Below are 144,179 nucleotides of genomic sequence, written 5' to 3'. Positions count from 1 at the left end.
TGTTTTTTTAATGAAAATATATTTTCTGTAATCAAAGCAGCTGGAATTAGTTTTGTAACATTGGCTTTTGTGTCACTGAAAAGACATTTGCGATCTGCTGTATTTGAATAATTAATAGTTAATCATTATTATTTAGTAGGGCTTGAAATCAAGATGGATGCTGTTTGTGCTGCGTGAAGTATCTTCTAAATGAAACCAGTGAACCTCAGCAGTAAAAAAAATAAGTAAACAATGCATTTATTTGTTCAGAAAAATAATTCTCGCTCACTGAAATTAGTAGTGCTAGGGATGTCTTTTGATTTAAATATTTAATATCTGAACATATATATTCAAATATACAAGAGTAATAATTTTGTGTGTTTGAAGTCAATAGCTTTATATCCATATTCCCACTCTGAAAATATTTTTCTGCCTATTTCAGGTTTGTGCATTTTTATTTTTTTTTAATACTGACTTTGTCTAAGTCATCCTTTAAAAATAGGAAATACTGTTGTATACCTGCTGAGGACAGACAGTTATAGAATGGAAAGATTCTTTGTGATAGTGGCTTGCCTTTGTTAAAAACTAGAAAAAGAAATTAATTAGAAATCAGAGCAGCTCTTATCTGTGTCAAAGGTGGTATTGTAACTGAGTTACTAATACCTGCTTTAATATTTTTTGCTATTTTAATATTGTTTCTTGAAGATTGATAACAAGTGGCTTCTAATGTTATTTGTAGAATGGTGCTAGAGCTAGTGGATTTGTGTATTTAAAAAATTCTTTCTTCCAATCAGGAAAATAGTCCTCCTTGCTGGCTGGGCATTATTTTTGTTTCTTGCATACAAAGTTTCCAAAACTGACCGAGAGTATCAAGAATACAACCCTTATGAGGTGTTACATCTGGATCCTGTAAGTAATAGCATCTTTCACTAGTCTGTACTACTGTAACTTTATATTCTATGTCTAGATGCCAAATTTGAGACTTGTTTTTTTGAAGTAAGTTAACTTTAGTGAATGTATCTACTGTTTTTATCCTTTTTGGCCTGGGAAAGTTGCTACTGCATATTATAAAGTCAGTCATTATGGGTTTTTTTGCCTATATCTGTACTAATTTATGACTTTTGTATCTAGCTCCTTCAAAATTCTAATAACCTAATAAAGTGAGGTGGTTTATTTTAATCTATTTTGAATCTTATTCTGATGTTGTTTTCCTCTCTTGGTACAAGAAAACAAAACAAAACGAAAATTCTGCTTTGTATGCCCTGTGAAAAATCTTCTGAATGGGTGCTGAAAAAACTGTATAAAAATAATGTGAATTCATTTAATTTACAGTTGTTGTACAGCAATATTTCTCTTGTAAATGAGAAGTTTCACTGAGGAGTGTTGGTGATGCACATTTTGATGTAGTAAAGGTTACCTTGAATCTTACTTGTATCTGTGAATGCAAACAACAAATTCTAACTAGTGATATACCAGCCAATAGGTTTATTAAACTGGGGAAAAAAGAAGACATAATGCTTAACTAGAAAACAGATGCAGAGCTTTGTTTATATTGAAGGACTGACTCAAAATGGATATAAAGAATTACATATCCCAAGGAGACAAATAGACCTTCTGAACAGCTCTCAAAGTCTTGTTTAATCTAGTCAAACTCTTCATCTTAACCGCAATACCTTGAGCAAATTCTCTTCTTGTGTTAATTATTTCCTGATCCTAAGCTCCTCTTTTGAATAACAGTAGAATCATCTTTTCAATCTGAAGCCTGAGGTATGTTTCACTCTCAAGTCTGAGGAAGAACACTTGTGGATACAGCTCAACACAAGAATATGAATGAACTTTGAATGTACCTGTTTTGATTAAACTTGATGTATACCGTTAGTGTGAGAGAGCTTAATATGTATATAAACATTAACAAATACATCTCTTGCCATTAGTGATGTGGCTTGTCAGCATAGAAAAGCAGTACCTTATGCTACAAAAGCCATTATAGCTGATAAGTCGTCTGTAGCCTGTTCCTGGCTAGACAGGTCTAACACCTACCTACCGTGTCTAGAGGCAAGTTATTTAAATTCAACCCCTGCTCAGTTCCTCCATGACTGACTGATTGCTGACTTGAGTTCTCTCACTGATGCACAGGAAGGAACAAGATAAATTTTTACTCTTGAATGGTATCTGTGGGACACATGGAGTTTAAATGTACGTATATCTGGATTAACTTTGATTAAACAAACCAGGCTAGGGATTAGGTCATCAGAGGATTTTCTTTTGTCATTTTGGCAAATTTCTACAAATAACAGCCCAGAGGGCAAAAAGGTATGTATGTAGTGAATTATAACTTCATATTTATTAATGAAAACCTGTACACGTGCGCAAGGCAAGTGCAGCTTGCACAGAGAAAGAAGACAATATTGGAATGTCTCAAGAATGGTAGGATGGAGCATACTGTCATAAGGACAAGCTGAATGAAAGCCAGAGATGTTACAAGGGGAATGAATAGATGGGTTTGAAGATAGGTAGTTGAAGTAGGGCTCAAAATAAGAGTCTGACATCCCAGTGTGTCTTACGTATTTCTTGCTATCAGGTGGTATCTGTTAAATCCTCTTGAAAAACTTTTAATTGGGACTACATGAAAATTAGCAGCTTTCATTTGTTACCATACAAATGGAACCTTTAGAGTCATTGCCAACCCTCCTGATAAAGTGATACAAATGTTGAAGTGTTGTTAGATAATGAAAATGTTACTGTTGTTAAAAAAAAAAAAAAAAGGCAGCAAAAACCTCCCCAAACTTAAACAAATGAAAAGGTTGCAGATTCAAGCACTTTAAAGTTTTGATGCGCAGTAATTAATTTGCTTCTTTGCATTCACACTCTGGTCAAGATTAGTTTTTTTATTTTATGTCAGCGTATCAGTTTATAACAAGAAGCTGTTTTTTCTCCAGAAGATAACCACAACACAGACAAAGTCCAGATAATGTCCATATACCTTATTTTGTATATAATATCAGCACTTTCTTTTGAACATGGTATAGCTCTTTTTGAAGCACATCACTTAAATTAACTAATACATAAGCCACTCAGATATTATTACTGATTCATTTAATAAGTATCTGTACTGCAGTTTAGAGATGGGATCCAAGGCATAAAGATGAAGCTCAACAGTGATTATAATTTTGATTCTTTAAGTAAGAAAATTAGTGCATTACATTTTTCTTTTTTTTGCGAGTAGTTAATATAGGGATGCTCTGTGTTCCAAGCAGAGTGCTGACTGACACTGACTGTCCTAGGCTACTAAGCATTTCTGTAAGTCAGGCCTAATCTCTGTAGCTTAGCTTTTGAAAATGAGGAGTAAGCAATTAGCGATAGATAGAAATTTGACATCAACTCATCAGGGATCATATGCATCCTCTGTGTCAGAGAGAGAAAAAATTTAGTTTTGGGGTTTTTTTGTGGACAGCATTCATGTGAGCTATGAAAACCCATCTCTACTCAACCAACTTGATTTCACCCCCCCTACTGTCCAGCTTCTGCTGCTCATCTGGCATTCTTCATCTAGTCTTGAAATATTTTTACTTGAAGTCTAATTTATTATGGAGTAAATTCATCCTGTGCATTAAATGAGGCAGGCATGCTGTTGAAAAATAGTGTTCAAATATGATAGACAGACTGCATAAAGTGAGATAAAGCAACAGCAAGTGAAGCCTCAGGGTAGTTTAATTCCTGGTTTAAATTTATTGAAATAGTACAATCATCTTTAAATATCTTCTTGTATGTTTATTATGCAGTTAATGTCAGCATACTAGGCTTCTCTACCACAAAAAATTGAAAAGTCACCATGGCAGTGGTTCTATGTTAGCAGCTAAAGTTTCTTCTAATATGTTACTAAAACGTTTTGTGGGGTTTCTTGAGTAGTGAAGTTCACAGTCCAAGCTGAAAGTTAACACACAGGGGATTGTGTTGGTGTCATTTAACAATGTGCTGTAGAAGAGTAAAAATCAATCTTTCTCAGGTATAGGTAATGTATTCCCTTTGTTCAAGAAGTTAGAAATAATTTATGGGTAAGATGATTCTAGTCAAAGGCATTCTTAAGCAGCAGGGAAACCCGCTGTTCCTGCTAACTGACAGATTTATTTCTGCAGGCAAGCTGCAAGTGAACCATCATACTTGATCTATGAACTCTTGCTTAAATATTCTCACTGCAAGTGAGAATTCCTTGTATTCATGAATATGTTTTAGAGACGATAAGATTTGTCAAACGGATAAGAAGTCCTTTCTTTTTTCTATAGATGGATGAGCAAAATAATCTGGAAAAAACCCATACCCAGTCATCTGAATGTCTTTTTTTAGACTGTGACTTCTGTCTTGATTTAAAAATATAATGGGTATAAGAATGCTATTAGAAAAATAGTATAATAATGTTTTCATGAAATATATATATAGTTTCATGATCCTATATTAGAACATGATTCTTTTATTCAGAGAAATAATGTGCAGTGTGTGTTACAATTACATATATAAGAATGGATTTTATTTAAGATATTTATTAATAAACTCAAACCTTTCCTTTTTAAGGGAGCAAGTATATCAGAAATTAAGAAACAGTACCGTGCACTATCGCTAAAATACCATCCAGATAAAGGAGGAGATGAAGTTATGTTCATGAGGATTGCTAAGGCCTATGCAGCGTAAGTTTCTTTTTTGCTCATAAAAAAATGGGAATGTAATATTACGGGGAGGGAATCCTTTGTGATAATAGCAAGGATGGCTGAAGCAGACAGGAAAAAGTGTATTTGGATATGGAATGCAAGTCAAAACATGTCTCAGTTCAGCGCGTGTTTCTCTGTACCTGTTAGGAAGGATAATTTGTTTTGAAACTGTCAGAATACTGTAAGGTGTTTGATCTTTGTTTCGAACTTCTGTGTCAGCTAGGAAAAAATGTTTCCAATGCAACACATGTTAAATCTTAAAGATGACAAAGAACAAAATAGGTGTTATGGTTTTTAACCAACCAACCCCGTCGCAGCAGTTTTGAAGCAATGCTTAAAAAATAAATACACTGTTCATTTCATCTGGTGGTAAAGCCAAGGAGTGACAGACAGCATTTTAACTCTGTTCCCATCTAGTGACAAAGATGTTTCATTCTGGTTCTGACTCAGTTTTCTCTCAGCTTGCCCATCTCCCATTCCATTGGCGCTTGCCTTACAGTCCTGTTTTTTTATATGGTGACTGTTTCACATTACCTGTGTAGTTCTTAAAAGCTGAATCCTTGAATCTTCTTTTCCTCTAGAGTATTTTTTGGGTTTATGTCTACTTACAGCTTTTTTTTTTTTTACTATCTGAAAGAAGATATTTAATATTAGAATTTGGTATAAAGGAAATCTCTCTTTATTGATTTTTTTTTTTTTTTTCCCCCATAATCAAGATGTGGTTTGGGTTTTGTAATGCTGTTCATACATGGAATGTCAATACAACTTTATAATATTTTCTAGTCTAAATGATCATCTGTCAGAGTCCAGTAGTCTCTGCTCAGGTTCTTTTAGATATTCCACATGTGGAATGTTTAATATCAAATTTGCTTAGAAGACAGTTAATGTGATATGTGATCTCTGAGTTAGTGGAGCGATAGATTTGTGTTGTGTCTTTAGTATATTTTAGTATATTTTTCAAGTTAGACTTAGCAAGATACAGGAATTTCAATACGCGGTTTAATCACGGTACCAATGTGATTCCAGTTACCACTGTCATACATTCTCTGTCACAATGCTGGGTGTCCCCAGGTGATGGGAAGGCATGTGTGGGTTGAGCCTGTTGTTGTCTTCAAAACTCTTTTGCTAGTTGTCTAGTTTTTAGACTCTGTTGGGCTGAGTAAGGTGTGTACTCCCCCCTTGCTGGTCTCTCAAACTTGAGCAGACATACTTTTTTAATGTACTTGAAGAAACATGTTGATAGGTGTTTTGTCTAAAACAGAGGCCACTTTTGTGTCCCCTTTGTGCTGAGATTGAGTCAGCTTCTTTGTAGCAAGCTGTGCTGAATCACTGTGGTCACTCAGTGGCACGGCACACTGCCCTTGCCCATCCCTCTGAGCCTTATTCCATTGTAGGGGTTCATTGGGTCGGTCACATCATCGAGAATCTAGGAAGTTGGTGATTTCTGCTTTGAAGTCAGTTGTCCGTGTGGCTGACCTTACTGACTGAGAGTCCTGTTTGGGGCAAGGTGAGAAGGAGAACCAACACCATGCTCACTTGAGCAGTTTTGAAATCATATTTCTGCTTAAACACATGTGTAATCACTATGAAAGTCTCTTCAATAGCAAATTCTGGTATGGCTTTCTGAACTCCTGAAACATTTAAATTCTTTGCTTTGCAAGCTAGCACTCAAATGCTTGGTGCTACCGTTTGATACTTTGAAGACTAGTGCAAGGGCTGTGGCGGAGGCATACCTTGAAGTAAATGATGGTGAAGTTCCTAAGCCATGCTGTCTTGAAAGAATATAAAATTTGCCCATAAAATGAGTCTGATTGTCAACAAATGTGAGACTCAGAAATGATCAGCCCTGGTTCATTCACTGGGTTTCTTCCGTGAGACAAAATCTTCCATATAGCAGATGCATAGTATTTTGTTTTCTAAAGCAATGTTCTTCCTTCTAGTAACAGGGATTCTGTCTAGATGGCATACTATTGCTAAGAAACTGGCATTCCAGAACAGGCACAGAAACCGGAAGATTTAGAATGTAGTGCCTTGTTTAAGAAGAGAGAATTAAATTATGCAATGAAGGAGTCCCAGGGGGAAAAGAAAACAAAACCCAAGAACCAAACACATGCTGTCAAAGGCTAACAATCTAGAATACAGTCATTAAAGGCCCATATGGACCACTTGTGCTCTATTAATTAATCTTTCATATTCACCTTCCTTCCAAAAACCCCAGAACGTTTTCAACCTCTGTTGTCTTTCAAAATTTGCTATACTGTAACCAGACATCAAAAAGTGCTCTTTGCTGATGAGTATGCACTCACTCTCGTGAAAGGGAGATGTGATTATTCTGTTTCCTGCACATACTTCTTGTGTGTCTGATTTCTTTTCCTGTCAGAGTGATAAAAGAATTTGCCTGTGTATTATGAAGGAATACAGTAGTATTGTTTCATATTAGATTTCACACAGAAAATAGCAAAATCTGTTTAGCTTGCCCAGCCATCTTAAAAGGATAGTACAAATAGCACATTTTAAAGTTTCTGTATGTTAGTGATTTAGAGAAGTATCTTTACTTCTGTATTAACTTTATATCTCTTCTTGTAACTAGTTTAACTGATGAAGAATCACGAAAAAATTGGGAAGAATTTGGTAATCCAGATGGACCACAAGGTAAGAATTATGAATTATAGAATTTTATATATTGAGAGCTAATATCCGATCAGTTGATTAGTATTCAGTTCTTTATATGGTTATATATAATAACTTTCTCCTGTGATTTGAAGCAATGCATCTTATCAATTCTTTGCTTGTCAAACTGGCTCTGGGGGGGTGGTGGCATGGAAAAACAGGAAAGAGTTTTGCTTTCATATTTCTCAAATTTCATATTATGTTAAAAAGAGAAGGGTTATTTTTTGACTACTCAGCTACAGTAGGTATCTAGAGAGACTTGCCAATGTTAATGGAGGTATAAGCAAAAAATAGAATAATACTTATCAGAAACTTGTCAATTTTAAACCTTTCTTGGTATTTACGACCAAATATTATAGATGTATATTGAAAAATAAACAACTCACAGTAATGCAATGAACACACTTTGAAGGGATATACATGAGGATGTGTGTGTATTGAAATGAATACTGTATGCACATCGGCCTTCCATTTGCTGAAAGCAGTACTGAGTGCCTGTGCCTCCTTCATCTTGAGGAGTTGAGGTGATTATCCCATTGTAGATTGTTCCTGGGCAGGTAGCTACATGAAAATAATCCTGATGATGGTGCGTTGAAGTTGTACAGTAGGTGATCCAAATTAAAACAATTTAAGACTGAAAGTTAGTAGTTTTTTTCCCTGTTTGCAGTTGTGTGAGTTGCTTATAAAACATTTTTGTGACTGTTGTTTAAGTGGCTATTACAAGCAAAATTGAAACCTGCCATTTGTTAGGGCAGTCTTCCATAGATCTGTGCTGTTGATGCCCTATAGTTTGGGGGGCTAAGTGTATACTGCATATCTATGTGAAATGAGTTACAGCCAGCTTGGAAGTAGTAAATGGGATATGTAACTTAATTATGAAATTATAGTGAAGTGGGGGAACTCTGTGTTGTAAATTCTTCCTGTGAATTGTATCCATCCAACATAGGAAATTAATTTTTCAAGGAAAAAAACCAGCCCCAACCCTTGAACCAGTGTGTCAAAGAAACAAAAAAGAAATCTTCCCTCTCCCTTCAAAAAACCAGCTCTGCCAACAGTCAGACAAAGGCATTTTTGATCCACTAAGGTGGTGGTTAACTTTCTGTAACCACTGTGTTTTGTAACATAGCAGGTTTCTTTCAGCTCCTAGCTTCTTGTGGTTCCCTAGCTGTGCAAGTAGGAGGTCTCTGTCCCTCTTGCTGCAAAATAAAAATAAAATCTTTTGTCAGAAATACTGTCACAATATTAGCAAAGTGGTACTTTTAAGTTTTAGACCGGTATACGCACAAATAGCTTTCCTAAGACTTTTCTCAATGTTAAATTGTTTTTTACATCCACAAACTGATAACTTAATGTTGCTAAGGCATAGGATTTTGAGTTCAGCAGTATGTCAGTGTCCTTGAATGGACCTGAGACTGTGACTTAAAAGAAAACTCAGCCAAAAGTTGAGAATTTAAAGGCATGAAGATGATTGTGCGATTGGCTCAGTGACTGTTTTCACAAACTTAAGGGACTTTGGATTCCTGGAGGGCAAAATTAAATGATACTTCGATAGGGCAGCAGTTCATACTGTGTGTGAAGCCGCCTCCTTTTCTGAAAACTCTGTCTCAGACTACAGTGAAATTAGAGTTCTCTGCTTTATTTCTAGACCTCTCATTACTGCTTCATCTGAAGAGTAGGAGAAGTCCCTTAAATTTTCTCTCTCCCTCCTCAATTCTGTAATGTTCTTTCTTTCAATGTTCCACTTTGAAATGTAGGGAGCTTTCTAATTTAATGAAATTCATATTCTCTTCATTTTACATCTGTAGCATAAAAATCTGTATCCAAACTCCATACTCTAGTTTTCTAGTTCCGTATAGTCAAAGAATGGATGTGGTCCCTTACAGAGGTATTTTCTGGGATGAGATGAAGCACATCCTGGTGTTAGACACATCTAACCAAGTTAAATTTGGTACATCCCCCCTTCTGTGCCTAGCAAAGAGGAACAGTGAGCAGTATTCCTCTCTGTCCAGCTGTAACTTAATGTGGTAAATTCACTGGGAATTATTTTGTTGAACTGCTGTGCTTGAGGTGTGGTTAAGTTTGTCAGATGTTTCATTTCAGTCTCAACAAATTATAGTTTTCAACTTAATTATAAAACATTAGGCTTGTGCATAACAACTGTTTGTCTGAATTGATGGCTATCACGATCTGCTGGAAATAGTATCAGAACAGTATCTAAGTACATAGGGATCCTAGTCTGTCCCTATTAAAGGCATTACTCCTCATTGATACCGGCTAGTACTGAGGAAAGCATGTTGTTTTCCTTTTAAGCAGGTTATAGAAATCTGTAGTCTTTTTTTTTTTTTTTTTCTTCCACTCCTTCGTTTCATAGAACTTTCAGTATTGGGAAAGATAGTGTTTGCAAAATTTAATTTATTACCACTAAAGTGCCTGAAGACATGCTATTCTGCATTCAGATCTGAATGCCGCAGATGTTACTGTTGGAGAATCATGTCTTCCCTTTTGTGCAGCCTAACTCCTTTTGAATTGAAAAATGTTCCTTTCTCTTTCTTATCCATCGCACAGAAATTTGAACTGACAGAGGGTTTTGTGTTTACAATTTACATCTTAACAGACTTTCCTAAAGGTACAAACTAACAAAACTTCCCATAGAAGTCATTTACTCAGACCAATTTCATGTGTTTACTGAACTATATGTATTCAAACTGCTGAAAACTCTGCAATGTAAAACTCATAAATCTTTCAATCTGTGAAATCTTTTTTTTTTAAAATAGACAGACAATATTTATTAATATATATTTCACTGCAATATGTTAAGCTAAAATATTTGGTATTTCAGATGTGGTATTTAAGTCTTGTTATTTTATTGCATACTTGAGTGTGTTTCTAATAAGTTTCTTTGATTTCACTATATTTGTTAAATTTTTGCTTATTGAAGTGGTAAACATGAAGATTTTTTGAGGGTTGGTTGTTTTGTTTGTTTGTTAGGCATAATGTGACTTTAAAATTGTTCTTTTATATTTTATAGTGAATTTATTTTCTTTCATCCTGCAGCTACAAGCTTTGGTATAGCTTTGCCAGCTTGGATTGTGGATCAGAAAAATTCAATTTTGGTGAGTCAGCTTACTTAGCTTAGAATTTTAATGTGAACTTTCAAGTGTTCACGTTAAAACGTTTGTGCCTCATACTGCACATTTTTAGTCTAAACACATAGTTAATAATACTTTGGTCCAAATGCATATCTTTGAAGCAAATTTCAAGAGTCGTAAGTATTAGAGTAGCTTAAATCTAATGTTTGAGAGTATTAATATGCTTGGAAGGGTCTTATTCCAATGATAATGAAGCTGTACTATGGTCACCCCTGTTACAAAGTGTGTTTGCTGTTGCAAGAAAACACACATGGAACTGTTTCCTCGGTTTCTGTAGTTGCATTTGGTTTGCTAGTGATGCTATAATCATACAGGGACTAAATGTTGTATCTTTGTTGCTCTAAGGCTTAACCACTTGATTTCTTTTAATCATTCCTGTCCACTGCATCACAGTTTAGCTGCCAACTTTTTAATTATTAAAGAAACTGTCCTGAGACAATGCATGAATCATTTAAAAGATTACTCACACTAAACTGATACTCCTTATTTAAACCCTACCCATCTAATTATATTACTTGTAAGTTGTTCTTCAGAAATGATGACAGGTATTATGCAATAAACTTGCATTAATTTGTAGTAGGCTTGTGGTAATAATACTTGACTGTATTTTAGAATAAAGGTTAAACAGGTGCCTAACGCAGTGTGTTTCATATTTTTTCCTCTAGGTTTTGTTTGTATATGGATTAGCATTTATGGTTATTCTTCCAGTTGTTGTGGTAAGTATTATCTGATTAATGTTCTACCCTCTGTAAGCAAGCAGTAAACAAAGCTGTCTTGGATATAGAGTTGCTAATTCTTGCCTTTCATGGAGGGAGAGTGCAAATGAGCCTTTTTTAAATGCATGTGGTTTTTTTATTGTGAAAAAAAGTGTAACTACTGTAGAGTTCCCAGAAAAATGCAGTGCCATGATAGAGAGGGAGCTGCAGGGAAAATATTAGATATCACAAAAGCTACTTAGTTATGTAATCTGTCTTGTACCTTCTTTCATTCGTCTGAAGAAAATTAATATGGGGGGATGAGCTCAAGAGGATATTCAGTGGTGTTACAGTAGAGCCAAGACTGAGATGTCTGTAGCTGGTGGTGCTAGAATAATTAGTGCATGTGGAACAGGTTGTTGATTTGATTTCTCCTGGCTGGCTTTATTTTCATAACTTCAGTTTTTATTGATCTTCTGTAGGCCATGAGATGTCTGCCCTTGAGATTTCTTTGTGTGAGGAATCAATTGCTAGATGACTGTTATTTCAGGGATTGGGTTTGCCCTACAGTACTGCTTTTGAGCAATGTCCCTTATCCAGTGATGGTGCATTTGGGGTATGGCATGAAGAAAGACTCAGAAAATTGACACCCAAAACCCTTCATGTTCTGGGGAAGAAGACTTTCATTTGAGAAAGTGTCCTGAGGTCTTGGCAGCTGCATGCATCAATGTGTGCAGAAATTCAGCCAGACATTATCCCTTCACTTTGAGAGTCTTTCTGCGTCATTGAAGATTTGGTGTAGAAAATTGCTGAAATCACCACGTTCAAGTTGTTGAATAAGATGTCTGAAATCCAGGGTGCAATGTCTACCTGTTTTTCATGTCTCTCCTTTTAGGTTTCAGTTGGTGTCTGTTGATGCTTTTTTGTGTACATGTACTTCTAGTGATTTATACCATGTTTATCGTAGCCCGAGTGAAAGTGAACATCCTTTGTGTTGGTACAAAGAAATGTTCTGAGCACAGAAAAATTAATTTGCCTCTTCTTGCCCCATACCAGATGTAGGATTCTACATTCAGACTTGTCACTGTAAATTTCTTTTATAGTCAGTGAAGAAGAATAGTCATTTTTATGGAGCAGGTTATTTTATCATTTCATTCTAAAGTAGACATAAGATGATGATTCATGCCTTTAATGGGCCCCTTTCTCTTTCATGAATCAATAAAGAAGTGGAAGTTGACGACAATGTAGTCATCCTATAGTTGATAGACAACTAAAATAAAGTAAGGGTACTTGGACCCTTTGAATCCAGATCAACAAAAAGGAAAATACTGATATGTAGTTCTTTCCAGACCTCCACTGACCTAAATAATATTCTGTATATGAGCTACATCAGAAGCAGTTAGGGCAGCCTCTTTCATGTAGATTTGGACTAGCTGTAGTTACATTTTTCTTCCAATATCTGTGCTTAGACAAAAATTTGATGTCTGTTGGATTGTAATCAAAATTTTTCTGCAGAAAAACTTTTTATGAAGTTGTGTACTGTTTTGTGTCAGGGTTCATCTATTCACAGAAGAATCAAACTTAATTTATTGAGAAGTTTGTGAGGAGCCAGTCTTATAACATTTCCTAAATAATTAAGTAGATTGCACAGTTCTTGCTATAGTTGCCTATTAAATTAATAGTAGTAAGCATCACTTACTATTTTAATGCTGGTTCTCTTCCCTTATGGTAAACTTAACAACGGATTAAGAAGTATCTTCAAGGTTTCTTCTCATGTTAAGTGAGTTTTGGTTACAGGGAGAAGTTTGATAAACAGACTGCAGTTTATAACCCATCACACCATTTTTCTGAAAATATATTACAGAGTACAATCACTATAGAGTGAGTTCCATAATTTCAGGCACTGGTGTAATGCTAGTTATTCAATTCTTGGAGTGTTGCTGAAGGTTTGGAAAACTTTTTCTGTCTATCTGAAGGCAAATGGCTTAATTCTGAAAATCTACAGCAAGAGCACTGTGCCGCCTCCAGATTCCTCTTCTCAGAAGTGTTTTCTGATTAGATTATTTAATTTTTTTTTTCCAAATTTTCTCATAGTGAAATAAATCTCATATTTGTTCTTGATTTGGCCTTGGTCTGACTAAAGTGAGTTTGATTTGAATGCTGTTTTGCACTCTAAGGAGTTACCATGTATATAGAGAGTGGTAAATCTTAGGATGATTTACTGATGATTTACTGTTTAGTGAGTTCACTAAAACAACATCAAAAATAACCAAAGCCGTGGATATGTGTGCAGCTGTATATCCTTGGGGGAATTCCCTAGGCTAGAGGTCATCCAAAAACATATAGCATCAGATTCTCTCAGATGAATTTATCACTGTGCTTTTAAAATTTGTGTCAGCAGATATTTTTTTTCATTTCCCTCTTCTTTTGGAAATTCAATTGGCCTTAACATTGGTAAAGTCAGTTGGGCCAAGTTACCTGATTGACAACAGACGTGAAGTCATCCAGTTTTGTTGAGTTTCCACATATCTGACATCAGCTTGTTCTTGTTGAATATCTCAGGGTTCCTGGTGGTACCGATCAATACGATATAGTGGAGATCAGATTCTCATTCGAACAACTCAAATATATACATATTTTGTCTATAAAACACGGAACATGGACATGAAACGTAAGTAAAAGGCATCTTGCAATGCTGATGTGTTCATCTGGAAATGTCAGCCTGCTGATTTTTAAATACTCCTACTTTATAAGCCTTTGTTAGGTTAAAGTAATGGTTCTGGTTCTTCTAGAGTGTTTTTAAAACTTCATTTTGTTTCAGAGGAAGAGTACTCTGTAAGAAGACTTAAGTATTTGGGAGAGGGAGTTGTATAGATCTATATTTATGTCCACCTATACGTTAAAAAAAAGAAAAAAGGATATTGCATGTTGGGAAAAACATGCTGACCTGCCTGTAGCCCTCAGTTACTATGTGGCCACAAGAAGCCAACCTCTGTCTGTGTGGTTTTTTATGTTAGTGTAACAAAATAGGCTTTGGGAATTTTCTAGGGGCTATCAGAAAAAATTTATATTCATAAAGAATGAAATAGCATTTCTGGTTCTCTATTATTACTTGTTATATTAGAGCTAGATTTCTGATTAAAAATTTTGCTATCAATTTCATGTTAATTTATTACTTGTTTGTAGTTTTCAATATACTTATTTTTCTTCTCTACTCACTTTTAAAGGAATTAAAAAACCCTTTTTCTGGGGAAATCTGTTGATGCATTATGTTGGTGCAGAATTTTACCTTTCGGTTTGGGGGCTGGCGTGGCCCTGAAGAATCGGCATAGTACTAGACAGTTCTAGATTGGATTTAACTAGATTGCTTGCTTAGAGCAATTGAAAAGCAGAGTAGAAGAGTCCCCAAAACCTTCTAAAAAGGTTCATTAAAGTATTTTCTTACTCCTTTGAATTGCACTGTTGTTCAACTTTAGATTTGCTGGAAGAGTGCTGAAATCTGCTCTTTGATACATCCTTTTCCTACTGAGCAGAAGTGCTTCACAGACAATCCAAGAGGTGTAAGAGATAAGAGTATGGAAATATGTTAGCCTTCTACTCGCAGCACACATGGATTTATGTGTGGGATTAGTTCAGACCAGTTTATATTCTTTATAAATCTTATTCTTCATAATCTTTTGCTTTTTTCTCTCTCCAGCTAGGTGAGAAAGGAGGAATTGAGAGAATAGGTGAGACGTTAGAAGCTTAGGGTGATCACGTCAAACCTGGTCTCTTCTTTCTCCAAACTTGTTGTCAGCAGTAGTTTATTTCATGTTGAACCTTGCTCAGAACCACAGCTTCGAGGCTTGCCTTATCTCTCCTACAGATTTGGTTAAAAAGCCAACTCTAGGTTTAAGTGGCCTTATTTAAGGACTTAACACTTTCAGGTAGTCCTGGAATCAGGAGCAGGTCAGGTTTTTTTATACTGAGGTCTGTTGTGCAGTCTGAATTAAAAATGAGGTACAGCTGAGGTGGCTTAGACAAACCACACAGTGATCAGTTAAGGCTTGGTTGTGAATTCCACAGTGGTGTGGTATCAGTGCAAAAACTCAGGGCTTAAACCTGGGCAAATGTAGTCAAACTGGGCTAGCGAAATGGTGGGACAGACCTGCATGACTTGCCTTCTTTAAGGTATTTTTTCAGGCTTCAGGCAAACTTTTTAAAATTTCCTTTCCTGAGGATCCACAGTTGTTGATCTTAAATAATGAGAAGATATTTATAGTTGTCTGAAACTCTTCAATATGCTTTGCTCAGGAAGTGCATAGATAATCGAGGGTGGAAATGAAAATTGATGCTCAGGGAACTTGACTCATTTTTAGTAGCTGGAATTCACTGGGCACTGCAAGTGGGCATAAATAACTTTGATTGCTCAGAAGAAAACTTGCTCAAAATTTAAGAAAGAAGCTTGAGTAACTATTGCTGAAAATGTTATTTTAACTGGAGCAAATGATTCCCTGAGCTTTTTCTGACTGTCTATAGGTGAGGGGTCTTAGACGTTCATGAGCGGACTGATGTTATGATGGGACTAAAATACCCAGTTGTGTAGGACTTTTGTCTTAATTACACAACAGATTGTTTTGAGTTAGTATGAATTTTCCTAATCACGTTAGGAAAAGAGCAGTCCATCATCTCTGTGCAATTTTTTGCAGGGATATTTACTGAACTGCTTTTCTAATAATTAAAAGAATTTTTGGGGGTGAATTTTCAATGCTTACTGGACAGAAAATTGAGCTGAAATTTTATCCTTTCTACCTCCCCCTTCAGTACACATCATCATACTGCTGCAGACATATGGATTGCTGAGAGGAATGGTTCTGTGAGCATGCAGTAGTAGTCAAACTGCTTTGCAGTGATGTCTGCTAGTCCTAAAGAAGCCTAATTTTGTTTTTGTGAAGACGTTTAGTGTCAAATGCTGGACTTGATGCCGTGCAAAATGGAGCATTGAGTGATCTCCTTTGTCTCGTGCCAGGCATTGATTCTTTTGTCCTTTGCCCTGTGGCAGTACTTACTGATCCACTAGAGAATGTGGGTATTCATGGTTGTTGGAGGAAGAGTGGGAGTAATTTTTATGGCTGAAGGTTCTGAAGAATCAGTCGATGGCTTAGGATGCTGTTGTCATTTTCTTTGTCTGACTCCAATTATCTTTGCAGGGCTTATCATGGTTTTAGCAGGGGCATCTGAATTTGATCCTCAGTACAATAAAGATGCAACGAGCAGACCAGCAGACAACATCTGGATACCACAGGTCAGTTATATCAGGAGATGTTCAATAAATAACTGACCCCTTCAAGGGAAGAGGGAGATGGTGCTTCTAGGTGACCAGCTGACAGAATTCAAGTTCTCAAAGCATTAATTTTACTGAGATATAACTGCATCCCTTTAGAAATAGGAATTAGAAGCTAGACTTGTTTTAAACTTTTTAAAAGAAAAGATAACAATAATTGGTACTAATGCTTATTTTAAATGGAATCAGTTTAGTGTATAGACTGCTGGGTTCAGCTTTTGGGGAAGGGTAAACTAAATAAAAAAAATAGAGTGTCAGTCCTTACAAATTTTGAGTACTGATATAAGAAGGTAATCACCCTTTGTTAAGGTTCTTTTAAATCGTTACCACAGATCTAGTTGAGTATGTCAATACTGAAATAAAATTATTATCCAATGTCTGAATTAATAATGTCTTGAAATATTATAAAGATTCCTCCATGAATGTCTGTTCCCCTCTGGTTTCCTTTTATATTCATTTCCACTCTGTGTTTCCAACAGAGATGCCATAATGCATACTGTGGCAAATAATTATTACTAGCAGAGTTTTAGGTAGTCTTATTTATCAGGAACTAACACTTGGCTTTTAAGAAGTTTAAAGCACAGTATCCAAATGCTCCAATGAAAATGTTTTGAATTGGCCAAAGGAGGGGAGGTAGTCTCACAGATTTAACCTTTTATGCACACAATTGAATTTTCTTATTGTAAACATATTTTCATGACCTAAACATAAAGAAAATAGACTGAGATACCTCTTTACTTAGTTGTCTTTGTCTCTTTTACAAATTCTTTATGATGCTGTAGACTTGAAGAGTAGGAAATGAAAAGGTGAGGTTGTGGCAGTCGTGGCAAAAGGTTGGAAAACATCACCTTGATCATTAGTTCTTTTCCTATGCTGTTGCAAGCACTGGCATTTTGCAAACCCTTTACATTTAATCACTCATTATTTAAAAGGCAGTCAAGTCTCCTGTAACCATATCCTGCTGAGAAGCTGTTCCAGAACTTGCCGTTCTAGTGGTTAGGAGTCTTCTTTGTGACCAATTTATAGCCTTGGTTTCTATCATCACTATTCTGGAGTCAAAATGATTCTTGCTGTCTGTCCTTAATGCATCTATAGACAGAAGCAATAGCCCATTAGTTATCTTTTTATCTTTATTTTGCTAATCTGGAAAAGCTGTCTTTTATTCCCCTCTGTTCCAAAATGCTCTTTATTTCCCTCCTCCGGCTGCATGCTGAAAGGGGTACTGTTCCCTGGCAATATATTTCTAACTTTTACATTATTTTTAATTTTCTTAGAATTTTCCACAGTTTTCTATGTGAAGTCTTAGCAGTGCCGTAGTCAGTGGCACTGAATACTGTTCCTGTATTTCTGCAAGGAATAGCTTTCAGTATACTATTGTCCACAACTGTTTCAATTAGAGTAGGATCTCAACATTTTCTGGATTTCCCTTGTCATAGGGTGTCTCTGTTTTCCAGCTAACAGGCTTCTGTCTTTGAGCTGCAGTTCTTGTTGGTATGCATGTTTATTGCATTTTATACCATTGGATTTTGTTCCCTTTCTAAAACTCCAGTAATCAGTGTCATCTATGATCTTTTTTTTTCTGAATATATGGCAGTACGATTCTCTGAAACATCAATACAGAAGGGTATTGCTAATAATTTTTGTTAGTGTATATCCTGCTTTTGGGGCCATCATCATTGTTCCCATTTTTATTTCACTATTTTATCCTCAACCAAGTATTGATAGTTTTTACAAAGTTTTCTTATCAAAGTTTTACTACTCTTGGTCTAGTGTTATACCAGGATGTTCTTAAGATCTTTTTTCAAGAGTGGGGAAGACTGGTCAAAGGTTGTTGTAGCTTAGTTGTTGATACCCAGACTTCTCTTCTTGGCTGGAGATTTTGAAATCTCTGTCTCTCCTCAGGTAACCTTTTGACTTAAAAAGTGAAACTTCTGGGCTATGTGTTGGTGCTACTTTATCTAAGCTCCTGTTAATCAGACCTGTTTGAGCTGTGGGTCTTGATCTGGTTGGGATCAAGAAAGGTCATCCTGAATAAAGAACACCACTCTTTTTTCAAGTTGGTGCAGTTTATAAGCAACTTAAAATACTTGATCTTCAGCCTAAGGGATTTCAGACTTATAAACCTCCTTCCTGTGATAACTGAGAGTGTTTCTGGGGAGGTTTGCTGTGTCTTAGATGGGTGAAGGGTCTCAAGGTCATGCTGTTGCTTGTGTGTATCGAGTTTAATGTAAATACCTTAGAAGTATGGTTGAGTCTAGTAAACCTTGGCAATAAGTTGAGATTTAAAAAATATTTATCTACCAGTACAAATTTACTTAAAGCTATTCAAGATAAGTTTCTTACTACCCCCTTTTATCCCTCCTCATTTCCACATTGAAACAATGCATATAAAGACACTTCTTTACTTTGTGGAGCTGGGTTATGAATAAAAAGGGTAAATGTTTATCTCTACAGAAATTTCCAGGGAAAAGTTACTTAAAGGCTTGCTTTAGTGAATGTATCTTTTTTTCCTTGTAAACTGTCTTGTATTTGCTTCTCTTTAGCAACAAAATAGCTGTTTGTGTTTGACTATTTATTTTAGCTAATCAGAGAAATTGGTGGCATAAATTTAAAGAAGAATGAGCCTCCTCTCACCTGCCCTTACAGTCTGAAAGCCAGAGTTCTGTTGTTGACTCATCTTGCCCGGATAAAAGTTCCTGAGGTCCTTGAAGAAGGTAATGGCTTTTCCCCTAGTCAGATATTGTTGGAAACAGAGCAAGATGTGGCATGCTACAGTACTTATGATTCTTGTCCATTAAAGAGTTGAATGGATCTCTGCTGAATAGCCTCTATGCAGGGTACTTAGTTTTTCAACTTTAATGACTCTTTAGAACATTTACTTAGCATTTACTCATTCTCATGGCAGCCCTGTAATACTGATATCTTGTTTTTTAATGCCTTTGGCTGCAAATGGCTTAGATAAACTTTTTTTATCTTTGTAATAGGGTAAAAGGTAAAACAAGTGAAGTTTTTTTGCTTTTCAGAGCAAGGAAATCCAAGACAAGCATAATGCTGCTCTCTATAACATTTCCAGTTACCTGTGAGCTTCAGTTTGTGTTTTGGAATTTTTTGTACTTGTAAATATTCAAACTGAAATGTTCCTAAATGCAGTTCTTAAGTTTAAACCATGAAAGTCATTGTTTTAGGCTGAGAGATGTTCTACAAACAAAAAACCCCCGAGCAAAACAGGGAAGATGCTTTAGTTCAAATTTTTCAGTTTCTTTCAAAAGAAAAATAATCAGTCTTACATAGTCATGAAAAATGTCTCATCTTCCTTGCCAACTCAGTTACTGTTTGTACTTACAGCTTCACAGAACTGTATTCAAAAGCAGTTGCTCCTTCACAAATAATGTTTTTCCCCAAACGGGTGTTTCACTTAAAATTTAAAAATCTTTTTTTTAACTCGTGATTACTTAGAGAATTCTTGCTATTTTAGTATGACAATGCCATCCTGTTGCTTTTCTTAGATGGATCTATTAAGTATTTCTTCATTTGGTGTGGAAGCTGGTATACAATATTTGTTTTCTCTTAGCACTTGCTTATTCCTGTTTTGTGGAGAAATGCTGCAGATGGATGTGTCAGTGAGCATAAAGTGGTATTTTCAGTAATACAAGAATGAGTAGGAGTGAAGACCACACCGTTAAATGTCTAGTTCATGTAAACTGTCTAATTTTTTTTCCCTGTAAAGTAGTACAGCACAATTGCAGCCAGTTTTATCTTGCAGATCAACAGTTTATCCTTAAAAAGAGTCCTGCACTACTTCAAGAAATGATTAATGTGATCTGCCAACTAATAATAATGGCTCGAAGCCGGGAAGGTAAGAAAAGAAACTGTATAATTAAAACCAGTAAATATGTTTCTTCATTGCAATACTTCGTAAAGTCTTTGGTTCTTGTGGGAAACTTAACCTGTGATATTTAGAAATACATAAATGCACTTTTGCTCTTTTTATTGTAATGAGAGGGTTCTCTATTTTGAGGATTGAAATGCTGCTGCCGCTGCCAGGCTTTACTCTGAAATCCTGAGTATGTGTGTTCTGCATGTAATTCATTCAATAAAGTTTCTCCTTAAATGCAATTGAAAACCTTTTCTTAAAGATCTGGTGCATTTTCAGTAGCAAAGCACTTAGTATAAGACCTTGTGTTCATCCGTCTTTCCATTTGCACTTTTACAGTTTTTCCCTCCTCTTGCGAGTGCCACTTCTTTTTTAGATCATTTCTTTGCGATTAGTTCGTTGTTTGTTGCTCGTATTTCTCCATTTCAGGATTCTATACCATTTAGCCTGCTATGTAGTTTTACTCTGAACTTGTAGGGCAGGTGATTAGCTGTAATTGCCATAGACATTACAATTTAATCGAAATGTAATATTTAAGCTTTTTTCTTTTCACTGTAAAAAATCAATTGCTCTGAAGGTAGTTGCTTGCAATGTAAAGAAGCAAAGACTTGGATATCATTCCTTATTGCAACAAAGATAGGCAAGGCTTTTTTTTTTACCCCAAACCACTGACCATTTTGTTTGCTGTCAAACAATACATATTGGTTTAACTTTACTAGACTAAAACTCCTTTAATGAGCGTTGATAGCCTCCTAACAAGAACAGTTTTGGGAAAGATATTTCCTAGCACCATTGCAAGTGGTGCTGGAAGTTGGGCTTCGTAACAAAATAAAGTGTGAGAGGGGACATGAGCAGATAAGGACGTTGTGTCAAATGTGGGTGTACCTTTTTTGGTCTGTATAGTACTTTATAAAAAATACTTGAACATTTGATACTGTAAAATACTTCAAAGCTCTGAAAGATGTCTTTTAAGATGAACTATGTATGTATTTGTAAATGCTTGTTTTCTTTTGTGCAAAATGAAACCAAAATAATACAGCCAAAAGCTTATTTTATGCAACTGAACTGGAAGTCTTGAAAAATTAAAAATACCTGTAGTTCTTCTTCTAAAAGCTGAAATAAGATGCTGAGCATAGTAAAGAATACATGATATACCTTGCAATTTAAATGACCTCCAAGTAGGTGTGTTCTTCTCCTCTAGTTCTGAACGTACATGGAGATAGCTTTTTAATATGAGAGTAAAATCATCATTTATAGATGCAGTGTTTTTAATAAATTGCTTTGAAGTTCCAGAAAATTTAGATTTTAGAGTAAATTAAAAAAAAGAAACAGTTTTTTGGAAGACAGTAGTGTAAACTAATTTTCCATTTGCATGTGAAATGGAAGTGATGGTTATTTATAAATGAAATCTGAACAACCTCTACTACTAACAATTTCTAGAGATCATCCTGATCTCTTCCAGCCTCAGTGAGTCTGTGAAAGTGGAAGAGAATTTATAGCTGTCATTGTGTACAGTAGATTTGGAAAAAAAAGTAGGAATGTATCATAGGTATAGTGGAGGACTTGTTTGGTATTTCTTTACAGCTTTTCTCAACATTATTTCCAAAGTTTGAAAGAGACAGTATTCAGAAATTTGGTCTTTGATCTAAAGCAAAATCACTTCTTTTACTATTTATCACTTAGCAAATGTAACACATTGACCCTATTTTTGATGACTTTACATGTAGAGAGAACTTTGCTGTCCTGCTGACTGTTGTTGGGAAACAATTGGAAATTGTAAATGTTTGGTTTTGTTTGGTTTTGTTTAGTTTTTTTTTGTTGGGATGGATTTGGGGTTGTTTCTTTTGTTGTTGTTGTTGTTTTGGTTATTTTTTATGATAGGAGTAAAATTGAAGTTAGATTTTGAAATTTTTGAGAGACTATTTTGTTTAAGTTTGTGTATATGCCAGCATAATTTTAAGTAGCTTAAAGCTTAACTGCAGATGTTTTTGGGGTTAGTTTTAATTTTCACTTAAATCACCTTGACATGGTACATAAAATTATCAGATTTTATAACTAGCCGTAGTTTTTCAGCAGACCTGATCTGTGAAAATACAATGATGATGGCATGTGTTAATACTATCTAAAGAAAAATTTTGGGGACAGATCTTACTTTATGAAACCTAAGTTGCTGGTGGGATAAGGAGTCTCATTTTGTGCTGCATTTGTGTCTTTCAAATACCCTGAATTGTTTTTGTTATTATTATAAGCTTAAAAATATCTGCACCCATTTATGAATACTTTGTAATCCAGTCTTCTGAAGGAAAGCACTTGGGGTGACTTTTCACCATCTTGGCACTTTGCTTTGTGGCATCCATTGCTTGCAACCACTGTTCTGTGGCAGTTAACTGATGGCTGATAATCAGCAGGTCTGAATTATTTTCATGGTTTTTTGAGATCATCTTTAAGTATGATAAGTAGATAGCTGCCTTGTCAAGTGAGGGATTTTACTGCCAAAAACATGGAATGTGCTCTAGTAACTGTCTGCAGAGAAGTTAGGCATCAGTTCAGCTGTCCAATCAAGGCACATTCCTTAATTCAAGTTGGAAGCTGCAGTGTAATGTAGAGGTTGTGGTTTAACCCAGGTGTATACCATTCCTTCACAAGCAACCATAATTTGCATTTAAATTTGTGTTTGACTACTTCGATGTCATATGTTGGGTTTAAGTGTTCAAGGCCAGGCCGGGTGGGGCCTTGAGCAACCTGGTTTAGTGGAATGGGGAGGGGGTTGAAATCAGATCATCTTCAGGATCAACCCAAACCATTCTCTGATTCTATATCTTTGGGTGATTTTATAGCGTTAGATTAAAGGTCATCCTTTATTGTGCACATTGACAATCAGGAGATGTCAAAATGTGTACAGCAAAGGCATTAATTTTATGGCAGGGGCATCTGGGGGATGCTAAAGGCTACACTCTTCTCAGGTCTACTCTCAGGAAATAAAAAGACCTGTGTTCTTTTCATGAAACCAAAATAATGTTTTCCAACTTTGTTGAAATATTTTTCTACTGTCATTTGGATGAGGGGTCAATCCTTTAAGAAAGAGAATATTTTCTGCTCTGACTAGTGCTCTGTGGTCTCAAAGCTGTAGGTAAGTTTTCTGCAAAAGCCAGTTTGTCAGACAGTATTTAGGATTCTTTTATTGGGTTGTTTTGCAGTGTGTTTTTTTTAATTTAAAAAATCCTGGGACTTTCCTTAGCAGCAGCCAAAAAATTTACAGGGAAGGAGAAAGATAGGTAAGAAGGAAAGTAAATGTGGTGTTATTTAGTTGGAAGGTTAGTCTTTCTATTACTACTTTTTTTTTTTTTCCTGAAGGTGGAAGTTACATCTTTCTCAGTTACCAATATATCTAGCCAGGTAGTTCCATTCCTGTGTCTGTTTGCATTGCATATAATCTTCACAGTATTTATTAACATACTAGATTTACAAAAAAATCCTACCATGTAATTTCATTTGATAGCTGACTGTATTTATATCTTGGTGTAATTAGTGAAGAAATAGGAGATTTGAAAGGGAGAGGGGCAGGTGCAGAGGGAACAGAGTGATCTTTCATGTGCATTTAACATACCCCCATAGCTACTTAAAAATTTGCAGCAAGATAGTAAGTGGTGTAAAGGAAGAAGAAAACATACTGAAGACACCAAATTTGGTTGTTTATTTTTTGTCAGATTTAGTACCTTTTGTATTTCCTCTTTTAAATGTTTTAAAATTAATTTAAACTTGCTTTTTATCAAAATACATGGCCATTGGCACTTAAACGTTTAGAAGTTGTAGCTTTGGTACCCTTTTGGTCAGGTGCAGGTAATAAATAGCCTGTCTACCTTCTCACCCAGGTGTCAGTAAATCCACTTTTATTTGCAACTCTAGTTGCCTTCATAGTGTGCTGAGCTTGATCACACAGCCCTAGCAGAGTGGGCATACTCCTTCTGACCATTGGTCTAATTCATCTATTGAAAGATATCTCTGTGCCCCTGTGGTAGTGTCCCAAATATAACAACCAAATATGTCCATACCAAATATATGTATTTGTATACATAAATGAGTATATTTCTGTATGTACACACAGACGTTTGTATTTATGCTTATATTTATATATTTGTATGCAGAATATACCTGTAACAGTCAAGGTAATCAAAGGTTAATTGTTTCTCAGAAAAGGTTTTAAAGTATAGGAGAAAACATATGCCAATTATTAAATGAAATGACAGGCATCATAAATTACAGGTGCCTTCTGTAATACTTGTTTAAAATGGCCTTCAGTTCTTTCATATGCCACATGTAAGGTCAGAAAAAGATTTACGTAGCTTAAATTCCACTTGGTTCTCTGAAGAGGATCTAACTTCTTTTTCTGTTTCATGGTAAAGGATATGTAGAATGACCCAAACATGGCCAATTCTGGACTTGCAGCAGCTCTTGAGCTGCAGGGGAACTCTGAAATGATTTCTTTAAACAGGGTTTATGAGAGATTTTATTCATGAATAGATGGTTGTCAAACAAAGTTATATAGCAGTATGTGTCTGCTTTGCTTTTTCATTTCTTTGGAGATGTGATGAAGAGTATTAAATTACTACATGTCGTTTTGGTTGGTTTGGTTTTTTTTTACTTCCTTTTGCTCTGTTTTGGCTGGGGCTTTCTCCTCGTTTATCTTATAATTTAAATTATGTGCAATGTAGGCCTTTTTGTACTTTAAAATATTAAGAGAATTATATGTAATTTCTAAAGGGAAAGTCAAATAAGTCTTTGCTCAAACACTCTTTTTAACCTTTGTAAATAAACCTAAAAGTCATGCGTTTGATATTTTTCTAGCTATTCTTGCTGCCTTGTAACATAATATAATATGCTCTGCTTAGCTTCACTCATACATAAAGTTTTTTCTTTAATGTTACCTGTATGTTCATCTCTCAAGATGAAAATCGTATAAATAATGTATTATGTAGTAAAAGATTAATGTTTAATGATAAACTATAATTATATGCTTACAAAATAGAGCTAAACACATTATACAGACACACATACGTAAAATAAACAAATATAAGCCACGTTTGTTTTGATGCTGTAGTTTTTTTGCTTAATTGGTGGAGGTTTTATCTGTAATAATTTCATAGATAGTGTGTGCTGTTGTTCCCTGAGACAATGTGAGATGGAAGTCTTTCCCTTTCTTAGTGTTCAGTTGTGACACTTAAGTAGAGGGAAGAAAATGTCTGCTGAGCTGTGTGATTGCAGTGAGAGTAAAAGGGCTGCCTGGTTAATTATGCTGAACATTTTAAGATGTCTCTTTTGCTTGGTGGACTGAAAACAAGGTTTTCTGTGGCTTATAATACAAGTATACATTGTAAAAGTATAAGAAGAAAAAAAAGTTTAAAATTATGTTGTTCGTTTCATTCTCCCCAAGAAAGGGAGTTCCGTGCTCCATCTTTGGGATCTTTGGAAAATTGCATGAAGCTTTCCCAGATGACAGTCCAGGGGCTTCAACAGTTCAAGTCTCCCCTTTTACAGCTGCCTCACATTGAAGAGGACAATCTTAGGCGAGTTTCCAATCATAAAAAGGTATAAAACTACAAATGATACTTGTTAACTTCTTAAAGTGCTTTCTGCTCCTTCTTGTACCTACTTTCCTGTAAGGAAGCAAGGTCATGAATTAGCTAAGAGAATAAAAATAGATTTATTTTGCAGCAATTCAATACAATACTTCCTAGATCTGTCTACTTTTTATTTCTTTGAAGTCCATCTCAGTTAGGAGGTGGAAATTAAGAGATCTGGTAAATGTAAATAAGTGTAAAAGATCAGTCTATGTTGACCTCATAAACAGAAGAAATTGAATTTCTTTAGTAGTACAATGTACTGTCTCCTATTTAGTATTTTTCCAGAATGTGTCTGGAATGTCCTACTGGGAGTTTTTTTTTCAGGGTGGCTGGGGATGAACAGGGGAAGCTTGTTTGGCCTGATATAATTCATAATCTATTTTGATAGAAAATAGATTCAGAAGCTTACACAGAGGTGTTCATAAAAGGAAAAAAAAAAATCAATTACTGTGGGAAGTATTTCAGGTTTTGTGATCCATTACATTAGACAGAGGGTGTCTTATAAAGCTATTGCTATGCAGTTGTAGTGGGGAAAGTGTTGGTATTTGTAGAATTTAAGGATGAAAAAGAATAGTCTTGTTTGAATACTTGCATGTGTTTCTTCACTTTGTTTTGCTGCCTGTCCTGTATTGAAACCTGCTTGTTGGCTTGACGCCAGTAAATCTTCTACAAATGCCTGGTTAGAAACAAGCAGTTGTCTTCTACTAGAAACTGTTGACTTTTCTGGTAGTTTTATTACAGTGGTTAATTTGGATAGATCTTGAAAATATCCTTTTTATCTGATGGAAGTTTTGTTTAGCTTTAACTACAGCCTTAGAGGGTGTTTAAATGCTTCTGTGTTACTGTGAAGACTAAGAATTCTTAGGTACTGCCTTTTTTTTTTTTTTTTTTTTTTTAGTCCCTCTTGTTCACTAAATATTCAAGTAGTGTTATCCTTTGGGTTAAGTAAAAGAACCATTCTCTTATAGGTATCATTAAACTCTTTTTAAATGCAGCCCTGAACTACAGGGATTGTAAAAAATATGCAATTTTAGATGTATTTTTTGACATGTGCAGTGTAACTAAGTACAAACCACAAGAATTTAACTGTGTTATAATTCCATCTGTCCTTGCCCTGAAAGAGGGAAGAGACCAATTTATTAGACTTTTTTGTAGATGTTCCCATGCACTGAGCTCTTCAAAAATACAGTGCCCTAGATTGGAGGTATGATCAGTCTACCTGGATGCCTGAAAATGTTTTTAATAAAGTATGTACGTTTATAGTGGTGAGGTAACCAAGTGTTCAAATCTATGTTTATTTTATCCCTTTAGCCCTGCTCTGCAAATTTTAAAAGGATTGGGTTTAGATTCGTTTCCAGTTCAGTAAAAAAAAAAAAAAAGTAACTTTTATTCAGCTGTTCCTGCTAATACAAATCTCAAAGCACTGAAGTACTCTATCTAAATAAAAAAACCCTATTAGTAAGATTTCTTGACTCAATTTTTAAAAAACCTGGCTGAAATAATAGTTTTATAAGAAACTAAAAAGTACCATTTCTAAGGGGTGACACATACTAAGGAACACATCAATGTTCAAAGTGGTGCTATTTAGTAGGTTTGAATGCAACTTCTTTGGTTTATTGTTTCTCAAAACATATGCTTGCTGGTTTCCTAAGGTGTGGGGTGTTTTATAAGAACAAATCAAGTGGTGTGTATGTATTAGTAACGTGGGGACATGAGTGGTGTATTATCAAGAGTTTATTTGTGGACTGTGTTCTATGCTACCACATGACATCCTTTCCTTTTTTTTTTTTTCATTTCAGTATAAAATCAAAAGTATTCAGGATCTGGTGAGTTTGAAAGGCTCAGACCGTCGCAATTTACTGCACTTCCTAGAAGATAAGAAATATGAAGAAGTTATGGCTGTCCTTGGCAGCTTTCCATATGTCACTATGGATATAAAACCACAGGGTGAGTGGGAGGTGCTTTTGTTCTGTATATGTCACTCTTCTGACATTTTGATAGTCTGTTGGCAGTAGGCTTTTAGAGGATGCTGAAACACAACTCACTGTTATTTATGTGGCCTGGAAATTACATACTTTTTTGAGAGGCAGGTTCTTGTACATGAAATTTTTAGTCTGAGGAGGTAAAGTACATTGAAACATTTCACGGATTCCCCAACTAGCCGTAGTTTCTCCTAAAGGAGCTTATCAGATATTTTGTCTGTTGTTTTAGTATTTCATGAGCAATGTGGAATTCTGGTTGAAATATCACTTTTATTAGCTAGCTCTTTAAAAGTTGTGCTTGTTCCAGAATTTCTGCTCAGTTTACTCCAGCATGAGGAGACGTTTGTGAGATTTTGAGTTGGAGACCCTAATGACTAAATATTCATGGGGTCCTTTGTGATAATCGTTGTATAGTTTTTATATCTGGCAGAATTTGTCTGTGCTATGCTTAGCTACCTTTTGTGTGCACTGTTTCCATGAATGTATAATGCTCTCCCCCTCTGAAGATTAAATATATTATGCAGTTCCTGTTAGGCAGCGTTGCAGTGGGAAGTGAATTGATTCTGCATTCTCCTTTCCTTTGTAGGAGATCAGTGCTAGTAAATGTGTGGTATTTGAAAGGTTGTTCTAATTCTTGTTTCTAGTTTATGTTGTTACTGTGATAGCATTGATCAAATTCAAAATGTGATGTGCTTTGTTTGGTTAGCCTGATTTGTATTTTGGCTTATGCATAGTCCTCTGTGAGAAGCAAGTGTTAATGGAAATACCTGTTAAGGAAGCAAATGTCTCCCAGTCTTGGTGTTTCTAAATGTTGTTTGTAGGTGTTTTTAAAAACAAAGAAACAAAAGACTTTATCTTATTGTAGCACAGGATTGTATACAGTCCTGTTAATCTGCTTAAAATTCAGTCTTGGAGTACCTTCGCATATTTTGGCAAACTCTCCTTTTCTGCCCCTAGTCTTCGTTTGTCACACAGCTGCACTCAGGTGTGGTATGAAGGATTAAACAATGCATATGCATTTCTCTTTAGCTCAGTATTGTCATTATATAAAATAAATATGGAAGACTAGTGAGTATTAAAACTGCTTTCTCAGGGAGAAGTTGAGAGGGCATAAGTAAAATGTCTACCCTGGGATATAACTATTCCTTTCCAACCTGAGATCCTCCAGTTTATAGGTCAGAAATATAAACTCCTCAATGTCTGTCCTGCGGGGTTTATGTCTGATGTTTTACTTAAACTAATCATTGCTGTTCTTTTATTTTCCTTTGCCTTCTCCTTAAAAAAAGAATTAAATGCATGATTGTTAATGTGGCATTGAAATTGAGTTGTTAATCTTATGAAAGTCAGGAAAATGAAAATTATGATTCCCAGAACAAATATAACAGGGTCCCTTTGGTCATGTGCAGTATTTCATGTTTCTGAAGTTTTATGCTTTAATATATAATGCACAGCATTACAGGGTTATGGTTCCCACAGCAGCTATAACTTTGAATTTTCTAACTTTCATGCAATTAAAATTTCAAACTCAGTGTTGCAGTTTTATAGTTTGCTGAATTACCAACCCTCCTCCTAACAGTATATTTGAGGTTGTAAGAGACTTATTAAATAATATTTTGAAATTTTCTTTTGTTAAAAATTCTGGAATTTGTATACTTATATTTTGAAGTAGCAGAAACAATGTTTAATGGAGAAAAAGGGTTTAAAGAAGTCTAATAGATGTGTTGCTTTTCTTTTTACACTAGTTTTGGATGATGAAGACAGCAACAATATTACAGTAGGTTCTCTTGTCACTGTTCTGGTCACACTAACAAGACAGACCATGGCAGTAAGTATTAAGAATATTTGTTCTTTCAGGATAACTGCAGATATATACTATAAACAGGCATTTATACTTTTCAAACTAGCATAATGTTTTATAAATGTAACTGTAAAGTTAAGATTTGAAATTGAGAACTTGTGCTCTTAATCCTTCCTTATGTTTTTGTTTCTGAGTGAGAAAGTTTTCCTGGAATAAAACCAGAATTCAGTCTGACCCGTTGCTGTTGTCTAGGGAATGGTAAAAGAATATGGCAAGTGATACTGCTCTGAGGTTTGTAAATAACAGGAAAAGAGACATTCAGAGACTCGGTTCTTGAACTAAAATAAAGTATTCACTCAAGTCCTTAGGACAGGATTTGATTTCACTTTATGTGAGCTCATAATGTTTCAAATCTCCTGGGTGTTTTAGACACTTTTATGAAAGAAATTCAGTCCAGCAGAATGCAGAATATACATAACTTAATATAGAGGAAGTATACCAGTGCCGCCTGAAGAAAATGGACTGCTGAATAGGTAACAGTGTGGCATAATCAAAATAATACTACGCCCTAGTAGTTAAGCTTCTGACTTGTGCTTATTTTTGAGCTTAAAATGCAGTACTTTCTTTGAACAAAAAAACCTTAATGCACAGAAGCTAAACAAACTCTGACATAACAAAGACTACAGTGCCGATTTTTTGCATCTGTACTAATCACATAATTGTCTAAGTAAACAGAAAGTCTGAGTTATACCTCTAAGGTAAGGCACACAGTCCATGAGTATTACAGTTGAAGATCAGACTTGCCATTGAAGCCAGTTCAGCTGACAGTCTCTCTGTAAAAGTACTGTGTGCTCATGCTGTGGTAGATGAGGGTACAGTAGGTAAAATGTAAAAGCACTGTATCACTATGCTGGAATGAAAAAATGAAAGAACCCAAAAATAATGAGAATACTTAAAAATGAAGATGTCCAACAGCATATAGAAAACTAATTTAAGATGTTTCCTATGTGACTTCCACTAGGCAGTCTGGCATTGAAATACAACTGCAAAACTAGAGTTAGCCTTTTGTACAATGCTTTTTTTTTTGCAGTGGTATCTCCTATTGCCATCTTTATATAAGACAGCTCCTTATGACTGTTTTGTTTTTGGTGGGGTTTTTTTGATGGCATATAGTATGTTTTGAAGAGAGAAATGCAAGGAAAAAAGATCCATTTTCATAGAGATGTCCTAGTCTACAGAATACTAACATTGTGTTGTGTCTTAATGTTTCATATTTCTAGTTTGATTTGTTGTTTTGTGTCCCTCAGTAACAGAGCAGCTGTTGAAGTTTTTAATGCTCTGACAACTGGAGCAGAATTAGCATTTTACTACTGCTTGCTTTTGTGATATAGTATTTCTGTGCTTTATAAAACAAGTAGATTCTTTTGAACAAGGTGACATGTTGCTACTGAGTTTCTTTATAATACTAGTGATGGAAAAATCTGAGACCAAATGTTTGAAATAGTGTTTCATTTTGATCTGTTAGTCCCCCGTTGTGTCTGTCACTGATAAAAGAATTTGCCATAATGAGTAAAAGATTCAGACCTGATTAAGCTGATTTAGTTCAAGTTCAAATACGAAATAATAATTTGCTCTTTTGGTACAGAGAGGCATTATTAGTTTTCACATCTTTCTCTAACCAGGAAGTGTTTGAAAAGGAACAGTCTATATGTGCAGCGGAAGAGCAACCAACAGAAGAAGGGGTAAGTGAAGAGTGAATGTTTCTCTTGCTAATTAAAGAGAACTTTCTTTCAGATCTTGAGTTGCTAATTGTGTACTTCTCAAGCATTTTTCTTCAGAAATGCCTCCTGAAGTGTATCTTGAGCTGTGCCTTTTAATTTTGTTTCTCTGCTTAAATTGCTTAAACTACAGTTGAATGCCAGAAATCTTATGAACAGAATAAATATTTTAAATACTGCTTTCCTACAGCAAGGAGACGTCAACAAAGTTAAGAGCAAAGGATGGCAGCAAAAGAATAAAGGCACCAAGAAAGCTTCGAAATCAAAGAAAAAGAAGCCATTGAAAAAGAAACCTGTGCCACCTTCGTTGCAACCACCGAAACAGCAGAAGCAAAAACAAGCTAATGGGGTAGCTCATAGATTCAATGATATTTTATAATTTTATTAAGTTTATCACTGCTAATCTGAGGAAGGTTTTATATCTGTCTCTTACATTTCGGTTTGTGCTTTTGTGAAGTGTATCTTCTAAAATAGCATTTGTTTTCTTTACATTTAAAAATAACTAATAAAGTAATTAGGGAACCACCATGCTTTCAGTGGCCTGCTGAAAGTTGTGCTCAACTATTTCAGAAATCTGGCTTCGTAGTCCCTTCTTGTTATTAGTTCTTGTTATGCTGCCTTCTGGGAGGTGAATTGTTCTGTAGCTTCTGCTTTTCCCTTAAAGGAAAAAACTGCAATGAAACTTTCTTCTGATAATTTAGTACCTATGGTGTTTTCTCCACCTCGTGGGCTGTGTTGTAGGTACTTTCTTAAGTTCTATGTGATTTTTTTTTTAAGATTTCTTGAAATGCAGTCCCAGAGTCTTAGAACAGTTTGGGTTGGACGGGACCTTGAAGATCATCTAGTTCCAACCCCTCTGACATGGGCAGGCATGCAACCCACTAGACCAGTTTTCCAAACTGGCCTTGAACACTTCCAGGGATGGGGCAAACAATCCAGGAATCAAATACTGTTTTCTCCTATTCCTGTTGTGGGTGCCATAAGGAGAAGGAAAATTGCTTCCTTCCTCCTCTTGGCACATGATGTGAGAAGGATTAACCTTCGTTGTAGACAAACTCTGTGATACAAGAAGAGTGTAGATCCTGTGGCCCTAGGACAGGTGCTGTGAATGCTGTGTACTACAGTAATGCAGACAAACTAAGTTAGAGGCATTGTCTTTTTTTTTCTTTCCCATTAGGAAGTTGTTGTGAAGGAAGAAGAGGAGGAGGTCTCTGATAAAGGAAGTGATTCTGAAGAAGAAGAAACAAACAGGGACTCTCAAAGTGAAAAAGAAGATGGAAGTGACAGAGACTCTGATAGAGAACAAGACGAGAAGCAAAACAAAGATGATGAAGCTGTAAGCTTTACTTTATCTTGAAGGGTAATATTGCCTCTGGGGTTGACAGAAGATGCATTTAATTCTTTACTGTCCCCTCAGGCCAGGGAACACTAGGATGAAGGAGTAATACCAGTTCTCCAGAGGTTTTCAGATCTCATTCTGGTGTAAGAGCTTTGTCACTACAAGTTTGTTTCAGAGAGAGTAGTGAAGAGTCTTTGCAGCATAGTCAGAAAACTTAAAAATGACATGAGAAAAATGGCTGAACTTCAGGAAAAGATTGTAGTGTTTCTTTTAGCTTAATTTGATTACTAGCTGCTACAGACTTTGTGAGATAGTCTCTCCCTTGAACTGTGTTCTTGACAGGCAGTGGCTGTTGTATGCTGCATAGTGCATATTCCAAGCATGGAGTAGTTGAACAAACTTGTACATGTGCTTACTAAACTGTAGTCACTGTTAAGTTAGTAATTTGAAACTGTAATTGTAATTGAGAATGAGACATTGTGGTGTTAGATGATTTCTGCACCACAGGTCTTACAGTGGAAGACTTGTGTGACAGCTGAAAGTCCCATACAGAGTGAGAATAAGCTTCTGGTGGGAAAAGAAACATCAAACTTGTAATCAGAACTCTTATGGCTCAGGTAGTGAGTGTTTACAGATAGTGCTGTAGAATTGAGTTTCAAAGAATGTGTGCAAGCCCCACAGATCTGCGTTTTGGGGTGTGGTTTTTTGTTTGTTTGTTTTTTTAAATAATTACTTAGATGATCTCTAGTTTTACTGTTGCTTGGGGTTTTTTTGCCTTTGATTGTACTGTATAACTCAATCTCTACATGCTTTTCCCTTTATCATATTTAGTGTAGCACAAGAACTTGTCACATGTACCATTTTCATGGACTAAAATTTCTGTCTTTTTAATGCAGAAGGTGGCTAGTGCACAGTTATTCTTTAACCTTATCTTTGACAGGAGTGGCAAGAACTACAGCAAAGTATACAGAGAAAGGAACGAGCCCTTCTTGAAACGAAGTCAAAGATAACACATCCTGTTTACAGTCTTTTTTTTCCCGAGGTCAGTAATAGAAAATATTACAGTTGTAAAACGTGAGAATTAATAATAATACAAACTAATTGTTCTTTTTGTATTTTTGCTGTAAATACTGGGCTTTTAAAAAAGTCTAATACTTGAAAAAAATCTCATTTAATTTTATAAAGTCTTAACTTATAAAATCCTATTAAACTCCTTCAGATACTTTTCTAAAAACTTTTTATTTATTATTCTTCCTATCCAGTTTCAAGAGACTTGCAAACTTGTATGAAATTTAAGGTTCCTTTTTGATAGCAGTAATGCTGAAGTGGGCTTTTTTCCTACTGATCTGCTACATATATGTAGATTGTCTGAAAGCTTTTAATCTGATAGGGATTTAATTTATAGTCCTTTTCTTTACCTTTTGGGGTTTTTTTGGTCATTTTGCTATAGGATGTGAAAGCACAGCTCTAATAAAGAGCAAGTAGTATTCTACCCTTAACTATATATCTAACTGCAAATACCTGTGACTGGGGGAGGTCCTGACCCCTCCTGTTTTAACAGTAATGACTGGAGAGTTTGGGAGTTATTTGAATCAGCAGATTGTTTTGGCTTACTGCTTGACTTCAAGTCTCAGTGCAACAGCGTGGTGGCAGCACAGTGTGCAGATGTGGAAGATGGAGTTGGTTGGCAAAAGTGTGTCTTTCTACCACAATGTAGTCTGGAAGTGGTGGAAGCCAACTGTGGAACAGTCTTTCCTGTAGAGCTCAAAAATAGAAGTTCAGATGTGGATGGGTATTGGAGAAAGGGATGTATTTGAGAGCAGTGACGCAGGTGTCTCTACAGCAGTCTTTGGTGTTGAAAGGATGTTGTGATGTATCAGTTGTTACTTACACAAACAGCGAACCACTCAGTAGTTGTCTGAAAACCCCTTAGAGCAAGGAAACCTTGAAAACGATGGGATTTTTCAAAGCCTGGTGTTTGTGCCCTGAGCAAATGAGTTAGTTGGTTGGGGATGACCAGACTGGAACCAGGAGGAAGGAGTATTTGGCTACATTTTCTTTCCAGACCAGTGGTTCAGAGGTTTCCTTTGTTCCCTTGCAGTCTGACTAGGGAACTAATCTAGGATCTATTCTCTGTCATTGGGCTATTTCCAATAACAGAGGTAGGATGCAAAGCTCATGCTTCCTCTTGTGTTTTAAAGAAGACAACTGAGATGGGGAAAAAGAGTAAAACATGAGAAAAAAGGAAGATACTGTGTATATTTGCTCTCTCCTCTCAGTCCCTAGAGCTCTTTATGTGTATACCCCATAAAGCTTGTTGTGTGTGCAAACATACTCCATTGTCTGCATGCTTGTGATCATACTGTTCTTGCTGATTTTACCTAGTGTAATCATTAGAAATCAAATTGTGGGAAGCAAGACCTGTTCCTAAGGACCTAGAGAGGATATACAAATCAAATACATTGTTTTCCTGAAGGCCTTAGCTGAGAGCTGTCTGGCCTTGTGACATCTAGTTTTGTAATGGCTGATCTTAATGCTGTATTTTCCTGACGCTGTTAGGTATGCTCCCATCTCTCAATACAGCTTCCAGAAGTACACCAGCATAAAAGAAAAAGGTGTGCTGGCATTTTGCTCTTCTGGCTGCCTTAGATCATGTAAAATATGCTGCAGTCTTAATACCTCCTTGCTGCGAAGGCAGCTGGCTTTGGTCATCAGTTGAAGTTCGGAGAATGAGTACGTGTTATGCCCAGTGCCTTAGGGTTGCTATTTGTACTTCTCTTTTGCTGCACTTGAGGGTTCTTTCTGAGATTTTGCTTATACTTTCTCTGTACCAAGCTCCATAAGCTTCAGCTGTGTCTACCCAAGCTACAGATGGGTTTTATGATAAAACCTAAATACAGTTCACTGCTAAAAAAATTGAAAGATACACGCGTATTCTCTCATGGTACTGCAGCTGTAAATTTTCAACTTTTCTTTACGGATTTCACGAAAGTTGAATGCAGCTGTGTGTGGTGCTGTAGCTGCAGTTGGAGCATGCTCAGATAGAGTTGATCTCCAACATCCGAAGAACAAAATCTATCGTAGTCACTGGGGGATTTTTTGCATCTGTTATTTAGAGTATTGCACGTATTGTGGTCATGGCCAGTTCAGAGATGCAGAGTTAAGGATAAAATGGTGTATTCCAGAACTTGCAGATGTTTGAGTGTAGCTGAGCCTGATATACTTGTTCTCAGGGGACAGCCTTATGGCTGTTTCATCCAAGTTTTGGGCAGTTGATTACTCTGCCAGAGATGTGTCTTTAATCTATGCTGGTTCCTAAATAATTATCTTTTGCTCCTGAATCCGTGGATCCAGAAACTGCACAGATTGTAGTTTTGACATTTTTAGGTAGAAACTGGCCTTGATGTTCCAATTTCATGAACATACTGGTTCCCTGGCATGCCAAACCTTGCACCCATCTGTTAAAGGGCATTTTGCCCACTTGCCTGTTAGTTTGCCAGATTCTCACAGGCATAAACTTTAAATTCCACCCAATAAGAGAGAGGAAAATGGCACTCCTACACAGTTGTCCTTTCTGTAAAAAAGCGATGGCACTTTAGGGTCAGTAGCTTTACTTCCAAATGTTTTACTATATAGATTCCTTAATCATTAGATCAATGAACGTCATTTGCCCTGGTATTTCTTCCCCTCCTTGGCTGTTATTTTTTACCAGTTTTTGTGAAAATCCACTTGGCAGTTTTGATCTTTTGTTCTTAAAAAAAATAAAAATTCCTTGCCACTGGGAGTAATGAAAACCTACACAATGTATAGCCAGTTAGCACAGTGTTTTGTTAATGTAAAAAATAATGTATTGATACAACTACAGATGCTTTTTTCTCTGGTGAGAGTCTTTACAGGCCCAAAATGCTGAGTAGCCATTCTGTAAGGGATCTAGCTTGTGGCTCTTTTTCATCTGTACTATTTATACTGTTCATCTTTCTATTCCTAGAGGCCTCTTGACTAGGAAATAAACACTCCAACTGTATAAGAACCTTCTTTGCTACAGCTGTTAAGGAGATTGACAATATATTTACTGTTGAAACTTACAGATAAAATAACTTATGCTTTTTAATTACATGGGGTGGCTTTTCATAAAGAAAATCACTTGGAATAATTGTAAGAATTTAGAATGCTAAATATTGTGGTCTTAAATAGTGTAGGAATAGGTTTTTGTCGTGGTCACAGTGCCTGTTCCAAAACTCCAAAAGGAGTGTTGTTGCTTTACTGTGATGCAGTTGCCTCTGCTTTTATACACTGTTAAATGGGCATTTAACATAGTGAGTTAATTTTACATTTCTGTGTTCTGGGACTCAGCAGTGCTAATTCAGGGTGTTTTGGTTGTTGATGTGAGTGTCTTGCTGTTGTAAATAGTTGAATATTTCAGTGAGATTGTGATAGTTATTACTAGCATAACAATTAGTCACTTCAAAAGAGAAAAGGAGTTAATTTATCTTTTGTAATTTTTCAATTTATACATTATTTAAATTTCAGATCACCAGACAGTGTTTTCTGAAATTTTTAAAAATATCTAAAACTACTGAACTTTTGACTCTTTCAATGGACACAAAAGTTCTTCAAATTCTACATATTAACAGCATTTATTTCCCATCCATGGAATTTAGAAGAATCTCAGTGGTGGTGTTAAAGTCCACTGTATCCTCTCATTCAGTCCTCCTAATGCTGTTAGATTAAAAATTAAACAAAACAACCACTTTTTATGTGACACAGAAGCAACTACCTGATTGGTTTTGGTGTAAATATGTAAAAATTGCCCTCCTGGTTTGGAGCTTTGACTTGTAACTGTTCTGACATTCACTTTTGAGGGCTTCAGTCTATTATAGATGTGATCAGTTAACAAACCATCGGGGTGGATAAAAATTGTTTTGGAACACAGGTGGACATTTGAATTGTGTAAAAAGAGTATGTGTTTTCCCCTTTTTCCCCTGAAGGGCAAGATTATGCTGTTATGACTATTACCTGTCTACTAAAATACTTCATTATGAAGAAGTCTTCCCCCCCATGCCCCCACTATTCTCACTTATTTAAAAAAAAGGCTTAAGGAGATAAAGGAATGGAAACTTGCTTTGTGGTACTAAACTAACTTTTTTACAACAACAAGGTTTCGGCTTCTACTACAATAAGGTGGATTTTGCTTAAAATGAGTGCCAGAGGGTTAACCAAAAAGGTCTAGGGTTTAAATAAAGAACAGTTGATGCCAAAGAACTGTCTTTCCCATTTGAGAATCATTGTGTCTATGCTGCTGAACTGCATGACAGTCTTAAAAATTTGACTCCAATTGAAGAAAAAAAAAATTATTTTTTACAGTGTTTCTGTCTTTTATGAAGGACCACACTCATTTAATTTAATTTAGGAACTCTGCTTTGGTGCCTGCAGTGGCAAAACCCTTGGGTCTTGTAGCTATTTTGAAAGCTGTGTGTGATAGGCAGCAGTTGTTGGGCATCCTTTACAAATACAAATCAGTATTGACTGATATTGATTCATTTCCTCAAAGTGAAATCTCAGTACACTCAAATTTCATTTTTCAGCAGATTCCAACTTTTTGGAGTGGGGGAGCAGTGGGTAAAGTACACTTGCCTGAAAAAGACTACTGGGAAGAGTACTTTATCTGTCTTTACGTGTTCCTTGCTTTATACGTTGAAATTTTTATCCAGGCTGGATTTCTGTAGAAGGATTTCTGTAAAGTAGTAGTATATTGCATTAAGTTGCTCATTAACCCTCAGTGAACACAATTCATGGTTCCATGTCCCACATGGTAGTTTAAGTTAAATAGATGGAATGAAGTTTTTGGAGACCAGCAGTCACTTGTCATAATCCGTTTGCCTTCAGTGTACAGTATATACTATATATTTTATTCATGCATATCCACGAGTTTAAAAAACCCACAAAACACAAACTGCCTCCTTTCTGTCTGTATTACAAGGACCAGAAATTCCTAATTACCTGTTATAAAGTGCAGGGGCATAATTTTCTATGACTTCAATAATCCTGATGTTTTTTTTTTCTTTTTTTTCTTTTTTTTTTCCCCTTCTGAAAGGAAAAACAAGAATGGTGGTGGCTCTATATTGCAGATCGGAAGGAGCAGATGCTAATATGTATGCCATATCATGTTTGTACACTAAAAGATAAGGAAGAGGTAAAGTACTGGGAGAATTTTCTTTTTGGAGTATTAGAAAACTCTATTGTAAAGTGTCTATGGTATGCAAATACATCTAGATTTTAAATTTTTTTTATACTTATCTATTAAGATGGAAAACAAATTTTACTCTCCTGATAAAAGTGGGGAAGAGTCTTTTAACTATGAAAATTGATAACGGAGAAAAAAAAAAAGTAATTTAAGATGACTTTCAGGTTTCTTGGCAGAATATGTTTGGGGTTTTTTTCCCTGATATCAAAAGCTGATGAAAGCCAGTATTCATATACAATGTTATTCTTTAAGTTATTAAAATTTGTTAGAAATATAAAGTGTCCTCTTTCTTTAAGGCAGAGACTGTGACAAATTAATTAGCCTCGGCTCATGTGAACCTTTCTGGGACTGTAACCTTTGGCTGTGTTCTTGATACTTTTCTGAAAAATGAAGACTTAATGTATTTGTTCTTCCAAACTTTATGTTATGTTCAATTTCAAGTAACAGTAGAGTTAAGATAATGCTTTCAGCAGACTAAATATTTTAACCTGTTTGGGTTTTTGAGATTTAGCATACAAGGGGGTGAAATTGTGTACTTAATGTAATTACTTGGTCTAACTCAGAAAACATGTGACTGATTATTCAGCTTTCATGGAAGGTATTGTTCCTGGGTATTGTGACTCTTTTCTGTGTCTATTTTATTACATAGAGATTTTCAAAGAAATGTCACTACTAAGAAATTAAAACATTTCTTAAAAAGGTATTATTTGGTAGTAGTATTTATTGTTCACTGTAGTACTCAGGTACTTATTTTAATATGTCTTTTGAAAGCAGTAAGAACTTATGGCTTAAATTCTATTTTGTAGGTAGAACTGAAGTTCCCAGCACCAGGCAAGCCTGGAAACTATCAGTACACAGTTTATTTAAGATCGGATTCATATATGGGATTGGACCAGATTAAACCATTGAAGGTGATGTTTGACTGTGTTATGTATTTGTATTACACTGAAAGCTACTTCATATGGTTATTAAAACCCCAGAAGTCCTGTTATCAGTTAAGAATTCAACCTGTCCTAATTTTAAAACAAGTGGGAAGGAGGGACTTATAAGTGGTTTCTGCCTGATGTCAGTAGTCGCAATTTTATGATGGATTAAACAGGACTAAAGTTTGTGATGCTTTCCAGTGCCTATGTATTTTATTCACATTTTTCTAGCATTTATTAAATTTCTGCAGTATCGTTGGCTCTGGCTTTTTATACCTTGAGGTCTGCCATGCCATTTCTCTGCCCTTAGTCCTAGATTCATACAGTTAATGAGAAAAATCTGGCATGCCATATTTCTTGAAGCAGTTTTTGGTTTTGTTTTGGATTTTTGGGGTGAAATGGGATTTGTTTTGTTGTTTGTTTGGGGTTTTTTTTAACTGTCCTTTTTGTGTGGTGTGTCATTTGTTTCTGGGTGGGCGGGTTTGTTTGTTTTTCCGAATTGCTGTTTATTGTTTGTAACCTTTTCTTCCCCCTCTTATCTTTCCTTATCCAATTGCAGCTGGAAGTTCATGAAGCAAAACCAGTGCCAGAAAATCATCCGCAATGGGATACAGCAATAGAAGGTGATGAGGACCAGGAAGACAGTGAGGGCTTTGAAGACAGTTTTGAGGAGGAAGAGGAAGAGGAGGAAGACGATGATTAAACAGTACTATTGATTGACTACAATATCTGCACATACTGCAAACTCTTGGTCTGACTGTGGAACTTGTAAAATAACCAAGAAACACAGTACAGAAGCTTTGAGAAGGCTGAGTTTAAATTTTCTTTACCAATTAAGAGTGCATTATGTAACTTCTCAGTGGAGGTGAAACAAATCTGTTGCCATTGATACACCTTGGAATATGCTTATGGCTCATTATAGCCTTCAAAGTGCAGGATGGTGCATTTGTTTCAATTGAAAATAAAAGCTTTTTTATTATAAATGTCCAAAAGTGTGGGCTATGTATTGTCTGATCAGTTTAGGGTCCAATTTAAATAAAAGGTACTACTAGCTAGGAGCAAACTTTCACAATTTTTCTGCATTAAGAATTTATTTTAGAAAATTTTTTGGTATATTTGACATTATAAATCTCTGCTGATTGAAACAACATCTGCTCAACTTTCAAACTTGATTGGTTCTGTGGTATTCATTAGCTATTTTATTGTGATACTGCTCACATCATTCATAGCTTTAAAAATCTGTTTTACTTAACATGATCATTATAAATTGGCATCATACCCATTGCCATGTTCCATATATTCTGGAGGGCTGCTTTTTTTAGGACTGTTGCCTTTTTATGCCCAAGATTATAATGGAAATCATAAACTTTCTTGACTCTGCCGTAGGATACTTATTAATGGCTTAAAACATTTTTAAGCCTGTATTTCATCAGATCAGCAGAAGATCTGAGTCTTTTGATAAACAGAATGTCTGAAAACAATTTTGGGACCACATGTTATGTAAGTAAGTGGCTTTTGTGTAATACCTTTATAAAAGGTACATGCTGAAAGCCGAAGTATATTCTGAATCTACCTGACACTGTCAGAAACGTTCTAAGGGTAAAATACAACATGCGTAGAGGGCATGTTTTGTATCAATTTTGAATTCCCATGAATAAACTGGACAATTTGATGGCTGTTTGCATTTGTAATAGTGTGCCTCTTTGTCTGAGTTGTTTTTTTTTTTTTTAACCTCAGTCTCCTGCAGGGTTGTAAACAAGACTGATTGTTTGATTCTGTCGCTACTCCTGTTTAAAAAAAAAATCAAGTTTAATTAGAGAATAATTTCAGGGAGGAAAGAATCAGGGCTGTTAGTGTATTGTATGACTTGACAAAAGCCATGGATGGATTCTTCCTTTTCTTCCTCCCAGTAAACCAAATGAAAATTACTGAAAATATTGCATTTCTATATTTCAGAAATACATATGAGTGTTCTGCCAGTAGGAACAGATGTATTTCTGTTCCCATGTATTGAATTAGGAAAATGCAATGCTGTAAAATATGACAAATTGCCATGAGGGAAAAATTCCATCCTATGAAAATTGCCCAAAGCCGGAATAGGTGCACACTAATTTGTGACCTTGTTTATTAGAAAGGGTTGTCACTTTAAATGCAAATTTACATTGTTATATTCTTTGTAATTGCAATAGAGCAAATAAAATTTGAAGGTGTTCTAAATGAGATTGTTATCTTTCAAAGTACTTCTGAAGTGCACATTGTGCAGAAAAAACTCTTGTAAACCATAAGCAGTGTCAGGTGTTCAAACTCAAGAATGAAGAATAGCTTTAAATTAAACGGCTTCTACCCTTGATGGCTTTTAACTCCAGTTTTTATTTGCAAAATACAGTAGAAAAATAACAACAAAAAAGCTCTAGTTGCATTCCATAGGCTTTTGAGTCAAATTGTGCATTGATGAGAGAAATTATAGTAAAAAATCTGGGGACTCTTTCTCAAGCGAGTAGGCAAAGTGAATGGTAAGATTACATTGTTCTGTCAGAACAACTCATAGTGAAATTCTACAATTGTTAAAAGCAGGGAAACGATTATAGTTAGGTGAAATAGTTGATAATAGAAGCATTTCGGGATGGGGATGAGTTGGGCTGTGCTATGACCACTGATCCCTAAATTTTACTGTTAAAAGTCAAGGTATATACTGGCAAGATGTGAATGCATTGAAATGATTTCAAAAAGAAAAAAAAAAAAGAATCGTGTCCCTGGTCTGAACACTGAACTATTTTCGTCTTAAAAATCAAAGCTGACATCTGGGATTACACTGGAAGTTGCAAACCAAGGATAATTCTATTGAGCCAACAAAGGCTCAGTCAAATCTAATACTTCTTCAAATGTGTCTCCTGTATAGTCAAGGTAACAACAGAAGATGTGAGAAGAAAAATTGTGGTGGTATTGGAAACCTTGATAACATGAAGAAGCCATGCTGATACTTTTTCTTTTAAAAATGATGGCTGTGTAGTTGTGCATAATTTTACAGCACCCTCCAAGACAGATGCAAAAGTGGGGCTGAGGAGGTATTTAAGAGCTTCACAGAGTTGAAACCACCCAACTGCAGGTGGCCAGCATTACTGAGTTGTTGGTTCATCTGTTGTGTGGTGTGTCTATTAATAACCATTTTTTAATAAAAATTTGAATTGTCATTCAAGCATTGACCAACTCCCTCTTGAATAACGGTTACCAGGATGGGAAAAGCTTTACAGGAAGAAACAGCATTTTGTGCTCACTGTTGTATATGCCTCACTTTCTGATAGGGTTTAGGAATGAATTTGGCCAGTTTTGCACCTTCTGAAACTCTGGGCTAGTAACTGAAGAGCAAAAAAATGTTCTAGAAATAAAATCTGCATTGCTGCTACCTTCCCTGTGCAATAGTGACCCAAGCATAATTGGGAAGCAGCTAGTATTCCTTTGTGTGAATAGATTTATTTCTGCCCTGCTGCTGTTGTGCTCCTTTTTGTAGCCCCACATTCTAGGTCAGAGGAGGCAACTGCAGAGCCCAACTGTCCACTGCTGCAAATACCTTCATGGCTTGCAGCACTTCTGAGGGATAAAAATGGGACTTTGCTGGAATAGGCAGGAGGGTGATGCAGTGTGACTGGCCGTGCTCCTCCTGGCCCAGCTCACGTGTGGGTGTGGGGTGTTGTAACTGCATTTGTAGAAAGAAGCACCATGAATTAGATTTAGGGCAGATAAATCCTGCTTGGTGAAGCAGATGTGTGCAGATAGAAGAAAGAAGTAATAAAAATGAGATTTTTCTTGTTTGTTTGTGTAATGTGATTTAACCTTCTGTCCTGCAAAACGTTGACAGAGGTTGATTACTATTAAAAGTAATTAAATACTGCTAAATACCTGTGAGTTGGAAAACTCTTGAGTTGCAGGGGAAGATGCTTTTCCCAAGGAGCGGGTGCAGTTCGCGGCTGCGCTCAGCAGGGGGAGGCAGGGGCATGGATTGCTTCAGGAAACCTTGGGATTCTTCCAGGGGATACTTACCGTGTTTTGAGCTGTAGGTTTGGTTTTGTGTTCCCCCTTTCCGGAGGGGGAGAGGGCATAAATAGAGATTTATCTATTTTTTTTTTCTTTTTAAGAAACTCTACTATTACATTTGCATGCCCTCTCTTTCTGTATCTGTTTTTCTGGTCGTTTTTTTTCCCCCCAAACTCCTTACTGACTCTTCATGTAAAAACTGCTGAAGGAAACCCATTTTAATATTGGAATTATTACAATTACTATTATTGTTAAATTATTTTGAAATAAAAAGCTGCCAGAGAAAGAAAGGCAGAACTTCCTTTCTTAGGAGGAAATGGGTTGTTAATGAGTCTGAGCTATAAACATTGCTTTGTTTTAGTTTCTGGAAAAGTGTTTGCATAAGATGGTCATTGTGAAGGTACCTCTGACTCAGCTCTATTTTAAGCTCTGCAAGGGGAGGTGCATTAGTTGGTTCTACCATGAGGATGCCGTACCTTGAAGGGCCGGTTTGTGGGGTACCAGAGTGCCTTGTGGGCATCCACAGTGTGCCATGATCACTCGAGTTTTATGCTCTGTGCACGGAAATGTGAAAATGCCCCTGGCAGTATCATCCTTGAAATCTATGCATGACGGTGGTGCTCCTTTTTCTCAAGGTTTGTCGAAGGCTTGGCAGAGCACCCAAGTGCTGGATTAGAGGTTGAGCATGTGCTTAAACTCATTTCTATTCAGTAAGGTAAGCAGGTGCTTGTTGGCTATGCTGTGTTGGGAGCAAACAGAAGATAGAGCTTTGTGTGACTCCTGTTCAGTATTGATCTCTAGCTGGGATACTAAATTCATACATCAGGGTGATGTTCATGGTTTGCGCTTCATTTCTTTCATGTCAGTGTTTTGGTTTAAGATGCAGTTTGAGCCCATACTGACACTATTTAGATGGTAGAAATAATTTTCTGGCAGGATTGTTTATGTTTATCATTCAGTTAAATAACAAAACTGTTACTGGCAATGAAACCTATTAATAAATCTAATTAGCACAATAGATTGTAAAGCTAAAGATAGTATTTTTAAGCCAAATTGCATACACTCTACTTAGAATTTGATTTCTCATGTGTGCTGAATCAGGAAGCACTGAATAATTTTCAATCTTTCACTGTGTATAAGCCCTCCACGTTATGCTCTAATCATTAAACAGGGAAGACATTACAGTTATGTTGCATGTGTGGAATTTATTGACACAAAGGGGACTTTAAAATAAGGTGTGAGTGCTTTTCTTTTTTGCAAGTAACATAGCTAGTTGCTTCATGGCATAACGCTGGAGGCATTCTATGGAGAAACCCTACAAAACTGGACATCTTGCAAGTATTTTCTGCAGGGTAGTCCCCTACCTGGGAAAACCCTGATGCCTCTGGGGAATTTGTGGTCCCACACAGGCCAGTGAGGATCACCCAGGCATTGCTTTTGGCTTTGCTGGGGCGTGGTTTCTAGATACTCCAAAGTCCAGCCTGTTAGGAGGCCACCTTTAACTTCAGGTAGCTGAAAATGAAATGCTGTCCTTGCAGCAAAAGGTTGTCCTGGCTTTTGCATGGCTTTCCATCACTGGAGTTGTTCATGAGTATGCCACAGATACAACAGCTTTTGTAGTCTTTATACCCTGTACCATGATACCCCATCAACCCACTCTGCTCTCTCTGATGGATACACACCCCAAACATAAGCAGGGATCAGAATGAGCCCATACGCGCCAATATTCCAAGCTGATGTTTCCTGCAGGTGGGAAATGAGATAGCAGTGACAGTGGGACTTTGCCTTCCACCTCCAAGTATCCAAACTGAAATGTCCAGATTTATTTTCATGCCTTCCTCCCATTGAGGAGACACTCATGGAGTGGGAGGTGTGAAAGACCAGCGGCGTATTGTTTACTGTGTGTTTTATTTTTTCCTTCCCACCACACAACCCTTTCTCTGTGCCCAGATCACAGCTACGGAATTTGTGCTTTCTAATGTATGTGTGTACAGTAAATTAAACTCAAATTGAATGAGCAATTTCCTCACCACTGAATTAATTACTATGTGTAAATCACATAGCTGAGATAAATCACTAGCTGAGATTAGGTTATAATGGCTGTAAAATAGACAGTGTCCATGACAGGGTGGTGAGATTTGGAGACCCAGGTGACAATCACTTTGGCTGTCAGATGAAATGAGATAGCTCTTGCTTCATTCTACATCCCGCTGTTGGGCCACCAATGTCACCCAGCTGCACAGGTCCTTCCAGATCAGTTCAGCCTGTTGCTCTCTCAGCCTCATGTACAAGGCATGGGTGTCAGCTTCCCATCATGAGGCAATTTGAGCAACTTCGTTTACATCATTAGCTTCTCTTAAACATCAAGGGGCAGAAGGGACCGCTGCGTACAGGTACTTCTTCCTGAAGTTATGAGGATTTACTCTTCGCAGTTAACTTCCTCACGTAAGGTTTTATCTTGGTTGTATCTTTTTATGGTTCCCTGCTGATGTAGATTTGTTAGGTGTATTTGATCTCTCTTATTTTTTACCTCCTTCATTGCAATTGGGACTGAGTTCATTCAGAAGATGAAAAGCTGCCCCATTATATTTTACATTCAAATTCATATTTAATCTATAGCATGTATGCTAAAAGTTACCAGTTATTTAAAATATGGAGACTCCTATGCATGGTTTCTTCATTCTTCTTCTTCAGGCCTACCTCTCAGAAAGCTTATAAGACTCAAAGGTGATCAGGCAGGGCAACTGGGGCTGGACCTCACAGTGGGGTGCAAGTGATCTGTGTCACCTGCTTGTCCCCCAGCCCATCCCCACCCTGAGAACCAGTACCTCTGGGTCCAGCATCGGAGGGGGGGATCAGGCTCTTTTGGACAAGTGAAGAACATCTTCTTTCCTTTGGTGTTTTTGCCTGGTAACCATGGAAGTCAGGATGATGGCTCCCACCTCCTGAAGGATTGTCTCTTGGAAAGAGGGTACTGGTGGGGGATGGCTGGGTGCTGTTGCTCCTCGCACGATGACATTGTGTCCTCGCAGTGACCCTAAAGCTGGCTCTGCCAGGCACACAGCAGCGTACAGGGTGCTGCACTGAGCACTGTGGAAGCAACGAGAAAAGCTGAGCATTAGAGGCAGGTGGAGGATGGGTAGCAAGGCAAGGGGGACCATCATTATGAGCTCAATAGAAGCACAAGGCTTAAAAGAGAAATAATGAGGATGAAAGCAACTTAGCTAGTCCAGTCCATTGCTTCCTTGTAACATCAGTGCTGACATTATCTCTGCCCGGTTCACCTCTAACCTCTTCCAAGTTTCATGTCTTGAGTGGTGTCTGTGAGATGTCACTGGGGCATCAGTACCAGGCATCAGCCACAGGTCAGCTCCAGCTGCCCGCACACTCCCGGACAGCCCTGCCCAGAGCAGCTGCTTCTGTGCTCGCTGCTAAAAGCCCATTAGAACAAAAATAGAGCAATGTTGTTCAAGCCCCAGTGTCTCTTAAAAGGGAAGCACAGACCTCTGGTCAAATGTGAGCCTGGGAGACTTGCAGGAGTGACAGCAATTAATCATCACGCTGCTTTGAATCTTTATGTAAGTGCTCAGTGTTAAACATTTCCACGGCACTGATGTGGAAGCTGACACCAGCCTTTGTAAGCCAGGTCTCTGTAGATGCGAGGTTGTAGGCTAGGCAATAATAAAATAGTTCAGCTCGTTAGACACAGGCAAGGCTTTTTGGTATTCACATCATGCCAGCCTCAAAAACGATGAAGTGTCAAAATAGCAGAGGAGGGAAAATATAAGGAAAACCCTAAAATCAAGCCTTTATTTAAAAGATATCACTACTAAAATTAGATTAGTTTTATTATAACTACAATATGATTTCTGAAGTTTAGCATGTGAGTAATTAATCAGCTAGATCAGATTACAACTGGGAAGTACGTTTTGGTTCTGTTTTTTTTTCTTTCCCTTTTTTCTCTGTTGGCAGCTATTCCACATCTGGAAAAAAAACACTTGTCCCTTCTCTGGCATACAGCAGAGGCCACTTGCAGAGTCTAAATCTCCTTTGCTAATTCAGTTATTTGCTCACCTGTGAAAGGATTCAACAAAAGTCTCTGCAGAGTTACATGTGGATGAAGGACAACACAGCCTGTCCTGGGATTCTGAATTTCACAAGACTTTGGGGTTCTTTCAGGCTAAACTGTACTAAAGTCCTTCCCCCACTCCCTAGTAAAATGAAATCCAGATACAGATCATCCTCAGAAGCTGAGGATGCTGAAAATTTTATATATTTCTGATAATTTCTAGTATTATTATTTTTTTTTGTTAAAGAAAAATAGTGTATAGCTAAGAAATGTAGCTGGTGTCAGTTTTGTCAGTGAGGTGAACTTGTGTGTAGGCACCACAGCTGCCTAGGTGGCTGCAAAGCTGCATTTCAGAGAGCCCTGCTCCCTGGCTCTACTCATGGATATTCCAGCTGATGGAAGTGTGCTGTGGTGCCCTGTGCCTCTCCCAACCATCACTGACCTCCAAAGTGCACGTGGAGAGGGGTCTCTGTATTCCCTCCAGCCTGGGGACATGCATGATGTAGCCTGGGCGGGAAACGGCCTTTTGCAATTGATGTTGGAGGCGGTGCTTCGACATACTGACCAAGGAGGGACGCCTGTCCCATGTGCCCATCTCTCAGGTTTTTTGGAAGTGGAGAGCTGCATTTATGTTCCTAAATCCATGCTCATCACTAAAGTACCCTCTTCCATCCAGGCCTCCCTTCTTTCCTCCAAGTGAGGAGCTGTGGCATTTGAGCCCTTGGTTCAACGACCGCTAAACTGTACTGGGGTTTGGCTCCTGGGAAGGGTGTGCCCCTCCTCGGTTGTAGGAACAGATGCTGTGTAGGGAAGTTTCTCGACTGAGTTTGTATACAAACAACATACAGCTCCTGAATGCTGATGGCTATCCAAATCCCCAGCTAATTAAAATCTATAAACTATGCTGGCATATGTAATTTAAAAAATAGCTATGCTATAGTATGGCTATGCATGCGTATTGACTAAAAATAGCATTTGCCAAGAGAAGAACAGAGATAATTACAGTGAAATTGGATAGCAACAGATTTTATTTTTTTTATTGAATTAGGAAAAGGAGTATGCAAACATAGCTTATATAGAGACATACAGACATACATCTTTACTGCTCTTTTTGCTATGGAGGAAAATATAATCTACTGGACTTGTACATTTGATAAAATTTTATGATATGAAATTGCTACTAATGGCTTTCTCTCTGATGAGTTTGGCTTGAAGTTGGCAGCTAAGCCCACCCTAGCTAGTGAGATGCAGTGCTCCTCTGGCAGGAGGCAGGAGGTGGCACCATCACACCTTGTCTTTCTTCTGACTGGTGTGCGAGCAAGTGTTTAGTCTGGGAAAGAACAGCTTTCTGCATGACATGGACATGCAGTAACTGTTGGGGAGGACCTGCCGTGGAAGCACAGTTTCCTCTTTGCGGTAGTCTCAGTGACTACTGAAAGACAAACTTTTGGGACTGAATTCCTGGCTGGGAATGGCTTTCTTGACCTTCATCCTCCTCAGGTGTGACATTCATTGGCTGTTTTTATCACCCTGCCTATCATCTTCAACACAGTTTCTTTCAGAATTTCTGTGCTAACTTGCTCTCAGAAGTGTCTTTTTTTTCTTTTTTTTTTTTTTTTTCCATGGGAATAACATCTTCTTTCCTAATGCCAGAGCAGTTTTCCATGCCTAAAGAAAGGGAGGAAGCTGGAGAAAGCGTGATCCTGCCCTAGCCCGAGGGGGGAAGAGCCCACACAAAGGCATGGCATGCTCTGTGGTAGCTGCTGGTGAGGGGGAATAGCCCCCTCTGCTGAACAACAGCTTGTCATTGCTTCTCTTTAGATCACATCCATGCGGCAAGCCCAGCAGTTCGGGCTTTGCACCTCTAAGGCAGAGCCAGGCTCACAGGGAAGCAGATCACGGACATGTGTGCTGAATGGAGGCTAGGTCAATGAAATCTGGTAGTATCTCACATAGGGACAGGGTTTGCTGGCCGTGGTCTCCCACTGGAGAGTAGGGAGCTGCCGGCAGCTGCCATGCTGTAGGTGTTTAATTGGTTAAGTGCCTGGAGAGACTCTGGGATGTAAATGGCTGTAGAAACAGCAGAGTAATCCAAGGAACAAAAAGCCTCACCTGGAGGATTTTTTTTTAATTACTGCTCAGACCCAGTTATCTCTAGTGCAGAAAGTTAGGCTTTTTGAGGCAAGTTCTTTGAGAATGATGCTCAAAGATACATCCCCGTGGGGCCATCTCTCTGCCACTTCTGTCCCTTCACAGGAGGGTTTGCTGGGTTGCTGACAGCATGGGTGAAGCCCCCCTCTACCTGCAGGTGCTGAACGGTGAGGCCGTGATCCCACAGGGTGACACGCACAATGCTGGAAGCGGGACCAGGGCTGAAGGGGAGAGCAGGGCTCCCAAATATTTGCAGATAAGCAAGTTAGTGTTTTACACCCCAGCCAGCACTGATGCAAGCTCCTTGCTCCAGACCTGGAGGCACATCACTGTTTTATCATCACTGCTGACACTGGCCAGACAGAGATGGTCTATGGCCAGCCTCTTCAGTTATATAAAAAACATATGACAAATGACTACATGTGTCAAGCACCTATACCTTCGGGGATGAATAAGGTTTCTTTGTTTCTTAGCTGCAGTAGATTGCTTTGGAGCTCCTGAGTTTTGACTACAGCTTGTTTCAGTTTGTTCTACCTGCCCACTCTGGGTGTATGAGATTTTGCCCAGGCACTTGGCCTTTTGGGGGTAGTTGCTCTGGGTTTTTTTTGCTTGAAAGAAACTCAGAAGGGAAGGCAGAAGGCACGATTTCTGCAGCTCAAGGGATTATTTCTTTTATCACTAAGGATGCTGTGTGGCTTTATTGCCTTTCTGAGCTCTTTAACACAGCAATAAACGAGCCGTTAAAATATTTTAAAATCAATAAATGTAATAAAGAACCAAGCAAATTACAAAGCGGCTCCTGATGTTTAGTGATTTGGGAAATAATCATGTCCTCAAGCGAGCAGTGAGTTGGGGTGGGGAGGTAGCTGGGTGACCTTGCAGGGGCTGCTGTGCCAGGGATGAAGGAGGCAGAGCAGGTCCAGAGCACATCTTGGGGGCAAAGGGGGCTGTGGGCTAGTCAGTGGGTGCAGGCTGGGCTCAGTGGGGGTCTGAGTGGGATGGGAATCCTGTCCTGCCACCCCTTGCCCATCCAGGCTGCTGCCAGGCTTGTATTGGGGATTTCTCTTTGCCTTGGGTGTGTGCTTAATTTTCAGCTCAGCCTCCTGTGCAGATTGCTGGAGTGTGTATGTAAGTCTCTGTGGCTTTACTTCTATTTAGCAACAGTGCCTAAACAGAAGGTGACCTCTGGGGCTGTACTGGGCAGGGGGTGACTGGCAGTGGTGTGGGGCCCTGGCAACCTGGGGATTTCTTGCTTGCCCAAGAGCTGCTGTCACACATCAGTTCCTTTCCTGGGCAAGCTGGAAGGAGCTGGGGTGTGAGCAGGGAACGCTGGCAGCCAGGGCTGGAGTCGCAGCTCCTCTCACTGATGTTTTCAAAGGTTCACGCGTCTAAATGACTTCTCAGCAGCTGTCCTCCTTGGAGACCCGCTTTCTTGAAAGATGATACTGCTCTTATAATTAAGGTAATTGTTTAAATTCATTCCCTTAAACTGGACCCCATCATAACTTAACCAACTGTATCTATGCAAGCATGGGGGAGGTTGAAGAGGGTCAGGGTGGATGGCATGAGATTGATTCATCATCCGGAAAGATTTATAGGTAAAAATCTTATTAAACTGAAATGCCTAATAAAGATGCAGGGGAAAATCACATAGAGGGCATAACCTGGGCAGGCAGCTGCCATTTGTGCTGCGTTGACTGACAGGGGGAATGTCACCCCTGCAGCCAGATGGAAAGATGTGCTCCAAGCCTCCCCTGCCCTGCTCATCTTCTGCCCAAATAGCAGGTAGGTCTGCACACGCTTGGGCTGTATTAGGATATTTAATTTCCTTTCTCACTTACCCTGAATGCTTTCTGATTTTGTGGAAATCTGAAGGTAATTGAATGTAATTGTTTAAAGAATCAAGTTATTTAAATTATAGCGTAATTCTTGAAATAAGGTGACAATCTGTGGGAGTTTATTGATGTTGGTGGTGGATGGAGAGTGGTGGAGTGATGTGTGCCAAACTGCTCTGCACAGGGCTGCAGAGCTGGCTGTGCCATGGAGCCTGTGGCTGAGGTGCGACAATGGTGCAAGGTCAGGATCCAGCATGATCCTCTGTGATACTCAGCAAAGCCTGGATCATGGCCAGGTTTGTCTTCTGTCTGAAATGGCTTGGGCAGTTCAGCAAGAGCTGGTGGCTCAGTCCCAATTTGAGGCTGTTTCAGGACATCTAGGGGGAATGACAGAAATTACCTGGGGATAAGGGCTGTTCCCCTACCTGTTCTCCCTTGCTACATGGATGGCAATGGGCATCTGAGACCCCAACCAATGGAACTACCAAAAGAGGAGCCTACAGCAAAGAGCATAGCAGGGCTTTCATGTGGCTGCTGGTATTTCAGATGTGATGGTAAAAGTTATGTATGTGGCACAGAAGGATACCCACCTAGTCTGGAGGCAGGCAAGCAAAGCCCTTGTGCCCAGGAGATCAGACAAACGAGGGGCTAATCTAGCACTTAAAAATCCATGTCCAAACCCTGAGTGTTGAGCTGCCTCCCTGCTGATCATTAAAACCCTGGTCCTTCATCCCTCACTATACTATCACCTGCCCTAAAAGCCCACATCAGGTGGCTGTTCCTGTTCAGAGGAGGCTGTGAAGACAAGTAGTGGAGGGAGAGGTTGAAAAATAATCAGTACAAAATAGGCGACATACAAATATCAGAGTACTGATGAAAAGAGCATGGAAGTGGATGGAGGACACAATGAAGAGGACTTGTATTTAAAAAAAATGTCTTTTGAGATTGATGATGGCCTGTGGCTCAAATAGTTGGGGAAGCAGCAGCAGGAGGCAGGAGACTTCAGTTGTTTTCCTTGCTCTGCTGCTGCCTGCCTCTCTGTGCAGAGATCCTTAATATTCCTCTGCAGTGTCATCTTCATTTGCAAGCCTTATGCTAACAGAGGAAAGTATTTCAGTGTTTTTGAGGCTGTGACATCTAATGCCTCACATAAACAAGACCTTTTCTTTCCCTCCCTCACCCACTTTATCACCTTTTCCACTTTTATTTGGAGATTAATCAAGTGATTAAGTTGCTCAACCATATTTCTGGTGTTTGGTTGGCAGATTTACTTGGGCAGCAATTTAAAGCTCCCCTACCTCCTCCATCCACTCTTCTCCTCACCCCAGCATCAGGTAAGTCTGTGTGTGTGTGTGAGGGTGGTGTGAACCAGCCTTGGGTGGAAGGACCAGCCTTGGGTGGAAGGGCCAGCCTTGGGTTGAAGCCACCAATGGGTGACCATGGCTTCTCAGGTGGCCCCGAGACTCACCTGAGTATGCCACAAGCACACAGGCAGACTGTTCCCCTGCACCATCCTGGGCACAACCGTCCCCTTGGCTCCATCTCTGGCTCACTCCCTGTGCCCCTCACTCCTCTCTTGTGAAGCCTGAGATCTGGGAATGAGCCTTGGACTTGACTCCATAGCAGATGTAAATACATTGAACCATTCCCCCAACATTAATTCACCTGCCCTTGCTTTCAGCTGTTAAGCTGCTCTCCAGACCAGCTGTATGTTTTAAACCAAAATTCAAGACTCCTTAAACTTTAAATTCAAGGCTGTCCAATGAGCCCTCCAAAGAGCACAGTCCAAGGAATTCTTCAATCCCTCACTGAGCAGAACTTGCTCCCAAAGTAGTGGGTATTTGGCTGGTTTGAGACCTGCAAAATTACACACGGCATTAACCACAGCAGTGATGAAAAAGCAAAATTTCCACTTTGATCTTGTGTTGCATTGAATTAATATGATATTTTTTGTGAAAGGCCACAGCTGATGCCTCCGTGCTGTGAGGTTGTGCCAGCCTGCCCGTGGTAAATGATATCAGTAACATGGTGTGACACAAACAACAGCACTGGGTGTGACAAGCCACAGCAGAAATGCATCTGTGGAGGCAATGTGACATGGTTAAGACTCATGCTCAAAATTTTAAATGACTTACAAGAGAAGTGAGGTTTTTTAAAAGATCCTGTCACAGTTTTTTGTAATCACTAGTACTTTTCCCCATTTATCCTGTTAGGGAACTTAAAACAGGAATTTGCATGGTGTCTCAGTTGCCTCTATTTTACTCTGGTGTGGGAATCCATGAATGCTGGCCCACTGAAAAAAGAAAAAAGAGAAGAGGGAAAAAGAGGGATTACAGGTCTTTGCCAGGATGAAGGTTGGGCTGAGGAACCTTTGTGTACTTCCTTACCCAGTATGTTCACAAGCAGCATGGGTTTCATACACCAGTAGCAGGAGGCAGAAAACAGTTGTTTCAATTCTGTGTGAATATGTGAATACATTTTTACACACCTATAATGTCTGTCAAGTTTATAGCAATGCAATAAAAAAAAAAGATAATAGGTACCACTTTGTTTATCCTCAATTTTCCAAACCTCAGAGTTTTTTTTCTTTAAATGTACAGAGTTTTTCTCTAGCCATGACTGTAAGAAACAATACCCTGACCATCCTCCTGAACTTGCAAGGGACTGGCGGAATGAACTTGAGCATCTCACCTTGGTCAGTCACTGGTGGGCAGATGTTTGCCCTCCTCCCCTCTGCCAGGGAGGGGTACCAGCAAAACCCAGGTGCTTATTGCTACAGATGGTCCAGGATTTGTAGTTTCTTGCTTCTCCTCTTCTTCCTTGGTAAATAAAACAGGCTTAATAGTCATCTCATCTTTTGTGGTGGCAAGTCGAAAGTAACTCCCCTAAAATCCATAAAGCCTGACTAGCACAAAACCATGCAGGAACCACGAAATCAGTAGAACCAGTGGCTGCGGCTGCAAGCCTGTCTGATGAGGCACTCATGGGACTGGAAAGAAAGAGGTGAGGAACACATTTGGTTGCCATGAATACTGAGTAACAATATATGTGAGCATGTGAAGCGGGCAGCGGGGAGCTGTGCAGCGCTCACAAACAACTGTGACAAGTCCCTTTGCTGGGATAATTTGATCTAGCACAGTCAATGGAGCATGGCAGGATTATTATGATCATTATTTATCATATGTACTGCAGAAATTTTTTTTTTGATGGTGAGAGCTGCTAGTGTTGTGCTAAATAAGAGAAGATCTGGTGCCTTCTGTGATGAGTGACTGGAAATTCAATGAAAAGCCACTCCTGCATTCTGTCCAAATGCCATGGCATGGTTGCGATAACTGATAGTTCTGTATATTACGGATATCATTGTCTGGCCATACCTGTAATATTCTCCACACAGCCAACTCTGTGTGCTTGTGTACAAGTACCTGTGTGTGTGAGTGAACAGCACTGTACACACATTAGTGTTGCCAGCAAAAAGACTCCAAGAGCTATTCCCCCAATTTCCATGTAAATTATCCAAAACTAAGTGACTGGTCCTTCCCATCCATGGCACATCACATAAGCTCATCATCAGGCCAGGCTGCTGCAGGAGTGGGACAAAGGGCTGATGCTACAGTCTGGTTTCCATGGCAACAGAGGAGGGGTAGTGAGACCAGAAATGTTGCAAACACCCCTTTTTCTCACTGCAGCCCAATGCACTGTATTGCAAAAGACAGTGCTGTTTTGAGGGGGGTTGAAAGGTGGGAAGAGTCCAAATGCCTTTACCTTTCAGGTTGCAGAGTTCTTGAAATAAAAAGAAATGGCAATTTCTTTTCTCGATGTAGTTGCAAATAGAAAGGAAACCCACCACGCAGGCCTCGTTTTCTGCGTGTTAAATGCGTGTGTTCTTTAAAAGGCAGTGGTTGGCTGCTTTTCCGGACATGATGTGGTTGAAGCTGTCATCGTAATGGAAATTCATTGCTGTAGCTATGGTAAATCGAGTTTTCTGCCTGTGCTGAATGCATTAGTCTAATGAGATGTTTGCAGCTGGAGAGCTGAGCTGCTGGAGACTTACACTATGCTAAAAGACAGGGAGAAGATGGCTTTTGCTGGGATCTCTGTGACAGTGCTGAAAGTCCTCTGCCCTTTGGGTCCCAGTGTCTGGGCTCTCTAAAGACTCTGCTCAGTGTTTTAGCCTAAGCAATAGGTAAGGGGAAAGCATGCTTCTTCTTTTTCTTCTTCTTCTCTGCCTGGTGTTTGTCATCGAGCCTTGTGGGAGCAGTTCTTGTTCTGCCTGTCTGTATGTGGTAACTTTGCAGTTCCTCAGTTAGAGACTCTCTTTGCCAAAGCACACCCTTACTGAGCCCTGGGAACAGTTCGTGTGAGGAGAGGGGCAGCAGATCCGCCTATGCTGCCGGCTTGTGCTGCGCGGCAGCAGCAGCGGGAGTGTGCCTCTGTGTGTGTGTGTGGTGTGTGTGTGTGTGTGTGTGTGTGTGTGCATGAGGTGGTGAAGACTTCTAACTACAGAGCACTCTGCATGAAGTGTGACTTCGGGCTTTTCCAAAAAAGTTGGTTTGGGTGGTTTTTTTTTGGCTGCCAGGTAAATGCCTCTTTCATTTTAAAAGCCACTTATGTTGCAATATACATAGCAAACAGTATTTACATCACATATTCTGGGGTTTAGTATAGTTCATAGAGCAATGAGCTTAATTATAATCTCCTCATATCTTCAAATCAGATGCTAAGTTGGATTTTTTTCCTTAACTGAAAACTGGAGGGAGTGATACTGTTTATACGCTGGGTCTTTCCTTCGAGACTTATGAAACGAGAGATGCCAAGGAGCACACTTTAGCACAGTTGTCTATGTTTGTCTTTTCAGGTGTTTTAAAGCTAACTTTCAGAGAGGACGGAGCACAGGGAGGCAATGTGCGGGGGCACCTGGCTAACTCTGATGGTCCCTCCTTAGCTCTCAAGCCCCTGCTGCCATCCCAGCCTGCAGCCTACCGCTCGCTGACAGACGGTGAAGCCTAGCGTGGTTCAGTGAGTATTTTTGCCTTTGAGATCTGGGCACTGTCTCCCTTTCCATCGCTGATGAATGGCTGTGAGGGTTGGTTTCTTTGCCTGGGGCTCCTCTGATGGCAACGGGTCCGGAAGAAAGAAGTTGCTTTTGGGATTGATGCATGTGGGACTTGTGGTAGGAATAAAGTTAATCTGGTGAGCTGCAGGAGGAAAGTTGCTTGAATTCTCAGCTTGGAGGGGGATTGCTGCTTAATCCTGGGTTTATTTCAAAGAGGCTTATGAAGACATTTTTCTCAAGGATAGACCAAGGTCTTTTCAAATTGAATTAAGGCATAGTGAAAGAGGTAAAGCAAAGAAAGGAATGTTGTTTGTGGGAGCAGAGCTGAAGTCTAAAAACTATCTTTGTGCTACAGGAATACTTAGAGCATCCTGCATCCCACTGTGTCGCCAGTCCCTGGTGCAGCTAAGCACTAGGCAATCAGATGTTGGCGTAAATCAGCATAAGTTCCTTGGCTTCAGCCTCATCTGACACCAGCTGAGGATATGGCTTGGAGATTAGCAGATTCAGATTTTGTGATCTTATTTAGATGAGGTGCTTCCTAGTCCTCTCCAGGTGCAGGTGACTTTGTATTTTAATTCAGATGTCACACTGATTTTCCCAATCAGGCGGAGTGCCTCTGCCCCATCATACAAGTTATTTAGCTGATACACATGTTCTTCAGATTAGAAAGGCTGCCAAGGACATAAGCTTTTTAGTGATGGAGTGTAGAAGAGGGACTGGAAAAAAATCAACCAACAGGAAAAGTACATGTGCTGAATGAGATCAGAAACTTTGCAGAAGGTATACCTTGAGAAACGCTTTGTTGGTGAGCACAGTAACTCAGATATTTCTGTTCTGTTTACTGGAAATGTTTAGTTCAAGTACTTCCTTGTGTTTTGTGGGGAAGAGTGGGTAAAAAGAGGCAATTTTCTTCCTTGGGCAATCAGTGACTTGCTATGAGGTTTCTTACCTACTGGGAACACATGACTATTCAGGTGCTTGTTTGTGGCTATGGGACCAGAAAGAAGAAATTGCAATGGGAAGTTTTTCCCTCAGTTCCATGTTTGACACAGAAATTTGGGGTTTTTTTACATATTAAAAAGAAAAAGTTTGAAAGAGAAACATGATATAGCACCTGATCATGGTATGTGGGGATACCCTGAGCTTCAGGAGGCTGAGATGTGACCTTACACAGATGTCTCCCCAGCATTTTCCCTCCCTCAAATGTAGGTAATATTAAAAAAAGGGAAGAAAACCAAGATGATCACAGGTTGGAAAGTGAAGTCACAAAGTGGGGTGTGGAACAGTTCTCCATTCAAGCCTGGTAACAGGAGACAGGCAAGCTCTGCCAGCTGGGCTCCTGCCCTCTCCCTCAGCCAGCGCTACTGGAGAGAGGCAGCTGAACAAGGGCCTCGCTGCTGGGACAGTGTCTGCCCTCGGTGGGGATGTGTCCATTCTTCTCATTCCTGGCCATGCTGGGACCTCTGGCATTCTTGCAGACTCCCCCAGCACCCAGCTCTGGTAGGATGCAACTCAAACCCAATAATAGAAAATGGGATGATTTAACTAATTTGTTGAATCATCAGAGTTGAACTTTGATGATCCTTGTGGGTCCCTTTCAACTTAGGATATTCTATGATTCTAATTCCACAGCATCACCACTTCTCAGTGGGCTCTGCCCAGAGGTACTCAGGGGCTCCTTTCCAACTGTGAACTCACATCTCTAAGGCTAACCCATCTTCCTAACACTAGTTTGGAAACTTCCAGTGTACTTTAAATGGAAGACTGAGGCGCTCCTCCTGCAAATGATGGGAACCCACACATGCCTGACAAGTGAATATGAGGCATAAAAGCACAGTTCATGTAAGGAAGAGCTTCAGGAAATAGTTGATGTGAGTAAGACAGCAATGATTTCTGTTAAAAATTGAATGAAGCAAAATGTTTATATTTGATAACACTGAAGTCAGTAAAGCCCTGTTATCTTCAGGGGATTTTAGTTCACTTTCATAAAGTATACTCAATGGCCACATGTTGTCTTAAAAAATAAAAAAAAAGAAGAGAAACCCCCCCCCAATTCCATAGAATCCTGCCCTACAGAAGTAGTTCTCTAGAGCTTTAAAACAGTGCAAAGGAGCCAGCTTTATTTACATAAAACACTCCCAACTGAGTTCTCCAGCTGACCATTAAGAGCAGGTGCAGCATTTAACAGGTGAATCTCCTTACAGTGAGAATGAAGAATAATTGGTTTACTTATGCAAAGAAAAATATTCCAGGCTCACCTTGAAGGGAAAAATTAATTACATGTATTAATTCTGCCATAACAAGTTGCCTTATGTGGACTTTGTTTCCTGTACAAAGGAAGCAAAATTTTCTCTTTATTTTGCTGTATATTAAAAAGAAACTTCATTAAAAATTATGTGTGAAGAGATTACACACTGTTCTGTCAAACAGAATCATGATATATGGGTGCACTAAAGGACTGGCTAATTTGCTGTTGACTAATAAAATTGAAAAGAATTTATACTCTAATCTAGCATCTTTGAACCAAATTTTTCTATGGATGAGAATGACTGAATGGAAAAGAGGCAATGTGCAGTGAAGGTGAAGTTATAATTTACTAATTAAAGATTTAAAGTTCTGATATTCTTTTCTTTTAATAAAATCTCATAAAGATGATGAACCTGTAAGTCATTCATTAAGATTGGCTGTTCCCTTTAGGAACTAATGTAAATTTGGCCCAAATAAAGGATTGCCCAGAGAGAATCTGGATGTGTAATTATGTTCCACTGAAGGATGAATAATTCCTCTTGAACTGAACAGTTTGCTGTTGCCCTGCAGTTTATACTGACCCCATCTTTAAAGGTGATTCTCATCATGCAGAAGAAATGGTGCTATAAGTGCTAGAGTGTTTCTCCCTGCCTAGGAGTTTGTTGCTCCGTTCACTTTGGGTATGGGATGCAAAGGATGGGGTTTCCTTCCCAAATTAGTTGGCAGTGCGGCCAGGAATATGCCTCTGGTTTCTTGCTTCTCTTACCTGGCACATGCATGGACACCAGTATGCTTGGCATGCAGAACGTCAGACTGACAAAGCTTTTGCAGGAGCCAGCCGTTGCTCTTGTTGCTTCAAGTATTTATATATATGGGGCTCCCAGGAGTATTCCCTGGCACTGTCTTCATTTACAACATGTGTGACTGAAATTGAGCATTTGGAGCTTGCCCCTAAATTTCTCTGGATGCTTTGGTTACTCTTCTCCTCACAGAGGGTCTGCTTCCCTCTGCATCTTGGCGTACACAGACCCTGGGTGCCCACGCAGATCTGCTGCAGCTGGGGGCAGGAGGAAAGGGGACTGAACTGGGTGCAGGGCAGAGGGAGGGCTAAGGTCTCACTCCTTTGTTAACCCTGTCCTCACATGCAGGCGCTGTCCACCTTCCTGCCACCATGCTGCAGCTCCCAGATCCCATCTTGGGAGATGAGCAGCTGGCTAAGGCCACCTGCAGCTCTATCCCAAATGTGTTCTGGTAGAGATATATTTTTCTCTACATCTGGAAGTGAAGCAATGCCTGGCTCTCTACATTGGCTCCCATCTCAGCACAGGGTGCTGGGGAGTAGCAGCAGCTCAGCTGCTGGACTTCTGCTGGCACCTGTGAAAGCTTTGCTTTCCCAGAGAGAGTTACAGAGGGGTAATCCTACAGCACATGAAAGAATAGGTGTTTCCTTGTGACATCATCCATGATTTCTAAAAATTTGTAAAAAATCAGCTGTATTTCTCTGTGTCATGCTCCTTGGATGTGAGAGCAAGTGTGCACGTGCCTTTTGCTGCGAGTTGGGTCTCTGAGAGCTACCCTACCTCTCTGTTATGTAAATACATTTTTCTAATGCTTGCTTTCATCTCTCCATGTCTCTGCTTGTGTGCCAATGGTGTGAAGGCCGTACAACAAAAACGTGTCATATTTTACTTGGCGGGAGGTGCAGGGAATGTACGAGATGCCTTCTTCTTTCAGCCCGTCTTCCTGCAGGTGTCACCCACCCAAGGTTTCAGTGTGAGTGCTTTCTCTTTGAAAAGTGGTTTGGATTTAATGGTGAGGACATTTAGGACATTAATGGTGATGACAGGCTGTCCCCTCACCTCACCTACCTGTCTGCCTGCCTGCCTGCCTCCTTGCCAGGGAGGATACCACAGGCAGGTAGGTTTTAACCCAGACCTTGTCTTGTGATGCGGGCAGATTCATTGATAATCACCGTAGTTGTCATCCTAAGAGGCTCCAACAAATGTTTAGGGACTCTATAAACTCCCAGTCTGAGGAAATGTGTCATTCAAACACCTAGCTTATCAAGGCAGGAGAGAGGAAAAGTGGGAGTGAGACCACCACTGGTCTTGTTTGCTGGGTTGCTACTTCTGTCCCTTTGCCCCAAAATCGGTGTCTTGGCTATCCTCTGCTCTCCGAGTGTCTCCTGCTCCTCTCTGACCCCACAGCGCAGCCTGACTTTGGGGTAGAGTGGGCAGAGCTGAGCCATAATGCGAGTACTGTGTGCTACAAGAAGCACTGGAGGCTCTCCTGGGGAGGCAGCAGGGGGGTACAGCAACACTGGGAGGGGCACAAGCTCCTTTGTAGTGGGGGCTCCATTTTACAGAGTTGGTGTGTAAAATGATTTGATTTCCAAAGTATAATCAATCAGAGGTTTACTGCATCAGCACCAGTGGGCACTGTGGGGAGAGAAACATGACTGGAGGCAGAGAGCAAAGATTTGGGAGGGAGTCTTCAAACCTGGTCAAAGACAATAGTTGGACAGAAGAGATTTTGACAGGAGAGACAGGCACTGAATGGCAGAAAGGGGAGCTCTGCGGTCTTAGATAAGGTTAAACCCAAAAGGCAACATTACAAGAGGAGATTTCATGTTAAAGAACCCAAGAGATTGCTTAGGGGTTTTTTTGTTTGTTTGTTTGTTTGTTTTTTGGGTTTTTTTTGTCTCTGCTATTATTTTTGTTTGAGGCTGAGCTGGCATCATGCCTGGCCATCCTGAACTGTCCTTCCAGGCAGCCAGACAAGCACAGTGGTGGTGCTAGCCTCTCTGTCTTGGCTTACACATGGCTATGCAGGGAAGATACCCGCATACCTTCAATGCTGTGCTCTCAAGCTTGGATAGATGCAGCAGATCAGAGCTATCATGGGGATTCTGGAAAGACTAGGCATTTCTTGCTGACTCCCATGAAAAACCTCACAGCACCAATAGGGTTGCAGTCCAGTAGTGCTGTGAAGTCTAATGGTAGATAAGTTCTTTCAACATACGTATCTGCGTATTTACATGAGCATGTATGTGAATGGGAACTACCCTACAGAACTGTGCAATATGGATAGAGAATTTTTTCTTGTTTTCCATCTGAAAGAATAAAACAGTGAATCAGTTTTACTTCATTTATTACCACTAGGAAAAAATATCTTGCGGAGGACACATCCATTTGGCATGGCATCCTAAAAATCATACACAGAGAACTGAAGGAGCACTTCAGTAATACCTTATCTGATGCATTGTTAAGATCTGTTTTCCAGAGAATATGTCTGTTCTCTGCCTTAGAAAAGCATAGACCTGGTGAGGGCTTTTGTTTTGCAAATGGCCAGTGCAGATTCTCAAGAGAACATCTGTGAGAACAAATGGCGAAAAAGGTCTCCCTCTTCTTTCCTGCACCAGATGCTGTTAAAGGAAAGGCTCATATTTTGATGCTGGGAAAGAGAGATTTGCAGTGGGTGGCCCATCTTTTCAGGGTGAGCATGCTCCCTTTCCTACAGCTGCTGAGGAGGCAGTGAGCGAGCAAGCCGGGGATGGGCCATGGCCCTGCTCTGGCCCCAAGGGATGAAAGGGACTCCAGTGCCACTGGCAAGCAACAGCAATGCAACAAATAGTACTTCAATGCAGATGTATAGTAAAGACACATACACAGACTAAAAACTAATAGATGTCTTCAAGAAACTATTTATAATCATTATTTATGTATATGTGGAGACTCAGTACCCTTTTCCCTGTTGCCTTAAAAAAGTGTTTACAGCATTTATCTTCTGGTTTCAACTGGCAGCTTCCATCTATTTCCCTATAAACGATGAATGAGATGTGCCTAGTAACTGTCTCTTATGGCTCAGTAAATACTTGAATTTATTTGCATATTAAGTTGGCCACATTTATATTGTGCTCACTAAATGCAGCAACACGAACTACTACACAGAGGAGGCTCGTTGGCCATTAATGTGCCAAGGATTTATGTGAATGACTCCCTTTAACATTAATGGAAGTTATCTACACAAATCGCCTTCCGATGGGGGAATAGACCATAATGTATGTAAATATATGTTACTCACTGCTGTTTAGTTATTCAAGGGGATGCTTAGCAATCTAAAACACTGCTCTGGTGTTGATACTTGATCAGTTTTCCTTAAAATGTGGGAAGAGAGGGTGCTGCTTGTCATGTAGGTTGTTGTGCCACATCTGAACTGGCACATACTCAGAGGTGACTGCAGCCCCTCAGGCTTCAGTGGGACACAGGAGAAGGAAGTGTTCTGGAGTAGAGTCCTTACTGAGCTGGTGTTCCTTGTGGAGTGGGGACAGTTTTGCTGGGTGGGATGCAAGAGCCGGGAGAAGATGGGTTCCTCTGTCCCTTCTAAGCTCCCTGTGCAGCTGGGTGAGGCATTCCCCATATCCCACCTGAAGACTCTGCTGCATGCCCCAATGCTGCTGCCTCTCAGGAGAGGTTGCAGTGACCCTTCTGGTTTTGGCAGGCTCGGCTCTCCTGCCTTTACTCTCTCACTTGGGAAGCCCCATTTGTGCAGGTACGTGAACAGCATGGCTTGGCTCTACCCATGAATGCAGTGTATGTCTGCCTTCCCAAAAAAATTATGTCCCTCTGCAACACTGGGAGTTTTGCTGCCGGCTGCCTGGAGCCCTTGGGGACTGCTGGACTGGCCCAGCTTCACTGTTGGAGGCTACAGGCATGGGCAAGCTGTGCTCCAGGAAGAAACTGGCTTTTCTCCACCTCTGCATAGCTCTTTCCCTCCTGTTCTGTCTGGGTGAACGGTAGCAACATGCCTGGGAGTGCAAGTCCTGCTGTGCGCTTGCCTCAGCTCAAAACCCTTTGTGCAGCTGGGGCAGGAAGGGCATGCAGTGAAGGCTGAAGCTGGGTGTCCTGGTGTCCCAGCTGGGAACTGGGGCTTCTCTCTGGCTTCTCTGCAACACCAAGGAGAAGCACAGTGGCTTTGACTGAGTTTCACAGGGAATGTCAGGGAGCCCATGGTGCTGAAACTGAAATTCTGCAAGACCCAGTGAAGTGGATCTGTGCTGTTTCCCAGGGGAATGTTTTAACACAAACCTCTCCTTTCTGCGGCTCCCTGTGCCCAGATTGCCTCCTGTGGACCTTCGATCTGTTAGCATAGAGCTCGTATTGCCTCTGGGCCAGGATGGAAGCCGTGCTCTCGGCTTGCTAGCAAGGACTGAGACTGGGACTGACACTAGGCAGTCAAATTTCAGCTGCAGTTGCTGTCCCCTCAGCTGTCTTGGATATTGGAGAGCAGTGAGGTGAAAAAGATGCTCCCAGCTTTCTGGCTACACTGTCCTCCTTGCCAGACCTCCCTCAACAACACTAACACACTGTGCAGAGCTGAGGGTATTCTTTTTCCTATTGGCCAGAAAAAACAGAAGCCTCACATGGATACACATGGCACTGTTGCCCTGCTGCTCAGGAGGCACTTTGCAGGTCTGATAATCCAGGGATATTTATCACTTATTGCTTTTTCCTTGGTTGTGTTTATTGGGCACACCCTAATGTGTTGTGTTCCTCAGGGGGTTGCTGAAGTTGTGTTAGGCAACTGAAGTTAAGCCTGTGCAAACATCTTTCCCTCTCAGAACATGGGCTTTTTGGGTGATGCTAAAGGAAAAACAGAAAACATAGCTGTTCCTTACATCTGACTAGATGCAAATTTGCTCTGAAACAAAAAATCAAGTGATTAGGCTAATGGGACTGACCACAATGTTGCTATTTCAGCCCACTTCCTGGGCAGACCCAGCTATCTCTCGAAATCCCTGTCTGATGCTGAAGATGGGCTCATTGTCTGGCATTACATTAGACAGACCCCAGCAGCCCTCACCCTGGACTCAGGGCTGTGCAACAAAACTGTTCCTCATCCCAGAGCCAGCCGGGAAAACCTACGTTTTGATAAATGCTGTTCTGCTTAGGCACTGGGACATTTGCTCGGTACAGCTCAGCTGGGTGGGTAATGTTTTACCCTGTCCCTGCATGACCACAGGTTTATGTATTTGCTACATGAGCATTCAGGAGCTTGTATGAGTCAGGGAACTCTGCAGCAGACCCAATAACCTCCTGGTGGCCTGTGGTGGTTCTCCAGGATGGTTGGCTTTGAGTTGTGCAGTATGGGGAGAGACACCTGGGAGATATCTTCAACTTCAGAGACATTTTTCTTAATAGGAATATTAGAGATGGTAAAATCCCTGTAATCTCAGGTGTTTCAGAACTTGTATTAAATTTGCCTGCCATGGCTGTTACCTATGATTTCTAATTAAATGAGATTATTAAACCGGGAGACAATACTGCAAAAATTATGATGGATTTTTTTTATCCTTATCCATTATTTTTACACACTTAGCAGTGTCAGTCTCTGACAACAGCAGGGACCAATGCTGAGGTGGCAAAGAAACTCAATTCTTTGTCTTTGTTGAAAAGAAAGATCTGCTCAGGTGAACTACCATTAACCTCATGACAGGGCTTTTATCTCTCGGTCAGTGTAGATCACGTGGAGCAACATGCTCTGTCCAGGGAAGGTCTGATATTTAGTGGTGGACTTTGCAGTGCTGGGCTAACAGCTGGACTTGATGATCTTAGAGGTCTTTCCAGATGATTCTAAATGATTCTATGATGCAGTCATTTATTTACCTGTGCAGGCAGTAGGCTGCCATACGACAAGAAGAAAATGAAGGGTGATTGGGGTATGTGATCTGGAGGGAGGCACACAGATACATTTTCCTCTGTGAAAGGGGGAGAGCAGGACTGATTGAGACTTCTGGTGGGTGATTTATTCTAATTAATTTGGAGGCTGGGGAGTTCTCTTGAACTCATTAATATCTAGCTCCACAGATACAGAGGTCTCATGCAAAGGGACATATGGGCGGGGATGATGAGCACGCAGCAGCCCATCATCCTGCCTGGGTGAAAGCTTCAGAGCAGGCGGGGAGCTGGGAAAAGAAAAACATGATGTCCCATCCCCTCTCAGTTCCTTTTGGGGACTCAGAGCATGACTTGGCGAGTGCAGATGACAGCAAGCCCTATGGGAGGTTGTCCCTGGGGCCAAAGCGGAGGAGAGCTTGCCAGAGAAGGAAAAAATTGCCATGCATGCCCATCTGTGTGCTTAAAGACATCAGATGAGCTGGCTTTCCCAAACATCATGTGAGATTACGTGATATATTGATCTGATGGCAAACAGGGCTGTGCTTGCTTCTCAGTTATTTTCACCATCAGTGCCAGCACGCAGGTACATGTGTAACCATGGGGGCTCTTGTGTCTGGCACTCTACCAGCTAAATGAAAGTGCAGAGGAACTGGAACTGGAAACGATGGTCTTGCCCTGTACTCAGCCTGTATCCTAGGCTGTGACTGCAGTCTTAATTACTGCTCCATAAAGAAGTGTTGCTAGTCAGAAATATTTTAATTTTGTATTGTTAGTAAGTCCAGGAGACAGGGTACTATTTTTTTTTCTTTCTTTTTTTTTTTTTTTTACAACAAAGAAATAAATGGCAACAGAATAAATAAATAAAGTCAGCCCCTGAAAAGGTCATATTTGCCTACAGTCACAGTTTCTTATGCTAAGTTTGGGACAGTGAAAAGCCTGACACTCTAGACCTGCTGCCTGATGATTGCTAGAGAGGGTAGCTCAGGCTGGTCAACACAGGTGTATTAAAGCATCAGAAGAGAAAAGGTGTACTGGGAAGGCCAGGAGAGTGTACTCCTTGGGGGAATGTATAATTAGAGGAAAGTGGAAGGAAAATGAAATGAATTAAGTCTGAAATCCCTCTAGGTATTCAGGAGGCTTCAGTCATCATGTGCTGTGGATGGCACTGTGCCACAGTCCCTTGCAAGTGTGGAAGATCTCTCTGAATGAAGTATGTTAAGACTATCTGTTCTCAGAGATGATAAAGGAGCAAAGAAAGCTTGCGGGGAAAATAGGATAAACTCTGAGAGAAAATGGCTTCAGACAAAAAATTTGGGGCATAATGATGACATGGATGGTGTTGGATTCTGTAGGAATTACAACACAAGAGAAAAAATCTGACCTTGGGCTTTAAGGTGCAGAGGGAGGAGTTTTCAGCAGGCCACTTTACCAGTTCTGTTGTGGGTATCTGAAACACACCTGACCCACTGGCATTTAGAGACTGCCTTGAATTTTCAAGAGAAACACAAGGAGCATTTTAATCTGCCTTTTCCTTTCCATTGCAATATCACAGATATTTCATGAAGAGAGACACATACCAACTGTCTAAAACACTGTGCTGCCCCAAAGACCTTATAATCTGGCCATGAGTGACGTGGTCACACACAAATAATACGAAAGGATGACTTACCTCCATCCAACATCCCCATTCCCTACAGAGGGGCAGGCAGAGTAAACTGTGACCCGCAGACATTTTATCTGTCCCATAATGACTTGTGCTTTCTCACTGGCAGAAGAAAGGGGTTAAAAGCTGAAATGTTTTATTGAACAATTTTGAAACAATTTTGCAGGGAAGTGATGCACCCAGGGCCTGGAGGTTCTTATGAAGGCTTCTGGATTAGGAGGATTTGTGGGATGGGGAGCAGAACACTCACCTGGCCAGGGCTCGTGCAGGCACCCTCAGTGCTTCTCACTGAGTGCTCACTGCGCTTGGCAAGTGTTGGAAGGAGATCTCCCTTCCTGAGGGAGGACAGGTGCCACCAGTCATGACTATGTGTTGCTTCTCTAGTGATTCATGTACTGGCACAGTCCTCAGACACCAAGCATCTCCTAGAGTCCCTGCTGTCACCGAGTATGGAAACCTCTGTGGTACATTGGAATGTGCTACAGTGGGTGGCTGTTGTCATTCTCAGGCTGTGTGTCTCAGCCTGTGCATGGAGACATTTCTGCCTTGGCAGACACAGGTATCTCTGTAGAGCTGTGATGAGTTATCTTTGTTACCTGAATTGTACAATTTAATTAGAAGAAATGTAACCAGGAATGGAAGACATTGCCATTGTACAAATCTCTTGCCAATTTTGTGATACAGACATATAAAAATGACGACAGCTCAGTAAATAATTCAATACATTGTGGGGAAGAAATACCTTCATGCAGGGGATGAACTCTTCCCTGGTCCCACAGTGTGCTGTTCTAGAGGCTCAAGCTGTACTGCAAGAGCATATATGCCTTCTGCTAGTGCTCTGTGTTTGCTCTCTCCAACCACTGTCAGAATTACACAGGGGCCAAACTCTGTGATTAGTTTCCATAACATGCCTGAAAGCTTTCCATAGTTGCCCTGGGGCCTGGTTTGAAAGTGTGTCTTCTACTGACAGGCACTTGCAAGCACAAACCAACTGAAAATTCATTCAATGGGACCTTTCATCTGGGTTGTGTTTTTTTTTAAAGAACAGCAAAAGCAGACATTTAATCAGTACAATTTTGCAAAATCTATTGCCCAAGGTATGCAGACTCTGACACACAAGCCAGCTGGAGAGGTTTTGCTCTGAATATTGAGTTTCTAGGTGATGAAAACAGGGTTGTTGCCAAACACTATGTAAAAATCATCTAGAAAACAGAAAATGGTGGTTTGTTGGAGAGGGAAATGGATGAAAACAGCTCTGAAAAGTGAAGATTAAATATTTATTTAGAAAACGAATTACAGATATAGTCAAATGGGTAAACTTTACTCTAGGTGCTATGTGCTTTAGTAATCAGCCCCAGTTAGCAAAGCTTTGCTCCCCAGTCACAGTGAGCCACTCCTTGTAAACTTGCTGCATGATATTCCCATGGTTCAGTCTTAGGTCCAGAATATTTTGCAGTTTCCCAGTGTGTTTTGTTACAGATATATCCACTCTGCATTTTGAGTGCCACCTGCAGACTCCCCCAAAAGACAGATCCAGTGTCCAGGCAGACAGCAAGCCTGAGAGTGGCCAGAGCTCACTTTCCCAAAGAAGGGTGTACCAGGGCAAAGTCACAGCTGATGGCCTGAAACACCCCCACCATGCTCTGCCAGTCTGCCTAGTGGTCACTTAGGCAACAGAGTTTTTCTGCTGGAGTGGGAACTAGATAGTGGGGTGACTGCTAGTTCCCAAATAGTCCTGGGTAACACAGCAGGCACTAGCAAGTGATGCACATGCTGTTCTTGCTCCTGAACTTAATTAATAAATTAATATCCTTTTATTTATACTGTCCCATTACAATGTTAAAATATGTGGTTCGAATATAAATGTATCTTTCATGTGTGGAAGTGGAAGCTTTCAGCATCTTCAAAATCTGTGGTCCCTGAAATCTCTATAGACAGAAACATAAGAGCTACTCCTGTTTATGCCAGAAAAAAGATGAATCTTTTATAAGTATTATTTCTCAAAATTTAATATAAAAGTGCATCACATCCCTAAGGAGTAAAGTTAACTTTATGTGAGAAATGTGTGAAATTCCTGCCCTCTGTCCAACAAAAGATATTTCCCTACCGACTTTTGTAATATCAGTTCTTCAGATTTAGGGGGTGAATTTATTTCTTGGGACAGATATCTGTGGTAGGAACATCAGCTTGTATGTACTATCCAGTCAAGTGTGTTGGTGTTGGAAAGAAATCATCACAGAGTCAGTGGCTGGCTATTTCTACTAGCAGAATGGGAGGCAGAACATGGGATGATGCAGGAGCAGGGGGACCAGACATGGCTGCTGAGCACCCTGGGTTCCCCAGCTGCGATATCACTTGTGTGCAGTTGCAGAAGTAGTGGGTTGCTTCTTCAGTGCTCAGACTTCCTGGAGAGCATATTTTATTGCGAAAGGGGAGGGCAGTTTATTCCAAAATAGGCACGTTAGCCCTGGTGATTTTATGTAGTAGATATAATCTGTCAAGGAAGGAAGAATGGAAGTTTTATCTGATATTTTGGGCTGAAGAAAGGTGGGGAATGATGGTAATTGTAACCAGGATAGAGGCCGTCTCTGTGTTAAAGGCATACTTACTTGACAAAGTAATTGAGGATGGTAGTATGTAAGCCATAATGAAACACCTAGAACAGCACAGGAAGCAATAAATACCAACACAAAACCAGACCACCTCAAGCTGTTCATTATGACAATTTTCTCTTTTCCAATACAAAATTTGCTCATATTTCTTATTAAACTGAATCTGGGGAAGACAGGGAGTTTTTCAACTTTTTCCAGTCTCTGTGCTACTGATTCTGTTAACTCCAGATGATTTCAGGGACCAGCCCAGGTTGTCTCCCTGGAGCCTTCTCCAGGCTGAACTCTCTCAACCTATCTCCATAGGAGAGGTGTCCCAGCCCTCTGATCATCTTTGTGGCCCTCCTCTAGACTCTCTCCAACAGGTCCATGTCCTTATGTTGGGCCCCAGAGCTGGATGCAGCATCCGGGTAGGGTCACACAATAGCAGAGTAGAGGTGCAGAATTACCTCCCTTGATCTGCTGGTCACATTACTTTTGATGCAGCCTAGGATATAACCGGCTTTCTGGGCTGTGAGCACATGTTGCCAGCTCATGTTGACCTTCTTGTCAACCAGTACCCTCAAGTCCTTCTTCTCAGGGCTGCTCTCAATCCAGCTGTGTTGACTGCACCACATAGCTTGGTGTCATCAGAAAACTTGATGAGGGTGTTCTCAATCCCACCGTCCATGTCACCAACAAAGATGTTAAACAGTGCCCATCTCAATACCTACCCCTGAGGAACTCTACTTGTCACTTGTCTCCACTTGGACATTGAGCTGTTGACTGCAACTTTTTGAGTTCAGCTGTCCAGCCAATTCCTTATCCACTGAGTGGTCCATCCATCAAATCTGTGTCTCTCAAGTTTAGCGACAAGGATATCATGTGGGAGAGCATCAAATGCTTTACACTAGTGCAAGTGATTAAAGCATTTGGCTTCTGCATAAGACAGAGGAGATCAGAAAGAAACTAACTGCATTGAAAAAAAGAAGTTTGTGCTTTCTCTGCTGGTCTGAAAGTTATAGATAAATAAGATATTGCTTTGTGTGCCTGTAGTTCAGGAATGCCAGCTTAATGGCGCAAGGTTCCTGGTAACAAAGCTAAAGGCAGAAGAGAAGAGGACTTCTGGAAAGCAATCTATAAATCACACCGGCAAAGTGTGTGATCAGAAATCAGGATGTCTCAACTAGCTTGGCTGAATGTGTGAAACAGGACCTGCTACAATACAAAGCCTAATTTAAATTTAATTGCTGGCTCAGAATCCCAGCCTCAGTTTTATGGGCTGAACATTCACGTATTTTCGGAAAGATTTGTTCCAGTGTCATATAATTAATTACTTAATGACAGACATACCGGGCATCTTCGAATCTCCAGCACTTGGGATTTGAGCTGGGGAATCTTGGTGTGGAAAATCACATCTGGTAGTTCTGGGAGAAAAGAATGATGTGCTCTGCATTACAGTCTTCCCATTCACTGGAAAAGTTACTTGGTTCTGACTGCACCTGGCCAGAGGCATGGTAGCAGAGAAGCAGGTGGAGGTTGATTGCAGCCTGGAAAGGCAACAGCTCTTCACTACACCTCCCTACATCCAGAGGGATGCTGGTGAGGGATGCAGGCTCTCATGAGCCACCTAAGCAGGAGTATAATGGCTTGGTAAGGAAGTTGGGGAGAGGACCTACCACCTTCTGAAACTTTGCAGCCTGTCAGCAACAAGGGGAGAATGCTCAGATGAGGTGGGAAATGTAAGGAGGTGAAGTGGAGGCAGGCTGATAGGCAAACAGAGCTTGAAAGTCTGCCGGAGTGTCTACTTGTATAATAAATACCAAACTTATAATCCTCAGCCCTCAGCCTGAGATCTCCATCCTGCCTCTTTAAGGTCACAGAAGGGGTTTTGTACGGCTCTGGAACTGCACCCCCAGCAGTCCACTTCATTTTACCACCCTCAGGATTTCAGGACAGGGGATTTTAAGAGGGTCTTTTTAACAAAATGAAATGGCACCTCTGCATACACAGATGCTGAGGCAGGAGGCATAAGGGTAGTGAGAGGAGGGATCCAAGTTCTTTGCTGGTACCTTGTCTTGCAAATGATAAACTACACTCAGAGGCAAAGTTCTGCAAGAGGAATCCCACCCTCTCCTGCAGCTCCTTGTAGTGTGAGACTAAGTCCAGGCATGTTTTCCTTGTTTGTCTTCAATATCAGAAGTGGCGATACTAGCTCGACATAAGAGAGAAGGAAAGAACTGCCTTTGCTTTCTCCCTTTTTTGTGCACATTTGGCTTGCCCATCTCAGCAGAGTGACCCTTGCCACTCGCATGGCCTTGTTGCATCCATTTTTCACATCTTTCCTTTGGTGCTCTGCCTGTGCTCACTCACTCCCCATAAAGTTTCATTCCCTCAATTCCCCGCTACAGGCTACTCATCTGCAACAAAAACGTCAGGCCAAATGAAGAAAGGTAAGATCAAGAGGCGAGGCTGGCCTCGGCTGCTCCTGGGGGTCCCATTCTCACCAGGGTTTTCAAGTTCTTCTGGCTCATTAAGCAAACCTGAGTGAGAGAGGGCACACAGATACTGCTCTACCTGCTGTCACCAGGGTGCTATCCTTCAAAAGAATGCCTCCTCAAGGACAGCAGTGTCACTGCTGCTGAATTTAACTTAAAAAAATAATCAGGTTGTAAGAAGACAGAAGGAACCATTTTTTCTTTCTTTTGCTCTTAGTAACAAGAAAAGGTGCAGACACCATCAATACTTTTTGTCTGAATTTTGACGTATCCGTGGGTTTTTTCCTACTAGCTCCCTGCCTCTTCATTATGGCACCCAGATGGGGAGAGAGAGAAGAGGGTAGGGTACAGCTCTGGACGCTGCCCAGTTCTTTCCCATCCCAGCACAGCAACTGAAAATACCAGTCATACTTGGTAGAACTTGCTCTCAGTAGTGGAAGAGCAAGCCTGCTGCAGGACCCCTTCTGCCACTTGCAAGCCTGGGGCATCCAGCAAAGCACCTGTGGCAGACATTGCTGTGTTTTGCTGCACTGAGACAGATTTGCCGGAGTAAAAAGATGTTTTCTTGCTTGAAGTCAGTTTGAGTTGGATCCTATGGCAAATAATAAAGCGCTGCGCAATTGCCATTGTAACATTCAGTGAACGTTGGAGCTTGAGACATGCAGGTAGAAAGGGCTGAAACCATCTACAATGGGAGATGTGCCATTTTCTGAGTTGTAAATAGCCAAGCAGCAGTGTGACACCCATGCCCAGACTGGCTGCTGCACCTCCTTCAGTTCCCATGAGGCAGGGTGCACAGTGAAGCACAGCAATTGAAAGAACAGCCCCAGGTAGTTTCCTGAACAGAGGAGAGAAGGATCATTGGTTTTCTATAAATTGGTGACCTGTAATTGCCTGATTCTGGTGTCTGAGAGGGTGTCAGTTCTCATAAGAATTTTTCTCAGTATGGAAGCTTTTATATTGTGTATTCTGCTTTCATTGTCTTGTAAGAGCACGACTGGCATCTCACAGCTCTGTCTTTACACATTTCCACTACACCTGCAAACTTCTGCACCTCTTTTGTCTTTGTGCCCTGTTAGATCTGTTTGAAACAAGTCAACAAGTCCAGAAATGAGGAGGGAAGGAGATCATGAGTTTGTGAATATATGAACTCCTACTCTTCAGGAAAGTAGACCAAAAAAATGAACCAACTCTTTGCCATGCATATCTCAGGCACAAAATTATGTCACTGAAGAAAAACTTGCCCATCCAGCCCTTTCTGGTGCTGCCATCTCCCACAGTGTCACTGGCTGACACGATGGCTCCAGGGCAAGGTACGTGAAGTCTATGCAGTGATGGATGTCAGTATACATTGTTTTGGATGCTGCTACTACTTTCAGTTCTATCAAGGAGAGTTAAATTTTTTTCTGTAGGTAGATTCATGATATAGGGCTACCACATCTAACGAGAGATTACAGCTAATTGGAAACCCATGTTTTTACAGCCCAGCAAAAACCCCACATTCACCCCTATTGTACTTGTACAGGTTTCCCTGTAGCACTAGTCTGTGTACAGAAAACTCACAAATACTTTTTTTGAACACCTAAAGATCAATCTTCTTGGGAGTGGTTTCTAGCAGAGGAAAGGTGTTTGTATTTTCTCCAGTGTTTTCTTAACTGCTTGTAAGAATGGTTAAAATATAAGATATCTGGCAAAAAATAAACTACTCTAGGAACTATGAGGGGAAACATATAAATTTATCCAAAATACTGAATGTGTTGAAATAGGAATGTACTGAAATATTTTGCCCACTTTTTCTTGAGAAAGAACATGTGGCAGTGGTTGGGGTGATGGGAGAGTGATGAGCCTGGACCCTGCTGCAAGGAGCTGGTCTTTTCCAAGCCAAGTTGCTTTGCATGTTTGGTTGTCTTCTAGCCCCTGGAGGAGGTGTTGTGGGGCACTATGGGAGAAGTGAGACATTGAAAGGGAAGTAAGTTCCTAACTTGGAGCCTGACAAGGAGGCTGAGACAAACCCAGGAATCTCATATTTCTTACCTGTGAAACTTGAGTTTTCACTTACAAAAAGACAATTATTTCTTCTGCAATGCAATGTACTATTAACTAGAAATATGATGAACACAGAATAAGACATAATTGGGCACTGTCATGTAGACGTGAGCGACCAAGGATGGGATTCACATGAGCATTACGGATGCTATAGAGCATCTAGAAAATAGGTTTTTTTCTGGATTCATTTTATAAACAGAAGAAGTATGTACACAGGACATGATGAGCTTCAGTCTAATGTTGGGTATAAAATAGACAAGTCAAACACAACTTTTAGAAATAAAATTAGTTCTAGTTTAAGACACCTAAATACAGGTGTCTGCAAGAAAGTGACAAATTGGACCTGATCAGTGCACCCTAGAGCCACTGAAGCCACTACAAACTACATTTATATCTGACTCCACACCTCCAACCATACTGGCTATATCTCCACTGACACTGTGGGAGGTCAGACATCCAGCACACACAGAGGCATCTCTGTATAAAGGTTTGAACGTAGGCATTTAGGTGTCTTCATCTGTTACTGAATTACTCCCTATAGCTAAGTCTGGTTGTCTAAAATACTCATTTAGTACCACCTTAGGTGACCTGAAGCGTCTAAGATTATTTTGGCAGATGACACAGGGTATAAGAGAGATCACAGCTAAAATGACCAGAGGCACCTATACTGAGGTGATGGATGAACTGGGGTTTAAAATTAAGTGGACTGGATCCCCTTTTTGGTTACCACGGCTAGCACAGACATTTGTATTGTTTTTTTTTTTAATGATTGGTTTGGGAAAATAGGCGTTTCTACTTTTATCCCGTTGGCTGGAAAATCTCAAAGATTTACATAGAAATACCCTTCCTAAGGTCAAAATGGGTAAGAGAGTCCAGAGAGGCAGCTTCTCATTTCAATCCTCAGAGCAACAGGCAAGAAAAGAGCTTTGCAAATCGCTGTAGAAGAACTTCATGTCATAGATGAAAATTATTCTGACCTTTCTTTGAGCAATGGTGAGATGGGTGTTCACCATGCAAGGTCATTAGGCAATCACATTCAGACATGCAGAGAATATTGGTTCAATGCTTTTATTAGCAAAAATTCCTACTATCTGCTTCACTAAACACTTATCTTTCATTCACTATGCAGTGCTGCTTTGGTATTCATTATGGAGAGATATGTAATGCCTCATGTCCCTGAATAATAAATATATAGAAGTATAAAGATAGAAGTATAGAGGTATAAAAAAACCCAACACCAGTATACAGGCATAAAGCTTGGCTTTCAGACCTGACAGTGTTTCTCATTTTGCTCACCTACTCTGACGACCATCATCTCTGAACGGTCACAGTCAAAGGGCTGCCCTGCTGTGCACAGAGAAAGAGGGGAAAATAGTCATTTTACTGTCTGGAAAGTATCCTCTCCTTCTCATTCAATAATGTGATATTTCCCAATGAGTGTGCTTTCCTGAACAGCAGCTGAAGAAAAGACACACAATATCACAAGAAGTTTATAATTTTTCACACATTCAGCTGTTGGGTATGTAGATCTCTTCAGGAGTCAAGAATTGGAGGCAGGGCTTCAAATGCTGGCAGGGAGTTCTGGGTCAGAGTCCTGAGGTAGCTGGGGGTGATGGCTGTAATGAGAGGGAAGGGCATCCTCCTTCAGCTGCTGTGAAATAGGCATATTTTCTACCTGACTGAACTCCTGCACCTTCCTTTGGCTTACAGCATGAAAATAGCTTGTTCCTTCCCTATGTGTCATCCCAGTGCCAGCCTAGGCTCAGGTTTACATGAGACCTGGTATAAATCAAGTTTAAATGATCATCCTCTGGAACTACTGATATAAAATTTAATGTGGTATTTTTACCTTCAGCCCTTGCAGTTACTGGAATGCAGGTTAAAAGCTGCATTTATTGCAGGCATTTATTTTTATTAAGAACAGATCTTTGCAATCCATCAAAATCACTCAGCTTGTGAGGAAGTGCACTGTATCTCTCAGCTGTAGCTCTCAGCTGTAGTTGCCAGTAGCTGTGTTGCTAATCATACAGCATATACACCAACACATGGTGCAAAGCATGGATGGTGCAAAGCATGGGCTGTTGGAAACATCCTACAAGTCACCAGTGCTGGCTTAGGGCATGTTTTCTCTCCGCACCTGGCATCCAGTTGGGACAGACTGCTGTGCACAGGATGCTCCTCGGGATTGTCTGAAGTCCCAGGAAAACCTCTGCTGACAGAGGGGATGAGAGTTCATCCTTCCTGCAGTGCTTGCACAGGTGTTGAGGTGAGGAGAGGTGTTTTCCTACTGCCTCCTGTCTGGGATTTGGTGGGGCAATGTGGAGGGCAGGATTGGAAATTATATTTCCAGATGACATTTTTTGGGAGACAAGTAAAGAGAGGTTACCCTGTGCCTAGCTCTGTGCTAAGTAATGAGAAGCCATAAATGCAAAGCAGTTTCCTACTGTTATTTTTAAAGTAAGAATACAAAAGTGACAGACCCAGGTCAGAATGAAGCTGCACCATCCTTGGCAATCCAAAGGTAGTGCCTTTGGAAAAGTACAAGGACAGGGCAAACGTATACTGATTTCCCTCCCAAAATGCTCTCCTGGGCTATTTGTATTACAGTGATTTCCTGAACTGAGGCGGTGCCTTTTTTAGTAGCCTGTAATTTGCTTGCTTAAATTTGCCCATAAATTGCATCAAACTCTCATAACTTGCCTTGAAGCCATCAAGCTTTCCAGCACTGAGCTGTGGGTCAAGCCCAGGCTGTGGCAGCAGTCAGAGCTGCCCTAGGAAAGTCATTCCAAGGTTACACACTGACTTTGTTGTGGGACAGTCAGGCAAACCCTTGTGTCCCTTTGGCCTGTCTGGCCATCCTGCAGTCTGACTGCGTGTTTTTCCAGCCTTCCCAGGAGCTTCCTCCTGGCTGTCATGAGAGGTTGTGCTGTCATCTCCCACTGTCAGGCAGAGGCAGTTCTTGAGTGTTTGCTGTGCTCCTCTTCTGCTGGGAAACCCTCTTGCCTTCCAGGATCTACAGCAGCATGACAGTAAATGCCACCAAAGGTGCTTGCATTTCCCTTAGGAACAAGAAAGGAGAACCACGTCACAACTGGACTTGTAATTAAGGGTAATAACAACAGCTTATGTATTGAAGTTGTCTTAAAGTCTTTGCTGTATCAATTCCAGTATGTTATACTGAGATCTTTCCGTGCACAGCTCGATTGGGTCTTGTGTCAAAGCACTGTGTCATAAGTGTCAAGAGCAGGACAAAAAAACTGTGATCACTAACATTTAGTGTATTTCCTGACCATCACATATTTAATACTCCACCACTGCAAAAGAAAGAAACATTTCAGTCAAAGAAGTGCTCTAGGTCAGTAGCTCTTTAGTTTTGGGAGCTGGTAACTCTCAAGAGTTTCTGAGGTGACACCATCTACCTTTACCACCAAAGGAGAACCCGATACTGGCAATGCAGTGTGGTCTTCAGTGCTGGTCCATAGCCTCTGTCTCACAGCCTCATGGCCACCAACAGCCCACTCTCCAGGAAGCACTCCCTTCCCCAAGCAGGAAGGAAACATGGGCTGGACTTGTCTTCTGCAGCCTCTGCCAAGTTCTTCCACAAAAGGTTTATCTTGCCAGGGTTTGTTTAAAGCAGACTGAAAAGCAGAACCTGAAGCACTGGGCTTTCACAGTGGGTTTTGGTGCCAAATCCAGTGTAATTGTTGCATTTCCTTTCCCTGCCGAACTCCCTCCTTGCAGATAGCCTGTAATGTAACTTCCTGGGAATGTTTTGTTTTGGGAGATGGAAGAGACACCAAGGGTGTCCCTCAGAAGCATTACAGGGAAGAAAATGCACACTGCTAAAGCCAGAAGGATGTTCAGGATAGACAGAGCCTTTCCATTTGACTCCTGCTGTGTCAAGCCTGATGCTTTTAACCCTGAAAGGATACTCCCTGCAGTCACACAAGGCTTTTATTTGGTAAAAATCAGAGCCCCATAGCAGACTTTCAGGGGGTTCCTGAGCTGGCTGAGCATGACTGGAGAGTGAATACAACCACAGCAACACTGGACAATTTGGTAAATCAGGCACTGCAGGTTTGCTCTGATCTGATGTTTGACATTCAGTATTTGCATGAGAGTTTCAGGCAGGTGATGTTGAAGACTGGAAATTTTATAGTCTAATCTGTAAGTCCTACCATATGGAATGGATCTGTCTGAACAGAGCAGATACCTCTAGTGTTATTAAAAACACACAATTTTTAATATATTGCAAATAAATGCATTTACTGGAGGGTATGGCTGGGAGCCCGCTAGTTTTTTATCCTACAGCACATAGTGTGAACTACTGAGACAATAAGACCAGCAAAGTGAGTTGCTTTTTAGTCAGTGACGCTTACAAAGTTTTGACTAGGTAAAACATATTTGCCTTTGAAATAAAGAAGCTCCCAGCTACAGATATTTGTCACTAGGGTCCCCTATCGAGTGGTACCCTCTCCACTATGTGAGTAAGCAAACCCAATTTCATTCCCAGAAATGTCAGCTCCAATCAGTCTGATCACACTGGATTCTGAAATTGTGAAATTTGAAGTGCAGTGAAAAATTTGTACATTTGATTTTTTTTAGATTTTGTAAAAAATTGTAGTTTTATGTAGTAATAAACAAACCTTTACTTGCTTTGTGGGTTTTTTTGAGCTTAGAGGATGCTCCTGGACCACATCTTTAGGCTTTTATCTGTATCTTAGAGGGCTATGAGCCTGCTTTGTAAAAGTGGAGGGCAGGGAGTCTTCCATTATTACCAGCCTGAGGGAGCATGAAATTGAAAATATTTGCCATCACAAGACTTATGATAAAAGCATGAGAATTGCTAGACCCTTATGTCTGGTGAGGTATACAGGCAGGACTGGGACTAGTATTCTGCCCACGTGCAGGAAATCAAATGCCTGGACAAATCAACATTTGAAAATGTATTTTAGCAGCTGGGGTTTTTTTGGTGACCTTTGTTAGTATATGACCCTTACTAGAAGCTGTGAGGAATGCCATATATTCCCTTGTTACTCTGTGTATGGTTGTATATTTTTTTTCTTTATTAAAATCTGGACAGCGGAAAATGGACCAGATTCCACTCTGTTACTCCTGCTCAACTCCAGCAGCTGCATGGAGTGGTGGTGAAGTAACTGCTTTAATGGAGCACATCCAAAACCCCACTAATAACATGTATGATAAGAGATGTTATAAAAGTGCAGAGAGTAAATGTTTGGCAATTCTCCTCTAAGATGGCTACCTTGTACCAGTGACCTCATGGTCCAGTACAGCCTTTCCTCTCAAGAGTGCTGTGTATAAAGATGAGGGAAGTCCATTTTGGCATTGGTAGTACTTCTGAGGTGAGGCAGGATTTGCAGAACCACAGAATTTGGGGAAAAACATCAGGTTGGCAGGGACCTCAGTGGGTCATCTACTCCAAACCCCCTCTGAAAGCAGGCACTGACTGATGGCTGCAAGCTCATGCCTTCATCATGCTTATCTGCAGGATGCAGGTCAAGGTGCTTATTGTGGAGTTTACCTGTTAGACATCTGCAATAGGCACCTCAGCATCTGACCCAGCTCCCTCTTCTGTACTCATGGTCAACAGAGAGAAAACAGGAATCATAAGGGGTTTGTCTAGCTTCGGAGAAGCTGAGCCAGATGTGGTCAGGTGAATCCCACTCAGGAAAACACATCTGTGGTGTATTTCTTGCTCCTTTTTGATAAATGGTAACAGGGAAAATAGCAACATTGAGAAAACTGCCTTTGGATGAAAAACCTAAAATGAAAACTAAATTAAAAGCATTTTTTTTTTTCCTTTTTGTTTTTTCCTCTCCCTGGGGCAGATGAGCCACCTGCCATGCCTGGACTCCAGCCTGGCCATTGAGGAGATGCAGTCCCCCAGAATGGTGGGGAGGAAGAGAGGGCGGCCCCCACTCCAATCAGCCCCCATCAAAATGGCTGTTCACAACCTCTTCCCGGCACCGGCTGGGGCTTTGCCCATTGTGAAGATCCCAAAGAAGAGAGGGAGAAAACCTGGACACAAGGTAGATACGTGATTTTCACCGCCTCCTGCTGGTTTTCAATATATTTTCTCCTGGAATTTCAGTTGAAATGCAGGAATGGAGGCAAAGTTGTGCAAGCATGGGGCAGAGCAATGCAACATAAAAGAAGAAAAGATGGTTTCTCATCTATCTGAGCTGGCAAAAAATGGAGGGAATCTATTTTTCTAAAGTTTAAAGTTATCTTAATTTGGGTTGTGTCAAAATAAGTTGTGTCCCACAGTGTTGTGTGAGATGGCTGCACACCTTCAGGGAAGGGTTTCTCTCTCATTTGTCACTTTCATCTTCTCTCTCACTAACAGTGATTAGAAACTGAACAAAATGAATGGAAAAGGAAGCAAATACAGGAGAGTGGAAATGAAATGAGAAAAAAAAAGCTAATTTCCAACCCAAAAAGTAAGAAGGGGACATTTTAGAAAAATAATGAGATTTCAGTGATTATTGGTTTTTTCACTTTATGGGATAATCATGCCCGGCTCTCAACGCAACCTCAGTGTGCAGGCAGAGCTAAAGAAAGACAGAAACCCTGAGCACCTTAAGCCCTTCCAATGCTGCTAGTTAGCTGAGTCTCACCTGCAGGTGGGCTCAACACCAGTGGGAGCAGCACCACAGTTATGCCTCAGAGCAGGCAAAAATGGGACTGTGATGCTGAGGGGAGAATTTATCCTAGAGAGTGAAACTTAGATACGTTAGTGAGGGGTCTTGTGGTCAGTAGATTGTTCTGTTAATCTCTCCGTCTCTGTCCACAGCCACCTGGGGGGCCCATACATGTTTGCCCTCCCTGTTCCTTGTTTTTATTGGGCACGGATACAGACATGCAGACTGTTACACAAGGAGGGCAAATTGCTGACTGTGAGAAAATAATAGCTGCTTAAGTTCCTGATGTCAAGACAGAAAAGCGAATAGAACAATCATAGCATGCACAAGGCTGACCTAGCCTTTCCTAGAGAAAGTCTTGGCCTCGGGTGTTGTTTTGCTGTTCCCTGGGTCTCTCCTGTCATGGGGGGCAACAAGGTCCCATGCATGGTGCTGCTGGCTGAATTCCTTGAGTTTGGGCTTTATCTAGAGCAAGCTACCCTCATCCTTGTCTTTCCCTTTTCATCTCCTGCCAGACCTTCTTCCTCCTATCCTCTAACCTCCATCCAGCCTCTTCTCTTCTTTCAAGGCCTGCCCTCTTAACCACTTCTCTGCATCCTGTTTCCAGAATCCCCTAATCCTTGGCATCCTGCTGTGCAACACCTACCTAACAGCCATCAGTACCTCGGTCTTTAGTGTTTTACCCTCATCCTCTACCTTCTCCCATGTCTTTCCATGCTCTCCTGACTTTATCCATACTCCTCTCTGATATGGGGACACATTTTGAAGTTTCAGTGTTGTGTGTGCTGAGAATAGACTTTGCATGACTAAGAAACAGTTCCAGCTGCAGTTTCATATTTGAAAAGCTTTCACTTTGATAATGTGAATGATGTAACAGCAGCAGCCAAGCAAAGCCAACCTGACAGCAGTCAGGTGCCCCTTTTGGGATTACCACAGAATTTTATAGTAGTCCAAAATAGAGCTGCATGTCCAGACAAAGACTGGGGCAAATTCCCTAGTGTTTTGTAAAATGTGAAATATGGAAATACTTACTATTTTTCACTTCTGTATTAGGATAAAACTCCAGGACAGAAACATCTGAATTGCTTTACTTGGGGTACTTGTTATTACAAGTTCATTATTTAATATATTTATTTACTTTATTCATTTCAAGTAATTTAATTATTATCAGCAGAGCTGTATGACTTGTAGGCTCTTTAGATCAGAATCATCCAAGTCTGGAATAATAATATTTTGGAGATGTGGTGAAATTGAGTCTTTGAGGTGATTAAGTGATTTGCCAAATACCACAATGAAACTTTGTATGCAGAATTTCATCAAACACGATCCCTTCTGCCCCTGCTTGTCCTGCTGACCCTCATTTCTTACTCCTGCATTTACATTTGATCTGTAATTCAACAAAAACAATGCTGGGCAGTATGTTCTGTTCTACCCCAAATGTACCCATCCACCTGTGAAAAAGTCTTTCACCAACCACCACATATCTGTAAGCGGGAGAAGTGGGAGACTTACATTCCCTGAAATGCTGCAGTAATGCTCTGCTTTGGACCTACATGGCCAAGCACTTGATTGCTGTGTCCCCCTCTTCTTCCAAAGGGAAGCTTTTCCCCCAGCTGGGTACCACACACTCCTCCTCTCTGTCCCCAGGCACTTAGAAAGGAGGCAACAGCATTCCTCCTTCAGCAGGGAATCTGAGATGATGCTATTTCTTGGTGAGTGATGGCAAGTAAAGAGGCATCCTTCTATAACCCAATGGCTTAGGCTGAAGGAGCTGGCACCCATGAGCTGCAGTATCCGTGGCATCTGGCCTGGTGCTGTTTATTTGCGTTATAGGATTCATACACCGAAGTGTTTCTGTGAGGCTCCTTTGTACGCTGTGTGACCAGCTGAAGTGAATCCCTCTCTGTCAAAAACACTTCCCCAATGTGAGTCAAAGATTACATTTTTTGATGGGGAACTCTAGCTTGATTTAATTAGCTTGATAATTGTATGACTTTCAGATACCATGAGACTTAAATGCATTTTAAAAAATTACTCCCTGCCCAAATGGCAGACGACCAAATTCTTTATAGGAACCAGATAGCTGAATTATTACAGAACAGATGGGAAAATACTTCTGAATATTTAGCAAACTAGGAATTTACAGCCTAGATTTAAATTTATTTTGACTGAGATGCGAATAACAGATATTTTTCAGCACATGCTTTTTATAGACAGGTGACCCATTGCCATTGATATTAAAGCAAATATCTGTGTCTTCCTAAAATGACACTTCATCACACTTCACCACCAAGCAAAGTCCTTTTCCTTACTATCCTGTTTATTTTTTCACGGCTTTGGCTGTAACATATCATCAGCTGTTTTTCCAAAAACTGTTTTGTACCTTATGTGGAGCTATTTGCCATCAAATATTACATTTCCCCGAAACATTCTTTCTGATTGTCTGAATGTCTCGGAAAAAGCTTATTCTGATAGGTGGGGGGGGGGGGGAGGAGGAGAGGTTAGTAGATGGATGGGTTTTATTTCTCTGGCTATGAGTGAGAGAAGCCCTGAAGAGCTGCCTAGAAAGCCTGTACGAGGGAAGGGTTTGTTATAACATAGTGCAGGGATTTACAGTGTTAGAGGACACCAGAGGGACACACGCATGGGACAACACTGCAGCAAAGACCACAACATCCCTCCCAGAGGGCAACAAAGTGGTGGTCCCATATGAGAAGCTCAAGGGCAGTTTGTCCTTCTATGCAACCAAAGCAGCTCCCATCTGAGGAGGTGGCCCCAGCTCAGATCAGCCAGGACCTTGCAAGCTCCTGCCAAGCGAAAGTCACATAGTGGAGTGCCAATTTCCATTACGGGGTATAGGTTTCCCTACTGCCCTAGAAGTCACTACTGATGATGACAAATAAGCAGTTAGGATTTGGATACACTGGAAATGAGATTGCACAGACAACTTTAAAAGTGCCCTGATTCACCTGTCCTATGATACAGCCTTGGATTTCAAAGTTCTGTGTGCTCCTGTTAAGGTTACCTGCCTCATTCACTGCAAAACACTTAGGGGATGCAGGAGTGTGTAGGACGTGTGCAGACTTGCTTGCATTATTTACTGTGCAGAAGGTATTGCGTGACACAAGAAGAAAAGGTGGGAAAAACCTTGGATTGTGTTTTGCCTTTGCCAGGGTAGCACTGACCTCTCTGCCCCAGTAACTAAGCTTATCTTATGCTGAGTCTCCTCACTCACCAGCAAATGCAGAGACTCTGAGAGGTTTAGCCATGGACCCCAAGACATGTACTCAGAAGCTCTGCTTTCAAGGAGCAGGTTTAATGGCAACCTTTTGTCCAGTCATCAGAAGTCCACATGACAGGACCAGGCTGACTCAGGCATTCACCTTTGCGCTCATCTCTGTGCACATTTGCAGGGGCTGGAGGTGGTTTTCTCTCCAGCAGCAAAAGCTCACGTGGCCAGAAGTTGCCTCTGCCCTCCTGTCTGGAAGAACACGGGCCCATTGGGGGTGAGATGAATTCCAGCCTTTTCTAGCAAACGCTTTTTCAGGACAAGGACAAGTGGTGGAGAACAACTGAGAGCCATAAAGATGAGAACCTATGATCGAAGTGGTTTGAGAAATCTGCAAGTAAAATTTGTATTATTCATCATGTTTCTTTCCCATGTATTTTATTACACAAGTTGGCAGAGAACTTGTTCAGAAGAAAAAAAGTTACCTGGGAATGTTCTTCACCCGCTCACTTTTTTTGGTGTGGGATGACAGAAATACTAGCTAGATGAATTCTGACTGCTCTGTGTGCAGATCGTAGCAAAACCTCCAGGACTCAATAGGGTCTTCCTCATCCACAGCCACTGCATACTCAAACAAGCTTGTGGGCAGCATCTATGGCACAAAAGCCCACACTCTCTCTACATGTAAAGCATGGTGACCTTGGTGAAGCAGACGCACTAATTTCTTACCCTAAACCCCTGATCAGCTTTCTCTGATCTCTTTTCCAGGGTAGAGAGTCCATAACAGTGGGCTGTAACTGTGGTTGGTTGTAGATCTTGTTTTAAAGCAACCATTGCTTTTACATCTCATGCTGTGCCTATTAAAATTTATGACATTTGATATTCAAAAGCTGATTCATATGCCTTACCAAGAGGGTTTCCCAGAGTGCTCTGACAGATTTCCTCTGTCTCCTTTTCTCTCTCTCTTTCTCCCTTTTTCACTGTTTTTTTCACTTTAGTGCATATGTGCTCTCTACTGCCAAGCACTCAGTCAGTCAGCTGGTTGGTTGGGTTGGCTTTTCAATAGCAAAGGATCAGTCCAAGAAAAGACATCTTTAAATGCAATACTTGGAGATTTACACATCATGATATTCAAGGACTACTTATGGTTTCAGTGGCCAGGATGTAGCTAAGCTATGTTTGCTAGTGTACTGTCCCTTGCAATAATCAGGCATTGTTTTATTTTGATTTAATGAAGGCACCTTCTCTGCTACCCCTAGTAAAACAGCATTTATCTGTACCCAGAGGCTCTAGAGCTCATTCTGTCGCAATTAATTTTGCAGTAAACTGTTTGCTAAAACAGGAAACTGCCAAGAAGGGGCTTCCATGCTTAAGAGTTTACACAAGTCTTGCCCTCTGTTTGTTTGCTCTTGAATATAAGCCTGCCTAGGCCTCCAAGAGCCAGGTGGAGAATGAGGTCTACTGGACATTGTCCTGCCTCCACCAGGCTGATGGTGTTGGTGAGGCAGTGTATGGTGTTGGTGGGTCAGCACACACTCACGAGGTTCAAGGGCTAGAGAGGGGACTTGTGCACCTCTGTTTGGGACTACAGGGCTGTGAGCCATTAAGGATATTAAGGAGCCAACATGCAAGTGAAACAGAAGTCATCGGGTGTGCTGTCTCCAGAATAGTATCTATATAGCTAAATGCATGTGTGAGAGCACGTATAAGTTGCTGGATTGTGTCCAGAAAAGGACAACAAAGCTGGTAAAGGGTCTAGGGCACAAGTCTTATGAGGCACGGCTGAAGGAGCTGGGATTGTTAGCCTGGAGGAAAGGAGGCTCAGGAGGACCTTATAGCTCTATATAATTACCTGAAAGGAGGTTGGGGGGGTGGTCTCTTTTCCCAGGCAACAAGCTATAGGACAAGAGGAAATGGTGTCAAGCTGTGCCAGGGGAGGTTTAGGCTGGGTGTTGGGAAAAACTTCTTCACTGAAAGGGTGATCAAACATTGGAACATGGGAAGTGGTGGAATCACCGTCACTGGAAGTGTTCAGAAAACATGGACGTATGGTGTTTAGGGACATGGTTTAATCGTGTGTAAGGACTTTAAGAGCACAGTTACCTGTCTCAAGCATTGTTAAGGACACAGAAGGACTTTGCCATGAGATAATCACAGAGTCGAGTGACAGGATGGTGATAACTGCAGGCCTGGAGAAGGTGAGGTTTGGTTAGCACATCCTAGATAATGCATCCAGACAAAAATTCCCGTAGTGGTAAGCTGTGTAAAGAAGCAACTGCTTGTATGCGTATCACCAGTCAAACAAGGATCAGCACAACTTATGGGGTAGATGGCATCTCTGATCAGCAAAGCTTCCCCCTGAATAAGCCTCTGTTGATACCTGGAACTTGAACTGTAGATTAAGCCACCATGATGGGAACTTGAGACAAGATAAGAGTGGTGCTATTGTCTGGGGGTTATCTCAGACCTAGGGGGAGGTTAAGAAAGCAGGGGGGGGAAGGGGGGTGGGGAATAACGTATCACTGATAATGGACACAAAGAATGTAGAATTTATGGGCCACAGGGAAAGTCAGCTCAGGAATTGTACTGTAATCAGCTCCAACTGGGCAAAAGGTAATTCCAGCAGGGGCAGATTGCAACCACCAATCACAACCCCCCAAGTCAAGAAACTCATGGACTCAAAAGAAGAGAAAGACTGATCATGCAGACTTATGTTTAATCAATGGAATAAGAGAGCTCTCTTGAGTTCAATGAGTATTAATTCCTTTGTTTGCAAAAATGCATAAATAGTGAAAAGTTTTGAACTACCTCAGGACCCCACACCACTAAGAAGCCCCGGATCCACAGGTGGTGACTATCTTCTGCTTAATATCCTCTTTTCTATTTCTTTTTATCTCTCTACCTCACATTTTATTGTTAAATAAAATCCTTACTATTGATTTTAGCATATGGTCTAGTTTGCACCTTAATTTGGACAGAGGCATCTCTCACTAATTGGATCTTAACAGGATGGTCTTAGCAGTGTGAGGTTAGTGGTTGGACTTGATGATCTTAGAGGTCTTTTCCAATTTGAATGATTTTGTGATTCTATATGAACAAGTGTATATGTACATCTCTATAAACATACATACTTTTATATATGTATATAGTGAGTACAACTGCACATATGAATATGTGCATTTATCACATATGCACATATGTGTATGATCAAAAACAAGCCTGTCAGAAAAACAGCCCCTGTGTCAGGCTTCTGACACAGGGGCTACCCAAAGTTTCATGTTGCCAGCCCACTTTACCACAGAAAAGTGAGTAATCAACATGTTGCTATAGAAAATAATAAATAATGCTGCTTCTCACCTTCTCACATGGAATAAATCCCAAACTGGATGGAGACTTTGATTTTTGAAACTCTGTTCCACTCCCATTTTTTTTTAATTGTATGGAAAATAAACTGAGAGCACTTTGTTGCTGGTCATTCCTTATCCCAATCTGAAGGCAAGACAGCCCTCCAGAAACAGGACAAAGCAGGCAGCTGAGAACTGACACTAGCCACGGGCCAGCTCAGGGTCCCTTATACTCTATGACTACCACACAGCAGGAGGTCGAATTTGTAGTGTATCTTAGATTCACTTATTGAACATTTTCTCCCTTGTTCAGTTTGAAAACAAAGGGGTTTAGCCTGGCCCTGGGTAGGTGATGGTAAAAACTCGCTTGAATGTCAGTAAGTCCAACAGCCTTCCCTCTCCTTTCCCCAGCTTTATGATTTTTTACCATTATACTGAAACAGTGAGCATTATTTTAGACAGTTGTACTTAAAATCAGAGACAACGCAAATCTTCATCCAAAATGGCTTCTAGTCTCCACCACGAATTGTTTGTTTTGTAGGCAGTGGTCTGACTTAATTTCTACTTCAAATATACTTTGTACATTATACCGAGCTTGTGTATAAGCTCTGAGAGAAGCCCTTCAAATTTAACAGGACTAAAAATCCCTTTTCCTTCTTATCTTATCACTTACAGCATTTTCAACTTTGTCCACTGAAAAACAAAAGAAGCAAAAAAACCACCTCATCTCAGTGTAGTATATGTAAATATGTAAACATGTATGGCTCTCTATTTTCCCCCTGCCTCCCTTCTTAGCAAAAGAAAAGGCAAGAGTGGTACCTTCAGGTCACACCCATCACATCAGCTCTTTTAAATATGAGGACCTGATCATTGTTTGACTGGTGAGATATTGCCAGGTACTAGCAGTATAAAGACATAGTGATATTGCACCATAAATTTCCATTGTGTTTCACTTCTCCAAGCAGGGTCGCAGGTCACAAAGATCACTGGGTGCAACAGTGCAGCAGTTTGTATTTACTGCCTGGTAATAACACACTATGGACCACTGTCTGAGCTTATTTACATGGGTGTTAGCCCAGAGTAGCCGTTTGGTGCCACCGGATTTACACAAGATTTACACCTGTGCAACTAAGAGCAGAATTTGGCCCTAAATTATGATGTAGTTAAATACCCCATGTTTCTGAGTTGCAGATCATTATTTACACCCACATGAAATAGATTGTAAAATGCCATTACGTTGATTTGTTGGAGTGTTAGACTCAATTTGCTCAGGTGTAAATAACTGCCCGGTGGGTGGCATAATATTTGCATCCTGTAGCTTAAGGCGTTGCTGTCTGCTGCAAATCAGTCAGGCTTTAGGCTCCAGTATCCTCACGAGAGCAGAACGGATGCTCCTGGCCTGGAGAAAGTGATGCAATAGCAGACTGCTAATGAGTGTTCATGGGGCGTGACATACATGGAATAAAACTGGAATATCTTGTGTATGCTTCCATTATTTTTTGCAGCTGAAGTCTCGTGTCCTGATGACTCCCTTAGCAATCTCTCCACCGAGAAGCACGCCAGAGCCAGATATTAGTTCAATCCCTCAGGATGCAGCTACAATACCCAACTCGGACACCCCGCAGTCTCTCACAGGTACTCAGCCTCAAGTGCTCCTTGATCAAGGGGTGAGCAGGAGTCACGGGCTGACAGCCAGATGATGTGCTTCCCAGAACAGGTGGAGCTCATGAAGATGGGGTGTTTGAAGATTAGTCTGGCAACCAGTGACAAAAAGCAGAGATATCCTGCAAGACTATATTTTGACTGCCATGTGTCAAATTTAGTGGCGATGTCAGTTCCATTCCTCTTGAAATGGGAACTTGAAAACTCATTAATGCTCCATTTTATACCCAACACTCACCCCATCTAATATGTTGCAATGACCAGACTAAATCCCTGTATGAATGTGAAGCATCTGTTACAGCTGTGGGGAGAAGAAGAACAGAGGAGCCATGGTCTGACTGTAGGCAGAGTTACCAGCACATAAACCTCAATGCCTTATCACAGCAGCAGATGTGGTCATTTCCGAATGTAGTCAGAAAACACAGCCTTATTCATTTTTTTGTTTATATTATCAGAAGTGGCATAGGTCAATGCTTTTAAACTGATGTAAATGAGAAGAAAATCAACAAGACAGTTGATTTAGCCTGAGATTTCAGCAGAGAAATGGATTAGATAACATTAGAATCTAAACACAACACATAAATCCCGTTATTTCTTAGCTGGGATGCACAGAAGGGAAGTTTTCCATCTGCTCTGGTGGCAGAATGACACTAAACACAGCAACAATGACGATAATAATATATTTTATTCTCATTTATCCCTTCACATACAAAGTCTGCAAAGCACTTGGCAAACATCAGCCGAGTGGTGTTTCACAGCACTGCCCTGAGAGATGTGCCTGGGGCTGCTTCTGAAGGGGGATAGGGAGGCACAGTCCACACCAGTTCCACCAGATCACGGACTGGTGGCAAAGGCAGAGGTTCCGTGAATCTTTTCAGGCTCTGTGGATGCAGTGCCCCACATCTCTTTCTGCCCACCCCCATGGGCACCTTTTCTCCCAGTACCTTCCCAATGGTGAATGCAGCCTCCCACCAGAGCAGGGTTTGCAAGAGATGGAGGGAAGCTCTAGCTGGCTTTTGCCTGCCTATCTGCACCAAAAGGACCATAGGGATCCCTGCTCCCCAGTGAGGGACTCAGCACACTGCCTGCAGGCTGCAGAGTCTCTCCCACAGCTGCAGCTGACCCCGACAAAACCAGTCAGGGTCACAGCAGAAGTCACATTCTGCAGATTTGTTGAGGTGTGGCACGCTGGGAAAGCTGCACTCTGACATCCCCCTCCAATTCATGCATGCTGCTGCTGTATTTTAGTGCACTATTCCTTTGTTTGTTTGGCACTTGGAAGGTGTAAAGTGGTATGTAATGATAAGTATGATTGCTATTATACTCCTGTTTACCTAGGATATACTGCTTGAGCCCCTTCTGCCATTCCCTGCTAGATGGGGTAGCAGAGTGCACTGTGACAGTCGCACTAGATTTTCATTACAGTGATGCAAACCATAAATTATTTCCAACTTTACACAGCTGTCATCATGTCCTCCACTCCACTTGATGGGGTTTTTTTGTCACATATCTGATTTCTGTCAGAGGGTAATGTTATATTGTTTGAGAGATGACAGCTCGAGCACACTCAGCCAGCTATTATAATACGTCTCACTTTAGCCTGACTTAAAGCTGTGTCTTAGTTGCCCTTAGTTACAGCAGCGTTATCTCCACTTTCTCCAAGATACAGTTAGCCTCAGCCAAGTTTAAAATAAGTTCATGGTAGTGAGGAGAACACTGATCTTTTGGCTATTGATGGCAGGCCTGATGGCATGTAGAAAAACTGCCTCTGCAGGCAATGGCTTATGAGAAGAGGCATGCAGGGCTTGGCTGTGGAGAGGCTGGTACAGATTCCCTCACAAGACCCCCTGTGCAGCACAGTCTCTCTGCTGTGGTTCCTAATGGGGATGTAGCACTGCACACCATGTACAGTTTCCCTTGATACAATACAGTTTGTAGAGTGCTGGGTTGGTCATGGAGGGTCAGGAAGATCCCAAGGCCAGAGTCTCTGCTGTGGCACTGTGCAGCTCAGTGTGGCATAACCCTCCAGAAATTACAGCTGCATTAGTGTCAGAAGAAGCAAGGATCCGAAGTCTTTCCAAAACTCATCTCAGAGCAGTGCTTCTCAGAGTGGCTCTCAATGAACCAGTGTAAACATACATAGAGAAAATGAAACAAACAACTCCAAAACACACCTTGGGCTAGCATTCACCCCTTATTGTGAAGTCTCCCTTGTGAGTCACTGTCCTGCACTCCCAGGGCATTTTTCTGGTCACAAGCTGCATGGACAAGGTAGACTTAAGACCCCAGGCATACACAGGAGCTTCTTTAGATGCATGTAGCTTATCCTAAGCTGTGACACTGAGCTAGACCTAAACTCATCTTGCTTTGCTTTGGCAGTGAGTGATCAGTGTGAGGAAGTCTGGCTCTGCCATTGCAAATAGCAACAGTTCACCAGTGAATGCAAGAACTTTGAAAATAAATAGAAATTATATATAAAATATATATATATTATATATATAAATTATATTCTATATAAATAGAATATGACTCTAGTATTTTCTAGGATGCTCTCAGGACTGTTTTGTAATAACCTTGTTGGGATTTTATGTCTACAGTCTGCATTTATGTCAACAAACAAGCGAATCTGGGGCCGTACCTTGACAGAAAAAAGGTGCAGCAGCTGCCAGAGCGCTTTGGGCCAGAGCGGCCATCGGTGGCCCTGCAGCACGCAGTGCAAGCCTGCATCGACTGTGCGCTCCAGCAAAAGGTGGTCTTCTCCCTCATCAGGCAGGGCTATGGAGGCGAGATGGTGTCAGGTAAAGCACCTTTGTAAGGGGTTTGTGGCCAGTAGGAAAGTGCTTGAATTCTTAACCTAATCCCCAAACCTGACTGCCCTGGCTGTCCCATTCACATCAGTGGGCTGGTAACCAGCTTTGAACATCATTTACACCTTTGTAAAATGAGCTGCTGCAGGAATTGCTTTGGCATCAGATGAAAGAATATCAGTAAAGTGTATTGCAGTGTTGTTTCAGGAGAGGAACAGGCGCTTCAAAATCTGGCATTTACCACTCTTGGGAACAGTTCTGGGGCCTAGGGTGTGAGCTGAGGATTTCATGCAGCCATACAAGAATGAGCAGCAATGCCAGCCCACTTCATGACATACATTATCACCACAAGTACACATGCATGCCTCATGCAATGAGGGTGGTAAAACACTGGAACAGGTTGCCTGGAGAGGTAATGGATGCCCCGTTCTTGAAAGTGTTCAAGGCCAGGTTGGATAGGCCTTGGAGCAATCTGATCTATCTGAAGATTTCCCTGCTTACTGAAGGAGGGTTCGACTAAGTGACTTTTAAAGGTCCCTTCCAGATAAAACCATTCTATGACTTTGATTCTATGTTGCTCTAAAGGACAATTCTTATGGAGTTCAGCTACTGGTACATCCTGCCCCTGCAGTTCATGACCCAAACCTGCTCTCAGCTGCAGAAATTGCAAAAGTTCCATGGCAATTCCCCGTGCAGCAGGACTATGCAAGTATATCAGAGAGAATCAGAGATCAAGGGGGATTTCCCAGGAGTCCCTCATCTTCCTGCGGTGGCACTTCTTGCTGTGTCCTGATGAGTCTCTCGTGTCCCACACTAAATACCCTGGCCTGGCTCTCAGATTTAACATGAATTTTTTTTTTTATCACAGCTAGAGTTTTGTGTCACAACACTGTTTTGGCTCATGGGGATGCCGTGTGAATGAAACAATGGTGGGAATATGGAACAGAACTCTCCAATAAGATGCTGCAGATGAGTCAAGCCAAGGACTACAAGTCCAGCTTCACAGGGACTGCAGCTGCTCAGCTGTGCCATTGGGATCTTCTTGTGTGGGAGCCTAAGCGCTGGCCCTCTGTGCAACATATAAATCCTGCTTCTTCCCTCTCCTCTAGTTCTCTCTCATCACAGGTGTGCCTTCCCTATGGGACATCAGAAATAGTCTGAGAATGATCCAGACTTGTTCACAGAAACATGAGACTGAAGCAATTTAGTGCAAATCTTCATTTTTGCCTAGTTCTGTGCTGCATATATGATTTTCATTACAACCAGGACAGTCACGTTATGCACCAAGCCTGCCAAACTCCTTGGTTGCAGTTCCTCCGAGCTGACTCAACTTCAGCCTCACTTGAGTTAAAAGCACCTGGGTAACATTGCTTCCAACCTCATGCTTCTTCTAGTCATTAAGGAGGGGTGAATGGCCTCCTAGTCATGGCATGGCTCTGCAATTGCACCTCACTCCCAGCTCAGCAGCAGCGCAGACAAATTTTGTCACGGGCTTTCCAATCTTCCCACGGCTTGACTCACAGATGTTCAACTGGCTGTGGAGCACGATCCCTCACAGCAACTCAGGCCAACAGGAAATCTCTGAAGTTATCCCAAAAATTATAAGTCTAACGTTATGATTTGTCCTTGTTAGCAGTGATAGGAGGCTGTAGGATTGGGAAAAAACCTCCCAGGTGGAGGAGTCCAGGCAGCTACATCATGTAGTCCTTTCTACAGACCTGTTGACACTGTATGTGTCCTGCTATAACTGATTCTGGTGGGTTTGTTGTGACCCCTCCACCTCTCCCAGGTTCCTGGCTAAACATATCCCCTGACAGCTTTGCCCAGGAATTTTAATTGCTCTTTTCTCTCCCCTGAGTTCAATTTTAGATGTATTTGTGGAGAGCTGGATGACCAGAGTGGTTCCCATCAGTCCATCTCAGGTTTCACCAGGACGTTATATAGTGGCATTAACAATCCCTTTTCTCTCCTGGAAATGCTTTTTTCTACATCTTCTTGAAGTGTATCTGACTTTTTTATCACTGTGTTACCTCGGTGACTTATTGTCATCTGGTGAGCTTGTTTAATCATTTCTTCTCTCATCAGGTTGTACTGAGTCTCCTCAAATAGTTATGGATTGCTGTGTACATTCTAGAATTTTTTTCTACTAATTTTTGCTATTACAGAATTCAAAATTAGTCAATCCTTTCTGTGCAATCTTCCAATCTTCTTTTCCATTGATAATGTCTTCTAGCTTACAGCATCCACAAAATCTTTTTGTGCCAGCGCAGACTACTGCAGCTCCCTCTCCAGGACTTGAAGTGTCCTGCCAGCAGACTCTGTTGTTGTTTCTTGACCCACCTTTCGTATGCCATGATTTCCAGTTTAATGAAAGATTCCTCACACTTTACTGAATTCTGGATAGAACACAACTGCTAACCTTCCCTTGCCTATAAATGCAATTAACTCAGTGAGTACAGATCCACGATGAAGCTGTTCCCTCTCTCTTCAGTACAACCTTGGTACGTTTTACTCATTCAGAGCCATGTCTTTAATTATCTCCCCATTATCTTTTAAAATCTTGGGTATTGCTGAAGACAGCCAAATAACCCATCACTGTTAGTGATCACTGCAGATCACTTTCTTTCCCCTTCCTTAGACCAGGGTATCATAATTGCCTCCAATCACACAATACAGTTTTCAGATGGATGCATATATTAGAAATCCTTGCACGGCTGGCCATGCTAGTCAGCATCTTTCAGCACTCTAGGGGGAAGGTGATTTGGGTCAAAAAAACTCAGCTCCTTAAGCTCCTCCAGTTTGTTATGTGCCTCAGGTAAGGTAATTATGCAAAATATTTTAAGACATGCAAACACTTGAGTAAAATCATTTCCCTTGCTCTCATTCTTCTTCTTGCCATGCATCCCCAGGTATTGAATTGCTCCTGTTTGCTTTCCAGTTTCAGCTTCTTTTGAGGGGAAGCAGCATCTCCAGAGCCTACTGGTAGTGAACAGCATTGGATATGTCCTACGTTTCCTGAAGAAGCTGTGTCGCAGCCTCTTGTGCGACAATCTCTTCAGCAACCAACCTTTCCAGCAGTACAACGCTGTGATGGAAAGCCCGGAGGTGTATGAAAACAGACGGGTGGAGGCAGGTAGGCTGCTTGATCAGCTTTTGCTCAAGATTTAACAGACCTAAAGAAATTACTGTCTTTGGGGGGGTGCTGTACTGTATATGATAGAGAACCGCAGGCCTTTCCAGAGGAAGGCAGCAGGCTGATTGGCAGTATTTTTCCCAGTAGCTATGGAGGAGGCTTTCAGCTGAGCACCACTGTGTTGAGGAGCAACAGGGATAGGGATAATTTTAAAATTATTTTATATTTTTATGTTTCTTTTATCTCTTTTCCTAAGGAAACAAGACTTGTATGCTATCGTTGTCTTTGTTTCTGTCAATTTTCTCCTGTAACTTTTAGCCTCCTCAAGCATACCTGACTGTGAGGTAGAAGCCTCAAATGGATTAAGTTCCTTCAAGTTTCAGGCAGGCAGGAAGGTAGAGGGGAAATTTTCCTTTTTTCATAGCATTCAACCACCATATTAGACACTAAAGTATCCCCACTGACTACCAAGCCCTCTCTGTTTACAGCCCCTCCGCACAATGATGCCTGTCCCGGGTCCTCATACCCCTCTGTTCATGTGCTGCCTTGGCTCATTGCCTACAGGGGGAGTGGGAGGCTGGGTGAGTGTGTGGATCCCAATCCACACTTTGTCGTCATCACGGCATGCCATAACAGGTATTCTCTGACCTGGCACTGCTCCAGCACCTGTGTGCTTCCCAGCTTGCATGCAGCTTTTTTTAAGGATCACCTGCAAAGCAGGACGGTCTGCCTTCACTCGAGTGGGCCTCTTACTGGGTGAGGGTGGGGAGCCACCTGCAGCACTGCAGTTTTGGGTCAAGGTTACCAGGATAAACCTAGGGTACACATTATTAGCAGTAACACAGTAAGACTGGATCCTGATCTGTCACCTCCATCCATGAGTGTAAACCTAAATGAGTTGTGACTGCTAAGTGGTTTGCTTTGCTACTTTCAGGAATGTTTCTCCTTAAAAAATCTCTGGCCACCAGCAAGTTCCTTCTCTTAGTGCTAGACCATGTGGGACAAAGAATGAAGGGGCTATGGTGTGGGGCAGATGCACCCAAGGATGGTGGTGGCCCAGAGAGCTACCTGCCCAGAGCAACACTGGACTCCCAGATGCATGGGACCTGAGGTTCCTTCTTGCCCACACCACAGTATGTTGGGATGGGGTGTGGCCCCAGGCAGCCCCCATGGAATTGGGGTATGCTTGCAGCCTCCATCTGCAATCAGTGGCTAGAAGGTTGCCCGGGGGCCCTCTATGGACTTTGCAAAAACTAGTTTAGTAAAAAGGAAAAATGCAAATTATGGGCATGAGCCTTCATTTCACCTGCAGGCTTCCTCCTGACTTAAATTATTTTTCCTTTTCTTTTATTAACAACACTGTGGGTGTCTCTCATGCATTCAGTTTAATGGCAGATACATGCTGGCCAAGAGAAAGGTGTTTTAGTGTCCACAATTATGAATGGTTTGTTTGCCAGGAAGACCCTAAGTGTGAAGACTGCACACCAAAGCTGGAGAGGGCTGTGCACACAGTGCAGAAATATTCTTTTTGTGCAAAGAAATCCAGCTGCCACTCTTTCACATAGGAGAGGAAAGGCAGGAGCCCAGACTGAAAAGCAGTATTTTTCTCTTGACTACGACATTTGCAGCAAGCTGAATGTTTCTGAGAGGTCAAGGGATTTCTGTAGCACTGAGCGAATGCAGCCCAGGAGGCCTGGCATTTGTGTTTGCATTCTAATTTGCATGTACATTTGCATTTACTTTTGCACAGCATGGGATAGAAGGCAGCTCCACAACCGGAGTTTTTACAGTTGCTGTTACACCATGAGAATCTCCCTCCCCACAAAATTTCAGTGCAGATGTCCCTGGCACCATTCCCATCGGATCTCCCCAGACGCGGAGGAAGGGGCTAAATATTTTTTTTCCCTCAAACTGGACAGGAGATGTAGGTGTAGGCAAGGCTTCTGTTTCCTGGGTCTCCTACTGGGTCTATGGGGGGGACAATTAAAAGCTTCCCAGAAGCAGCATGGGCTGGGAGTCTGGGCTAGCCAGGGAGGTTTAGATTAGGTATTAGGAAGAAATTTACTGTGAGAGTGGTGAGGAAACAGGTTGCTCAGAGAAGCTGTAGATGCTCCATCTCTGAAAGTGTTCAAGGCCAGGTTGGATGGGGCCCTGGGCAAACTGGTCTAGTGGGTGGCATCCCTGCCCATGTCTGGAGGTGAGAAGTTGGAACTAGATGATCTCTAAGGTGCCTTCCAACCCAAAGCACTCTATGATTCTATGGAAGAGCTATCTGATCCTGCAGTGAGAGAGGCTGTGATAAGCAGTGCTCTTTCCAGAGCATTTGGGTGCTCAAGTGGCTGTTTGAGCTGACAGCCCCAAGAGGGAATGCTCCTTCCAACAAAGATTAACTGGAAAATGATGAGACAGGATTTGAGGACAGTTTCAGCTCTACTGACGCCTGTCCCATGGCCTGTGGGGATGGTGGAAGGAGAGATCAGCAGCTTCGCCATCTAATCCACTGCGTGCCTGTGGGCCCCAAGATGCAAGCTGAAAAGATGGGGGCTGGTTTCCATGCAGCCAGGTAGTTGTCTGGAAAACCCAGCTACTAGATTATTTCTCAGTCCTAAAGCACACATGAAGGCATGGAAGGAGAAATTAACTCTGCCGCATAAAGCACTTGAAATGGGGAATTTTGGAGAGGGGAAAAGCTGCCTCTTCCCCAGGGCAAGTAGTGCCCAGCTCAGGAGCTGTTTGTCCATGTCTGTGTGGTAGAGGAACTGGAGTGATGGTCCCTCACCCTTTGTGTTGTACTCAGATGGAATCAGGCAGGTACACAGCATTCCTGTTCATTGTGTCTGTTTGTATACAACAGCTCCACTGGCACCACTGGAGTAACTCCAGTTTGAGGCACTGAGTCTATGTTTAATGGTTTATTGCCTAAATCTCCTTCCGTCTCCACAGGAGCTAGCATTTCTCTGCACGAAGGTCAGCACAGGGGGGTCCTCTGCTACACAGGGCAGAGACAGGGTCTCCCCATAGTAACAATAAGGACAGTAGGAGCTCTGCTTGCAGACAGGTCTGTCAGATGCCTGTTGGGATAAAGCTTGTATGGAAGAAGCAGGACCATAACAAAACACCACAGGAACCCATGAAAAACAGCCACATTTTTCATTCTTTATGTTCTCCAGCTTGTAATCAAGATGTTCTTTCTTTTAAAATCACGTGTTTTTCAGCCCCTGTGCACCAATGAATCTAATACATGTATTGACTTTGGTGCATTTACTCTTGATTTACACTGTCAGAAATGAGAGAAGCCAGCATCATATCCACTCATATTAATCCACTTACACCATACAGAAGTCACCTTTTAACCTTGCCCCAAAGCACGTGCTCTTAAGCCTTTATTCATCTATGCTCACAGCAAACTGCCAGATGCTAATGGCTGTGTACAGGCCAGGTGGGATTTGTTGACATATGCATACATCACTTACAACCGTGTTTTACGCGTCTAAGTACACACTCACCACGCTGTACCTAGTGCTGGCCTCTGCAATGAGCCTTGTCGGCTGTGCATTACCCTCCCTGCACCTGAGCCCCAGCTCTGCCTGCCCTGCCAATGCCTCTCACACCAGCATCCCGTAGCCCCATGGTAGGGTGAGGGCTCCTCTCCAGCCCTCTCCCAATGTCAGTGGCTTCACTGCCTTGTCCTGGCACAACTGCGGACATTCCTATATCTCTTTCTTGGATGTGAAGGGACTTTCTGGCTCACTAGAGCACTTTGTGGGCAGCAGCTGTGGGATGACTCCCAGGACTTCATCTGGGAAATCCTGGCTTCAGGTCTGCATTACAGCAAATCCTGAGATGTTACCTGTCCCCACAGCACCTGGGTTCAAAGCACCTCTGAACTTGCACCCCAGAATTTTCCATGACAGCAGCAGTGTAGCTTGAGCTAAAATGATGGCAAGAGCTGGGTGACCTGTGCAGAAAATGCTGTGGAGTTTGCCCGGGACTACATGATGGAAAGCCACCAGAGATCCTGTTGCCTCCATACACACAGTTTGTGGTCAGCTTTCATTATTTCTCTCTGTGCTGTTTTAAAAGTAAACCGGCAGGAGAAAAGGACGCAACTCAAGAGAGATTACAAGTCAGAGTTATAATATACTAAAAGAGATTACAATAAATACAATGATACAGAGAAAAACTGGTTTTAACCCCCAGAAACAGACGTATAACCCAGCACCCTGGGACAAGAACAGAACAGTGTTCGTTGGCCCCTGTGCTGAGCACCACATGGCCCCCCTGGGTGAAAAGTAAAAGGAAAGGAAAACCGTGCTCTCTGGCCCAGGTGTCTATGGGGTTGTTCTTGAAATGGGTCTCATTGTCAGATTCAATTCTCTCCGTGGTGCTGTGCCACCTTTTCACAGGCAGTGGTGTGAGGCACTGGGTATGTCCCCAGCCTTGATCTTCTCCCCATGGCCAAATCAAATTTGTGTGCTTAGACACCATATGGAGTTCCCTACCACTGTCCACAGGAGAACAGCATCTCTTCTTGTGGCACTTCCTGGAGGTAGGGATCTGTATGGAGCATATGGATGTATGTGGATCTATATGGAGCAGAAGCACAGCAGAGGTAGAGGTAGAGGTACCCTATGCTACATTAGCACCTCTGTCTATAGGAAGGTGAGCTCTTCCTATCCACAAGCACTTGAAAAGCTGGTATGAGAAGTGCTATAGCAATGCACAGTAGGAGAGTGACTAGTGGGCAGGATACTAGCCTGGGAGCTGGATTTTTATAAGACTTTCCCATTGACTGTGTGGGCAAGTCACCCTTCCATGCTGTGCTTTTATTTGAGCATTTGTCGAAGGAGGGCAATAATTCTTGTCACCATGTGCAAAGCCCTTCTGAAACAGCCAGGAAAAACGAATAATATGATAGAAAACCACATATTATTACAATCAATATTTTCAGTCCTAAGCAACAAATAAACAGCAGCTCAGAAATTTCAAGCCCTGAGAGGGCAAGAAAAATGTTGTCTTTCCCCTTTCTAGTATCCGTGGCTTGTTTAATCTTGTCTTGTTGCATGCTACGAGGAAGAGTGCTCCTGGCTTCTCAGCACACTCAGAATAAATAGCTTTTATGGCTATCAATAGCTTCGGCACTCCTCAGCATTTAATTACCTGCAAAGGCCATTTATTGCCTCATATATTCTTCTACCATGATCATTATCCTTTAAACAATAAATAAAATATTAAGGTCACTCTTAAAGAGGGAGTGAGCCATCCAGCCACAACAAAGTATAATATAAAAAGTTCATCTGGTCTTTGTGGCATTTGGATTGATGACAGAGCCTGCAGTAAAGCCAAGCCAAGTAAGGCTTCCTTCCTTCCTCCCTTCCTTCTTGCAGCTGGAGCATCATGTCTAGGACTGGTTTCCTGAAGCAAGGTGTCCAGGGTGGTAACTCTGTGACAGAACAGCAGGAGAGGCAACTGCAGCTGGAGCTGCATGTTGTAGTCCTGAAACATGGTGGAGGGGGCAGGAACAGTTTAGGATGGTTCAAAAGGTAGGAAGTAAAGGCGGAAGGGTGAAAGAAAACAGCAAGTCAGCCAATGCTCCTGTGGAGGGGTTTCATTAGGGTGGCAGCAGAGGCTTTAGCATTCAGATCCTTTAAACCTAGATCAGAAGAAACTAATAAAATGTACACTAAGGGGCAAATCCTGGCAGGAAGAAAAATAAGAAATAGATGGGAGAGAGAAAATTCGTCTGTGATGTAATCTTTCTGGACTCTACAGAATTAGCAGAATTGGATAAATTGAACTTTCTGACCTTTAAGTTGTATGATTATTGTTTGCTAACTCCCAAATGAAGAAAGACTCCCTTGCTGTTCCTACAAGTTTATGAAATTGTATCTCCTTGTGGATGCTAAGCACTGAAGCTATAAGCAGACAACCCTTCAGCAGCCAGCCCAAGAGAAATCCTCCTTCCCACATTCTGCTGAGCTGTTTTACCTTCACTGACTTGAAGGGGTGCAAGAAGATCCATTGCTTTTAAGAAGCTATCCCTAAGGGGTTAGGCACTCTGCTCCCAGTGGTGAATAATGAAAAGCCAAAAGGCCTTTTGTCTTCAGCCCAAGATGTGCTCAGTGCCATGGCAAAGGCACTGGAAATTGCCTAGGCTGCAGCCATGGAGGTTAGAAAAGAGAGCCAATCTATGAAATGGAGTTTAAAGACACTTCCATTTGAAAAGGTATGTGCAAGGAAAGTGGATGAAATGATGGGCATAAATGCATGAAACATGATGGATGTGATCATATCCAGTATAGAAAAGAATACCCCGGGTATATGCATTTAATTCAAGCTTTACAAGCATAGCCATGTGGAGGAAGCATGGACACTTTTAGACCTCCAGTCAGGTAAATCAGCTCTGAGCTCCAGGTTTAGCTCTAACTTTTTTTTAGCTGGTTAAGACTTTTCCCTGGAGCGATACGATTCCCTTAGGAGATATCTAAAGTTAGGAGTCCAGGTTTTTATTTTAAATAGCTTAAATTAAAGTTGGAACAGGAATTTCCATTCCTAAACTTTTAAAATATTGATACAAATACCTGTGATCCAATATACCAGTATTTCAAGCAGTCAGATGAGCAGGCCACGAGCCAGAATTGATGATGAAAAATCTATCCAAGTGCTGCAAGCATTAGCCAACATGACCCACCTGTTTTTTCAAAGACGCAAGTGGGAAAAAAGATGATCCTTGGGATCCTTACCTTGTGCCAATTCAAGCCACATGAGACAACATCACTTGGGAGCCACATGTGTGTGTCAACGCAGGCTCTGAGAGCCCTTGGGCCATTAAATGTGCAGCTCCTTGCTGCTGGGTTGCTATTACAGCTGGGGTAATAGAAAGATTGGCTATGGTAGTGAAGGGGCTATGAGAGTTAAAGCCAGCACTTACTAAGCAAAAGGTAAAACAAGGAAGGTTTTAGAAGAGAGAACAACACTTGCTTGCATTTTGTGAATCTGAATGAGAGGGCCCTTGCATAATGACTGCCTGGTGTGTGGTGTCTGTGGCAGGGCCTGGGTTTGCACCTCCATGGGAGGCAGTAGAGCCAGCTGAGGGGGGGGAAAGGGAGTCTGGTGTTTAAGCTATTTCATTCTCAGAGGTTTCAAAGCAGAATCAAGTTTTATTTCATGGAACATTACTGATTTTTGCTTGGATGTTCTTCAGTTTTTCAGCTCAGTTTTTCACCTCCCCTATGTTGCTCTCTTTTTCAGGCTTTAAACATTATTTCTCTTTATCTACCTTCTGTTTCTCTCTATCCATTTCCAGTTCACTGCAAAACAAATGAAAACCCACTCACAATGGCGTTACTATTTTAATGGAAATAAAACATTCACTTTTCTCTTGAAAAGTCATGGCCACTGTTTAATCAACAGTACTCCCCAGTTCCTTAGGATTTATTTGTCTGTGGTAATTATACAGAGAACATCAAAATTACTTTCTGAAGCATCTGCTGGAAGAACAATAATCTGTTGGCAGAATGAGTGCAAAGCAGGGGATTAAAGCAATTAAGAGAGTAGCAGAAGCAAACTGTTGGTGGTGACTGTGCAGTTTGGTGTTCATGCTGGGATGGTGCTGGCCATGGGCAGCAATGAGCAAGGTAAGGGTGCAAGACAAGGACATGTGCCACCAGCAGCTGGGCAAGAGAAATACTTCCCCACCTCTGACTGAAAATAAGCTATAAATGGTGGTTTGGGGAATCAGATACTTTATGGTGGGTTTCTTCATGGAAGAGATAAGGTTACACAAATGACTTAAACAATAAGGTGGCAGTGGCTTACCAGTTTTCATCAGGGAAGCTGAATTTAAGGAAAATGCAGTGAGGCTGGAGATAAATAGGGTCCCAAGGCATGTCCAGCCCCCCCAGCAGCATGGCATAGTGCAGCACAGTGATGCGAAGGGAAACTGGATCTGCAGGATCACGGAAAGAGGAGGGGATAAAAAGACTCAACAAAGGGGAATCGGTAATTTCCTAGCTGCTGGGCTTGAGATCAACCAGGGATGTCAGAAGCAGCAGCAGAGAAGACAGGAAAAGAAAGATTTTGTGAAGGGTACTAAGGCTTTAGGGCCCATATATGATGTATTTATATAACAGAAGAAATATCAGAAAGTTCAGCTGAGCTGCAGCAGTAGGCAGGGAAAAATGAAGCAAAGACTTTATAAAAGATCTTATACCTGCATACAAACACATGCACAGGCTCGTGCTTTATATGTACTCTGCCTAATTCTGGATAAGACTATTATTATTTATTAATGAGCAAGCACAGCTTATTTTGCAGTTACTGCACTTTGCTCTAGACATCTCACTTCTTACGTATCAAATTATTTGTTTTTCAAACAATAAAAATTGCTGATAAATATTTTAAGCCAGTACTAAGCAATATAATTTAGGGACATTCATCATGGTGGTAGCAGAACAAAAATGCACTAAGTACTTAATCTGCAGAGAATCCCAATATATAATACCTTGAAATTTTCAAATAACACAGTCGTTTTCTTCTAGTTGATTTTATATACAGCTTTTTGTGACTTCTAACAATGCTGATTTATAAGAATATGGAGTACATTATAAACTACCTGGATAGAGAAGCCCCTCTAGCTAGTGCTAGAAGCTGGAAACTGACAAAATTGATTGCGGCCATCTCCCTCTGCCATTGCAGAACCATTGCTGTGCTAAGACAGAAAACTGTACAACCCCGATAAATCTTCTTTTCATGATGTACACCTTGGTATAACATAAAGGCAAGGGAGAACGGTAGAGAAAGGAGGAGCAGGTCTGAATCAGGTGGAAGAGACCAAAGGAAGGCTTTTTCTAAAGGCCGGATCCCTATGTCATTGAAATCACTTTGCCTTAGCTTGTGGGTGTGCCTAAACAATTAGCCTATGATGTATCACAGGACTAAAACCTCTCCATTGCAATACAATACATTCACTCAATCATCCCAAGCACTTTAAAAATGGAAAAAGTTGCTCAATATGTTATTTATGCACACGAGCACATTTTATCATTAAATCTAATATATTTGTCAGCAGCTAGCTTGTGAATTTACTCTACCTTTTTATTCATTTTGGACAATAAAACCATGCTGATCTGTTCCCAGCTGGTTTCATTCCTTGGTTCTACTGCATAAAACACAACGAGACTGCTGTCTGGGCTGCAAACACTCAAGAGAAATGGTTTAAATAATGAAAAAAAAATTGCCTATGCTGAAGACCTTGTAGTCAGGACAACACTGGATTTTGGAAAATTCTCTAAAAAAGTTTAGATTCTCGACGTTAACTGACTGGCAGCTTGTCCTTGGGGAATTCGGCATTTCAGTTACTGCAAAATATGTTTTAGCAGCTCGGACGCAGCTAGATGATACATGGTGCAGTAAAGCCCTAGACTAAACCCTGGAGAATTCATTGCAAGTTTTATCTCCACAGTGTGACCATGGTTTCAGTGTTCATAATATCTGCATTCACAAGTGAATAAGGCATATTTACATTTACTGTTCTGACTGACTAGTAACCCCCCTTTTTCTCCCCTGTGGATGCAACTGCGTGTCCCTGTAACGCATGCAAAAGTTATCCTGTAGAATGAAAACCACAGGCGTGACAGTCCTGAACCGCTGTTGGCAGATGCCCTGGGCTGCCTGCTCTCTCACTGCCTCTCTGCAGCAGCCTCAGGGATGCTGTGACTCCTTGGGGATGTGTCGCCATGCCACACTGCCTTGCCAAGCAGCAAGCAGCTTGACTCTGATGCCACAAACCAGATGTCACTCCCTGTAACGTTTTCCATGTCCAGCCAAACTGTGGCAGCCTCGGGTTGGTGTGGGTCTTTGCCCAGCTGTATAGTGTGCAGATGCATGCACCAGAGAGTGAGTGGTGTTGATACAGTATAGAAATGCCTGCTAAGGGGTGACATCGTATTTTCATTGTGCTGCATGTCTGGACAGGTAATGGAGCTAGAAGGAATGGGCTGGTGCTGTAATCCCAGAGTAAATCATAGCAGGCAGAGCTGGAAAGTCCTAATCTATCATACAAGACTCCTATCTTTAGACAGATACATGCAGGCTCAAGCTACAGGGAAGATAAGGTCCATGTTCTGTTCCTGACTGGACAGAAATGTGTGAGGCTATTTGGAAGGCACAGGAAAAGTTCTTTTATAATCTTATAAGAGTTGATGTTTAAACAGAAGATAGCAGTTCAGAGCCAAGGCATATCTTTCACAATCTTAAATACTGTTTACATCTTTCTGCTCTCTCCCTTTCTGGCTTACACTAGCTTGAACTTATGGTTAAACTCATCTGAAGAATTTCCTTTCACATTTCAGCATTTGCTTTTTGTTTTTCCTCATTTCTATTTTTACTTTCATCAAGGCTGAGATGCAGGGTTTCTGAGCTGCTGCTTAAAACTGTCCCCCCACAACTCCCAGTCAGGACAAATACCATCCATGTGCAGGAAGCTGTAGCCAAATTCAGGAACTATAAAATACAGGCAAAGATAAAACCATATAAAGAAGGAGTCTCTCAACAGGATTTTGACACTGTGGTGGCTCCTCTCAAAATGACTGGGAGATGAAAAAAGGCTGGCCCTGGCTGGGAAAAAGGAGAGGTCTGAGGAAGCTATGATATCATGCTGCTTAAAATACGGAGTTCACATCTGGTCAACCCATTATAGACAATATATGGTAGCACTTTAAAAGGTACAGAGAAGGGTCAGAGGGCAAAGCCCATCACTAAATGATATGAGGAATAGGAGATGACACAAAAAAGAAAGAGTGCAGGCAGAGAAAAGAAAGAAAGAAAGAAACCCATATTGACTGTAAAGAAAAGAAATTAATGGGGAATTTAATTAAAGCAAATACAAATGATTGGGCATTGCAGGTGGCGAAGTAAAAGGTTATGAAATGACATTAAAGTATTATCCTAGAAGAAAGGGCAGTTATCCCAGGAAGATACTGGTGTCTGAGAGAAGACCTCTCTGGTTTGGGGATCGCTGTGGAGCGTGCTCATAGGTAGGGGTATGTGTTTCCAGCAGCACCTCATGAAGCCTTCACCCAGATGCAGCCACTCCATGGCTATGCAGGACATGGCCTGTTAAGTGGGAGAAGGGTCTCTGGTCCCAGTTCACTGCCCTGACCTTCGGCTCTGCTGTTCAAGCAGCAATCTGGGTGCAAACCCAGAGAAAGGCATGGGGATATCAGAAAAGGAAAGCTGGATCAATGTAAGTCGGAGATGGATGGAAAGGGAACAGCCTGGGGAAGAAATGGCTATGCAGGTCAGCAGTATGGGAGGAAGGAAAACAGAAAAGAGAGATAGGAAAATAGCTGGCAAAATGGGAAGAGGGTGACACTGCAGGTGCAGGAAAGCAGTGTTAGAGCAAGAGATTGTAGGAATACGATGGAAGAAGCAGCAGAAAGACATGATGGGGAAGAATAGAGGGAGAAACTGGGCGGGGGTATTAGGGAAGGGAGCCTGAGAGAGGTAAAGGAAGAGACATACAATCAGTGGTGTGGGAGCAGCAGCAGGTGAGGAAAGCGGCACAAGGCATGTTTGGTCTGTGAGAAGGCAGAATAAAGTGTCTCTGGAACGTAGAAACAACTTTTACCTATAGGAGAAATTTTAGCAGAATAAGTTTGGACTTTTTGTAAGATGTAGAAGAAAAAGTGAGAGATTAGATCCACTATTCCCAGATGCTGCAGTATGCATCTATGTGGTACTCCATAGTGGCAAACAAATAGGACTGAGGCAAAGAACTTAATGTGTTCCAGAAGTGAGAGACAAAACAAGTATTTCTCTTCATCCTAATGGAGAACTGGGGTCCAGAGATGAGAGATAACCTGACCGAGGTCACTCCAGAAGGCTGCAGCAGAGCTGGGAAGATAGCTGCAGGTTCTCAGGCTGTTCTAACTCTCAGCTGCCTAATCTTCAGGAATCTGGCTAGAGACAATACAGCCTGTTATTTTAAAGAAACTCAGATAAAGAAATGTGTATTTTTAAATTGCAAAAGTAATTGTGGCTTTTCTCTCTTCTCTGTTGTTGCATTTTAAGGTGTGCTGGATGTAACAGCCTTGGGCTTTTCAATCCAATAACCTGTGCACCACTCATGGAAAGGAAAACTATGCCAAAACGGCTTGAGCATCTCAGAGTGGTGAACAGCTGTAAAGGAGACTACTGTGCCTATAGCAAAAGCTTGAAGCAGCTTTCTCATAAATCCTACTTTAAAGCATTGTGTGTTAATTTCTCAATAGTATGTGACACTGACTACCTGGAAAATAAAATATGGAGTGTGACAGAATACAAAAGGGCTAAGCTACAGATTCATGAAACCGTTGCATTTTAAACCTCAACAGAGAGTCATATTTTCTTCTATTGTCTAAAAAAACATGTTTTTTTCCTAATTGGTCAAAGTGGGATTAGAAGCTGTGAAAGCCATACACTTTACAAAGCCTTCTGGGAGCTTACAAAAGGCAGATATTTTCATGTACATCATCAGTGGAACCCCAAGTCATGCAGCTTCTTTGTGGTACAAACTAACAAGGAGCTGGAGAAATATGAGCACAGAGCTTCCCCATTTTCTTCAGTTTTTGGACAGTGGAGCTCATCCCTCCTTCTGTGCCACAGTAGGGACACCCTGGACCCCTAACATGAGCCCTTATCGTGGTTCTCCCCCACCCTCTGTGGCTGTTTCTTGGAGTGGAGCAAATGTCAGTCATAGGATCGTAGAACAATTCATGTGGGAAGAGACCCCAGGAGGTCTCAGGTAAAACCTCTTGCCCAAAGCAGAGTCAGCTATGGGATATGGGATCCTACCAGGTTGCTCAGGGCCTTGTCCAGTCCGGTCTGCAGAGTCTCTCTGGGCAGCCTCTTCCACCACCCCACTGTACTCATGGGTAAAAGGTTTCTCCTTATATGCAGTCTGAAATTTTCATTTCAAGTTTTGCTTGTTGTCTCTTGTTCACCTGCCACACAGCACAGTGAACAGCCTGGCTCTATCTTTTTAGCAACCTCCCTGTGGGTTCTGTGGGGCTGCTGCTAGGTTCACACCCCAAGCTTCCTCTCCCCAGGCTGAATAAGTCCTGTTCTCCCACCTCTCCTGAGCAGGGCAAGTGCTTCAGGCCCCAGGCCTCTTGATGGCCCTCCACTGAACTCACTGATTTGTCCATGTCTGCCTGATATTTCAGAGACCAAATCTGGATGCCAGGTTAGATCCCTGTGGTACCATGATTCGTACTGGCCTCCATGCAACCTGTCAACTGCCACCCACTGAGCCTGATCATCCAACCAGTTTCTCAGTCATCCCAACCGTAATGGTCCAATGAAGACATTAATATGACTTTTCAAATTTCCAGAGCACCTTCCACTAGGGAATGTTTCATACAGTAATGCATGGAGGCTCCTGCTTGGTCTGTGACAATAGACATCATTACTACCATTTTGGAGCTCAAAGCGGAGACGTGGAATAAATTGATCTAGATCAAGAAAAGAATCTTAGGCAAGGTTAGGAACAGAACAGAGCAATTGGCTCCTCGTCACAGTCTTGCACACAACTCTCTTGCACACAAGTCGTGGGTGTCCTTCCACAGGAAGATTTCATCTGCACATATCTTATTTCACACAGAATACTGAGAGAGTCCAACACCAGTCAAAAAATCCCTGGTGTCTGCTCACAAATTTTGGAGTAATTTAAATCCCTAGTAATAAAAGCTGTATGCTGTTTATTTAGCCAGGCTCTTTTAATGTGCTGTTTGTTGTCTTGATAGTCTATGTCTTCTTCATATTGTAATCATATTAAAAGAGCATTCTTTTCCTGGAATAAAGAGGTAATGATTCACAAGAGGCATAATTATTCCATGCAGTGCAGGCAGGATGCTGCAGAAAGAGCCGTCTTCTTTATGCGTAAGAGGCTTTTATTGCAAGTGTTCTACACAGTAATTAAATTCCTTTGAATGAGGAGGCTTGATTGGATTTTCTTTGGTTTATTGGGAGGAGTCTGAAAAGCAAGGTATTTAGCTCAATCACTATATAATTTTGGCATCTGTTGGAGGTTAGGGAGAAAGGTTCAGGGTGTCTGATTCCCATTTCTCTTATGTGTTATGTTAGCTGAACTCCATTGAATTCAATTGAATTACACACTATCTGAATTTGTGTGAGAATCAAGATCAGAAACCTCTGGCAGGAAACAGCGGGAGACCTGAAAGTATGCTTTAAGAATCCAAATAATCTAAGGGAAAAAAGCCTTGCTAAAGGAAAGTTACTTGCAGTTGCAAAGGCAAGTGTCCAAAAGCGAGGAAACTTTACATTTACAGTTTTCCCTCAAATCTGATGTTTGCCTTATGGCGAGTCCAGTCTTGGCCCAAAGTGGGACAAAGTTTTGAAAGACAGCAGCAAGAAAATAAAAAGTCAGGCAATCATGTAACAAAAATCTGTTCTGTGGCTTAACACACAAGCCAGGATGCTGGCATGGCACAACTCTTTAGTATTTGAGTTGTCGAACTAAATCATGTTTGTTTAACATCAGCTACTGTACACAGCTGCCAAGTAGGTTTTGGGTTTTCTTTTTAAAGGAAAAGAGTAAAAATGTAAATTAAAAGGAAAACTCTGCTATATACAGCCTCAACATCTATTAGCAATGTGTTTTCTGTCTTACAGCAGGAATTACGGCATAAATTCTTGTTATTCAATAAGGCTGTGTCAGGAGGAGGGTGTTGCTCAGGCAGGGAAGATGGTGTGTGACACCCTGGGGGTAATTTCACCCTGCTTAGATGTCTCTGGAGGGAGCATACACATGATGAGGAAAGTGGACTTTTCAACAGCTCAGAGAAACATCATGGGGCAATGGAAGGCACTTCCCTAATCTAGGGGCTCCCTGCCTGCCAGGTGTTAACACCCAGTGGGAGTGGGAATCTCTAAAGTGCAGATTGCCAGTAGTGTTCTGTGAAGGCTGGGATCTTAGAGAGGTTTCCAGGAGCTCTGCTGGTATCCCAGTAGTGATAAACCTGGGGCTGAGTGAGAGGAGGGCTGGTTTTGCAGGGAAAACAGCAGTGGGAACGAGGAGGAAGACCTTTGATAACCTTTTGATGAAGACAAAAAAAAGGCAAATAGGAAGGAGCTTGAATATCGATGCCTGTTGGGCGGAGACTGGGGCTGGCCAGAGAAGGACAATGACATGAACTTGGAAGTGACTGACCTGGACCTAGGTCTGAGAAGAACTGGCAAAAAGAAGTCTGTACACTGCAAAACCTTAGGCTAGACCTGCCTCATGTCTGTCCATTAGACTCCAAACCCCATAGGGGAATATAATTCTCTAAAATAGGTTCTTAAGTGCAGAATTTGGTTTATTATGAGGAATCTGAAAAGCAAAGTATTTAGCTCCTACCTAGTGTGAAAAGTACAATGCAGAGGAGAGGAACCATAGCAATGGTCTGCAATCATCTGTGATGTCAGCATGCTTGTTCGAACCCAAGTCAGGTCCAAGTGACTCCCTTACATATATATGTCTGTGACAAACCTTGGGTGTACTCTTCAGTCATCCTTGCAGGATACCAGGCCTGATGGATGTCTGCAGCTGAGGATACTTCTGATTCATTCTAATTGCAGCCAGAATGCTTTGGTTTATTACCTTCACTCCCTCCTACTTGCTGCCAGGCATGAACCCAACAAACTTGTCCCATTGTCCTCCCCTGCCTCTTTCCTTTCAATCCTCTAGTCTTGGTGGTATTCAAGGAGCACCATGAGGCAAATGGGACCCTCCAGTCAGTGGCCCAGGACTTTACAGAGAATATGCTATAAGCTGACATGGATGACTCACATTAAGCCATAGTTTTCCTGTTGTGACTCTACTGACCTCTGAGTGGTTGTGCTTCCCTTCACTATTTATTAGTTCTTAGCAAGGATCCCTCTTGAAGCCAGCTATCTGTACAGAAAGTTGGAAATGGAGCTATATTTTTTGATCAAAAAAAGGGAATTTTGAAAAAAAATTCACAGGCTGAATTAAAATTGGTTTTGTTTTACTGATGTTTCTTTTGTGTCTGGACTTCCTGAGTAGAAACAGTTATACCTGAGGACTACCTGGTTGATTCTGCAAATGGGAAGCAGTACAGCCTGGATCCTGCCAATGCTGCCCCCGGTTGCATGGGTTCCATGTACACTGTGCGTCAGAGTCCTGCAGATGGACATCCTGCTGGAGGCTCCTCTTCCTCCTGTAGCCATCATCCTGCTCAAATGTCTTCAGGGGGGTCCTCATCTACTGGCTTGCGGCATCAGAATTCCAGCCCAACAAGGAACGGGGCCTGTCTTGAAGGAAATAGAAGTGGTAATAAAACATCTTCCATTTAGTGATGTGCTATGCTGGTGCTGTGCTGGAATCTCAACTCATTCCCAAATTCACAAGAAAATTAGTGAGATAGTTCTGTGATAGAATCCATCCAGACCACTCATGCTTCCACTTAGAAGGAGAAGTAATAACCCTGGTAAACACAAAATCAATCTGTTCATCATTAAATAAAAAGGTGAATGTTTCCCGAAGCTGTTATTATGTAAAGATATGTATTATGTATAATTGTGTGGCAATCACAACTGTTATTATCAACTTAGAGATATAAATATTAATATATAAAGCACTCCTCCTAATTGATTGATACTGCCTACTGGCAGGTTATTTGTATGACACCAGCTGTGTACAAGATATGATGCAGAACAAACCCAAATATTAGTGCCTACCTTAAAGCATTCTCGCAAAAGGTTTTGCTTCCAGTGTGTGGCCTATCCTGCCCCTTTAATCATGAACCAAGCCAGATTTTGCTTGAAAAAGACTCCTCAGCAGAACATATATTTTTTGAAATAATTTAGCTCACTGCTCAAGGCTCTTTTGTTCTTCAGGGAGCAAAGTCGTAAGAAGTTTATCTGCAAATGCAAGGGATGCCATGGGAACCACTGCATTCAATGACTCTTCTTTTTCCCTTTCTTTGTGTTTTGTCCAGTTACCCTGCTAGGACTTATATTTACTGGGTCAGTACCTCTGCCCATCAGCTATAGTTCCTATTAACCATGATTTTTTTCCTCTAGAAATTACCCGAGTTCATCAAACGGGTTAGCTAATTCACTGAGCTTCCCTTAACTTTGTTTGCCTTTTCCAAGTTCTCAATTAGCAGGTCTTTATCAGTAGTGATTCCAACAATGTCTTCACCTTTACTAATTATTCAAATTTCATTTATGCATTTTTCATTTTGAAGATAGATCTAACAAAGAAGTTGAATGTCTCAGCCATTTTTAAGTCATTAATTTCTTTCCTTCCTCATTTATTAATGGAGTCTACCATCAATCTAGTGTGGTTTTTTTAAAATCTTTATATATTTGCAGAAGCCTTTCTGGTTCCCCTAGTCCCTTTGTCTACCATTAGATCATTACATTGTCTTTTTCCCCTTGCATTGTCCCTGGAAACTTCAAGTGATTCTGCATATTCTTGCTTGGAAGCCATTCCAGAACCTCTTTCTTTTTCATTTTCTTAATCTTCACTTAATTCTTTCAGTACCCCTCACCTCCCCAACACCTGTATTATTTCTTGTTCCTGAACTTTTGCTATTTAATATTTTAGAGCATTATAAGTATTATAAGTATTTATCCTTGTATTCATTTGTTTATCTAAGTTTGCCTTCTTAAATGTTCAATGCCTACCCAAAACCACCATTCACTTTGCTATTATTTTCACACACTTGTTTCCCTGGTTTACCCCTGCATTAGTCTCTTATAGAGACCACTAGTAAGTGTTTGGTTCTCATTATTTTTTCCTTTACTTACAGAGTCAACTTTACTCAAAGCAAAGTAGATAGTATAGAAATGCACTACTGCAAACAAGTTGTAAAAGGTCATCACTAGGAAATGGTGGCCTCAGTTACAAAGAAAAGGAGATGAAAAGACACTTTCTTTCAGATCTTGTTCAGTGCCTCTCAGGCTGCCATAATCAGGTGCTGGAAGGACAAGAGGCTTAACGTGCCTCCTACTGCTTCCTTAGAGCCTCCTAGCAGAACTGGGAACCTTTCGTCAAGCTTTATAGTTGGCAGCTGTGAGAAGCCAAGACTTAACAATGTTGTTACTTACTTGCTTTAAAAATCTTTATCATTCTGCTTGATATCACTCATTATCTCTTTGTAGTATATGTGAAGAGCCAGGGCAGTTCAGAGCAAAGGTCTGTCTAGCCACACATCCTGTCTTCACCACGGAACAGCAGTGTGCCCCAAGGAAAGGGATAAATGCAGAGGTGGTGCACTACCCACTACCCTTTCTGCCTTCAGAAATTTGTGGCTCAAGGACTTCCTGAGCCAGAGGTGGTGGATCCATGTTTAGCAACCCTTCATAGAGTTTTCTTCCCTGAATCACTCAGTGGCTTATTGAATACTTTGTGCATTTCAGCACACAAAAAATTTCCATGCTTAAGAATGTGTTGTGTACAAAAAACTCGTGGTATCAGGGGATGGAAACTATGTTCAAGGGGCTGAAGCCTAAAATCAGAGCATCTTAAGCTTGTTCAGCTGCATTACTTTCCCTTCTTGTTTCTGATTCTGAATGTCACTGTTTCTCAGTCTCAGCCAATGCCTTGTGAAAGTTCCGCATGGTCCTGAGCATGAAGCTAAGCTTCAAGAGACAGCTCCATCTCTCTTTTTGTGACTTCCCACAAACCCACAGTCTGCAAAATGAAAGGCTGAAATATGGCACATATTTTCTCCAGAACTGAACCAACAAAAAAGTCATAGAGTGGTCATGCAACAGGCTTTGCAGGTTCCTGTATTTCTCTAGCTTAAAACTTACTGAAGCACTTTGAGGAGCAAAGAGGAAGAGATTGTGTTCGAACCAGGCATCCATGACATGTAATTCTAAAGCAGTTACAACTGACTTGAAACTGTTATATATAATACTTGGGGTTAATAGGACCCATCCCAAAACACCTTAGTATTGTTTTATGTGACAAGTATTTGACACTCGCATAGCCTCGATCCTCTGGAATCTCTGTGTCATTTGGCCAGCTCAACAGTAAAGGCTTCCTAAAACTGAAAGGTATACAGTGTACATAATTTAAATGGTTATGGATTCACTGATACTTTTGGTTTTTGTTTTTGTTTTTTTAATTTTTAACAATTTATTAGTCCTGGTATCACCCATTGCAGATTAGGATCTACCCATACAGAGATGAGTGTCCTGTCAAGGTCTCTAACAGAGGGAATAGCAATCCCCTGTGCTCCACCCATGTATGGCAGCACAAACAGCCGGTGCACATTTGTGCCACCACCATCCATCACGTTTCCTCTGATCCACTGAGCTGCTTTCTGGAGACTCCAGCAGAGTCTCCTGTAGTCCATGGCAGTAGCTGGGTCCTCTGAGACAGAGGAGAGCCACTTGCTCTCAGACACATCAGGCACTTTTCTGTGGCTGTAATGGGCAACACATGAGATCCATGAGGTCAAGGTGCTCACACAGTCATGACAATATCACTTCCAGCATTAAGACACTTTAATGTTTCCAGTCACAGACTGGTTTCACCTCTTACTCCATTTGCCATAGTGTCAGTTCTGTAACACTGCAATCTCACCAGAGTCCTACAAAGCATTTCCTGGTCCCACTTAAAATTAGAGACTGTATTTCTTCACAGCTATCATATTTTCACCCACCATGTTACTTCCGCTTCTACTGGCAATCCCAGACTTTTAAAATACAGATCTTTCTGCAATTGCCTTAATGCAATTACACTGGAGTTTGATTACTGCCTTCACAAAGTCTCTCTTGCAAAAGTCTTTGGAATCTGCATATGTGTTTTTCTTCTTTCTAGGCATAATTTATATGTTGCTGAATCATAAGTAAGCAAAGATGAGTAAGTGGTGCATGCCAGTCTCTGTTCTTATACTCTTCAGTTTGTATACTTACAAGGCAGGGATGGGCAGGACTCATTAAAAAGAGGAAGAATTTATCTCTGAAACCTCAAACCAATCCTATTTATTTAGGGATAGTTATGAAAAGTATCTTGCCTTATTTATCATGGTGAGCAAATATAATGGAAAAAACCATAATCATAAAACATATCTCAGCGCATAGCAGAACATGTCTTTCAAGTGGAATGGATGAGATTAAACCTCAAAGCTCTCATTAATGCGATTGGAAGCTTGATGCCTAATTCTCCTTGATTATGCTAAAAAATTCAGAAAAAAAAATAAAAAAGATCTCATTTCAGAAAGCCAGTTGGGGCTGCTAACAGATAAACATGCACTTTCCTGTCATCATTTGCCAAGCTGAAGCTTTTAAATCAGGGAAGGAATAGTCAAGGACATCATAAACCTTTCCAAGCCTGCTTACATAACAGACAAAGCCTTTATCCCAAGTATGAAGAATTGTGTGTTCAACCACAATATAATAACCTTAACCTTGCCCTGTAGCTTGTTATTTTTATGTAAATTTTATTATCCAATATTAGCAGTTAATTATTATCACCTGAGGGTCTTTGTTAAAGAGGCAATTTTGCTTGTTAATGCATATATTTCCTGAAAACGTTTGGGGGCACAGGGTTAGAAATCTCTGTTTTTCCAGAATAATGCTGCAAGCACCTTGTGGGAGCTAGATCCAGCACATCCCCAAGGCAAAGGAGCTGCTGATGGCATTGTGAGCCTCACTGTTGGGTACCATTTCTTCAGCAAATAGAGCTTGCCTGCTAATTTTTTAGGATATTTACAGTCTGAAAGTTTTGGTGCTTTCAGGTGAGCTGCCTTTTTTTTTCCCCCACTACAAAAGAGAGGCAAAGTAAGAAAAGGCCAAATAAATATTTAACGCCCATGGCCACATCTCGTGCAGCCGGATACTGGGCTGCGTCTGCAGCGGCTGGAGGAGCACCTGCAATGTTTCATCCCCAGACGGTGTGTGCCATGCTGTAAGTGGGAGCAGCTGCTACCCTGGTGGGACAGGGACTCTTCTCCGATGCACTGCAAGGCTGAGGACACCAGCCAGGTGGTGCTTGACATGTCCTGCAAATGCTGGCCAATGCAAATGGACGCGTTAAACCCAATCTTCTTTGCAGAGCTCTCTGCTGACCATGGCTCATCAACCCCCCCCCAGTGCTCATAAATATCCTGTAATTGTGTTGTCCCAGATGCCTGCTTTTCTGATACCTCTCCTCCCGCTTGGCGTGCCATAGATTTTTAGAAAAGTGTCTTCTACAAAGCCTTCCTTTTGTCATTTTTTATAGTCTGAGGTGGTTTGTTTTTAAAATAACTCCCATTTCTCTGCGCCTTTGAGGGTCTGCTACTTCTGCTTAGTTTCAGTAGATCTGCTGCTCCTTATTATCTGCTCCAGTGCAGTCAGAGAGAACCTTTTAAAATTTCATTCCCACCCCCTTCCCTTGAGGCAAAGAAATCATTTAGGCCTGCAGCAATATTAAAGTTCATCTGTCACTCCCCTTCCACTCTTATCTATCAATGACTGTACTCCCTCTGGGCTCTGTTTGTTTGCCAAGAACATATTTAGGGAGTCTGTTATTTGTCTTTCCTTCTTTTGCAGGTTTAACGCCATCTTAGCATTTTATTTCCTTGTCACACCTCTGCAGCCATTTGGGTGATGGCTCTCTCTTCATTCTCCTTCTCAGGAAGGTCCTGAGGTGAGTGGCAGAGAAAAGCCTGTGTGGAGTGAAAACACAGACCAAGCCAGGCCACGTCTTTCTCTCAGCTTCACTTGGCTTTGGCCACTGATGTGGTAATTCCAGCTGTTTCTGTGCAGGCAATGGTCTCAAGTGGGATGCCCAGAGACTTTCCTCTGCAGAGGAACCTCTTCACTCTTCTTCCCCAATATCCTTGAGGCAGGAGGGGAAAGTACTTCCCTCTGATTACCTAAATTTCCATATCCCATTCCATTAATTTGACAAATTTTTGCCACCTGTCAAAAACAGGAAATTGGATTTGACCTAGATTATGATCTCTAAAAATAATTATTGGTCGCAAGCACTCCCATCTCTTTGTAATCTGAGTATTCATTATCATCTTGATTAATTCTGATGACAGGATGGCATAGGATACCCTGGAGACATGAGACTTCCTCATTTATCTAATTCTTAGGTTAAGTGTGAACATCTTCAGATAAGAAAAAATGTATAGCACTTGCCCCACTGCCATCAAACACTTTCATGCTTAATATAGTCTTTTAGCAAACTGGTGGTATTGAAACAAACCCTGTGCCTTTGTGTAGACATGAAATGATCTATTTTCTTTTGTAAATAGAGAAATTACACTCAAGTGGGTAAACTAAAATGTTAAAAAATCCAAATAAATTAAGCAGCAAAATAAATTCTAAAATATATGGAAAACCAGATTGTTTCCAAACTCACCAGCTACAAATTGATATTTGGCCACAAACTGGTGGTATCCCAGTTCTATTAATAACATTTAAAGATAGCCCCTTTCACAAAAGTAAAATAACTCATCCTAATTCATGAGAAAGCAGGGGATAATCCAGGACTTGATACTAGGTAGGTAAATAAAGTAAAAAAATATTTGAAGAATTAATATCAACACATAATTCTTGGTTTAATATTATTATGTTATACCTCAGGTGGGGATTTGAAAGGGTTATCTTCACCTGCTAGGGCCTGGAAGAGTTCTAGCCATGTAGTCTCTTTAGAAAGCTCATTTATGTATTTGTCTTTAAGAAATCAGATTTGTGCTATTGATTGTTAGATTGTGAAGGAATGAACAGATTCCTCCTGTCATTTCAACCTTCTGTTTTCCTCCCCCTTCCTTTCATTACAGGTACTTCCAATACCTGTGAAGGCTCCCAGCTGCACTCAAGTCTCTTTGCTACCCTTTGCCCTTTCCTGATATTGTATTTCTGGAAGGATCAGGTTGCAGGCAAGAGTCACTGAGCTCCAGGCTGCTCTTTTATGCCCCGAGTGAAATGCAGGATAAGCCCTCTGGGCTTTCCTTACGTTTATACAAATTAAAGGGAAAAAATGGGATTCTCAGTAGTGGCACGACATCTCCCCTGACCAGGTTATGGCAGTAGCATAGAAACTCCTGCAATACTTTGCACACAGTCAAACGTTTGTCTACTCCCTCTATTTTCCACCTAGTTTGCAAAAGCCTGTTTTTCTCCCTGACCTTCGGTTTGAGGTGCTGTAGTGCCCAATACCTTCACACATCAGCCAGCATCCAAACCACCGACAGATCATGAAGGGGAGAAATACTCTCTCCTCTATCTCTCAGACAAGTTTCAGTTCTCCCGCTTGTCCCTGACAAAGTTCCTAAATGTTACTGATGATCCAGGGGTTGGCCAAGATTACCCTGTTCATTTTACACTCTTTGTCTTCATTGTTTCATGCCAAAGGCTCCAGATGGTGTCTGTACCATTGTGTATTGCATTTATTTTGTGAGCAGAGCCCAGAGTCGCCTGAGTCCATATGAACCCCAGTCCTTGCTGTCTAATTAAAAAGACCTGCGGCTATTCCTTGTCCTTTATATCCAGAACAGTGACTTAGCAAATGAGAGTGCAATTATCATGATATTTACATTCCATCCCATTATGAAGCCCATCAACCAGATTTGCAAATTCATAGCACTACTGCTTTCTGGAGTTCATCCTGAGTAACTGCAAAATATACCTCATTACATTATACTGTGAGATGAGCATAGTGGCAAGAAAAAAAGGGCCAATATGCACATAAAACCATTATTGGGCATATACGGGCAAAGTCTCAGCTAATGTAAATCAGCAAAGCTCTGTTGAAGTCAATGAAATGACAACCTACATAAGCCACAAACCCAGCCCAGTACATTTGCTCACATGCATTAGGATCATGTTTTGAGTCACGCATGAGGATTCTTACACATCTAGCCTGTTTCTATAAGTTCAGTACTTCTCTGGAAAGCTCATCCCTTCTCTCCTCAGCAGTTCTGATTGTCTCTTGTCTACCTGGGGGCTTCTCCAGGCTCCAGTTTAGGTACCTGTGGTCTCCCTCTACCTGCACTCTTCTGTTTCATTTCTAGTCTTCTGTAGTGTTTGCTTGCTTACCATTTGCACATCTCTCATTAAAAACTGGGCCTTGACAGAAAGAGAAGAGCAGATGTGGGCAAGTAACGTTTTATACATCTGTATGCTGCTGCTTGCTAAGGCAAAGTTTGCTTGATGTGGATATAAATAAATGGAAAGAGCTTTCCTGTAACCTAGCATAGTATAGTTCTCGTCATAGTGAAGCAGCATAAATGAGGGTACAAATTATATTGAGGTGGAGGTTCAGATTTATAATTCTGCAGAGACTAAGAATAAAAACATAAATGCACTTTCATTCCAATGTGCCTTTATTCACTTGATTTAGAGCTACAGCAAGCTGAAGTGACCTTAAATCATCCAGGGCTTATACCATTAAAAAGTCACATGTGCAATGTTCATCTTCACATGTTTTAGTAACTTTCCAAATCAGCATTCATTGGAGACCATCAGCTTTGTGAGAGACTAAGATTAGGAGGATATGGACTGGAAACCTTCCTTTACGCTGTAAGTCTGGATATCTGAATGCAAAGGAAAAAAACCTATTTGCTAAATCCTGATTTTATCTTCTAGCCTTTGCATTCAATGGCAAACTCCTTTGTTTAGTGCTGAAGAATTTTCTCTCCAGGTGGGAGGGTAGCCTCTTCTTGAGCCAAGATCCCTGCTGCTTGAAGATCAGACAGCAGGGGCAGCTCAGTTTAAGAGCCTGGCAGCTGGTACATTTTCCTTCCCCGGCAGGAACTTGAGGGTTTCATGTTTTTTAACGCAATTCGCCAGCTGGGATTGCGTTTTCTGATAAGCAGTCAGATTGGAAACCACTCCATGTCCCTTTTCTTCTTACTCCACCATCTCAGGCTGATATTTGCACACTCAGGTCTAACATCCAATGCCACAGTGGGGCTACCACACCCCTGCATACTCACAAACCCAGGAAACTGCTTTGTGCCATTGTAATCCACTGCTGTGGGCTTTTTTGTACCAATAGCCTCGAGTCCTTCACCAGAACAAGATGCAGCTCGACCATCAAGCAAGAATCCTTTGACCTGGACGGTGGATGATGTGGTTTGGTTTGTGAAGGATGCAGACCCCCACGCTTTAGGTCCCCACGTGGAGCTCTTCAGAAAACACGTATGTAGAAGGCTGCCCTTACCATTTCTGGTAATTTAAGTCCCAAGAGATAGCCAGTGCATGTCTCACATATAGTCTCAGCTGCCTTTGGCTGCTACAGGCAGTGTTTGTGCTCAATCAGGTTGAACACAGGGCCCTGTGAGGGTGGCTCTCTTGGGGACTTGTGCTGAGGAAAATTCACTTATCCCTTGAAAAGGTAGTCAAACACTGGAATGGGCTTCCTGGAGAGGTGGCCAATGCCCCAACCCTGTCAGTGTTAAAGAGGCTTTTGGAAAGTACCCTTAATAACATGTTGTAATGTGGTCAGCCCTGAATTGCTCAGGCAATTGGACTAGATGTAGGCTCCTTCCAACTGAAACAGTCCTATTCTGTGCTATTCTATGATATACTATGCTATTCTATCCATTTATCCTTCAATGGGGAGACTCTAACAGTGTCTTTATAAAATGTTCACTATTTGTTCCCAGCTACCAGAGCATAAATTGTTTCTATGCCAAGCCTACAAAGAAAGAAAGCACTGAGGATCTGGTGCTCATTTTTCATTGTCAGATTGGCACAAAAACCCCCTCATCTCAATGACAATTTTTTTCACAGGATATCTATGATTCTTCTCTGAAGACCATTATTTATGTGTCTCCAGATATTTAGCAGGAGAAACCTAAAACAACCAAGCTTTTAATCCTTTTCCCCTCAGTATTATGTAACTACATAACCAAATTTAACAGACCTGCTGACTCACTGGAGGATATGGTAGTTGCTTTTGTGATGCAATCTCCAGTGATGGAAATTATATTATTCATAATTAGTAAAGAGGAAGACTGTAAACTCGTCTGATCTGAAATTTCTTGTTCTGCTGCTGCCCATGAAGTTGGCACTAGTGTATCTAGTAGCATCTTTGGCCTTCTCCATCTGTCTTTGATCAATTCAGTCTGACTATGAGAAATGGATTTTATTGTAAAAGTGACTTGTTTGTGTTCAGCTGGAGGTCATAACTTTGAATCTAAGTGCCTGGACCTGGGTCTAAATGAGAGTTGCTTCCCAACCCTGAGTCCTGAACAGCACCCCAGGTGCTGCAAAGCAAACGAGAGGGTTTGGAGACTAGATCTCACTCCTTGCCATGTGCCAGCAACAATAGGTAGGAATGTGGGGCCACAGACAACACCTGAGGGAGACAAATTATGGACTTTCAGCTACACTCTGGATGCAGGATTTCCAAATACTGAGGAGAGGAGGTGACTGAGGAGCAGATGAAAATGAAGATGAACACAGGCCTTAGTATATGCTTACCCTAAGAAGGTATTGAGGTCATCTGCCATTCTGTAGACAGACCTGTGGCATGAGAGCAACAGCAGGCACAGTGGTGTTAGGGCCAAATCTGCAAGTACGGGTCAGGTGCTGGCCTACTTTTCCTGCTTTCTGCAGAGAATTCAGATCTGCCTTCTAAGTTGACAATGAAAATATGGCCTATTTTGGTCATGTGGGCAACCAAGCAGATAAACAAGCCACCTTCAGATTTGAAGTAACTTGCTTTAGAATGAGTTTCTGAGAGTACCAGAAGGGGCTGTGCATCATGCAAGGCAGAAAGATGTACATCCCAAAGAAAAAAAAACACCAAACATTTAAAGTTTGTCTTGTAAATATGAAGAGTGCAAAAGCACTAGTTTTTTCTAGTTTCCACTTGTAGCAAAGTATGGCACAACATGCTTTTATGTAGCAGCAGGGTAGTGGCACACTACAGGCAATCATGGGCCAGCTGCACTAGAGCATGCCATGATACTGCAGCTGCTCTATGACTGAAGAGATCAAGCTAAATTACCACTAAAGACTGTCCCTGTCATCCTTTGCTGCACACCTAGCACCCATAGGCTCTACTTATCATTGGTTTCCTGGTAAAATATGCCACAGGTGTGAGAACCTGGGTATGATTGCCACACAACTCATTTCAATTACACCTTTGAGTTATATATGTCCCTGCAAATTTTCAGCCTTCAAACCTCATCTGGATTAGCACAAAGACCCCAGGGGTGAGAGACAAGTGATTAGTCCATTAACCTCAGCCATATCTTCCTGTATGTTCAATATTTATGTGAAGAGGGTGCATAATTTACTTAGAAGCACTTACTGTCATTGACAAGGCCCAGCTATTGCCCGAAATAGTTGCATTGGCAATCAACTCATCTGAGTTATGACACTGGTAGGGGGAGCCTGGTGGGACCAGCAGGAAGAAAAGGCTGGAGGCTGGAGGATGTATCCTGCATGCAGGCAGTATGCTTTCCCACTGCTCTATTAGGCTATTTGGGTATTGACCTCAGTCCCCAGAGCCAGCTTTTCCTACATACAGCCCACATCCTTCACTGGCACAACAGGTGCTGCAGGATGATCTGTCTCTGTCTCTGCTCTTTCCACCAGGAGCAGAAGCTTTTCTACTTGCCAAGACACCCAAGCAGCTCTGTCACTGGTAGCTCCTGAGAATGTCTACCAGAGACTGAGAAACGTCCTACTAGCTCCCCTCCACTGTTCCCTGCTCCCTCACCATGTCTGTGTACCAAGGAGAGCCAAGCTCGTTGATGACAGAGCTTTTGGTCTCATGGAAAGGAGCCATCGGCCTGGCCAGGGACCTTGTAGCAGCACTGTGCGCCATGCAGCGCTCTATCAGCAGGAAAGAGTTGGTAGAAAGATTAGGGAAGGGAAATGGCGAAGTGGAAAGAGTTACACTGGGAATTATCAGGTAGAAAACTCAGGCTGGAAGGGATTGAAGGAATGTTATTGTCTGACAGTTTAATTATGGCCAGTGATTGGCAAATGCATACCTGAAGGGGACAAAAAACTTTGAGTTTAACATATTCGAATAGCTACCTATCTCTGACAGTGCTAGACATTAGATTTATGAGCACGTGTCTTTCTCCAGATCTTGATCACAAGTGTCTGAGCACTGACCACTGAGCTACCACTTCGTGCGCTCCTGTTGCAGGTGGTGGCCTTACCAGGGCTGGTGTCTGTTCATGACTCTGTAGAATACCAAAGAAGGGAAAGACATGTCTATATCTATATCCCAAGCATGATATAGATCCTGAAATCTTTGATTTTACTTAGATTTAAGTGCTTAAACACCCATGAAGGTGGGTACTTTCACCCTACTAAAAGAGAAAGAGGTGTCCCTCAATCTGGGGGACATCCACCACTGGCTGCAATTCTCGTTTGCATGGCATAGAGCTTGTTTAGGGGCTACTCTGCTTTTTGAACAATATCCTCAGAACAAGTGCTGCAAGAGGCCAGCACAAACACAGTAATACTCATGCAGGAGGAAACTATATGTTCATATCCACGTTATCATGATTTCACAGCTCATATGTTTTCTGTGTCCGTTGTCTTGCAGTGATGCCGTGGAATGTTGATGCTAAAAAATACCTCAGGAGCAGTTAATTGGGGGTGAGATAAGGAAAGGGTTTAATTGTGCCAAGGCAATAGATGTTACAAGACACGTGCACCGTCTGTGGTTGAGATGTTACATTTTATAATACCGTCCATCCAATCCCAAGTGTGTCCACCCTGTAGCCTTTGCTCTGGTCTGCCCCAGGTCCACCCCCTTAGAATGGAGTCTGGGGTGTATTTCGGGACCACCTTTTCATCACCATCACCATCTTCAGAGCACAAAGGGTACACAGTCACCTAGTTCTTGACTCTGCTCTGTTGTTCAGGCCTATGGGTGTTCTCTAAACAGTATAGGCCTTGCCTTGACAAGAGACTAAACATTGCCACTGAATTCAGGGGTAGATTTGATATGGGGAGCATAGAATGGGGTAAGAGGGTTAAGGAATGTGTAAACTACTTGTACTACAGGGAAAGGGAGTGAGGGCTGCTGCTTTTAAACTCTACTTCTACTACTTATAAAACTTACAAAAATTAGGAAAATAAAAAACTAATAGGGGCTTAAGGCATCAGCAGGAACATGATGATGACCTCCCGCAATATTCTGACTTGCAGTGTTCCAGATCTCAATGCATGTGAAACAAGCTAATTGCACTGAAGGCACTGTATTTTACCAGCTCCTAACCTGGCTCAAGATCTTCTGGTGGGGCTATTGCAGATGTGGGGACCATGCTATCAAATTCTTCTTTTTAAAATTATTTTTAAAAGGGCTGACACAGTAATACTGTAAAGAAGTCAAGCCAAGAATCTGCACAGAGACATGGCTAATATGGGATATTTAATTGGATATAAATGCTCCCTTGGGCATACTGTTGTCATCCAGTTTAATTTTGACCCCTACGCAGTAATAATAATGGAAATAATAAAATGCTGAACTCAACATCTAGAAACAGCTGTCTCTGCACCTAAACCTCAACAGTGTTTTCACCCTATAGCACCACAGTTAGAGGAGATCTTTTTTTATTTCTTATGCAAACAGTAATTATACATAACACTTATTCTTACTTTACCTTAGCTTCCTTAAGATAATGGGAAAGAGAGGGAAGGTGAAGAGGGCTTCTATTATGGATAGAGTGGGGGTTGCAAAATGAAGACCATTAATTGATTGAGTTAATCAGAAAGTGACCTTAACTGCTCATCAGCTAAATCACCTACTGAATGGAATAATAATGATCAGGGCAAATTAGGATCCATAGTATTGCTTAATAAGTAGACAATGGATTACAGTGGAAAGATCTGACCATCAAAATCACAGAATACAATATATATAGCATTAGAGTGTGTGTATATGTGTGTATGCATATGTATGCATACACTTGTGATGTTTTAGCTCTGATGGTCCAAGTATGTAAGCGTGCTGGAGACCATGGGGAAGGTAAGTACTTTTTAGCAGATCCACTAATATAGTCAAGAAAAAAGAGAGACTGGGTCCAAGGAGGGACAGTATAGCTGAAAGCTTCTGTGTTCTACAGTTCATAGTGAAAGAGAACTACGTGTGAACTACTCTGTGCACTATGGCTACCTTGTGCTCAGTACAGTACTTTGTAATTTCACAAGGTTGTCAAGCCAACAGGTCTGGGGTAAACAACTGAATTTGGTGGCAATTTCATCCATTTACATGGGAGTTAAATTAAAATGTAACAAATTTTATTAATAAATGCAATGAAATAAGCAAATTACTGCTCTTTTCAATTTTAGAAAAGAATCCATATATATATATGGCATATATATATGTGGCATATATATATATAGTGTGTACATGTATATACACACCTCACTGGATATAAGTGTATTGGAGATATGTGAAACATGCAGATAACAAGGGACAAAGCTGGAACTGAGATCGAGAGGTGTGCTGTCAGCAGTTCCCTGACCACATCCCTCTCTCTCCATCACTCATTCCTTTCTCTCTAGGCTTTTCTAAGGACTGGGTTTAGAGCAACCCTGATTTTTAAAAAAATCTCCCTTTTAGTTGCAAAATAATTGAAAACCTAGAAAAACCTAAAGTTCCTTGGAGAATAAAAAGTAGTATTTAATTAAACTCTCTTTTACATCTTCCTTCTAGCATACTTCAGATTTCAATTTTTTAAATGAAATTTCAAAATGCATGGCATTTCAGCTACCCCTAAAAGACATGCTGTTACTAATTCACCTTGTTTAATGTGTCAGAATGCAGTGGGGGAAAGGACGTTAACACATTTGATTCTCTTTCTCTCTTTTGAAACCAGGAGATTGATGGCAATGCTTTGTTACTTCTGAAAAGCGACATGATCATGAAATACCTAGGGCTGAAACTGGGACCTGCGCTGAAACTGTGTTACCACATTGATAAGCTCAAGCAAGCCAAGTTCTAACAATTTCTTGAACAACAGAATCTGAGCTAAACCTAGATGGAAAACTAAAGGTAACATATTGCCTTACAGAAATGCATTCATTTGCAGATTGCTTTTCCCTCTTTTTTAACAAAGACTTGGTCTTTTTTAACATTTGTGCATTTTCACCTGTTTTTAATCCAATGGGATCTTTTGTGCTGCTTTGTGTTAATAATATGCCAAAAATTATATAATTACAATAATTATTTTGTATCATCGATATTATTATGATTATAGTAAGTCCTATTTTTGTAATCAGAAGTGGAAAATCAAAACCAAACATAGTTACAACATATGCTGAGGACTGCCAAAAGACAAATGAAATGTTCCTGACTTGCCATGGTTCCACCTCCTCGGAGTAACCGCTGACCTGCATCGGCTGGGCACCAGCTACACTGTCCTTACTCAAGAACTGAAAAAGTGCAGCACTTGGTCACTTACTGTCTGATGGGAGCTGTCTTGCACTATCTGAAAAACTTGAATTATTCACTTTAAAAAAAAAAATTAAAAAATTTAAAAAAAATAAAAAGAGAAAAAAGACAGAAAAGAGAGTTTACAAAAAAATTAAGAAAGAAAAAAAATAGCGCGGGAAAGGTTTTTTTCCCAGCTAAGGTATTTTTCCCCGCTAGAGGGAGCAGCCCTAGCAAACTTGTGGCTGGAGCTATGATGCCGTTCTGTCTGATGAGCTTTGACCACCATGACTCTCAAAGCGAGCACATCCGTAAGTACCGCCAAGGAATCACAGACTCCCAGCAGGATAAGCGCGTTACCATCTACAGATAATTAATTCAAGAAAAACCCAAATGCAGAGAGTGTTTCTGACAGGATGTTTCCCGTTACACCAAACAGGGGGTGGACAGCTCCCACGGTGTCTGGCATGCACAGCTGTCAGCTCCCTTCCCCTAGCCGTTACAATCTGGCACACAGTTTGTGGCACTCTAAGAAAAAATTTCTGGGCAGCATTTCTGGGTTTTCGTTTGCACTGTGAAAAAGAGAGGGAGGCAGGTGGGAGTGTTCCTCATGAGGACCTGAGCACATCTCTGCAGTTTGCAATAATGGTCAAGTCCAGCACAGATGCTGTAGGGTTGGTTTCTGATTGTACAGTACACAGTACACAGATAGATGTGCTGGGTTTTATGTCTCAAGTGAATTAAAAATTCACTTCTGCCTCTTACACAAATATAAAAGGTGCCCCTTGATACTCCACGTAGTCCGGGGAGAGAACAGGTCTCAAGCTGAGGAAGTAATCTGTGGAATGGGTATGTTCTTGTTTTCATCTAAAAGAAGGACTACAAGGGGACACATCTATATAGTTTAAACCCTTAGTGCATGACAAGGAGAGGCAGCAAGCGTTTTTAAGTCATGCAGGTGATTTTAGAGCTAGTTGGCTCAGCTGACTTGAGAAATGGGGTCCTGATAATACACAAGACATCATGCTATTTGACCCTGTTTATGTAGAAAAGAATGTTACCAAAAATACCTCTTAGAATAAAATTCAACTTGATGCATGTTGCTAGACTAGAACTCCTACCTATTCAAGGCCTAATCCTGAAAATCCTTAAAAATAGGAGAAACCATATCCTATAAGACTTTCACTAAATTCTTGGGGACTACTCCCCCAAATTAAAGAAGTTGTCATAAATTCACAGGATTGTGTCTTTACAGGACTGATCAGCTTTCAGCAAATCCTGTCTGCATGCCAAAACACTCTTAATAGGAATAGCTGAACAATTGTGTTAATTGAAAAGTCATATACTGTTGAGTTATATAATATATGGAACCCTAAATGTGCCAATGATTGGAACACAACACTCATCCAACATCATTTTGTGTTTGGGCTATAAAGAATGGAAATTCAGTCAGCTATCTGGTTGAGGCAGAGGTGACTTTTCATCAACATCAAACTTGTACAGTTGATTCTTCACTCTTACATTTTTTTTAAAAAATGGGGGGTTTCCCAAAAAGATTCCCCAAATACGTAAAAATCTTGCTGTATTAGTAATATCACCTTCAGAGAGTTCTCAGACAATCTTTTCCTTTTTATTTCCCTGCAATTTTGAACTTAGTTAACCTCTGTGCTTTTTCAAAAGGTGATTTTAATTCCTCCACTTTACACTCCATCTTGCTGTAATATATCAATAGTCAGGGCTGGTTAGACTTTATCAGATGGTTTCAGTGCTGGAAAATCCCACTTTGTCAAAATCAAAACTCTTCATAAAAGCATGTCACTTTCTAACATTAAATTCTATTTAACTGAAACTACAGCTTTCAGTAATGTCAAAACATCATTTTGACATTTTGGAAGTAGAACATTTGTGTTTGAAGAAGAGTTTTGCATTTTTTTGTCTTTTCCTGGAGAATCTGTAGCCTCACATTTTATTCTGAGAGCGGGAAAAAAAAAGCCATCCCAGAACTAGGCTTCTGTGAATAAGAATCCTTCCCATTCTGTTCTGTGTCTCACCCTTCCTTCCATCCCCCCACCCGCCTCCAGACACTACAGCCAAGAGGGCTGATAATACCAATGCAGTACTAATAGACTCCATGGTGGTGATGATGTTCATACATATGATTCAATATGCTGAAATAGTTTTCATGTATGTATCTGATGTGCACAGTCAGTGGTGCTATCTCATTTGATATGACACTTGTAGGTACGTCAGGACTGCCCAGGCCATGAGATTTAATGTTCTGTTTTTCACAGGGGAGGCAGTAAGAGGATTCATTTTACATGTAAGTAATGCTTGTAACAAGAATTCTTCTTTGTATGGTGGTTTGGGTTTTTTGGCTTTTTTTTCACTGAGAGGCAATTAGGAGACACACCTTACTGCAGTAATATTGCAATTGTAAATAATTTTTCTCTTTCAAGTCTTATTAGTGAAGGTAGTTAAGCAGTTCTGCTGTGCTGAGGGTGTCAGGCCTTTTCCTCAGAACAGGCGCTGAAGAACCAGAACATGCATGTCAGCTGCTTCTCCATTGACTGCTGCTCTAGACACCACTTGTACAAATTACTTCACTTGCTATTCCTTTTCCAGCTCTTGCTTCAGGCTGTAGCCAACCCAGTTGTTCCCAACAGGTGGGTGGATGTGTGATACCTTTAAAAGCAACACATGTGCCTCTTTTTTACTTCTAAGCACTCATAGCTGGATCAAAAGACACTTTGGTTGCTTCAGGCAGCTTCAACTGTTTGTGAGCATTCACTATTTTTAAAAAAAAAAGAAGCAAGCAGGCAAAGTCCAAGGACTTGGGGACCACTTCTCCCTTGCTGAAATGACAGTTACAAGGTGTTGGGAGCACAGAGACAGTCCTCCCTGGCAGACCATCTTCTTGCATCTAGCATGGCTGATCAGCTCAGCATCAGCTGCCAACACAGGCCACCCACATTGCTTTCCCATCCACCTGACATCACAGTCTCTTCTTGCACCAGCAAATGCCTCCTTTCCTAGCCAGACCTAACTGAGTTTCAAGAAATGCCTCTGGGAATACCTCCACTTCTCAGAGCCCACTGTCTTGCTTGGCAGGCTGAGGAGTGCAGTAGCCTTTGCAGCATTAGCAGCTTCACACTGTGTGATTAATGCGGGCAGGTGCCCTTGGGACTGGTATGTAAAGCATCACCCTGGGCTGTTATTACCCTTAATGATTGCTGAATTTCTATAGGTTGTCAGCAGTCTTCATGAGTTACACTTCCTTCCTTCTTAAAGAATGGATGGCTGCAAGAGATTAAATAGAGCATTATTAGCAAAACCAGCAACAATTAGCAAAACAACAAGAAAATGGCTGATGAAGTTTCTGTGTTGGATCAGCAACAGGAGCACACACCATCCTCCGAAGCCCAGCCATGAGTGCAGCAGTTGTGGATGGCCTTTCCTCTTGCCCTGGCACAGCCATCCCATGGTCCCTTCCCGCCCATGGGGTGCAGCACCCTCCCATCCCTCGCTGTGCAGTCTGGGGGCTGCACAAGCTCAGGGAGGAATCTGTCGGCTCTTACCTTCCCAAAACATACCCAAAACCTTCAGTTAATTAGTTAGTGCCTTCTCTCTCTTTTCATTTGAATGGTTTCTATTTGAAAAAAGACAACAGGAGGGTGATTCCCCAGGTCCTTCCAGGAATGACCCCTCAGCTCACCACATGAAGGAGCATCTCCAGGGTCAGACATCCACCCAGGTATAACTGGTCCTCTGCTGGCACAGGAGAGGGAGGTAAGAATTAAATGCCCCTTTTTTATTAATTAAAATTAAATGCTTTTCAGGCACTTCCCCTCTCCGGAATGCAGACTCCCTCCCCAGAGCCAGTTGGTTGGCTCTTCCCCAAGCATCAAGGAGGGAGGCAGAGAAGGTGCCCAAAAGCACTGCCTGCTGCTGGTTCATTCTAGCAAGGCAGCAGGTATGGAAGGACCAAAACCAGCTGCTACCCTGGTTTGAAACTGGTTTTGCTGGAAAGAGGTGTTGTGCCCTGGGATTTGGTCTGAGGGGTTTTGCTGTCCCAAATTCAAACACCTTTGTCAGAGAAAGCAGGCAAGTTCTTGCACACATTGCCTCTGATACCTTGCAGTATTTGCATGCTGTTCTCCAATCCGTGCTCCCTTCACGGGCAGTTGGAAATCGATTCCCTTGGAAATCTAGAATTCTGCTCAAAAAAAAATCACTTTTATTCACTGCCAGGAGTTAAACATTATGGAAACACGTCTGCTAACAATTTGTTTTGCGTAATTTGTACTAATGCTAATAGGCAACAGCTGCAGCACTTCCTGTTGTAAATTCTTTTGTGGTTGCAGTGGAATTATCACATCTGTACTTTACAAATCTGATAGATTCGAGCACAGCTCTCTCATTCTGGCCCCAGCTCCAGCAAATCCCTATGCCTCAGAAGTACGGCTACACAAACAAGTATTTATAGTCTCTGTCTCCCTTTGTTCCCAAAGCCTCCACTCCTCACAAGTACCTGGAGCAAGAGGGATTGGAGGAGTGGAGGGAAGGAAGAGATGTGGTAGCCTGGGGGTCAGCCAGTGCATATATAGTGTGGTTGAAGTGGATTGTTTTCAGCAGAGACATCATTGACCAGCCAGGTTTATTGCAGTTCAGGCAGACAGGTTTTGGTCAAAGGCTAAGTACAGGAGAAATGTGATTTATTAAAGAAAAAGAAAGAAATATGGGTATGCAATATACTGCCACCATAAGACTTAAGCAGAAACCCAAGAATCTTTCAACTGTAATCTAAAGAAAAATGTTTCCCTCACTCAAGATGCTAAATAAAGCATATTAGGCCAAAACCAGATCCCACTGAGGTCCACATAAGTTATTCTATTGAATTCATAAGACTGGGGCTTGGCTCATAAACCAGGTCAAGCTTCAGCCATGTCCCATAGTAACTAGAGCCTAACAAGGTATTTCATCCTCCCTTACAAAGGGTGGAGACAGCCTCCGCTGGCCAGCCCACTCTCCCCTGCTCCCAGGAGAGCTGCTAGCTTCCTGGTAGAGAGTTCTTCCAGCTGCACCTCTACCTGATCCCAACACCTTCTCCAGTTAGCTTTGCGTTTTAGCTAAGAGTTTCATAGAGGGCAGTTTGAGTTTTCTGCGTTGGAGCAAACCAAAGCCTGTGCCCTGAGGATTTCAGCCGTGCCACTAGGCAGAAACTCGCCCTGATTTGAACATGAGTTCACCGGGAGATTTCCACACATTCCTGAGGCAAAGCCTGAGGTGGGATTTAAAAATAAAACTTTTCAAAATGAGTCTCAGTGACCCACAATTTTTGGCTCCTTCAGCATCCAAGGCACTTCATCACACTTCAAACAGTTGAGTCTCTTGATAGTGCCATAATCTGACAGGGCTTCAGAAGAGACTCCATCCCTGACTACAGAGTCTTGCTCCTATTGGTCTATGGGCAGCTGCCAAAAAGAAGCATTTGAGGCCGAACAGGAGAATGAGTGTGTGTATGTTGCTCAGAGAGGCTTGTCTGGCTGCACAGACAGGCTGTGAAGTGAGTGAAATAATAGCATGGTAAAGCAGCTAGGAAGGATGTCCTTCAAAAATGGGAAAGTCCCAGGCTTCACTGGAGTTCCACGGAGTTTGTGCCCTGTCGCCAGGTCCGTATTGAACTTGCTCTGCATAGCACAGTACGTGTTTATTACCCATAGTCTTCCATTAGTGCTATATAAAACTGAGATTATGCTGCCCTTTTTGAACATAAAATACATGCAACCAACTTCATATTGTCAGATATCTACAAAAGAGTGGTGGATGGGAAAAACCTATGTACGGGAATGAGGACATTTCAGAGTGGAGCAGTTTCACAGCTTTCAGCATCTTTCAGTTGCAACACAGAAGGAGAGAAAAAGAACTTCTGAATTGCAGTGAATCCAAGCCAGTGAAAGAACAGTGATTAATTTTATCCCTCACTTTGATGGTTTCCTGGTGTGTAATGTGTTTTATGGCCCTGTATTTGCTGTAGTGGCAGTATGGTGAATTGATCCACATGTACAGGTTCCACTGTCTCTAGAAACTATCTGTCTTCTTCATGGCTTTTCTAATATGCTGTAGCATCCAGAAAGCTTCTGATCAGCTTGGTAAGAGTGAGTATTTAAAGAAAAACGCATTTTCATTTATTTTCTTTTTTTTTTCTTGTGACACAAAAACTTTAGAAAGCAGCTGTAGCCACAGCTGTGTAGCAGGTCAACATACACCAGCTTTTCATTTTATGCCTCTCAGAAACCTTGTAGTAAAAAAATCTGTTGCTTATCCAGTCTATATGCTTACAGGAAACCAAATTAAATTCCAGTCTTCCACTGACCTTGTAAACGGAAGTGTTAAATATAGTAGAATTACTTACTCTGTAAATTTAGTAGAGTTATTCTGCTTTTTTACTAGTGTAAATGAGATCAGTATCTCATTTAATAAATCTCTCCTCTGACAATACTAGAAGTTTAAATGCAAGCTGTTTTGGCTGCTGTTATCAAAACTCACTATCAGTATTTGTGTCACAACGATGTGTAGGGATCATGTCTAGTGCTGTGCAGTCATACTATGAGATGCTCAGCCTGCCTTAAAGAGCTGGCAGCTTGATAAGGCAAAAGAGACAACCTAAGGAGAAGAGTTTCCTAGAGGCAATTTTCCCTCCCTATTGCAGACAAATGCTGAAAACAGATAGAAGTCAATGGCATGAATTTCCCACAGTCATGTGAGTGGAAAATAGCAGAACACTGAGAAAAACGAAGGAAAACTTCAATGAAGGCGAACAGTATTGCCGCCTTCTGTTAAACCTCCACTGTTAAACCTGACCATTGGTGAAGCCAGGAGCCTGAACCGAGACCTTCTGGTCAAATCTAGTGCCTTACCCATAAGATCATCTGCTCTCCCTGTATTCCAGCTTTTCTCTGTGCTGTCCGCATCTGACTTACTCCTCACACAGCCCTGACTTGCATCTACCTTATGCACCTGAAAAATAGCACCCGAATGGGCCTTTTAAGGTCAATTAGTCCTTCACCCTACCCTCTCTCTTCTCTATCTCAGTCTTCCTCTGCTATCTAGTCTTTCCCCTGGAACTTCCTATCCCTTTCCATTCCTATCCTCCCACTGTAGTTACTTCCATTTTTTGTCCTCTGTTCCATTCTTGCAGCATTGCTTCCTTTCCTTCCTTTCCATCTTTCAGTAAACATGGACGTCACCTTTACCCCTGCTGCAACTCCCTCTCTAACTTTTGGCTTTTCCCTGCTCTTTCATTTCCCCTCTCTCTAGTTTTCTGCAACACTTTCTTTTCTTTCAATCAAGTGCCCTTCACAGGCAAGTCTTGTACCTGTTCTGCTGTGACAAAGACTACCATTCACTGACATCTTTAAATAAGGTTGTCTGTATATTTTTGACATATTTTTTATCTCACACAAAAACCCTTCCACTGCCTTCATTCACCAGCATGAAAGGCACTTTTTGAGGATGGTTTTTAACTAGTTCACTGATTACTATTTGCAATAAATACCTCATTAAAGGCTCAGCACTTTTACGCAGGGTGAGTGTAGTTTCCCCCTCTAGCTTCCATCTTTGCCTGAGCTGCCTATTGATATTCAAGCTGCTTAAATGCTCCTTGTTTTGAACAGTCTCAGTTACACTGCTCACTGGGATGAATCCTTGGCTCCCACCCTGTTGCTGATGGCCACATGGATCAGGCTTGGACCTGTGAACGGCACACCATTAGGCAGGTGTGGGCATTGATGTGTGCTGAGCACAGAGCCACCAGCATTGCTTCCTCAGGCCTGGAGAAGGTCCAACCTGCTTTCAGCCAGCATCAGAAAGTTGGTTGGAAAGAAGAGGTACCATTGTCAATGACAAGGGCAACAGAAGGTAGGAAAGAGCCATTAAACTGGAAGAAGAAGAGAAGTGGTGCTGGCCAGCTGGAAAGTGGTGGTGGGATAAACAAAAGCAGCAGTGAGGGAAGGCCATGCTTGTAAACCTACATTAAGAATGTGAGAAAATCTATGTGGCAACTGGCACTTCAATATTTACAGCCTCATCCTTCATACTGAAATACATGCAATAACGCAGGGCAGATTCACACATGGATGCACAAGCGTGAGTTTAGAGTAATGACTGTAGCTTCTGTGGGGCTCCTGCATACTTCTACCAGTGGGAATGAGATCAGAAATTGGCTCTGGGTCTCTGTTTCCAAACAGTGCAAAGGATGAGAGCAGAACAGTTTCTATCCAGCTGGAAAGTGGCAGCCTTAAATCAGGCCACAAAATAGATCAACTCCTGCTTACACTTTTTTTTTTTTTCAAATGCTGCACTGAACTCTCTTCCAACTCCTAACCATTAGCTTCCAAGGCTAGTGAAGCATTTACAGGGATTTTTTGATGTATGTGCAGCTATCAGTTTTTGTGTTGCTAATTGGGATCAAAGTGTGTTAACTTTGATTTTTAATGTTCTGTGATTTGCTAGATAAGCCTCAGTTTCTGTAGCAGCTATATAAGTGGGCTGCTTTCATCACATCTTGGAGATATTTTACAACATTGGACTTTTTATATATCTACTAACCTTGAAAGGTGAATGACATCTCTTTCTCAGTACTGTACAAACCTAGGAATAGATATTTTGTGACAGACATCCGATATCGAGCGACTATGTAACTATTCTAATTTTTTCAAGCATATACAAAATCTACTAGAGAGAATAAAACCTGAATATACAAGCAATTCAGTTACAATCAAGATTCGAACTCACACTTGTGACTGCTCTCAAAACAGAGAAATCAGTTCACGTACAGTAGCTCACCAGGGATCCTTCACCTGCCAGTGTGTATATTAAACATAGAATGTAAATAATGAGATTTCCTATATAATAAAAATGTGCTGTCATGATAAGATTATGGGCTTGAATGATGCTGACTTGACTCATCAAACTATTCTATGATTCTGTTCTGTGGTTCTATGACTTGATGAGATGTGTAGGTAAGGCTGCTGTCTTTTGAAAGTCCTTAGCTCAGACTCTCCCACCTCTTTTCATTGTTCAGTTTGATTTTACTCAAGTTGGCACTGCCACACTGTTGTCACCAGGCTCCTATTCTATTCTTGATGGCAAAAGGTGGCAGGGTTTATTTATTTATTTATACAGGCAGTGTAACATTGCTAACAGCAGCCCCTTGCATTGTGAGGTAAATGATGCTGCCTGAGTGCCTCCTTGGAAAGAAAAGACCATGGCAGCTCCCTCGGTGCACCCACCACTGCCCCCAAAGGTGATGATGCCCTATCCCCAGTGCACAGCACCACCCATCTTTACAGAGTGTTTGATTGTGCCCTGCTGTGTAAACCTTCCTCAGCTGCTTCTTTCCTGATGCTGATATAAACCTAGACCATCCCCATCAGCATCAGAGCAAGGCTTCCTATGTCATGCTCACTGGTGAACAATCAGGATTTCTGTATTCATCTTTTACACATCTTTGCCTTGGCACTGGGTTTTTTTGGTTGGTTGGTTGGTTTTTTTGTTTGTTTTTTGTTTTCTTTCTTTCAATGAGAGAGGAACAAGATACATCTTACCCTGTGAGCAGTTTCAAGGTCCCCATGCAGCAATGCCGTTCTGTGCCAGTCAATGCCAAGCCTGCACATTTGTATCACTGCCATGAGCCTTGAGCTTTGTCTCAAGTTGGATGCTCAATGTGCTGAATCTAGGTGATTTCTAGTTCTGGTAAGCCTAATGTTCATTCTGCTGTCCACTCATTTTCTATTATTGTCAGGAGGTGATAAACAATTTGGGTTGCTTTGATGTCTATATAGGTTTAGATGACTATAACTTTTCTCAATTTTTGATCAAGAATTCTTACTAAAGATGACACACCAGATATATTATTAATTATGCCAGGATTACCATATGATGCTAACAATAATTGCAGAAATGACACCTGTACCTTAGTTCTACTTATTGGAAAAGCAATGCAAACCCTTTTATACTTTGCTGTTTCTTAGCTATCAAAATCTCCCCTAATAAACCATCTCTAACAGTGAACATTGCATTATATTGAATAGTTTTGTATTCACTTTGCAAACATGCAAACCAGGGAGAGCTGAGGTAAAATGAATGTGGAACTTACGGGTGGGAATAGCATGCGAATAAAATGTCTGGAGTCCCAGGAGTGGCACAATTATGACAAACAGCATATTAACATTGCTCTTACCCTGCCTCAAAGGGTTTTATTGAAGTGATTTGTCTTCAGCTGTGGAGGTGTGTGCCTTTCTGCGTGTATGTACTCACGGGTATGATGTATGTACACAGATATGCACCTGCCCACCACATGTACACCTCATACATATTCATGCATCCAAGCAAAATAATAACTGTCAATTTAGCATGTTCTATATGGGTGGCTCCAAAATATTCATTCTTCATGTGTACAGTGTTTCAATACATATGCAACCATTTACCAAATATAGTGTCAAACTGTGATTCCTTTTTTATTTTTTCAGCCATCGTTCTTTATTAACTGCAACTTATTCCTTCCAGTTGTTTCTCTGTCACTATTTAGAGGCATGTTCTAATGTATAGCTGTATATTGCCTGTTCTGTGTGCTATATGCTACTGTTTAAATATTAATTAAGCTGAGTATTACTGGTCTAAATGTTCTTAATTTTGTACAACAGACTTTTGCTTGGGTTTCACAATTTGATGCAGTATGTTTAAGACTGTAGTATGGAAGGAGACCGTCTGTGATAAAATAAAAAGGTCTCAAAACTTCAGATTTATGTTTCATAGAAAAAGCCAGTACTTTCTTTTACTATTGCAAAATTATTTCTGTATTTTTTAATAAAGGATTGGATTTATTTGGTTCTATGTATGTTTTATCTAATAAACCTTATTTTTTAAATAAGAACCTGGACTCGGTCTATACACATCTGTGTTCATTGTGTTCAACACACAAAGCACTTTTACCTACCAAATTCCCTGTGGCTGAGCCAGCAGCTCTGCTAATGCCAGAATTACCTCCTATCCTGATCGGTGCAGAACTAATCTCACATTTTGATTCACATTTCTCTGCTGTGCAAATAAGAGATGGATACTGAGGTGTCAGCCTGTTGATAAATCCACACTGCGATACATTAGCTTCAATGCTCATTTGCAGGGCAAGCAGTTTCTTTGGTTCTCCACTGAATTAAGGCTAGGGTGTCAATTTGAAGCAAGGGTACAACACACAGGCAGACGCCTAATCCCTCAGGCTGCATCTGCATGGACAGACCCTGCTCTCATTTGTGTTGATGTAAATCTGAGGTGGCTCAGCTGAAGTCATTACTGTTATTCTGGATTTACACTGGGGAGAAAACAAGAGTAAAATTTTTCCCAAGACGAAAATATTTCAAGGTTGATCTGCCCACTTTACATGCTGGCAGCTACTGGAATACTCTATCAATGTCTCAATAAAAAGCCTGAAAAAGAGCCAAAAAAATCCCAGCTCAACTACCATTAAGAAACTTTCCCTAGAAAATAAGAAATGTTTTCTCTGTTATGTAGAGTCAGCTCTAGCTATCAAGTAATACGTTGCACTGAATGATTCCCTGCTTTTTTGCCCTTTAATTGCACTTTCCTCTGTTGCTTTCAGCAATATAGCATGACGAAGTTTCCCTTGAAGTCAATTTGCCATCCACACCAGCAAAAGCAAGAATAGGCCCTGGATAATAGTCTTTGAGTCGTATCTTCTTATTGCTCTCCATAATCAGATAGAAATAAGGTGCACAACCTAATATCACAGAAAAGGTAGACAAATGTATCCAAGGGACTCCACTAAAGAAAAGTGGGTTTAGGACACCCCTTGATTTTGTTGATTCTGGCTCCTCTTTATGAATCCTGAATTCAAGGTAGACTTCAAAACAATGTTTTAAAGCTGTTTCTTCTTATGCTATTCCTTTGCATGCTTAGAGTAAAAATGAGGCTTGTGAGATATACAGTAACCCAGCTGCTGCTCACCCTGAGCTGTAGCTTGTTGCTGCACTTCCATTCAAGGGGTAGGAGAAAGAGCAGGCAAGTAGATATCCCACTGCTGAGCAGACAAAGGCCTTGGTAGAGTCAACACAAGGTCCTGGGTCAACTCTTGCCGACAGCCACAGGATCCTCTCCCCTGGTATGGACACTCACATTTCCAGTGGGTCATGGAATTAAGTACCAGTTCATACAACAAGCCTGACCTCAGCCATATACTTCTCTTGTGCCCCTAAACAATGAAGTGCAGCATTTTGGTTCTTCTGATGAGGAGAAATTTGCCTTTTTTTCACCAGATCCTTCTTTTATCTCCAGGCTTTAAAGCCAGAAGAAAGTTTTCCTTCAGACTGAATATATTTAGAAGCTGTCTGAAGTCATTTGGAGCCTGGTTTCTGAGGTGAAGCAATTTAACTTCATTGCTGGTTTATGTGTCTGCAAAGTGCTCTGTCGCCTCGGTTTGAAGCTCAGACACTGTCTGTAATAAATACTAGGGGGAGGGGGAAAAGCTTTGATTATAAAAAGTGTATAGAGTAGACTGGACTTCAGGAAGCCTGCATTGATCTTGAAGATCACTGAATAACATGGGCCATGAGGCACTTTTCATTTACTATTCTGTCTAAAGATCCCAGCTGGGCCTCACGTCCCAGCTCCACAAGGAATCACACAAGGAGAAATAAGACATCAGCATTCCTGCCTTGCACAGCCAAGAGACCAGGATTTAGATCTCAGGCAATGGATGAATATATGTGTCTATATACATATATAGACATGCGTATATAAACATATATACATGCATATATATAAGGAGAGAGTAAAACACCATTTGTCAAAACTGCCAGTGCAAAGCAAACAAAAGATCTGGATGCTTTCTATAATTATTATGTAATTTGTTTTGTATAGCGGACTTTTTCTTCCCCTAATTGCCAGGTGTGATGGCAACAGTGGCCTGTCTGTCCTTCCACATATAGGAACTCACGCCATGTAAGACCAGTCAGTTACTTCCTTTGTGTCTCACACAGAAGCAAAGAAGAAGAACATACGTATCCTTCATAGTCTTGCTCAGTGCCCTGTTGATGCCTAGAGAGCATGAAGGAGAAAGATGCATCCTGAGCAGGGGTAAGGAGCTGGGTCTGAGAGACAAGATGGTAGGAGAATGGACAAATGGCTGGAGATAAATAAGAGCCTGGAAACTGGTGGGATTATTTGTGACTGGGACAAAATAGGAAAGACAGAAATTGTAGGGAAAATGTGAAGCCAAAAAATTTTTTTTAAAAAAAGAAAATGTGGGTCAAGTCGATGAAAGAATTATGAGCAAAAGAAAGGAGGCCATGATGGCCTGTAAGAGGACATGATGCTGGAGCTAGGATAAAGCACATCCTCTGAACCTGGGAATCACTGCGGGGACCTGAAGCATGGGTGAAGAACTGCAAGTAGCAGTGGCTGTGTCTTCATAGGTTCCCCACACTAGCACTTCAGGAGTAGCTGCAGCAGGGATTGAATCCCTACCAGCCTGCAAACTCACACTCCCCAAGACACTGTGCTGGCCACCAAGGAGCATAGGTAACCCCCAGGCACTGTGGTGTGCCTTCGGCCCCTCTCCCCACCCTGGCACCCCTCTCCTGGCCCCACTCAGAGCCCTGGCCTTTCCTTCCCAGTGCTGATTTTTCCATTTCTCTTTTGCATTCATTTTTAACCCTCTGGCTTTTTAAACCGACAGGAGCTCTTTGTTCAAAAATAAGCCATCTTTTGAAATAGTGTTACTTCTCTCCTTGAACTTTTCCCTGTGAATGACTTGACATTAAGTTGATAGTTGCTCTTAACCAATTGTTAACCTATTAGTTGAGACCATAAAAATTACTGAAAGGCCAAAGCTGAAGCTGTTTAAATGAGAAATATTTCTACAGAACTCCCCTGAGATGAAATAAAAAAGCTCCTGCCGACAGAGCGGCTGCCAGTTTCAGACTAACAGGTTTGAAGATGATGTTTTGCTAACAGCAGTTAATCAGTAAATTCCCATTACTAATAAGGCCGTCACTCTTGGCTGAAGCCGCAAATTACATGTTATGTTTCTCACTACTGAAGATAAAGTGTTCTTTAAATTTTGCATCTGCAAATGTAATGTTTAGCACAAAACATCATCAGGAAAAACAAGAGGAAAATTGAAAAAATGTCACATACATTCAGCATCAATTTGCTTCTCTGTCACTGAAACTGAATACCTTTTTTGTTTTGGTATTTATTACCACCTCGAAATTTGTATTTAGGAGGGGAATAGAAACCATCAGTGCTGAGTTTTGATCTCAGGCATGCTGCTGCATGAGAGGCATCTTAAGTCAGACATAGCCTGATGTAAGTGAAATCAGAACAGAACCCTGTCACAAGACAAAATTAAAAAGGAAACAACCTCAAAAGTTTCATTATAATGCTGCATCTTGATTATCATCCAGATCTTCTGCTCTCTTACAGAATTGCAAGTCTGGCTTCCTTCCTCTGATGTAATCGTCATTCCAAATTTCAACTCTTTTACTAGAGAGTAGGATTTTTGCCATCAGTTCCAAAGAAGAGTACAAAAATGTAGTTTATTTTGGTTAGAAAGCTGGAGGCACTTCTTGATTACCAGTCCCTTTTGTTCTGCTTTCCCTGTCCCAGACACAGCCAAATTCAGAACCCATCCAGTTGCTTGGAAATGGAAGATGAAATGTGCCAATAGCTGACTCGACAGCAGGGCTTTTTTCCAGTGTGAAATGTTCTTTATCTTCATTTCCAGAGACAGCCATACAAAAGTCAGCTGCTTTAGGCAAAACTCATCCCTCCAGTACCAAATGATCTTTGCAGGGATACAGCAGCCTCACTTCTGCTGACCACTTCACATGAAAACATCTACATGCCTGGAATCCTACCATGACCTTCAGCAGCAACTCCCAACTTACTGGGCTGTTGGTAAGAGTGGGATTTTGGCTTGTGCACTTATTTCTGCCCAGGAGTGGACACACACATCCAGGCAGGCACATGCCAACCCCGCAGCAGTGACCATGGGTCCCACTCACTGTTGGTAGATGTTGGTTGGACTGTGGAGCACATTGTTAAGCCTCTGTGCTAGGGTGGGTGCAGGCAGGAGGCCCTCATTGTTGGTGATGATGGGGGTGTCTCTCTATTCTCCTCTTGGTGCTATTACTGTTGTGTTCGGAACTAACCCCTCCTTTTTTCCAATGCTGCAGGACAGCCCCTTTCTGGAGCATGCACAGAGCCACTGGGGAAGGAGAGATTGGTGTAATGGTGTACAGGTGGCAGACAGGAAATACTGTGCTTTGGTTCAAGGGAAGTTTTTCCCTCACTGGGAAAAAACTGAAAGATCAGTTGTTTCAAAGGAGAAGCATATGTGGCCCAGGAGAATATAAAATATGTTGTGCACTCCATCGTATCCTTGCTGCAGAGAGCGGTGCCTGTCAGGAGTCAAGAAGGGCTCAAGACCAGAGGGTCAGAGCCTGATACCAAAGTGCCTTTTGAATCCCTGGTGCTGTGTTTTCTTGGCACTTAAAAACTTGCCTGTGAATTTCTCAGTCGAGATGATGCTGGCTGGTGATGTCTGGTGTTTCTTCTTCACTTTCATTTCTGTTAACACATCTTCTGCTTTCTCTTAGAGTTATGTACAGCTTCCTTTTGGGTGAAGTCTCTATTTTTTGGCCGTGCTCTACTTTCTACATTTTTTTCACATACTTTCCCACTTTTGCTTGCACCTCTATATCCTTCCTTCACTTAGCTGCTAACCTTGTATTAATCATTGCTTACCCATCCCTCACTCTCCTTACTTAGAACAGCTTGGTTCTTCTCTTACAACTTTGTATTTTCCACCAGAAAAATCCACTTCCATCTGGATCCCTCCTTCAAGATCACTGTCTAGGGAACAAAATGTCAGCTAGGAGTTTTCCGTCTTGAACTGGGAAATGCTGACTGGCATGAAATTCATGTTCCAGGGAGCACATCTAGAAAGCTGGGAACTAATTTTCTGTTGTGGCTCTACAATATGAAGGCTGTAAGTGGCCTCAGAGTAAGCCAGTGACCTCCAACACAGTTCTTAGTTTTTCTCTTCCAGTTGCCAAGGAGGGTCAATGCTCCCTCAGTCAAATTACCTGAGCTTTGCCTCAGTGCACCTACCTGCACAGGGGAGTTGATAACAATTCTTTTCTCAGTGAGTAATTTTAGACATTATTTCTCAGGTGCTAGAAGTCTCTCACCTGAAGTCTCAGCTGCTAGAATCTTAAAATTAGGCACAGTGAAATAGGACTAATTGTTTTATTATAGATACCCCCCCATATATATATATATATGCATATGCACACACACACACATATATGCACATGAATGCCTATCTGCATCCCGCCCCTGAGCAGTGATCACCCCATACAGCAAACTGCACATTCCAGAGATAGTAGATGAACCTGGTTTCTATTTGAAGTCTCTCCTGAGCACCCTGGAAGTGATTGACGAGGTGTTCAGCTTTCCCAAACTGCTGCCTCCATGTGTCACACTGACAGAGCTTCAATTGGACCCATGCCAGTGAAATTCTTTCCAGCTTGTCTTCCTGAGGAAGGGATAGTGTTTCCCTGCCTATCTCCTTTTGACCTTTTCCCTCTAGCCCTTTGACCAATTGGCACAACTCAGTCAGAGGGTAGAGGTTCAGGGATGCTGAGATCCTTCAAGTTTTACCCATGAAGTCCCATGCTGACACAACACCCCTTCCACGTGAGGGAGCCAGCCTTGCTGTTATTACAACCGATGTCTCCATTGCCATGAACAGCTACTTCTACTTCAGGGACAAAGGTCTCAAACTGTGAGCCTCAGAGGTGCTTTTTAATGGCATCTCCAACAAAAGGTGACATAAGGACCTCAACTTTCAGTAGGGAAGTTCCCTGGAGAACCTAACGGCTTGGTTTTGAGCATGGGCAGTGGTTTTTAAGGTTGAACTAGGATGAGAATCTCCACCTTACTCCTACTTG

At 41.2% G+C, this 144,179-nt stretch overlaps 2 protein-coding genes across 2 annotated transcripts in view; both read left to right on the top strand.

Annotated features, from left to right (window-relative positions):
• SEC63 (SEC63 homolog, protein translocation regulator) overlaps positions 1-41,769 on the top strand; it is a 59,695-nt gene extending 17,926 nt beyond the window's left edge. The window contains exons 3-21 of the mRNA XM_027633757.1: positions 774-888; positions 4,549-4,661; positions 7,273-7,334; positions 10,407-10,465; positions 11,167-11,217; positions 13,759-13,867; positions 16,386-16,480; positions 19,101-19,233; positions 20,283-20,375; positions 25,825-25,979; positions 27,814-27,961; positions 29,739-29,821; positions 31,477-31,536; positions 31,763-31,921; positions 32,750-32,908; positions 33,852-33,953; positions 39,006-39,104; positions 39,962-40,066; positions 40,638-41,769. Of these exons, the coding sequence (XP_027489558.1) occupies positions 774-888; positions 4,549-4,661; positions 7,273-7,334; positions 10,407-10,465; positions 11,167-11,217; positions 13,759-13,867; positions 16,386-16,480; positions 19,101-19,233; positions 20,283-20,375; positions 25,825-25,979; positions 27,814-27,961; positions 29,739-29,821; positions 31,477-31,536; positions 31,763-31,921; positions 32,750-32,908; positions 33,852-33,953; positions 39,006-39,104; positions 39,962-40,066; positions 40,638-40,781 (2,044 nt within the window). The 3' untranslated portion in view covers positions 40,782-41,769. The remainder of the gene's footprint in view (positions 1-773; positions 889-4,548; positions 4,662-7,272; positions 7,335-10,406; positions 10,466-11,166; positions 11,218-13,758; positions 13,868-16,385; positions 16,481-19,100; positions 19,234-20,282; positions 20,376-25,824; positions 25,980-27,813; positions 27,962-29,738; positions 29,822-31,476; positions 31,537-31,762; positions 31,922-32,749; positions 32,909-33,851; positions 33,954-39,005; positions 39,105-39,961; positions 40,067-40,637) is intronic.
• A 14,370-nt stretch (positions 41,770-56,139) lies between these two features.
• Positions 56,140-127,283, top strand: SCML4 (Scm polycomb group protein like 4). Its single transcript, XM_027634158.1, has 9 exons — positions 56,140-56,348; positions 57,021-57,181; positions 80,790-80,990; positions 89,681-89,810; positions 92,435-92,635; positions 95,583-95,777; positions 111,847-112,113; positions 120,796-120,938; positions 126,596-127,283. The coding sequence occupies exons 3-9, from the start codon at positions 80,790-80,792 to the stop codon at positions 126,719-126,721; spliced, it is 1,263 nt and encodes a 420-aa protein (XP_027489959.1). The 5' UTR covers positions 56,140-56,348; positions 57,021-57,181; the 3' UTR covers positions 126,722-127,283.
• Positions 127,284-144,179: the final 16,896 nt, after the last annotated feature.

Source organism: Corapipo altera, unplaced genomic scaffold (genome assembly GCF_003945725.1).
Source record: "Corapipo altera isolate COAL_440 unplaced genomic scaffold, ASM394572v1 2b, whole genome shotgun sequence".
NCBI classification, from domain to species: domain Eukaryota; kingdom Metazoa; phylum Chordata; class Aves; order Passeriformes; family Pipridae; genus Corapipo; species Corapipo altera.
This window is presented reverse-complemented; position numbering and strand designations above follow the sequence as displayed.

Coding starts and splice junctions, on each gene's coding strand:
- SCML4 (XM_027634158.1), top strand. CDS start 80,790: ATGAGCCACCTGCCATGCCTGGACTCCAGCCTGGCCATTGAGGAGATG. Junction 89,811..92,434: donor CACCCCGCAGTCTCTCACAG/GTACTCAGCCTC, acceptor TTATGTCTACAG/TCTGCATTTATGTCAACAAA. Junction 112,114..120,795: donor TCTTGAAGGAAATAGAAGTG/GTAATAAAACAT, acceptor TTGTACCAATAG/CCTCGAGTCCTTCACCAGAA.